Below are 122722 nucleotides of genomic sequence, written 5' to 3'. Positions count from 1 at the left end.
GATACCAAAGTGAAGAGTGCACACAGCCTCAAACCTAACCATGCCCTTCTGGGGAAAAAGGGAGGACAAAGATGGATGGCTTAAAACATCCAAACGTTGCAGCCCACCAACGGAGGGTTCAGGAATAAGCTGGTAACTGTGAGGGGCACCTCAGAAAAAGAAGTCGAGGGACTTTCTCTTTCGTCCCACACCTTGGCCACTTGGGAGACCTGACCTCGGCGGGGCCTGAACCCCTGACTGCCACGGTCAAGAATGATGCACAGTGGAGAAAGTGAGTTTTCCTCCCCGCTTCCCGGCACGGCGTGTCCGGGTCACGGGGTAGGTAGGGCTCGCGAGTTTCCGATCCACACCTGTCAGCGCCACCCGCGCAGGACACCTGAGCCGAGGGGAAGGCCGCCCTGGGCCTCCGCCTATCTGACGGCATCACCCAGGTGGAACTGGCGAAGCCCGGGAATCCGCTCCTGAACCAGCGCTGAGCCAACCGCGGCGGACCGGGACTCGGAGAACAATAGCCCCGCAGGCTACAGCCCGGCTCTCCCGGACCCCGCTCAGCCGCCAGCAGCCCGCTCCGCGCCTCAACCAAGCCTGGGCCCTTAGTCCCGCCTTACTGCTCAGCGCGGATTGGTGGCAGGGATAATCTCTGGCGCTGATTGGACGGCGGCGAAGTCGCTCCCGCAGCCCGTAGCGTCTGGCCGCCCCGGAGCACTCAAAGGATGTCCAGGCCCAGCACCGCGCCAGCCGGGAATCGGAACCCTTAGAGGTGCCCTAGGCGGTGTCCCCGAGCTGACGGCATCACCCCGTCCCGCATCCTCCTCCCCTCGGTTTTGTTTTTCATCCCTCCCTCCCTCCTCCCTCCAGTCCGCGACGACTGGCTCTAGACCCGGCTCTGGCCTCGCTGAAGGTGAGGAGCAGAGCCGCCGGCGAGTGGGCCGCTCTGAAATGGCCGCTAGCCTGAGCTGTCTAAGATGGCGCTCTCGTGCTGGGCTGGGGACCGTGGCGCCGCGCTGCAGCCCAGCCGCGGCCGAGACAGTAGGCTGCTGAAATGGAAAGGGGTCGGGTGTTGACACGACTTCATGTCGACCGCACAGGTGGTGACATCCTGGGGCGAGAGAGATCCTCAGGCCAGCGTGGGCAGCGACGGGAAGCGAGCGTCCCGGGGGCGTGGCGGGCTGCGGGCCGCGCACACCCGTGTCCTCCCCGACAAGTCACTGAGGGATGGCTGCCCCTGGCCGCGGGGCAAGGTGACTGGGTCGAAAAGCCTGTAGGTCCCGGCCTAGATGCCTGGCCTCTCCTGCTTCCTCGCCTTCGTGCTTGGCCTGTGCTCCCGCCCCTCATGGAGATAGTGTTCACACCTAGGACAGCCCCACGGCGAAGGCCAAGGCTGAAAGGACTGCTTACCTTTCAGTTCAGGCCAAAGGGAGTGAACTGAACACAGGAGCACAGGTTATTTGTCCTCAGGAGTTGGCGGGATGTACCTCTGAAGAGAAAGGCATGAGGTGCTGCTTTAAGAAAATGAAGCTACTTGTTCTCTGCCCACTTGACAACAAGGGGAGGAGGGGTCCGAATTTTATGGTGAACCATTGGTTCCATGAAATGTTTTTGTTTTGTTTTCGGGTTTTTTTGTTTGTTTGTTTGTTTGCCAAATTCAAATCAAGGCTGAAAAGAGGCCACTGCTAAGGAATGGATTTTATAACTGCTGCCCAGTTTAAGATTGCCGCCTCTGGCAGTTGCAGCATGCTGGTAATCTGTTTCTGCACACACACCAACTCTTAGTACCAGATGGTTGTGGTGCTTGATGAAGTAGAGGAAAACTCACAAGTAATGGTGAAGCACATGGGCTGTACAGTCAAACTTCTGGGGCTCAGTTCTTGATTCTTCACTAACAAAATGTGTTAACCTAGCAGGTAACACCTTCTCTGTGTCTTTCTCTCAAGTGCAGTCATTAACATTCCCAGGTTTTTGACAATTGGATGAATTAACCTATGTGAGGAATTGAGCACAGATCCTAACAGCTCACAGAAAGTAATAAAAAGTCACTCAGTGAGCACTAGTTGTCAGATTGGGGACAGAATTTGGTTATCATAATGCCATATGTCATGTAACACTTGCCTGTATGATTTCATTTTAGATTCAGTGTTTAGTTTTAGAGATATTGAAATGGGGCTGTACTTCTTAAAAATAGGCTTAGTTTTGTTTGTTTTTTCCCAAAAAAATTTTCTGTGTTGTCAGTGGGTAAAGAAGCATTTCAAAGCAGGGAAACTGCCAGAATAGGAAGTAAAATGAAAATATTAGCATGTTTACTACCTGGTAGGCACAGTCTGTTTATATCCAAGAGCTGCACTGCAGTGAAGAATCGTTTGTGTTGACTATTTAAAATATGAATGTTCATAGTGGAAGTTTATAGTTCCGATTGTCACAGTGTCTAATTTTAACCTTTCTTATTCTAGGCTTCTGGTTACTCCCATTCCCACCCTATCCTTTAATTTTATTCTTTTGAAGAATCTGCATTTCAAGCTATCAAGTTGGAGAGAGTGATTGCAGAAAGAAGTGTTCACTGTTCAGGTATCTTACCTACTAGCTATTAACAGGAAAACCATTTGATTTGAGGGTCTAAAAGGAAAAGAGAGAGCTTAATTTGTAACCACATGAAGTTTAAAATCAACGGGATCGATCTGTATAGCTTACAAATTTAGTTTAAAACTTAGAAAACAGTATTCATTAAATGGTCTTAAGTTCGCATTACTCTTGTGTTTCTTTTATTACACGAGAGAAAAACCTACTAAAGTAAGTTTATATTTTCTTAAGATTTTGATTATTACCTCTAACACAACAGTAGTCAGTAATTAGTAACAATGTGCATTACTTTAAAAAAAAAGTCTTTAAGATAATATAAATAGATATGTACTTTTAAGTCTAGAGAAGTAGTATCTACTTTTTGGCTTGTAGTTTATTCTTCATTGTAAATACATAATGCTTAGGATACACTAGAATTCTCTGTCCTGGAACACTGTTTTCAATATAGCTTATTAGAATTGTTGCAGCCCTGAAGGGAGACTTCTGATACATAATACTATCAACATTTAATGCATCTAATGACAGTAGTTATCAGAAAGATAAAAGCAATTCTAAGATACTATCTACTATGAGATAAGGTTGGTAAATTATAGGCCACACAGTCTGTTTTGGTACATAAAGTTTTATTGGAACACCCACCCATTCTTTAATCTGTTGTTGTGCTATAACTACAGAGTTGAATAGTTGCATCAGAGCCTGTATGACCCACAAAGCAAACATTTTTACTGTATGGTCTTAAATGTTTACCAACCCTTACCATGGAAGGATTCCTAAAGATGTTTCCAAAGAGCTCTTCCTTAAAAATGTACATATGAACTCCTTCTTATTTCGTAGCTTAATAGTTCCCAGTTATTTTTAGTATGTTAATATTCTTTGAGTGTTTTGAGAAAAAAAAATGATACTAGCAATAATTTTCTTTATAGTTTAATATGTTGATTTGAATGTAAGCTTGACTACTAAACTCATTTCTGTAGTTTTTATTTTTATGTGATAATCTGCCTTTAAGAAAGGTGTGCCATACCTGAGAGTACCAGAAGTCGAATGAGAGATCACCTGATAAAAGAACAAGTGATGTTCCACTTCAAAGTGATGCATAGGCAGCATTTATGAATTAACTGATGTGTTGTTATATTTCTTCTCTCATCTTTGTTTCTTGTTTTACAATTTCAAAACATTTGTGATACTCGGTGTTAAGTCTAAATTAACCACATTTTGTACCACAAACTCATTACCCATGGATCTTTTGCTGAAACAAGGAAGTCTTAAACAAGAAGCAGAATCATTTTGTTACCAAATTGTATCTGAATCAGACAGTCCAAAGGTTGGAGTAGTACAAAGTGAAGATGAACCATTGCGGTCTTCAGTTTCTATAAAACCAGAAGGTGAGCTTTCCAGGGTCAATTTTATGTCCAGTTCCAATAAAATAGCAACATTTAGTAAGAAAATAAAAAGAAGAAAATATGATGAAAGTTATTTGTCCTTTGGATTTACTCACTTTGAAAATCGAGATGTACCTCATGCTCAATGCATACTATGTAAGAAGATTTTGTCCAATAGCTCTTTAGCTCCTAGTAAGCTTCGAAGACATTTAGAAACTAAACACATTGCATATAAAGACAAAGACATCAGCTTTTTCAAGCAGTATCTTGATTCACCTGAAAACAGTAAACCTCCAGCACCTAAGATTGTCAATACAGATAATGAAAGTGCTACAGAAGCATCATACAATGTAAGTTACCACATAGCCCTGAGTGGAGAGGCTCATACTATTGGAGAATTGCTTATCAAACCTTGTGCAAAAGATGTAGTGATGCGGATGTTTGATGAACAGTATAGTAAAAAAATAGATGCAATACAACTCTCAAACAGTACTGTGGCACGCCGAATTAAAGATCTAGCTGCTGACATTGAAGAAGAGCTTGTTTGTAGACTGAGAATTTGTGATGGGTTTTCACTGCAACTAGATGAATCAGCTGATATTTCAGGACTTGCTGTGCTGCTTGTGTTTATTCGTTATAGGTTTAATAAATCTATTGAGGAAGACCTACTCTTATGTGAATCTTTGCGGAGTAATGCAACTGGTGAAGAAATTTTCAACTGCATCAACAGTTTTATGCAGAAACATGAAATTGAATGGAAAAAATGTGTTGATGTTTGCAGTGATGCTTCTAGGGCAGTGGATGGGAAAATTGCCGAGGCTGTCACCTTGATAAAATATGTAGCTCCAGAAAGTACCAGTAGTCACTGCTTCTTCTATCAACATGCATTAGCAGTTAAAATAATGCCTGCATCTCTAAAAAGTGTGCTAGATCAAGCAGTCCACATTATCAGTTACATCAAAGCTCGACCACATCAATCCTGGGCACTAAAAATTTTATGTGAAGAAATGGGTGCTCAGCACACAGCACTTCTTCTGAATACAGAAGTAAGGTGGCTTTCCCGAGGTAAAGTTCTTTTAAGACTTTTTGAGCTTCGGCACGAACTATTGGTTTTTATGGATTCTGCTTTTCGACTATCCAGTTGCTTAACAAATTCATCTTGGCTGCTAAGACTTGCTTATCTTGCTGACATTTTTACTAAATTAAATGAGGTTAATCTGTCAATGCAAGGAAAGAATATAACTTTGTTTACAGTGTTTGATAAAATATCGTCATTGTTAAGAAAATTGGAGTTTTGGGCCTCATCTGTAGAAGAAGAAAACTTTGATTGTTTTCCTACACTCAGTGACTTTTTGACTGAAATTAATTCTACAGTTGATAAAGATATTTGTGGTGCTATTGTGCAGCATCTAAGGGGTTTGCATTCTACTCTTTTGAAATATTTTCCTGTAACAAGTGAGAGTAATGCTTGGGTTAGAAATCCATTTACAGTAACTGTTAAACCAGCCTCATTAGTAGCACAAGACTATGAGAGCCTGATTGATTTAACATCCGATTCCCAAGTGAAACAAACTTTCAGTGAACTGTCATTAAATGATTTTTGGAGTAGCCTAATTCATGAATACCCAAACATTACAGGACGTGCTGTTCGTGTACTCCTTCCTTTTGCAACAATGCACCTTTGTGAAACAGGGTTTTCATATTATGCTGCAACAAAAACAAAATACAGGAAAAGACTTGATGCTGCACCTCATATGCGGATCCGACTTAGCAACATTACACCCAATATTAAACGAATATGTGGTAAAAAGACACAAAAACACTGTTCTCATTGAAATTGGACAGTTTGGGATGTCTCTTGGTAATGTAAGATGAAAATAAAAGATTATTTACTTCATCTCTAGTATTGGAATTTTAAGAAACTAAGTCAAAAATTCAAATGTCATTGCTATTATTTCTTACATTGTAAATTTCAAAGGGTTCCATAGTCACAACTGGGAAATGATGATCCATAAAATAAAGTTCTAGTTCCTTACTTAGTGTAGCACTTTAGAGTGTCGTTCCTACCCTTTTTCTATCCATGTTTGCCCTACAACTCTCCAGTTCTATGAAATGTCTTTCCAGTCTCTTAAAAAAACAGCAATTTCATGCTTTCAGGTCTCAAAAACTCAGTCATCCACATCTTGCTTCCTGGTGACTTCTACTTACTTTTCAATACTATGACTTAATTTGCCATGATGCTTTTTCTAAATATTTCAGTTTTCACCCTATTTTATCCTGTTGTATACTCCGTGTGTGTGTGTGTGTGTGTGTGTGTGTGTGTGTGTGTGTGTGTGTCTATGTAGTATCTTGTGATTTCAAATGTTACTGGGCTGATCCTTTAGAGCGTCTTACCCAGCTCTCGACCTTCATTATCTGGCAAAAGCCTTTACTGAAGTTCAGTAAAAAGGAGAGGAGGAGGATAGTGAAGGAGAACCAACAAAAAAATGGAAATGGAGATTTCTTACTTCACTAGTTGGTATGGTGACGTGTACATCAAGTTTGGGGGGTTTTGGCTGTGGCTCAGGTACTCTGTTAGCTAGAATTCAGTATGACCCTTCTGCGAAAGTCATTGAGGAATGTCCCATCATTTTGATACACTCTGAACTACAGAGGGAAAGGGGAAGAAATAATGAAGAATACTTCAGATATTTTCTCAGTTCTTCTTAGATTACTGCAAATTCCATTGTGCTTTAGCCTAAATTAATGAGATTTTTTTGTGTAAAGTACTTGGATGGCTAACTTAATTTATTAGTGCTATTAATTTATTCTTGGAGTACTATAAAAAATTCCTTGTTGACTTGCTGTCTCTGGACTACTTTTCCCATGTCATGTCATATAACATTGGTAACCAATTCTGTTAAATATTTTGTGTTGCTCCTGGATTCAAGAGCTACTACAAATAGTCATTATTTAATCTCACTTACTGAAACATTTATTCTCCTATTTTGGCAAATTGTGGTAAAATGACTTGGGCTCAAACATCCATTCTACTACTTAACTAAATGTTTGACTACAGCATTCTGAACTTTGTTAAATTTCCTTTTAATTCTTTATTTATCTTATTTTATTTGGGGAGGGGTCCCCAGACAGGGTTTCTTTGTGTAACATTGGCTGTCCTGGAATTCGCTCTGTAAGCCAGAGTAGCCTCAAACTCACAGAGATCCTCCTGCCTCTGCCTCCCAAATGCTGGGATTAAAGGTATGCACTACTACCACCCAACTCAGTTAATTCATTTTTAAAATTAGCTTTCAGGGTGATTTTGAAAGTTAAGTGAGACTGTGTTTAAAGACTATGACCCAGAATAGGTGTATGGCATATGTCCTCTACTGTATCAAGTGTTCCCAATAAATTTGACTTAATAATTCACTAAGGCTCAATAGTTGTCTAAGCCAGAAAACATATTTTGATATGAGGCAAAATGAAGCACTTCTGTCCAGGTTCTCCCATACTCCTGCCTTTGTCAGCTTATTAAACATCTGTCTATCTGTCACCTCAGTAAATTGTTGTTTATTATGATTAATGTTTGTAACAACACTGTAAGACTTGGACTTGAGCAAGGTCACACCAAATGGTAAAAGTTTAGTCTTTCTTAAAGATGATACTTTTCTCTGTCATTGCCTTTCAGACTTTTCAAAGAAAAAGTGACTTTATAATTCAGCACAACATTCCCTCCTAAAATCTGAACATTTGAAATGTTTTTTTTTCTAAATTCATCCAAAATGGACCATCTACTTTAAACTATAACTTTATTTTCTTGTGAAAAACAATATATAAATCACTGTAATATAAAATTAAGTATTCAAAAGTACATCATAGTTTCCCATACATACTGTACATTCTATGAACACACCTGGTATTAAATATGCCCCAGTTTGAGAAGCATGCACAGAGCCGAGTCTGTATCTGTCTTGTACTGAAATCTGGTAATTAAAGACTCTGTATGTGATTACTGAGCTTGATTAAATCTCTCTCCAGGATGTCCCACTCTTCAAATATATTCTTTTCCTGAACCACATTTCTTTTGGCAGTCTGATTTCTTCTATTTAAATTCAGTCTCATTAACTAGGACCCTGTTACCTGCTATTGGGTCTCTAAGGCTGGCCTTGCCCAACTTGATACCAACTCAAGAATTCCGAAACCTATCTGGCCCCTTGTGTTTTGACGAGCATGCATAACTAGGGAGAATGGGCTCTTAGCATGCATGTAAAGATGGTCTGATGCCAGCTAGAGGACAGACTTGACTCCCACATCACAACTTCTTCTAAAATGCTCTAATCTCTTAGTTCTAACCAAATCCCCAGAGAGAAGACTCTTTCTCTCTATGTTTAAATACTTCTTGCCCTTCACAATTGGCTGTCTGTTCTATAAAAACCAAAGTTAGCAACACTGCCAATCTCCCTTTCTTGACTGTTTACAAGCCTTTTGGTTATAGTGTCAGACAGCATCCTTGAGCACAGGAGCCTCTCAAGCCAGAGGGAAGCCACTATCTGATAACTGATAACTTTCCACACACACAAAAAAAAGAAATGTTGAAAGAAGAAATAAATGTCATTTGACTTGAGTATCTACTTGGGGTCTAAATGGTATCTTCAAGGCACTATCAATGACAGCTACCCTACCTGCCTATCAAGCAGTGATGCTCAGATGTGTTCAACCCCAAAGGACTTTATCTTGTAATCTCTGTATTTCAAATAGTTGAAATTACTTAGATTTCTTAATGAGGATTGTTCCATTTTAATCTCGACTTATATCCACATATAAAGACAATGGTGGTCGAGTTTTCTTATGGGTCATTTATAAAACTCAACACATTTCTTTTTGGTTTGTTTGGTTTTTGGTTTTTGTTCTTGTGTATCCCTGGCTTTTCAAGAACTCTGTTTTTAGACCATGCTAGCCCCAAATTCATGGAGATTTGCCTGCCTCTACCTCCTGAGTGCTAGTATTTAAGGTGTGCATCACCATGCGCAGCAGCAACTTCCTTCCTTCCTTTTTTTCTTTTTTTTTTTTTTTCCAAGACTGGATTTTTCTGTGTAGTTCTGGCTGGCCTGGAACTTGTTCTATAGACCATGGTGTGCTTAAACTAAGAGATCCACTTGCCTCTGCTTCCTGAGTGCTGGGATTAAAGACATGTGCTGCCACCACCACCACCCTACCAAACTTATGATCATAGAAAAGTGGGTTGAATTTTCTAGTTAAAAGGTGAAATACAATTCTTAAAGCCTTCCTTAAACAGGATGAGAAACTAGTCTGTATTTCAAGAGCTTCAAAGGCAGCATTTCATCGGAAAAACTCCCTATTGCCTTAAGATTGTTTTATTCCCTAAAATGTAATTCACCTACAATTTACAAAATGGTCCATCAGCTTTGGAAATGTACCTGTGGAACTGCTTCATCTATCTTTCTTTCTTTTTTTTTAAGTTACTATAACTGACTACTGTTAATTAGCACAGTGGAAAGAATTCTAAAGTAGGTATCAAGAGATTTGTGTTCCATAACTAATTAACTGTCTTACATTTAAGTTCATGCCTCTCTAGGTTTTAGTTAATTTTTTAAATGAAAAGGATTGAACTGGCCGGGTGGCGGTGGTGCATACCTTTAATCCTAGCACTTGGGAGGCAGAGGCAGGCAGATCTTTGTAGGTTCAAGGCCAGCCTGATCTACAGAGCACCAGGACAGGCACTAAAACTATCCAGAGAAACCCTGTCTTGGAAAAAAAAAAAAAAAAAAGGATTGAACTGAAGTGAGTTCTAAAGTTTTATAAGATATGATCAAATTTTAAACCCAGATAAAGATTAGGGACTCAGTTATTTGAAATTTAAAGGTTTTGCGCGTGTGTGTGTGTGTGTGTGTGTGTGAGAGAGAGAGAGAGAGAGACTCAGCTGTTCAGAGCACTTGTTGCTCTTTCAGAGGACCCAGTTGCCAGCACCCTCATGGCAGCTCTCAACCATCTATAACTCTAGTTCCAGGGGATCCAACTCTTCTGACTTCTGTGGGCACCAGGAATACATGTGGTATATATACTTCTATCCATGTGGGCAAAACACTCAAACACATAAAATTAATAAACCTAAAAATTTTTGTTTGTTTTTTGAGACAGGGTTTCTCTTCATATTCCTGGCTGTCCTGGAACTCACTCTAGACCAGGCTGACCTTGAACTCACAAAGCTAACCTTTTTCAATTATCCTTTTACCATAATACTTTCCATCAATCAAATGATAAAATTAACAAATTGCCCTTTTATAGATACTGACTGGAAAGAATGAAGTGTTTTGAGGGAGGGAGACATGCTTTGAAATTTGGGAAACATTTAAGGACAAGCTAAAATGTGCAGTTAGGTCCAGTTATCTTTTCCATCTTATGCATCCTCAGTTGATAGAGCATAAATCTATCATAGTTACTAGTCTATTCCTGTGAGGAGATACCATGACCAAGGCAACTTATAAAAGAAAGCATTTTATTGGAGACTTGATTACAGTTTCAGAAGGCTAGTCCATAATCATGGTGGGGAGCAGAGCAACAAGCAGTCATGGCGCTGGAGCAGTAGCTGAGAGTTTTACATCCTGATCTGTAGACAGAGAGGGGCTACTGGGCCTGGTGTGGACTTATGAAGCCTCAAAGCCTACCCCTAAGGACAAACCTCATCCAACAAGGCCTCACCTCCTAATCCTTTTTAAATAGTTCACTAACTGGGGACTAAGCATGCAAATATATGAGCCTATGGGAGCCATTCTCATTCAAATTACCACAAGATTATATGTAGTTTCCAGAGTGTTCTTTGCCCCAATCCACAAGAAGAAACATTTTACATTATGTTCTCTGTATGTGTGTGTATATACTAAAGTTCCCTAACAGCCCTAATTTTGCAAATGTGAGGTGCATTCTCTAGGTTTAAAGTTCTGTATTTAACTTATTAAATGATGGCTAAGACTGATTCATTTGGGGGTTTTAACCCACAATTTGAAAGAAATTCTTCAGGAACCTGGATATAAGCCAATTAAGGTAGAGTATTACTCTAGCTACAGGAATAGTGTGTGGCTCAATACAGGCTAGTGAAAAGCAAAGACAATATTTAAGGGAGTTAGAAAATATTTCTTTACTTAAGGAAGAGATAAATATCCTGTGTGCTAGAATACTGTGGCACCATAGCTTAACACCTGTGGAAGCCAATATATATAAATGAGTGCAAAGCCAAAAATATTGATAAATTAAAACTTGGGCCTTAACCAAATCACACTTGATCACTACCTTGCTTTCATTTTTTTAAAGTCAACTAGACTAATAAATGTTTTTTAATGTCCAAAAGAGTTTTAGTTGTGATTTCTATTATAAGCAAAATCCATCTTAACATGATGGTCTAGAAGGAAAGCAAGAAGTAACAGAATTTCTTGAACTTTGCTGTGGTGTGTGCCATTCCAAAGTAACATTATTTTCTAGCCATCTACCAGTGTTTTCCATTTAAAACTACCACTGGTACTATTTTATAGATGAGAAGCTCAATTAGAACATGGCTTGATAATAGATATCATCAAATGTCTTTTTCTCTCAGTGGGACAACTTGATATGGATTTTTTTTTTTTTAAGTTTAGGCTATGCTAGTCTTGAATTTGCTATATAATTGAAACTACAGATAAGGACCTATTCAATTTTCTTTAATTTGCTGAAGGTTAGCATCTTAGTTAAGGTTTTGTTGCTGTGATGAGATACCATGATCACAGCAACTCTTTTTTTTTTTTGGGGGGGGGGGGGCGTTCGAGACAGAGTTTCTCTGCGTAGCTTTGCACCTTTCCTGGAGCTCACTTGGTAGCCCAGGCTGGCCTTGAACTCACAGAGATTCGCCTGGCTCTGCCTCCCGAGTGCTGGGATTAAAGGCATGTGCCACCACCGCCCGGCTGATCACAGCAACTCTTATGAAGGAAAACATTTAATTGGTGGTAGCTTACAGTTCAGATGTTTAGTCCATTATCGTCATGGTAGGAATCATGGCAGCAATTGGGCAGATAGGGTGCTGGAGAGGTAGCTCAGAGTTCTACATTTGGGTGGACAGGCAGCAGGAAGGACAAGTGAGCCAGCCAGCTGGCCTAGCTTCATCTTCTGAAACCTCAAAGCCCACCTCACAGTGACACACTTTCTCCAACAAGGCCACATCTCCAATAATGACAGTCCTTATGGGCCAATGGGAGCCATTTTCATTCAAACCACCACAGTAAAGATGATGAAATTCAAAAACAACACCTTAGTCAGTCATGATTTACAGAGGAACTGCCAGGCAGAAGTAGTGTGAGTAGTTCTCTACATTAAAAGTTGTTTTTTGTCAAAAACTTTAAATAGGTTCCCTAAAGGAGCCATTAATATAAGCATGGCCCCTATCCAAGATACTCTTGAAAAGCTTAGTTTTTATAACAGTGGTACCTTGAAAGACTTCTGAGATCTTTCACTTTAAAGACCACTTTGAGAAATGTACACAGTAGTGGAGACTCATCTGTTTTTTTGTTTCCTTGAGATAGGATAGCACAGAATTCGCTTTGTAGCCGAAGCTAGCCTAAAATTCTGTCCTACTCCAGCCTCCCAATTACTGAGAGTGCAGGTATGCAACACTGTTCCTGGCTTACGACTTGCTGGGTTTTTTGGTTTTATTTTTTGTTTTTTTTTTTGAGTTTGGGTTTCTTTTCATACTGTATAGCACCTTTTATATCAGGCTCTTTGTGTAACTTAAATTGAACAATTACCTGATTTGACCTAGAGAAATAGAGTATACTAGTCAGGCCTGTAATCTATGAAAATCCCCAATTTTGTTGTTTTAGGGCTTCTATTACTGTGACCAAAAAGCAAGTTTGTATAGTAAAGGGTTTATTCGGCTTACATTTCCACATCACTGTTCATCATTGAAGGAAATCGGGACAGGAATTCAAACAGGGTAGGAACCTGGAGGCAGGAGCTGATGCAGAGGCTATGGAGGGGTGCTGCTCACTGGCTTGCTCCCCCTGGCTTGTTCAGCCCGCTTTTTAGAGAACCAAGGACCACCAACCCAGGGATGGCACCGCTCACAACGGGCTGAGCCCTCTCCCGTCAATCACTAATTACAAAAATGCCTTACGGCCAGATCATATGGAAGCATTTTCTCATCTGAGGTTTCTTCCTTTCAGATGACTCTAGCTTGTGTCAAGTTGATCTAAAATTAGCCAGGACTTTTGCTTTTGTTTTTATCAAGTGAGAGGAATGACTGTCACATGAAGAGACCTTAACTAGGTCCTTCACCCGCACAGCTGCTGGATCTTGGCTGCTATGCCTCTCCCTACTCTTCCTCTCCTCTGAGAATTCTTGAGTAGATTTTGCTGTTGGGATTATTTTAAGCATAATTTTTAAATTCTATTCTTCTTGAATCATGATTTCAAGGCTTCATATAAAGTATTCCTTCCTCCCTGCCCAAACTAGTAAAGGGCAACGGTGATCTGAATAATAGAGCATGGGATAAACTTAGACAATAGGACTTCATCCCACAGCTTTTCTCTGCTACCTGAAACAGTGTTTTAAAAATTAGTCCATCCATTTCAGAGCACTTCATAGGTGTTAGGTAACTCATTCTTCACAATTATGTAACTAAGTCATACCTATTGAGAGAATTCATTGTTTAATACTTAGGAAATACTTTGTTCTTTTTACAGGAACCTTTAAAGGGCAAATGTTACTTTTTAATTCCAGATGATCAATGAAAAGACACTGTTAGGCTAGCAGAAAGAAACAACTGTAGTATTATCTTCAAAAATGCAAATGATTTTGGCGTGCTTGAAGAGTTTACCAGTTTCATTCAGCCACTCCGATTCATCATTTCTTTTCTCGACCAAGCACCTGTTCCAAGAGACACAAGTGAATACTTCTGCCTTAACAGCAACTCACTTTTGACGTGCATATCATTTAAATGTGCACATGGGATCTATCAAAGCACCATAGTTTGTTCAGACAGTTGTCATCAGGAATTAAACCATCTTTTCAGAAAGTCTTGTGTGTGTGTTGGGAGGGAGGATTTTGACAATAAATTGTATTTATTCCAGAAAATAGGTTACTCTAAAACCTGCAGTATCCAGACGAGTACAGAATTTTGCTTTCATTTATGTATAGTTCTGAGTTTAGTGACTTCTCAGTCTTACTCAATAAACTTGAGTTACAACATTTTCATATTGTTCTTGGGTTCATCATCAGTCCAACACTAAATTCTGCATTACTACTGAGTAAGCTGTATCTGTTGTACTTTTGATTATTTTTATACTTAAGAGAAAAGGCACTCTTGTTAACTAAACTACATGCCAAGAGATGAGTAAAGCTTATGAAGCAAAAGACCCTAAGTTGAGAACTCAAATTCTGTTAATCAATGAAAAATTGTTTAGTCTATATATAAAGCCCTTTCTGGAATTTAGTCAATGAAATAAACCAAGCCAGTGCTGTGTGTTGTATAACTGCTTATAAAATAGCCTTAGGGAGTCATGACAAAGCTAATGATAAATATTGCATTTTCAAGTCAAAATATTTTGAAACATAACCTTGACTATTTCTTAATAAACACTAACATCAGCTTCAAGAGAGCAGATTCTTTGAGTTCCTTCTGTCTTTGTATTCTGAACATAAAATAATTCCTTATGACTAATGTCTATTTACTGAGTAAAGGTTGAATGTTAGTTACATAGTAGTGAAGGAAAGGGTTTAGGCATGATTCTCAGGTCTAATAACTTTCTAACTGTGAGACCCTGAACAAGTCACTTAAGTCTTCTGACCCTAAGTTTCTTCATCTCTTAAAGGAAAGTAATAATTGACCAAGCATGACAGCACACTATCATTGTAGGACTTAAGAAGTGAAAGTAGGAAGATGAGTGCAACATTAGCCTTAGCTACATGAGACTTAATCTAAAAAAAAAAGTATCTGCTCTGCCCAAAGTAAAGTCATCTAATTATGTAAACCACCATGGAAAATGCTGTAGCTTTATTTAAAGTCATTATTTTAATACCAACAGTGTTATAACAGAATGTAGCCTGCAAGAGTAGACTTGAGTTCATAATAACATTCTTTTTTCTTCAATAATATACTGAGTGCCAATTGCTTTATGTAATTGCATTTAATACATTTGTGAAGTAGACTATTAACCCTGTTTTAGAGACTAGGAAACTAAGTTTGTTATCTGATGCATTAAAAAAAGAAGAAGAAAAAAGAAAAGAAAATTTTAATTCTAGCACTTGGGAGGCAGAGGCAGACAGATCTCTGTGAGTTCAAGGCCAGCCTGGTCTACAGAGTAAGTTCCAGGATGGCCAAGACTACGCAAAGAAACCCTGTCTCAAAAACAAAACAAAAAATGGTGTTTTAAAGCTAGAGTAAGTTTTGAGAGTTTTTTGGTTGGTTGGTTGGTTGGTTGGTTGGTTGGTTGGTTGGTTGGTTGTTTTTTGTTTTTTTTGTTGTTTTTTTGTTTTTTTTGGTCCAGCTTAATTTTTATGTTTATGTATTTATATACTAAAATATTGACCCAAGGACCTTATGCATGCTTGGCAAGCATGCTGCCAGTGATCTCTAGCCACAGCAGTATTCCTTAATTCACAGTTTTTAGCATGTCAGGAATCAAATGCAGCCTAGCTTCAAACTCTGCTTTGGAACCTCTCACAAGCTGGTAGTGAAAGTGTGGCCAGGACTGTAGTCGTTTTGAGACTCCACTAGGGAAAGGTGTACTTCCACATTTATTTGTGTCAGCAGGATGTGGTTTCTCTCGAGCTGTTCCAAGTTCTTTAATACGTGGACTTCTGTAGGGCAGATCACAACATACCTAAGCTGGCTCAATCAAGGTGAACAAGTGAAAGTGCCAGGAAGACTGCAGTCAGTCTTGTTTGGAGACAGAGCCTTGTGCGTGCTAGATAAATGCTACACTGTTGAGCTACATCCCTATCTCTCAAGTCAATTTATTTATAATCCAGTTGTTTAGAATTGATACCCCTGTGTTTCTGCTGTGTTCTAGTCATTCAAAACAAGTCAACTACATGATCCTGTTCCTATGCAAGATGTGAGAGTATTACACAAGGGCATAGATACCAGGAGGCACAGATCATTGTCAGCAATTATAGGAGGCATCTCCCGTAGTCTGGGAGAGCTGAAGTTGCTTTTCCAGTTTCACATCGGTAATGGGTAGCAGACCTGAGACTCCCAAGTCACATATGCCTAGCAGCAAAGCCAGTGTACCCATCTATTATTCTTCTCCCAGTGAATGTAGAGTGATGTTTGGCTGGCATAAACCCACTTAGAAATTAATAATTCTTCACTTTTTAAAATCTGTTTGTTCTCTAACATAGAATAAGCTGCTTTCATTCTAATTGTTTTTGCAAGGATTGTTCATCTTAAGCAATTTCTTCATAAATGTAAAGAGGTAAACTTTTCATTTTTTGTTTGTGATAACTGCCAAATTTCAGCAGTATCTGAATTTTCCTTTTTAAAAAAAGTATAAGGGGAAGTTACTTTTCAGCAAGGCTAAAGAAAATAATTTAGTAGATATCCTGGTACAATGAATAGACTGTGGGAGAACATATCTTTCATTTGTTAATTTACTCATAGTTTAGTCAGGGAAGGACATAGACATTTGTAAATAATAAAAGCATGTACAAGATACAGTATAAATCTAGTTAAGAAATAATGACCAAAGATGTATGACTCAAGAACTAATACAGGAAAAAATACTTTGAGCCTTGCCACAAATTTGAATTTTCCAGGTAACCATAACACTGAGTTTTTTTATTTATTATTATTATTATTATTATTATTATTATTATTAAGCCCAAGTTTAGATTATGAGTGGATTTATAATTTTTGAGGACATTCTGAACCAGTTCAAAACAACAAATAACTAGATATTTGCTCTGGGACAAGAGCTGTAGCTCGTAGTGAAAGCATTTGCCTCACATGTAAAACATCCTAGATTGAATACTCAGTACTGTCAAAAATAAATAAATAAATTACAAATAAAGCAGCATGTGTTCCAAAGAAGAATAAAGTAACAAAACTGGAAGAGTAAGTTTCAGAAACATTTTTTAGTTACTCCAAAAGACTAATTGAGGGTTTGGCTCAGTTGGTAGAGTGCCTCAAGTGTATGAAGTTCTGGGTTCAGTCCCCGACACTGTAAAACTGGGTGTAATGGTTGCACACCTTTAACCCCAGAACTTGGGAGGCAGACACAGGCATATCTCTGTGAGTTCAAGACCAGCATAGTCTACATAGTGAGTTCCAGACTGGGCAAGCTACATAGCAAGACCTTGTCTCAAAAAAAAAAACAAAAAAAACCCCACAAAAAGTATAGTGAAATACACACACACACACACACACACACACACAAACCCCCACACACACACATACATACATATTCATGTCTGCATAACATAACATACATATGTAAAGAATACTTTATTATGAAGTACATTTAGATTTACAGAAATCTCAAAAATAACCTTCACAAAGAATCCCCTAATGTTAACATGGAATAATGATTAAAATTAATTTAAAAAAAATGAAGCCATTATAAAAATTAGAAATATGACTTATATATACTAGAACAAAAAAATAAAGTCAATGTTAATGATTAACATGTATAGATGGGTGCTAAATAAAAGGAGATTGATAGTTGCTCTATCCTTATTTCTACACCTATTTATTATGTTGTGTTACCTTCTGTATTTTGTGGATTTGAGTTTTCAATGAATTAATAACCCTCAATCTTGAAATTTTTGAGTCCCTAGTATTTCCGCTTGAATGAATTACTAAGACTCCTTTTAACATTTCTCACTCTATTTGGCAACACAAGGTGAATGGCTGTGTCTCTTTCAAACCATTTTCATTCTTTTTTGGTATGTAGCAGCAACCATATTTCCCCTGGCTAAATGGAACTCTGTTTTCTTTCATTGTTCCAGTGGCATAAGAAGCCCAAAATAAGGCCAGATGTGGTGGCACATGCCACCTGCTCTACATAGTGAGTTCTAGGACAGCCAGGGCTGTGTAGGAAGACCCTGTCTCTAAAAAAGAGAAAAAAAAAAAACACCAAAATAATCCAACAATAATATAAACTTTCAGTTAAGTGAAGGTTAGGCCATTCTTGGGTTTTCTGGGGAGAGTTTTTTCTGGGGAGAGTATTATTACTTCCATGGATACTAAGATCTCTAGGCAAAGATCAAAGTTAAGGGACCAGAAAGCAAAATATGTTATGAGTTGGATCAGCAAGCGTAACAGATGAGAGAAGCAGCACTTGATGTTTGCTGCTGCTGGTTCACTAAGCATAATGCTGTAGGACAGGGATGAAGAGTAGAATGAAAATGTAAAGGCTGTGTAGGTACTGGCCTGTCATGTATTCTTTGCCTTTGTTTGTAACTCTTCTAAAGTGTAAAAAAATAAAAATAAAAATAAAATAAAAAAATGTGAGGGGGTGATTTTTCAAGACAGAGTTTCTTGTGTAGCCCTGGCTATCCTGGAACTCATTCTGTAGATCAGGCTGACCTTGAGCTCACAGATCTTCCTGCCTCTGCCTCCAAGTGCTGGGACTACAGGCATGCGTGGGCCACTACTGCCCATCATAAAAACATTCCCAAAGGTTGTACAAAAACAGGATGTGGGAAATATTTGCCCTTAGATTATAATTTGCTAAACCCTGTTTTGGGCAGCACTGTAAATTTGAAAAGTACTCCCTCCCTGCTGACGTTGAAGCTAGCTAAGTTTAGAAAGCCATTTAAGAGTTCTAAAGCCCAGCTCCTTGTGGATAATGGGGTATAGTTAGATCAGTGAGTCTTGTGAGCATAGGGATTAACACTACTGTTTGATAATTTGTTTAAAGATGTGATATATGCCTATCTCCTGTGCATGGATTTACTTTTATATATCCCTTTTAGTGAAGGGTGAGAGAAATATTTATGTATGTTACTTCAGATATCCTTGATATGCAAGATCCTTCCTCAGTACTCTATACACAAGGCTTTCTGTGTCTGAATTTCCCAAGACTAAGAAATTAGTGAGAGCTGTTCCCCTTAGTGAGGCCTCTCAGTCAGGCCTAAGTTAGAGTTTGTTCATTCGCCCAAATCTTTAATTTCTTAGTGAGGTGCCATGTACTTTAATACTGGAAACTAATCAGCCACAAAACAACCAAAGATCTGTAAGCCAAACACTTCAATCACCATTCCTGACCCTATTTTATAATTTGCAGTGTGACTATAGCCATTACATCTTGCCACCTACCCTCTGCCACTTTGGGGTCCTTCATGAACACTGATATATGAACGCTCGTTTTGAGCCTGGCATGGTGGCCCACGCCTTTAATCCCAGCATTTGGGGAGGCAGAGGCAGGCAGATCTCTGTGAGTTGGAGGCCAGCCTGGTCTACAAAGTGAGTTCCAGGACAGCTAATGTTCACAGTTGCTTGATTTATTCTACCAGTCTATTTCTTCACATTCTAGTGGGAGATAACGTGCTTTAGGACCTAGTTAGGACAGGAATAGATGATCATGTACAAATAACAACCCAGACTCTGGAACTCATCTTCAATCTTATATTTTAAAAAAAAAAATGTTCAGGCGGTAGTGGCACACGCCTTTAATCCCAGCACTCGGGAGGCAGAGGCAGGTGGATCTCTGTGAGTTTGAGGCCAGCCTGGGCTACAGAGTGAGTTCCAGGACAGGCTCCAAAGCTACACAGAGAAACCCTGTCTCAAAAATAAAACAAACAAACAAAAAAATGTTGGCACTCAACTTTATTTTGTTTTAGTCATTGGATGAATCTTGTTTTTAATTAGCACAATAACCCTTCTAATTACCCAAATGAGTGTCCCCAGGATCTCTTGTAAGCAAGTATTCTTATATCATCAATAAAACCAGTGTAATAAAATTACATTTTCCTACAAAGAACACATATTCCTCAGCATTTTGCTTCTGTGACTTAGCAAAATCTTGTCATTCTTCTGCCATGTAATCCTTTTCTCATGTTTACTTTGTAATTGATTGCCTGGAGAATACTAGGGTCTGCCTCAATTTAATACCTACAGCTAGTGAAGGGGTAGTAGGCTAAAAAAGGAAAGCTGGTATTCCATGCAAGATGAGCTCTGTATTATCTATTACTGTATAGCAAATTACCAAAATTTAGCAACTAAAAATAATGATTGTCCTGTATAAAACTTTAGGCCTGTAATGTGGGATTAGCTGGGTAGTTCTGGTTTAGGTTCCCTTGTCAATTGGTATCAAGGTGTCAGTGGAGGTAACAGGCATAAGAAGAGTTGACCAGAGCTGATAGAACTGATTTAAAGATAGCTCACTGACATGTCAAGTAAAGTAATGCTGGATGTTGGCTGAAGATTTCATTGCCATCCTCAAAACATGGCCTTTGACTTTTCCCACACCAAAGAGAGAACAAATTGGAAACTACAATATTTTTTTACATTGCTTCAGCAATAATGACATCAGCGTCATTTGTGCAATATTCCACAGGTAACATAGGTCAGTCTACCTTAGAGTGGAAAGAGATGGTATACATAGGGATTTAATAAAAGTTGAAATCATTGGGCTTTTTTGGAGACTGACTACCATGAAAGTACAATAGGATTTTCAAGCTAGGAAAGTCCACCCTCATTAGGAGGGGAAAGGGACTGCTGTGGGCAATGAACACTCAATATTTTGTGGGAATGGGAAGTCATTTTTGAAGTTTCATTCTTTTCCAGTGAATATCCTAGTGTTCACACCATACATCAATGTTAATTTTACCTCTGTAATTCAGCATTCCACTGACTCATAATCTGCTTCTGCTTTTGGTGTTAGACTTGTAGCTTTGGAGACAAGACATTTTTAAAGCAATACTAGAAAGCCCCTGGTTTTGTGAACATGCTCTCAGCTGAGAATTTGCAATCTTCCCCCCCCCTCCATTTTTTGATACAGGGTTTCTATATGTAGCCTTGGCTACCCTTGAACTCTCTTAGTAGACCAGGTTGTCCTCAAAGTCACAGAGATCTGCCTGCCACAGCCTCCCAAGTGTTAGAGTTAAAGGTGTGTGCTGCCACTGCTCGACTGAGAATCTGGAATCTTGAGTATAATTTTCTGTAAAATTTTTACACAGGAACATCCAGCACAAACCCTACTTTTTGTGTCTTTTATTATTTCCATAACAGTCTATAACTGTTGTCAGTTGGCCCATCAAAGACTTTCCTTTAATAGGCTCTTCATTCCACATAACCACAGGTAATATTTTTTAACAAAAATAGTATATTTTCTCATATAGCTGGAATTAATGGGTAGACCTAGATCCAAGGACTTGAATTTTTAAGAATCCCCTATCATCTCTTGGTTCTGCCTTCCTTTGCTGTGATTGTATTCCCGAGAGACCCCTCCATGTGATAACAAAGATGATACCTGTCTTAATCTCACTGTCTTAGCAATTCATAGGTGATATTTAAATGAATTTCTCCTACGTATATCATGAACTCCCAGCTTTCTAATAGAAGTCAAATCCTCACTGTTTTCAGATACAACCAGTTTAGTTAACTCATCCAACATTCCTGTTTCCTGAAAAATCTGTTGCTTACATCCTGATGCCTAAATTTGATTGTCAATGTTTTCATCTTGGTTTTTGGTTTTTCAAGACAAGGTTTCTCTGTGTAACAGCTCAGGCTTGCCTCAAACTCACAGAAATCCACCTGCTCTGCATCTAGAGTGCTAGGATTAAAGGTGTGCACCACCACTGCCCATCTTGGTTATCAACTTGAAACATCTGGAAAGAGGGAACCTCAATTGAGAAACTGCCTCTAAAAGATTGGTCTGTGGGCATGTCTGTGGAGGCATTTTCTTGATTGCTAGTTGATGACACTATATGGTGTCATCCCTGGGTAGGGAGGCCTGGGTTATATATAAAAGGTAGCTGAAGATGAGCAAGGAAGCAAGCAAGCTAGTAAGCAGCTTTTCGCCCTAAAGTTCCTGCCCTTAATGATAGACTGTGATCAGGAGATGTAAATAAACCCTTTCCTCCCCAAGTTGATTTTGGTTAACAAAGACCCAAACTAATACACACACTTCTGTTTGGTTGGTTTTGGTCTGCAGGTTGGGAGGAATAGGGTCTCAAACTGTAACTCAGGATGGCCTAAAACTCACTATGTAGTCTTGGCTGGCCTTGAGTTGATGGTGATCTTCCTGCTTTAACCTCCAAAATGTTGGGATTAAAGATGTGAGTCACCATTCCCAGCTACAACTTTTGTTATTACTGCATGTATAGGTTCAGTTGCATAAAAGAAAATGAAGGCAAGTGTGGTGGTCTGAATAGGAACAGCCCCCATAGACTCATGTGTTTGAATGCTTGGCCCAAACACAGTGGCACTATTAGGAGGTGTAGCCTGGTTGGAGGAAATGTGTCACTGTGTGGGTGGGCTTTGAGGTCTTCTATGCTCAAGCTATGGCCAATGTGGTACACAGTCTCCTGATGACTGTAGATTAAGATGTAGAACTTTTAGCTCCTTCTTCAGCACCATGTCGGCCTGCATGCTGCTATGCTTCTAGCCATGACAGTAATGGACTAAACCTCTAAAACTGTAAGCCAGCCTCAATTAAATGTTTTCCTTATAAGAGTTGCTGTGGTCATTGCCCTTCACAGCAATAAAACCCTAACTAAGACTGCTAGTTTAGGCAAAAATAAGAAAAGATGTAATACAATAGATTTAATGTCTAGAAACCCATTGAAAAGACTAAAGTAGCAAGCTATAGGTCCCACTATTTGGAATCATCTTTAGTACTCATAACCACTCTTATATCTACTGTGATTAGAAAAGCTCCCACCTTATGGCTGTAGTTACCACCAGTGCTGTTCACCATGCAATCACATTATCAATGTTGCTGCTGCTGTTAGAAAAGGCAACTAATAGGGGCTGGAGAGATGGCTCAGTGGTTAAGAGCACCTACTGCTCTTCCAGAGGTCCTGAGTTCAATTCCCAGCAACCACATGGTGGCTCACAACCACTTGTAAAGCTGGGCGGTGGTGGTGCACGCCTTTAATCCTAGCACTCGGGAGGCAGAGCCAGGCGGATCTCTGTGAGTTCGAGGCCAGCCTGGGCTACCAAGTGAGTTCCAGGAAAGGCGCAAAGCTACACAGAGAAACCCTGTCTTGAAAAACCCAAAAAAAAGAAAGAAAGAAAGAAAGAAAGAAAGAAAGAAAGAAAGAAGGAAGGAAGGAAGGAAGGAAGGAAGGAAGGAAGGAAGGAAGGAAGGAAGGAAAGAAAGAAAGAAAGAAAGAAAGAAAGAAAGAAAGAAAGAAAGAAAGAAAGAAAGAAAGAAAGAAAGAAAGAAAGAAAGAAAAGGCAACTAACTGCAGAGTCACATGCATCATCTCTAACAAGTCCACACAGCACATTACATTCCATGCATCTTTTCTCATATTTTAGTTTTGAATTTCTCTTAATGCAACACATTGGAATGAATCTAGAATCCTAAGTGAAACTGGAGTTCAGGGAATGTCACTTGTTAGCTATGTCACTAGTTCTGTCCATACATATGGACAGACAGACATACCCACAAAGGATTGCCATTGTACTGTAGAATATATTGCTGGTTATATTGGCTATATTTTAGCTAGTTCTTTAAAAAAAATAGGGTTTTTTTCCAGATTTAGTTTCCTTGCTTTTATTAGCATAACCATAATTAAACACTGTGCTATTTTTTATTATTTTTATTTTTTGTGCATTGGTGTTTTGGCATGGGTGTTAGGTCCTCTAGAACCGGAGTTACAGACAGTTGTGATCTGCCATGTGGTTGCTGGGAATTGAGCTCAGGTCCTCTGGAAGAACAGCCAGTGCTCTTAACCACTGAGCCATCTCCCCAGCCCTAAACACTGTACTATTTTATAATTCTTTGAGATTATAATAATTTTTAAAGCATTTACATGAAACTTTCTGTTTATGAATACAGAAAATTCAAGGATTTTGTCAAATTTGGATTTGAATTTTGGCCTAAAATTTGTTTTCTAACTATATAACTTTGAATAAACTTTTTAAACTTTAGCTGTACAGTGAGGCTTGTAATACTTTCCTCAATGAGTTGTGAGAATTGAATAATATATGAAAGTGCCTGAAGTACAGGAAACACTTAACATTAAAGTGTCTTTCCCCATCTCCTAGGATTCAGGAGCTGGAAAGAACATAAAAGATAACCTAGTCAAACCACACAATACTAATAAACCCTACAATACTAATAAACCCAAAGTCAAAGGAAGCAGATTCCCATAGCAAAGAATCATTTGGCCCTTATATGTCAATAGTGTTGGGATTGAGAAATACTGGCTTAGATTTAGACTCAAGACTTGTTTTTTCAGACTGTACTTCATTACATAGTCTTGGCTGGCTTGGTATCCAGCTGTATTGACTACTTTGACTTCAGACTTGTTTGTGATCCTTCCTCCTCTGCCTCCCTCAGTCACTCATGCTGTGACTATAGAAGCATGCTGATGTGCCAGGATAGACCCAAGACTTGTTCATTAGTCTTTAGGTTGTCAATTTAGTACTTGTATAAGATTATGTTATCTCTTTTCATTCCTGCCAATAACTTCTTCCAGCTGAAATACCTAAAGTTTAAAACCCTAAAGGATAAAATCCCCCAAAATATAATTCTGGAAACAAAGTCAGCTAGGCACAGTAGTGAGTCAACAGTCCTAGCTATGTGGATGATGGCAGAACAGTACCTTGAGCTTAGCACTTACAAAGAGACCTTGTCTGAAACAAAAACTCTTCCATATAACCATACTCCCTGTTAGACAAGGTCAGCCTTCACACTCCCTTTAGACAAGGTCACCCTCCACATTCCCTTTAGACAAGGTCAGCCTCCACACTCCCTTTAGACAAGGTCAGCCTCCACACTCCCTTTAGACAAGGTCAGCCTCCACACTCCCTTTAGACAAGGTTGGCCTTCATACTCCCTGCTAAACTAGGTCGGCCTAGGTTTCTTTAATTTTATGTTTTTTGGGTTTTTTTTTTTTTTTTGGTTTTTTTGTTTGTATGTTTTTTGTTTTGTTTTTCAAGACAGGGTTTCTCTGTGTAGCTTTGTGCCTTTCTTGGATCTCACTCTGTAGTCCAGGCTAGCCACGAACTCACAGAGATCTGCCTGCCTCTGCCTCCCAAGTGCTGGGATTAAAGGTGTGTGCCACCACCGCCCGACTAATTTTATGTTTATACAGTGTTTCTCCCAGAAGACTAACAGCAATTTGGGAAATAGTAAACCACACTTCTCACATTCTGTATGCTTATTGCACCTAACAGTTTTTATTTTTACTTACTGTTGTGTGTGATTGTGGGTTTGCATGTTCTACAGCAGACTCTCAGGAGTCACTTCTCTTCTCCCATGGTTTCTGGGGATGAAACTCAGGTTGTCAGCTTCGCACAGCAAGCACTTTTACCAGTGACCCATCTTGCTAGCCCATGTTTCACAGTACTAATCTATAAAGATAATAGACCAACTTCTTCAGAATGTTCCTATTCTCTAGACAGAAGGCCCAGAAAGAAAAATAGGACCCTCACCTATTCAACCTCGTCAAGTAAATCAAATCTTGGTTTCATGGGTCTTCATCTATTATGACCCATTCTTGACCAACCCAGGTTTTTATGTTGGCTTTTGATTTCTTTGCAAGCTTCTTGTTTGCTTGTTTTTAGCTACTCTCTCTCCTAATGGCCAGAGAACCTGTTTCCATTTCTCCAGCTTCTCTATCCCCTAATACCCTAGTACCCTGGACTTCCTGTTTTATAACACATCACACTTCAGTTTCTTTGTCAGTTGTCTTTCTTCCAAGGAACTTCTAGTTAACATGAAGGCAGAGATGACTTCTGCCTACCTTCATTATTCCATCCCCAGCATCTCACACAGTGCCAGCACATGGCAGACATTCAGTAGTTATTATTGGATGCATACAGTACTGTCTCAAATTTCTTTCAGATACATACTAGTAAATAACAATTTATATCACATTTTTAGTGCAATTGAACTTTTCTACACAAAATGAGTTATTAAAACATAATGGACTCCAGAAGGAAATTCAACAGAAAGTACAAACAAGAAAATTTAAATCTTTAAAATGTGACTTCCTGTTTTAACACATGCTGGTTAATGTTTTAGGGTCATGAGATCTGCTCCACAGCCCTCCTGACTATGGCACTTTCCTAGACTAGTACTTCTTACCCCTTTGTTCTCTGAGGTTCCAGTATATGAGTCCTGGGGAATAACTAGTGCACATAAAAGAAAATAAGCCTTTTTTTTTAATGCCTTTCTCCTATGCCCTATCTTTGGGTCTGGGGAGATGGCTCAGCAGTTAAGAGTATTGGCTACTCTCCCAGGTTCAATTCCTAGCTCCCACATGGTAGCTCACTACTGTCTGAAACTCCAGTTCCAGGGGGTCTATATGCAGACAAAACACCAATGCACATAAAAATAAATAAATTATACAAAAAAAAAGAAGCCTATCTATGGTAGTTTGAATGTAATCAGGTCTCATAATCTCATAGGGGATGGCACTATTAGGAGATGTGGCTTTGTTGGAGCAGGTCTGGCCTTGTTGGAGGAAGTATGTCACTGTAGAGGTGGGCTTTGAGGTCTCATATATGCCCAAACCACACCCAGTGCTTTAGTCCACTTCCTGTTGCCTTCTGATCAAGATGTAGCCAGCACCATGTGTGCCTGTATACTGCCATGCTCCCTGCCATGATAATGGACTAAACCTCTAAACTGTAAGCCACTACCACATTTAAATGTTTCCCTTTATAAGAGTTGCCATGGTCTGGTATCTCTTCACAGTAATAGAAACCCTAACTAAGACAGAAGTTGATACCAAGAGTAGGGTATTGATGTGATAAACTGGACCATGTCTTTTGTTTGGAGGAATTTAGACTTTGGTACTTTGGGTCAGGAAAGCAGTGGAATGCTTTAAGCATTGCTTAATGGGCCATACTAGTAGGAGCATGGAAGACAGTGGTGCTGAGAGTGATTTTAAACTGTGGGGATCAAGATGTTTCAGAGGAGAAAAGTGTTAGTATGTGGCCTAGAGACTGGTCTTGTAATATTTTGGTGAAGAATGTGGCTGCTTTTGTCCTTGTCTGAAAAGTCTGCCTGAAGCTAAAGTGAAGAGTTTTGGATTAATTCCACTGGGCAGAGGAAATCTCAAAGCAGCCTAGTATAGACTCTATCATGTGATTATTAGTAATGACTCTGATGAAGATTTATAATGAAAAAACGCAAGCTGCGCAAATAAAAATACAGATTGGGAAAAGGGCCACCAGGAAATGGAATAGAGCTAAATCCTGTGTTTAAGGAAACAAATGGATTAGGAAATTGAATGAAGGGAATGGTGACCTCAGGGCAAGATCCTACCCAGCTAAATTTCCAACTTGTGAAAAGGAATTAAAAGTTTAGAGCCAAAAGTGGTGGTACATGCCTTTAATCCCAGCACCCCAGAGGCAAAGTCTGGTGGATCTCTGAGTTTAAGGCCAGCCTGGTCCACAGAGCAAGTCCAAGGACAGCCAGACTTAGGCAGTGAAGGTAACCATCAAAACCAGAAAGCTGGTGAAGATGTAATTGAACAAGGGGGCCATATTCTAGCCATGGCAAGCAGCAGAACTTGGCAGCTTCAGTCACATGGTTCTGGCTTTAGAGTTAAGGATAGAAGAAACAGGTTATGGAATTTGCCTCCACACCTAAGGAAAGCCACTGAGGCCAGACATGTGTCAGGGGTGCCCCTGCATGGAGGCCTAGAGAGGCCATTCTGTGAAGCTGTGAAGGTGAAGCCTAGATTGCTTTGGAGACCCCAAGATGTTAGAGATGGGATACCTGCTGAGGAGAACTGCTAACAGGGAGTGGAGCCAGCCCAAGAGGAAGAAGTGTGTGGCAGTCAACAAAGATGAACAGAGTTGGGGGTCTGAAGAGTGTTTTGACATCAGACACGGAGATGCAGAGTTTGGAGTTTGCCCAGCTGGTTTTCAGTCTTGCTTTTTGTCCTGTATTTTCCCCCAATATACTCCCTTCCCTGCATTTTGGAATAGTAATGTATATCCTGTGCCATTATATGTTGGAAGTATGTGATCTGTTTTTTTATTTTGATTTTACAGGGGATTACAGTTAAGGGATTACATGAATCCCAGAAGAGACTTTAAACTTTGGACTTTAAAACATTGTTGAGACTGTGATAGATTATGGGGACTTTTGAAGTTGGACTAAATACATTTTGCATTATGATATTGTTACAAACTTATGGGGGCCAGGGAGTAGAATGTGGTAGTTTGAGTGTAACTGGCCCCCATAATCTCATAAGGAGTGGCATTGTTAGGTATGGCTTTGTTGAAGTAGGTGTGGCCTTGTTGGAGGAAGTATATCACTGTGGGGGTGGGCTTGAGGTCTCATATGCCCAAACCCCCATTGCTTGAGTTCACTTCCTGTTGCCTTCTGATGAAGATGTAGCCAGTACCATGTCTGGTTGCATGCTGCCATACTCTTTGCCATGATGATAATAGACTGAACCTCTGAACTGGAAGCTGCCACTGCAATGAAATGTTTTCCTTTATAAGAGTTGCCATGGTCATTGTTGTCTCTTCACAGCAATAGAAACCCTAACTAAGACACTATCTTTCTTTGACTCTCTCTGTAATGGTTGAACCAAGAGAGCTGGCAAGGCAAACCTCTTGAGTTAATCAGAAAGAAAAGAAAAAAATTACTTTAATCTAACCAAGACCGTTTCTTCTTGATTGCCTCCATTTTAGAAACATGCCAAACAAAAATTTTAAATTCATTAAGTTAAACTAAATTTCATATACCACTTGAATATATTTTTAGAAAAGATTGATTTAAAAGTATATTAGTCCACTTGGGTGGGTATAACATTACCATTCACTGGGCAATTTTTTAACTATAGCAAATTTTTTTTTTCTTAATCTGGAGGTTGGGAAGTCCAAAACCAAAGTCCCAGCAGATCCAGTGTCGGGTAAGGGCCCTGCTTCTGATTCATAGGTGTTTCTCCTCTTTGTGTCTATGATGAAGAAGCAAAACAAGCTCCCTTGGTCCTTCATCAGAGCACTTACCATATTAATAAGGGATCTCCCCTCTTGATCTAATCACCTCCCAAAGGCCTTACTTCTTAAACTGTCACCTGGGGAATTAAAACTTCAGCATATAAATTGGTCCAGGGAAGCACATTTCACACCCCATAGCAGGCATTTTCTTAGCCATGATCATTACTACTTGTCAGATTTTAAGAATTAGGGAGAAATATTAAAATTCTAAGTTTAAGCATGCTGCCACTACTAAAAGGTCAACTTGATTCTCTGGAGCCATCTGTTATTTACCCCATCCTCCTTGCCAAGTTTTGTCCTTGACTTAACTCTTTCTGTTTTCCTCTGTCTCTTTCCTCCTTCCACTCTTCTTCATCCTCCTTCTCCTTGCTTCCCTCACTTTGGCTCTCTGCAATCTCCTTAATAGTAGCCCAAGGATTGATGACCCTCTGAAATCCACTGCTCTATTACCCACTACCCAAGCTGTATGAGGGAATGAGTCACTCCATTCTATGGCTAGCAGACATCCTTGGTTCTTGGGCCAAACAGGTAGTCAACTCCTGTTTAATGTAGCTAGTTACCCCAGGGTTCTTTTTTCTAATTTAGAAATGTGGTAGTATAGTTTATAGCTTTTTTTTTTTTGGGGGGGGGGTCGAGACAGGGTTTCTCTGTGTAGCTTTGCGCCTTTCCTGGAACTCCAGGCCGGCCTCGAACTCAAAGAAACCCTCCTGCCTCGGCCTCCCAGTGCTGAGATTAAAGGTGTGTGCTACCACCACCCAGCTAGTTTATAGCTCTGAAACCCATTTACTTATTTTTCTGTGTCTATGTCTTCTTGTCTATTAAAGAAATAATATCAACTACCTCCTAAGATTGGTATACACTTATGAAATATTTGTAACATTGAGTGAAACATGGTAAACATCTGCATTTATTATTATTATGGATTGACCCAGGACCTTGCTTGAGAGAGACTCATAGTACTTCTTATATCACAGTAACAATTCAGCAAGTGTTTATTAGCCATAGGATCCAGACAGTGTGCTAGGCAGATCATAGATATGAAACAAAAACTAACCTTAGCTTTCATGAGCACTGCTTGCTCTATTGATAGTGCCAATGGCAAGGAATAGCTGTTTTTCTTGATGATCCTTTTGTTGGTTTGTTTCGACACAGGGTCTTGCTAAGTAGCCTTGGCTGGCTTGAACTGCTGTATGACGCAGGCTGCTCTCAAACTTAGAGCAACTCTTCTCCCTCTATCTTCTGGGTGCTGGAATTACAGATTTGTGCCACCATTCCAGGTTCTACTGGTGTGTGTGTGTGTGTGTGTGTGTGTGTGTGTGTGTGTGTGTGTGTGTGTGTGTGTATTTTACCCTGCTAAGCCATCTCACCAGATCTGTTTACTTTTTCATGCAAAAAAGCATTTTTACCTTAACTTGTCTCTCTCTCTCTCTCTCTCTCTCTCTCTCTCTCTCTCTCTCTCTCTCTCTCTCTCTCTCTCTCTCTCTCTCGCATGTATTTATTTTTGAGGAAGGGTCTATGAGTTCATCCCTTCCTGGAATTTGATATATACACTAGTCTGGCCCTGAATTTACAGAGATCACCTGCCTCTGCCTCCTGAGTGTTGGGATTAAAAAGTTTGCCCCCACGCCTGGCTGCTGAGCCAGCTGGTTGGCTGTTGTTCACATACTGTTATCCCAGTGGAAAACACCTTTTTATAATAGCCCTAGCATTCTTTTATAGATTGTTTCCCTCAGGAGGACAGAAGCACATTTCGCATTTATGGTCTGCATGATTCCGTTTGTCTGTCTTGACTAAATCTAATAGAGACTGTCAAGACTATAACTTTTCCTGTTATTAAAATAAACTAGGGATGGTGAGATGACTCAGTAGTTAAAGCACTTACCGTGCAAGTTTGGAGCCCCAGAACCTGAGTCAGTACTGAGTGGGGATGGCAGCTGGCCTGTACTTCCAGTCTTAGATGGTGGGATTTCTAGACCCAACTTGTGAGCTCTGAGTTTGATTTTTGTTTTTTTTTTTTTTGTTGTTGTTGTTGTTGTTTTTTTTTAAGAATAAGAAAAACTAGCTGGGCAGTGGTGGCACACGCCTTTAATCCCAGCACTTGGGAAGCAGAGGCAGACGGATCTCTGTGAGTTTGAGGCCAGCTTGGGCTACAGAATGAGTTCCAGGAAAGGCGCAAGGCTACACAGAGAATCCCTGTCTCAAAAAACCAAAAACCAAAAAAAAAAAAAAAAAAAAAAAAAAAAAAGAATAAGAAAAACTACATGCTGTCTTTCCCTGAATTCTCAGTTCTCCAAGTTCTCAAAAATCTTTGCTTGTGCTTTGAATCTTGAGCTGGTTCCAATCTTTCTGGTTTTTTCTTTCTGGCTTTTTGAGTTGGTGGTTTGTCAATATGTACACTTTCCCTTTGGCTGATATGAGATGTGAGAATTCAACTGTAATCAGAAAGGTGTCAGAATCAACCATTAACATCTACACTTAACTTAGGGACTTTTCTCACCAGTTACTTCCCAGATCTAGCTAGATTTATTACTGGCTTATGATTAGTAGTAAAAACATGCAGAAAAGAGCCAAATTTTTTAAATGTTCTCACCTGAAGATAATAAAGAACACTTTCTAAAACAAAATGTGAAGTTCTAATATAAATGACACCTGAGAGTCTAAAAGAGGAGGGAGTGGATCTTCAGGAAAATATGGTGAATTAGCCAAAAAATAAATAAAGAACAATTCTTTGTTCTTTTTTTATCATTTCCACCTAAACAGAGACATCTTTATTTGTATAGTTACAAGTATTATCTCTTCTGGAGGATGCTCAGCAACCAGAATATGAAAATGAAAACATGGGAAACATACAATACAGATATTTGAAATTCTCTTTCTTAAAGTGGTCTGTCTTAGTGTCTGTCCTATTGCTATGAAGAGACACCATGACCACAGCAGCTCTTATAAAGGAAAACATCTAATTGGGGCTGGCTTACAGTTCAGAGGTTTAGTTCATTGTCATCATGGTAAGAAGCATGGTGGCACACAGGTAGACATGGAACTGGAGAAGGAGCTGAGAGTTCTACATCCGGATGCACAAGCAGCAGGAAGAGCGAGACACTGGGTTTGTAATGGGCTTTTTGGAACTTCAAAGCCCTCCCCCAGTGACACAACAAGGCCTCTTAATCTTTTCAAATAGTTAGTACCACTCCCCAGTGATCAAATATTCAAATCAAAAAGCCTATGGGGGCCATTCTCCTTCAGACCACCACGTGGTCCTTTGAATTTATATTTCAATTTGTGACAAAATTACTAAAAACATAGAGAGTATCTAACCATACAGCAAGCACAGCTCTGATTCACTGCCTGAACATGGATCAGAATCAAAGTATGAAATTCCTAGCACAGGAGGCATGAAGCAAATGAATTTCAAAGACTTGGCAAGGGAGTTTGTGCTGGCATCTACTCCCTGCCTTGTGCAACTTTAGGGCAAGACCCTAAACATGGATCTCATCATGCTTTGGTTTCATCATCTGTAGACTTGAATAGTTCTAGTTCCTCTTTACAGTCTCCTTTCATGGATACTGAGATCTGATTGAAAGAAAGTGCAGAATTCAGAAAAACAGTGCTATATCGTTTGAAGCATTGTAATTACACTTTAAAAATTATCTACAATCAGGTATTTCATTTTATTTTTACCTGTGGCTCTGGGAATAGCTTTATCCACCCATACAGAGTACCTCCATTCAAACTTTTATTATTATTTGTTTGTTTTGTTTTGGATAATTTTATTTTGCATTGTTATATTTGTTTTAAGACAGAGTCTATCTACATAACCCTAGCTGTCCTGGAACTCACTCTATAAACCAGGCTGGCCTCATACTCCCAGGGATCCACCTGCCTCCTGAGTGCAGGGATTAAAGGCACATTCCACCATGCCTAGTTTTCTCTCTCTCTCTCTCTCTCTCTCTCTCTCTCTCTCTCTCTCTCTCTCTCTCTTTCTCTCTCTTTCTCTCTCTTTCTCTCTCTCTCTCTCCTTACTAAATAGCAGGGGGTTTTTTAATGGCTTTTCCAAACATCTTTGGTTCGAGTTGAATCTCCTCTCCTCATCTCCCTGCTTAAACTTTTCTATTCCCAGGATATCCATCCCTGCTTAAACTTTTCTATTCCCAGGATATCCATCCCTGCTTAAACTTTTCTATTTCCAGTATATCCATCCCTGCTTAAACTTTTCTATTTCCAGTATATCCATCCCTACTTAGACTCTTCTATTCCCAGTATATCCATCCCTGCTTAAACTTTTCTATTCCCAGTATATCCATCCCTGCTTAAACTCTTCTATTCCCAGTATGTCCATCCCTGTTTAAACTTTTCTATTTCCAATATCCACCCCCATTAATTTTCTTAAGACATTTTTATAGGACATCTGTTCTACTATACCTCTTTCTTGAAGCTCCCCACAATGCCCCCTTCCAGCTTCCTGTCCTTTATATACACTTACTACCACATAAAACAGATACATAAAACTCAGAAGCTAGGATCTGCATGAGAAAGAGCATGAACTATTAGTCTTTCTGAGCCAAGGTCACCTCACTTAATATATTTTCCAGTTCCATCCTCTTGCCTGAAAAGTTCATAACTTCATTTTTCTTTGTGGCTGAATAAAATTCCATTGTGTTTATGTACCACATTTTCATCATTTTTTTCAGACAAGGTCTCATGTAGCCCAGGCTGGTTTTGAATTTCTATGTATTCCAGACTAGCTTTGAATTTATGATCTGCCTGTGTTAGCCTCCACAAGTACTGGGAGATTACAAGCATGAATTACTATCCCCAGGTAGGCAATCTTTTTTAATTAATAGCTTTTAAAATTATCAGTGTTCTGAATAAATCGAGAATAAAATTAATTCCAGTTTCTGTAATAGTCTTCCCAACAACCTCTGTATTCGAGTTTTCCTGAGTACTAGAACCAAGAATATGTGTGTATGTGGTCTCTCTACATGTGTGTGTAGAGAGACTGGGAGAAAGAGACAGAGAGACAGATACTGAGCAATTGGCTCACTTGAAGGCGAACATAAAATGGGATAAACCAGCAGGCTAGAGGCAGGGAAGAGTTGTAGATGGGGGAGAAAGGAATATTTTCTTCATCCATTTATCATTTAATGGACGCTTCAGTTGATTTCATATCTTGGCTATTCCAAATAATGTTGCAATAAACATGGGAATGTAGCTGTCTCTTGGACACACTAACTTTATTTCCTTTGCATATATACCCAGCATTGGAACTGCTGGATTATGTGGCCATCTAGTGTTTTGTGGAACCACCATACTATTTTCCCTAATAACCAAACTAAGTTGCATTCCCACCAAGAATATAAAGGTACACGTTTTGCCATACCCTCTCTAACAATTGTGATGGGTATTCTAGCAAGTATGGGGCAGTACATCTCATTGTGTTTTAAATTTGCATTTTCTCTCTGAACATTTTTAATATATTACCTACTGGCCATTTGTGTGTCTTTTGATATATGCCTATTTAGGTACTTTACCTGGTTTTCAATCAGGTTATTTGCTTTCTAGCTTTTGGGTTGAATTCTTTGTATATTTTGAACAGAAACCTCTTACCAGGTGAATGGTTTATAAATATTTCCTTTCATCCTACAAGTTCTTCATTCTGTTCACTGTTTCTTTAGCTATGCTGTTTAGTTTGGTATAATCCTATATGCCCTATTGTTTTGGTTGCTTGTGCTCTGGGAGCTATATTTAAAGAAAGCATTCCCAGATGTGGTAGTTTGGATGTAATTGGCCCCATAATCTCATAGGGAGTGGCACTATTAGGAGATGTGACTTTATTGGAGTGGGTATGGCCTTATTGGATGAAGTATGTCACTGGGGGAGGAGGCTTTGAGGTTTCCTATGCTCAGGATACTGCCCAGTGTCTCAGTCAACTTCCCATTGCCTCTGAGTCAAAATGTAAGACTCTCAGCTCCAGTACCACATCTCCCTGCATACCACTATGCTCCCTATCCTGATGATAATGGACTGAACCTCTGAAACTGTAAGCCAGCCACCTCAATTAAATGTTTTTATTTATAGGAGTTGCTGTGGTCATGGTGTCTCTTCACAGCAATAAAAACCTAAGACACCAGACCAGTGCCATAGAACATATATTTTCTGCTGGTAGCTTTATCATTCCTGGACTTATATTTAAGTCTTTAATCCATTTTCAATTGATTTCTATATATGATTATGAAATGAGAGTTTCAATTCATTCTTAGATCATGTGGATATTCTTTTTTCCCTGCACTATTTATTGAAAAGGCCATCCCTATACTGGATATTCTTGGCAACTTTTTGGAAAATCAGTTGACTATCAGTTTGTGAATTTATTTCCAGGTTCCCTGTTCTATCACATTGGTCTGTTTCTTTGTATGTTAGTAGCATGCTGCTTTGATAAAAATAGCTTTGAAGTCCTGTTATGGTACCTCTAGATTGCTTTGACTACTCAGGGTCTTTTCTATTTCCATATAAAGTTTAGAATTTTTCTATTTCTATAAAGAATGTTATTGATATTTTGATAGAGATTGCATTGACTCTATAGATTAATCTATGTAGGATGAGCATCTTAACAGTATTTTTCCAACCCACAAACATGTGATCTCTGTCCATTTCTTTTTTGTCTCATTCCTGCCATTTATGCTTTGTAATTTTGTTTAGAGATTGTTTGCTTCTTTAAATTTATTCCTAAACACATTTTCTGAAGCTACCATATGGGATTATTTTCTTGCTTTCTTTTTCAGATAGCTCACAATTAGGGCACAGAAACTATTGATTTTTCTGGTTTTGTTTTTGTTTTTGTTTTTATTTTCTGTATCCTAAAATCCTACTTTATTCTAAAAGCTTTTATCTCCGAGAGGCATCTCTAGCGTTTTCTACATGGAAGTCTACATAGTCTCCAAACAAGGAAATTTTAACTTCCTCCTTTCCAATATCAGTGGATTTTTTTCTCCCTTTCTCTTACTTCTCTGTTTCCAACTTCTATTACAATGCAGCTATTAGAAGAAAAGCTTTCAACTTTTTTCTGTTGAGTGTGAGTTAACTGTGGGTTGTCCTGTGAGTGGGTTTTATTGTGCTGAGGTGTATGCTGCTTCTATACCTAATTTGCTGAGGGTTTTTGTCAAGAATGAATGTTAAATTTTGTCAAATCCCTTTGCTGTCTGTGACTATTTAAATGATCATACAGTGTTTTACTTTATTCTGCTAATGTGATATATTACATTTATAGATGTCTGGATGTTGAAAGATATTTGCATCTCTAAGATGAATCCCACTTAACCAGGGCAAATCATCTTTTAAAAATGTATCACATTTTGTGTGTTCACTCATGTATGGGTGTGGGTGTGAGCATACACACAACTTGTGAGGCTTGATGGCGAACATGTTTACCCACTGAGTCATCTCACAGGCCCCAAATCATCTGATTATACTAACTATGTGGTCTAGCACTAAGCTACATTCACAGCACACAAGAAGTATTTTTCTTCATTTTACAGATGAAAAAAATTAGGTTGAAAAAAAAAAAACCTGATGCCTGTATCTATTGTTTTATACCTTTATTCCAGTGGTCTTTATTAACTTTATATCCAAAAGTAGGAACATATCTTACCTTGATTCTAAAATCAATAAAGGACACTACAAAAACAAAATAATAATGAAAAAATAAAAAATCTGAATAGTTCAATGAGTAAGGAATTTGAGTCAATAATAGAATGCCTCCCATAATGAAAATTCCAGAACCTTATATTTGAGATCTTGCATTCAACTGTTAGCAGCAAAAGATTTATTTCCTCTGCACACAAAAGTGTGGTGATATTTTATTTGTATGTTAATAAGTAAAGTTTGCCTGGAGATCAGAGGAAATAGCAAGCCATTAAGTAAACACAAAAGTTAGGCAGTGATAGCACACACCCTTAATCCGATCACATGGCAGGCAGAGTCTCTGTGTGTTCAAGGCCACACTAGGGAACAGCCAAGCATGGTGACACACGCCTTTAATCCCAGTACCAACCATAGAGACCTGGAGGTCTGTACAAACAGGCAGTGACAAGGAAGTGAGGTAGCTGGGCTAAGAGACAATGAAAGGGCAGAACAGCAAGCCAGTAAAGGTGTGGGTAGACAGGAAGTAGCTCACTTTTGGTAGCTGCAGAGCTGGAGAGGTAAGGTTGGGGGCTATAACTATTTCCCTGATCTCTAAGGCTTTCACCCCTATATTTGGCTCCATGTTTTTTATTTAATAAGACAGTTTAAAAAATTCGTCTACACAAAAGCATCCTTCAGAGCCTGTAAGATGGCTCAGCAGGTAAAAGTACTTGCCACCAAGTCTCATGAGTTCCATCTCTAGGACACACATTGTGAAGAAAGAGAACCAACTTCCTAATCTGTGCCAATAAGATGTACTTTCCTCCAAAGTATAATAAAATAATTGGTTTATTGCAATTAAATTTTTCTGTTGCATTTCACTAATTTCTATTTTCTAAGACAAAGTTCTTCAGCTGCATTGTTTTAGCAAATTTTGATCACATTTAATTATAAAATGGATTATTAATATTGTTGCAAATAAAAAGTATAAATTATTTCTATCTGTAAATGACTCTGTTAAGATAAGGTCTATATAGCCCAGGCTGATTTTTTTTTTTTGTTTTGTTTTGTTTTGTTTTTCGAGACAGGGTTTCTCTGCGTAGCTTTGCGCCTTTCCTGGAGCTCACTTGGTAGCCCAGGCTGGCCTCGAACTCACAGAGATCCGCCTGGCTCTGCCTCCCGAGTGCTGGGATTAAAGGCGTGTGCCACCACCGCCCGGCTGATTTAAAACTTGCAGCAATTCTCCTTCCTTGACCTCTCAAGTGATGGAATCGAAGGCACGAACCACCAAACTGAGCTGTGATTTTCTTTTTCAATAAATAAGAAAGGATATGATGGCACAGAGATGTAGATTAATCATCTCTCAACCTTTACCAGAGAAACGTCTATTTGCACTAGATGGAGGTTAACACAAAGACCCACAAATGGCCAAAGGTGCACAGAATAAGACACTGTAGAATGCTCAGCCCTAAATGCAACATCTATTCTGCTCTTCCGCCAAAGCTCAGGGATCACTGTAGAAGAGCCAGTGGTGTGAATGAATACAAACAGTAGCTTCCAGACACATAGGACAGCTGCACATATAAACTCACAGTGGTTATGAGAACATGCACAAGCCCTGTGCAAGCTCAAGCCAGACCAAATCCTAGAATGAAGAAGGAAGATGGACATGAAGTCCCAGCCCTATCTGAGGAGCTACAGGCAAATGATAGCTGCTGCGAAGAGAGTGTTGCCCCTGTTAGCTTGCCCATACTCCAAAGGAGGGCCACACATCTATAAATACATGTACTTAATGGGTATTTAAAAAAAAAAAAAAAGGATACAAAATTGGGTGGGTAGGGAAGAGGTAGATGTGAAAGTAGTTGTAGGAAGGGTTGAATATGGTCAAAACTCATTGTATGAAATTCTCAAAGGATATAAAAAGAAAAGGAAAAGAGGAGAAAGTATGGTGGTATTTTATTTGTACTGAAATGTGATTTTCATTGTATGTTAATAAATAAAGTTGCCCAGGGGTCAGAGCTATTAGAGCCATAGCAAGAGCGTGGTGGTGGTGGTGGTGGTGGTGGTGGTGGTGGTGGCGGCAGCGGTGGCAGCACACGCCTTTAATCCCAGCACTTGGTAGAAGAGCTAGGTAAATCTTTGTGTGTTCAGGGATACAGCCAGCATTGGAGACATATGCCTTTAAGACCTGGAGGGCAGTACTTACAGGCAGTGACAGGCAGTCATGTGTTTGGGTTTACAACCAATGAGAAGGCAGAACAGAAAGACTATTTAAAGACAGACACACAGGAAGTAGCTCTCTTTCTGGGAGGTAGGAGCACTGCAGGAGGTGAGATTTTAGCTCTGAGCTCTGAGCTCTCGGCTTTCTCTTTTACATTGGTTCTGTGTTTCTTATTTTAATAAGATGGTTGGTTACATCTACAAGAAAGAATTTGGTATTATCCCTATAATAGTAACTTGTATTCATGTATCTTTTACTGCTTTGGAGAGACAAGGAATAGTAGGAATCCTACACAACTTGAAGCAGCTCTCCTTTAACTTGCTGCCAGTTAATCTTGATCAATTTTCAGGAATGCTTCTTGCAAATGAGTATCATCCATTCTCCAACTTTAATTTTTCTAAATATATTATGAATCACAGTAAGTGAAAAGAAAATCAGCTGTCCTCTTCACAATGTTCACTTGTTTCTCTAATCCAGTACAGAAAGTTTTACCTGTTCTCCACCCAAAACCAGTCATTGAAAAAAAAAAAAAGTGATAAACATGACAGGCAAGGTTCCTACTGTCATTGCGCTTACATACTAATGCAATGAGAAGACAACACCTAAGAATGAAAATCATTTCAGAAAAGGACTTCCAGGTGAGGGGACTATTACAGAGTGCTTAGAAAAGGGTACTAAGGGAAGCACCATTCTGACCCCTGCAGCTCTGGGGATTGATCCCAAGGCCTTGAGCATGCTAAGCAGTCACTGAATGACATCTGTAACTCATGTAAAACTTCTTCAAAGGTGGCTATCCAGATTGAACCCTAAACTATGGGGTGAAAAAAAAGTCAGCTATATAAGAAACTGGAGTGAAAGCTTTTGTGGTAGTGGTAATTTCCCTAAAACCATCCACTCACCAATGAAAAGTTATTAGCGTTAAACAAAACTGAGCCGAGCACAGATATGTTCAAGAGCTTTCTTTGCCTGCATGGTCAAATATCAACGCTCTGTTACTGAAGAATGAATGTCCACAACTTATCTCCTATTATTCCTTCTATAAAATCTTACAGAATTTCTTTTCTTGGTTGTCCAATTTAGCATGGATTCAACCCTTCCCTGACCAGAATTTTTTCTTTCTTTCTTTTTTTTTTTTTTTTTTTTTTTTTGTATTTCTGAGACAGAGTTTCAGTATGTAGCACTGGCTGTCCTGGAACTCATTATGTAGACCAGGCTGGCCTCAAACTCAGAGATCTGCCTGCCTTTGCCTCCCAAGTGCTGGATTGGCATATTTCTTTTTTGTTTTTTTTTTCTACACTGTGAACCACTTGAAAGTAATTATACCTAAGCTCCTTGCATAATCCTTAGTATATTAACACATTAACCTCTCCTAGATGGATAAAAACTGAATTTTAATCATATAGAAGAGTGGTTCTCAACCTGTGGGTTACAACCCCTCTGGAGGTTGACTGACCCTTTTACAGGGGTCACCTAAAACCATTGGAAACACAGGTATTTACATAACAGTTCATAACAGTAGCAAAACTGCAGTTTTGAAGTAACAACAAAAATAATTTTGATGGCTTGGGGTCACTACAACATGAGGAGCTGTATTAATGGGTCACAGCATTGTGAAGGTTGAGAAACATTGATATAGAACATGGTATAATGGAGCAGAACGTGAGTACCATGAGACTAGATTAAGGTTAACTATAGGAATGAAGGAGGGGTATGCCTAGAAATAGGGAAACAGTTTGAAACAAGCAGAAGTCCTTTTATGCCAAACTAAGGAAAGGAATTCAGAGGTTATTCTGTTAGAGGAAAGGTAGTGTGGTGATTTGAGTAAGAATGGCCAGTATAGGCTCATATATTTTAAATGCCTAGTCACTGGGGAATGTCACCATTTGAAAGAATTAGGATTATGAGGCATGAACTTGTTAGAAGTGTGTCGCTGGGAGTGGGCCTTGAGGTTTCAAAAGCCCACGTCAAGCCCAGACTTTCTGCTTGCAGATCAGGGTGTAGTTCTGCCTGCCACCGCGCTCTCTGCCATGATAATGGACTAAGCCTCTGGAACTGTAAGCCAGCCCCTAACTAAATGCTTTCTTGTATAAGAGTTGCCTTGATCATGGTGTCTCTTCACAGCACTAGAACAGGGACTAAGATAGAGGCTGGTACAGGAGTGGGTTACTGCTGTGACAGGTTTCCCCAGGCTGCTTATTAGTGGAATGTTGACTTGGGAACTTTGGGTTAGGAAAGCAGTTAAATAATGAAAACAGGGCTTGATGGGCCATACTGGGAAGAGCATGGAAGAGAGTGGTGCAGGGAGCAATGTAAATTATGGCCTGGCTCAAGAAGTTTCAGGGAGGAAAAATATTAGTAAAGGTCCTAGGGACTATTCTTTTGATATTTTGGTGAAGAATGTGGCTGCTTTTTGCGATTGTGCTAAAAAAAAAAAAAAAAAAAAAAAAAAAGCCTGAGGCTAAATTGAAGAGTTTCGGACTAATGGCAAGAGATTTCAATACAGCCTAGTATTGACTTCGTCATGCGTATCTATAATGAAAAGGAGCAACCTAGACAAAGAGGAATACAAAATGTACAGTGTAAAGAGAAAAGGAGCACCAGGAAGTGTAATAAAAAGTGTAAAAAAAAAAAAAGTGTAAAGAAAAGCCCGATGCTAAATGGAATAAAGGAAGTGGTGACTTGAGAGAAAGACCCCAACCTGCTAAGCTTCCAGCTTGTGAAAAAAAAAATAAAGGAAACAATAAGCAGTAGAAAGGAATCATCGACAACAGAAAGATGTTACAAATGTAATTGGAGCCGGGCAGTGGTGGCGCACGCCTTTAATCCCAGCACTTGGGAGGCAGAGCCAGGCGGATGGATCTCTGTGAGTTCGAGGCCAGTCTGGTCTACCAAGTGAGTTCCAGGAAAGGCGCAAAGCTACACAGAGAAACCCTGTCTCAAAAAACCAAAAAAAAAAAAATATATATATATATATATATATGTAACTGGAGGGAGGGAGGCGCAAAGTTCCAGCTCCAGTAAGTTGCAGAACTTGGCAGTTTGACCACATGGTTCTTGCTTTAGAGTCAAGAACACAAGAAATGGTTTATAGAATCTCCCTCCATGACTAAAGAAAACGACTAAGGCCTGATGTGTGTCATGGGTGTTCTTGCATGGAAGCCTAGAAACACTATTAGGTGAAGCTGTGAAGGTGAACCCAGGATTTCATTGGAGACCCCAAGATGTTAGATGCCAGAGTCATGGGATATCTGCCAAGGTAAGCTGCAGACTGGGTGGGAAACTAGCCAAAGAGAAAGAAGGATGTTTCAGTCAACAAAGATGAAAGGACTTGGAAATCTGAAGAGCACTTTGACATCAGACATGGAGATGCAGAATTTGGAGTTTATCCTGCTGGGTTTTGGCTTTGTTCTGATCCAGTATTTCCTCACTATGCTCCCTTCCCTCTCTTTTGGAGTAGTAATGTATATTCTGTGCCGTTGTTAAGTTGGAAGTATGTAATGATATGGCTATAAGCCTATGGGGACCAGGGAGTTGAATGGTCCTCATAGCTGGGCAGTAGCAGCACCCACTTTTTTTTTTTTTTTTTTTGGTTTTTCGAGACAGGGTTTCTCTGTGTAGCTTTGGTGTTGTCCTGGATCTCGCTTTGTATTCCATGCTGGCCTCGAACTGACAGAGATCCACCTGCCTCTGCCTCCCGAGTGCTGGGATTAAAGGTGTGCTCCACCACAACCCGGCACTTTTTGATTTCTTGAGACAAGACTTCACCTTGTAGATGAGGCTGGCCTCACTCTCAGAGATCTGCCTACCTGTCTCCCAAGGCAGCACCCGCTTTTAATCCCAGCACTTGGAAGGCAGAGGGAGGCGAATCTGTAAGTTCGAGGCCAGCCTGAACTACCAAGCTAGTTCCAGGACAGCCAGCATTAAACAAAGAAACCCTGTCTCAAAACAAAGCAAAACAAACAAACAAAAAGAATGGCCCTTATAGGCTCATATATTTAAATGATTAGTCACCAAGGAGTAGCACTATTTGAAAGGATTAGGATTAGTAGGTATGGCCTTGTTAGAGGAAGTATTTCACTGGTAGTGGGCTTTGATGTTTCAAAAGCCCATGGCAAGCCCAGACACACACTCTCTCTCTCTTCCTCCCTCCCTCTCTCTCATTGTGGATGAGGATGTAGCTCTCAGCTACTTCTCCAGAATCACACCTGCCTACCACCATGCTCTCTGCCATGATGGACTAAGCCTCTGAAACTGTAAGCAAGGCCACAATTAAATGCTTTATTTTTATAAGAGTTGCCTTGGTCATGGTGTCTCTTCACAGCAATACAACAGTGAGGGCTTGATACTTATATCTGTGCTTCAAAAATGAGATGGTAGGGGAAATAAATGCATGCTGTGGAGTATTAGGTGTGAGCATTAAAAAAAAAACACACATTTATATCTATTTGTATGCTTGGGGATGAGTGGATCACTTGTACCTGCCACAGTGCACCTGTTGAGATCAGAGGACAACTTCCAGGAATTGGTCCTGGGGCTCAAACTCATTTTCAGACTTAGGGGCAAGCACCTTTACTCACTGGGCCATTTTACCAGCCCAGAAATAAATTTTTAAAGGCAGCAGTACCTGTCTAACTGGCTCTCTAAGAGATGACAGGATGTCTGGGAGTGATGAAAAATAAGGCCAGCAGAAGAGGTAGGGTTAGCCCAGAATATAAAGGAATTAAAAGCTGAGATCCCTGGGTTTGAATGTCTGATGTCTGCTTGGGAAAAGTCAATTTCCACTTTCTAGAGAGCAGTTTCCTTTCCTGGGAACTGCAAATATAATTTTCTGTAATCCTCTTCCCTGTGGTAGTGATTGTTAAAACTTTATCACACACTGGAAATAAAATCAGAACTTTAAATACTATTGATATCTGGGTTCCAAAACCCAGAATTATCTGGTCTAGAATCAACAGCTGGGACCAAGTGCAAGAGACTGTGGGTGACACATCACTTTGAAGCTATAAGCAGCTCCCAATAGGTTCATGGTCATCTCTGTGTTAATTGTCTTATTCCTGTGACAAAAATTACAGTAACACCTGAAGGGAAGAACATTTTAGCACAAAACGTCAGAGATTTCAGTCCATCGAAGCAAGGAGGGTACAGTAGCAGGCACACACAGCTTTGTCTAAGGTAAGGAGTGTGAGGCGAAGCCACCAGATCTGGGAGCAGAGAAGAGAGGGAGCAGTACCAGGAGTAAGTGTAACCTTCAAAGGCTTGCCTCCAGTGACCTACTTCACTCGTCATGTTCAATCTCCAAACAGCTCCACAGCCTTCAAAAAGTGCCACTAGCCAGAGAACAAATGCTCAAATCACATGCCCGAAAGGGACAGTTCAGAGTCAAATCATAACTCAGTATGTGACATTCTATGTCGGTGACTATGCTATGTCCCTTGCATATATACTCTCATTTAATCATTACAGCTCTATAAATGTCATTCCTCTCTTTACAGGTTCAAAACCGAAGAGAACAAATTACTCCCAGGATCGAGTACTGATGTACTGAATCTGTTGAACAGTTCAAAACAGCAAACTGACTATACAGGCTAGAGAACACCAGGAAAGGAGTGGATCAAGTCAGATTAACTACAGAGAAGTCCTTTCCACCTACCCACACCCATCTGTCCATGGCTGAGAATCAACCTAAAACCTCTCAGGAAGGGTAGGCAAGTGCTCTACTGCTAAATTACATTCCTATCCCAAGAGAAAAATCTACTCAGCCATTCTTGCCATATGGGAATTTCAGGGTCATATTTTAAGATTTTTTCAAAAAAAAAAAGATGGAAATCTTTTCTTTGCATATAATCTCTTAATATTTCAGTGTCAAGTTGCTTAAAACAATATTATGTGGTTCAAACCAAATAAGGCTCAAATTTGCTTCTCTGGTTCATACGATGTTGAAATTCAGAAGGAAGAGCTCTGAACTTCAGATACAAGACTAGGAAATTCTTAAGCACAAATGATAGTCACACACCAGGAATAGTGTGTGATGGAATAATAACCAATGAGGTGAGTGGTGCAGGAATCCCAGGCACAGACAACAAAACATTTAGGAAGCTGAGGCAGGAAGATACCAAGTATGAGGCCATCCTGAGTTACATGGTGAGAGGCTCAAAAAAACAAAAATGATACTTGACATGATTAGTTAAAAACAATGTGAAAAGCCAGGCAGTGGTAGGGCACACCCTTAACTACAGCAGAGGCCGGAAGAACCCCCACCCCCAGACAGGGTTTCTCTGTGTAGTTTTGGTGCCTGTCCTGGATCTCGCTCTGTAGACCAAGCTGGGCTCATTTCACAGAGATCTGCCTGCCTCCCGAGTGCTGGGATCAAAGGCCTGCACCACCACAGCCCAGCCAGCAAGAGGAACTTTATGAGTTTGAGGACACCATTCTGCAGAGCAAGTTCCAGGACAGCCAAGACTACACAGTGAAACCCTGTCTCAATATATATATTTATTTATTTATTTATTTATTTAGAGAGAGAGAGAGAGAGAGATCTTAGCAGTTTCCCAGACTTACTAGAAATGAATAAAATAGATATGTAAAGCTATTTGGTTACATTTAGAATCCAAGTATTTGAAATTTTATACATTCAAAATATGCAAACTTCAAATTTGTATGACTGAAAAGATTTTATTTTCAAGACAGGGTTTCACTGTCTTGATAGCCTTAGCTATCCTTGAACTCACTCTGTACACCAGGCTGGCCTTGAACTCACAGAGATCTGCCTGCCTCTGCCTCAAGTGCTGGGGTTAAAGGTGTGTGCCACCACCCCCCAGCTGAAAAAATCGATTTTTTAAAATCTACATTTATTTTTTATTTTTGTCTTTATTTTTATTTGTTCTACTTTGGTTTACTCCCTGTGAGCTCAGCACCTCACATGCTTGCATATCTACAAAACTCACAGCAGAGTTTTCCAATTAGCAAGTCGAGAAAAGACCATTTAAAGATATATGTGCATGGTGCCTCAGCATACACGTGGAGGTAAGAAGTCAACCTCTTTCTATCATGTGGGTCCTGGAGATTGAACTCAGTCATCAGGCTTGGCAGCAAGTACCTTTACCAGCATTACCATCTTGCTGGCCCCTTTAAAAAAATTTAATTGAAGTCAAATTCCTTATTTTTAGGACATCCATGTTTTAGGACCAAGTGACTATTCTTTCACATCTACATTATTATAATGAATATGGAGTTTTTTAATCACTGTTTCTACCACACAGATGTTTTCAGTATATCATGAGGCAAGTAAATCACTTGTATAAAACTAAAGTATCATATATTTCTACAAGTTATAAACTTTTACAGAAGTTATACAAAGTGAAATCTCTTGTATCTTTAAAAACTGCCCTTTCCCCAAAAAGGTTTTTTTTTCCCACACATAACTAACTCCAAAAATGAAAAAATGCTTTTTACAGTTTTTAGTTTAAGTGAATTTTATTTAATAGCATTAATTCTATAGCAAAGATCTAAGGATTCTAGATTGCATTAGAAACTGTGCTACCACACTGTGCTATTATCAGACTTAAATGTTAAGGAGAGTACAATTTCTTCTGAAAATTCTATTTAAGGACTAGGTCTTTCACCATCAAGACATGCCAAATTAAGTTTGGGTCTTTGAAAATCCAGTTCTTGGGCATTCCAAGTCATGACTTAAAAACACACGTGCTTTTGGGGGGGGGGGTGTCACCCGTTGTACCAAAAACTACAAAGCTCAAACACGGAGATTGGGCGTTTCTTTTGTTTACATACCTTCATTTTTTTCTTTTTTTGGTTTTTCGAGACAGGGTTTCTTTGTGTAGCTTTGCGCCTCCCCTGAATCTTGCTCTGTAGACCAGGCTGGCCTTGAACTCACAGAGATCTGCCTGCCTCTGCCTTCCAAGTGCTGGGATTAAAGGTGTGTGCCACCACCGCCCAGCAGTATCCTCATTTTTGTAAAGCTAAAAATACCGAAAACATCTGGGCGGTGGTGGCACATACCTTTAATCCCAGCACTTGGAAAGCAGAAGGCAGATCTCTGTGAGTTCAAGGCCAGTCTGGACTACAAAGCGGGTTCCAGGACCAGGGCTGTTACACAGTAATCATGTCTTCAAACGCGCCCCTCACCACCACCACCACACACAAAAAAACCCTCAGTGGGACACAGCCATAACGCATCCTTTAAAATGCCACCTGTAAGTAGTTTAACCTACCACCTTTGTAATGCCTCGTTTTCCTTTATAACCCTAAGTAAAAGTGAAAACAGTATGCAGCCCATCTTTTAACATTTTTTAAATATGAAGGAAATTTTTTAAAAACGAGCTTGCAATTTTAAATCCTCCAAATGCTCGCTCTCTACAAACACTTCTCTAGGCAGCCTAGCATATTCTGGGTCAAGCTTGGACACAGCAGGCCGAACACTGAGGGAATGCGAGGGCTCTAGCCTAGGGCACAAAGGCAATCCCTCCTCTTGATCCTTTTCTCGTTACTCTGCAGATGGAGGACCAACAAACAGAACGCTCTCCTTTCGATGGGCACACGTCCCTCTCTTCAGTCCGCAGGCCCGCCCGAGGCCAGGCCACGAGGCCACGCGGAGTTCGCAGGGCGCCAGGCCCGGGCAGGTCCAGGAGGAGAGGCAAGGAAGAGGTTCTTCTAGGCAAGCGTGGGGCTCGGACTCTGGAACAAAGCGCCGGCCCGGGAAGACACGCCGGCCCGGCGACGCACACTCACGGGGCTCCCGGCGCTACGCAAAAGCCCGGCAGCGCGCCGGCCCGCCACCCTTACGCCACTGGCTTGGCCCCAGAGCCTTCGCGAATATGGCTTTGCGCACTGCGGCGGGGCTGCGCCGCAACCTAGCTTGCCCGGTGGCTCCTCCCCGCCGGTCTGCGCGGATTGGTGGTGGACGGAAGCCCGGCTGCTGATTGGATAGCGAAGGAGCCACTCGGGGAGGCTCTGGTGGGTCGGCCGCCCCAGAGTGATAAGTTCGGCTTCAGACACGCCTCAGCGCCAGCAGCGAGCCGGAGCTCTATGGAGGTGGCGGCGGGTACCAGGTGGTGGCTGCAGCAGCGAGTCCTCTGAGCTGAGAGTTTCAGGCCGTCCCCGACTCCTTCCTCCCCCTTCCCTCCCCCTTTTTTGTTTTCCGTTCCCCTTCCCCCTCCCTTCCCCGTCCCCGACGACCGGATCCAGAGGAGGCAGCTGCGGCGGCAGCTGCTGAGTTCTCGGTGAAGGTGAGTGGAGCCGCCGCCGCCGAGCGGAGCCCTCTAAGATGGCCGCCGCCCCTGGCCGCTTCTTGTCGAGTGGTACAAAATGGCGGCCGCAGGCGGAGCCGGGCGGGGCGCCTTTCCTCTACCTCCGGGCCACCTCCAAGTCCCTGGCCTCTGCTCTCCTTCCCGTGCCGACCGCGGAGAGAGACTCTGCGGTCTGGGCTAGGCCGGCGTGCGGCTGAGTGGCGGGCTCGGCCGGGACCCTGCCGCGGGGTGCGAGGACAGCGTGCGAGCGTGGCGGGCCTCGCGCCTCGGCGGGAGGGACGCGGCCAGCGGCAGGGCCCGGCCGTTGGCGCGGGACCAGCGAGGCGGACGAGTCCGGAGCCCGGCCTCCCGGTGGAGAGGAGGTGTGTGGGTCCTGTCGCGGGCTGCCCGCTCCGGGGAGGCCGAGAGCGGGTCTCCGTTCCCTTTGTGGGCCGCGACGGCCGCGGCGCTGTCAGCCGGGGATTTATGGTGGAGGCGGCGGGTGGGCAGGAGGCCGCCTTCCTGCGGGAGAACAAAGAAAGGGCCGGCCCGGAGGGGGCGCCTCCCGCCCAGGCCCGGGTCCTTCTTAGGCGCCGGTCGGAAGCCCGGCCAGACTTGGCTTAGGGGAGGAACCCGCTGCTCTTTTGTTCGCGCGGAGTGGGGCGGAGGTTCCTGCTGCCATGTTGTGGCCCCGGTCTTCCGGCGGCGGCTTTCCACACGCGCCCTGTGGGAAGGGGTGAAAGGACGAGCAGAGGAGAAAGCCGTCCAACAGCGGGTAGTGAGACCCTGGCCTGCCTCTCGGTGCCCAGGCCGCACTTATCAGTACAGCAGACATTTCCCTCGTAGCACCGCCGGTGTTGAGAGCATTTCTGTTAAATAAGGCCCCAGAATATGGCTGCGTTCTAGGCAGTATCCAGATGTTCTTTTTTTTTTTTTTACACACCCCCCCCCACACACACACACACAAAGGCTATTCTTTGCAACCTTGAACACTAAGGGAATCCACGTAGCTAAACAAGATTTTTTAATTTGTATTTGTGGTTTTGACTTTGTTCTATTTTAGTCTTCTGAGGGCTGCAATGCAGTGAAAGTTAATCAGCTGCAGTATGAGTGCTGAAATAAATTATGGTAGACTGAAGATTTATAGATCTGTGTGTTGGCAGTGCCTAATTTTGGTGTTCTCTCTCGTTCCAGGCTTTTCATTTGTACCATCCCCTCCCCTCCCCACCCCATCCATTAATATTATTCTTTTGAAGATTCTTCGTTGTCAAGCCGCCAAAGTGGAGAGTGCGATTGCAGAAGGGGGTGCTTCTCGTTTCAGGTACGGGTAGATACATGGGGGGGGGGTGAAATGGCAAATCATAAAAACCACTACCAAATCCCACTTAATGGTGCTGCGGTTCTAGAATTGTTTTCTGAAGAGTAAATGGATTATTTTTTGGTGGGGGGTGCTGTTTTGTCTGCACCTCCGTGTGCAGTGTCAGAAGAGGGCATCAGATCACCTGGGACTGGAGTTGAAGACAGTTGTGAGCCGCCATGTGGGTGTTAGGAATTGAACCCTTGTCCTTTGGAAGAGCAGCCAGCGCTATCAAACAGCTGAGCCATCTCTAGCCTCGGGTTCATTTTCTTTTAGGCCAGAGTTCAGTCTCGGTGTGGTGCAATTTCTAAAATATAAATAGGTTCCCTTCTGAGTGAGACACAGTTGGTATAGTAAAAATTTCTTTTGAATAGTGCTTCTTCGGGCGGAGGAGGAAGTAGGGGTGCACCTCAGCACTATCCCAAGACTGCTGGCAACAGGTATGGTAACTTGAAAGACAGTGACTTTTATAAATTGTCAATTTGATTGATTAAAGACTTCTCAGTGCCTAACAGGATAATTCTTGGGAAATCATCAGTAATTCTGATGTGAATTTATAAATTCAAACTGTTTTTCATTCTCGGTTTATATTTGCTGGTATTCCAAAATTACTATCCTTGCTATTTGGTTTTTGTGATGTGGCCAGTATGGAATATGTTTGTTAAGCATTTTAGTATTAAGTCTCAAGGTTTGGTTCCTGGATCAGCAGTTTTGACATTACCTGGGAATATATTACCAGGAATGAAAATTCTCAGTACTACCCAAAACTTACTACAACAGAAATTGGGAATGGGCCTTCTAGATGATTCTGGTGCTGTTTGAGAAATAAAATTTCCAGGATTGCTTTGTTGTGGGGGAAAATGTAAAGCCTAAGGTTTTGTTTCTGTTTAGCAAAGTTTTAGGGTTATATGAGTGCATGCTGTGTTAGACTTTCCTAATTGTAAGCTACTTTGTTGATGTTTTATCAAATTAGCGAGTTCCTGGGGAAAACCCCAGGGCAAAACGCTCAGAAATGGATTCCTGCACGAAGCACTAGACGAGATGACAACTCCGCAGCAAACAACTCCGCAAATGAAAAAGAACGACATGATGCAATCTTCAGGAAAGTAAGAGGGTAAGTGTCAGAGTCTGTTATGAGGGAGTAGAGATTAGCTCTGCTGTTGTAGTGTGTGGTGTACAATTGAAAGGGAAGATTCACATTAAAGGACCTTAGAAGAGTACTCCATTGCCCATAGGTATTTTACCCATAAGCTTGTGCTGTCATCCATGTTGGACTGGTGTGTAACATCAGTGATGTGGGTAAATACAACCATCTTAACTTACGTATGGTTAAGTCCAGATAATGAGAACCTTGTGCTCTGAGTTTTGAGGAAGGTTTCTTGTGAAATAGCAGGAAAGCCCAGATATAATTCAGATGTCATAGTATGTATCTGTGAGAACTGTATTCCAGCATCTCTGGTTAGATGAAAAATGAACACTTCTGTGACAGCATGCACAAGATTTACGTAAGTCAAGCCAGAGAAAATTCCCAACACAAAGGTTGGGGAGTGGGTCCATAAAGTCCCACTCTTAGCCAAGAAGCTACTGGCAATTCAGAGCTGTTGGGAGGGGGGGATTTTATTTTGTCCCATGGAGTGATGCTGGACATGTTAGCCACATTCCAGGGCAAGGTCCTATCTATGCTCAAGAACAAATGGCCAACACAAATTAGGTTTTCAGTGATTTTTTTTCTTAGAGAAAGAGCAAAGAGCATGAAGTGGGGTAGGGAAGGAGTTGGAGGTCAGAAAAGAGTATAATAAAAATACACTGTATGGAATTATCAAAGAATAAATTGGGGAGAAAGGGGAACATTTTTCCCTGTTTAGGGAGCTAGTAAAGGGAGACTCAACTTAAATGCTATCTTTTCAGCTCAGAAAATAATTGTTAACCCACACTTGAAATGTGTTGTTTTTTCCCCCAGCATACTAAATAAGCTTACTCCTGAAAAGTTTGACAAGCTATGCCTTGAGCTCCTCAATGTGGGTGTAGAGTCTAAACTCATCCTTAAAGGGGTCATACTGCTGGTAAGTTTAAAATGTTAGCTTAAAAGAGGGGAAGAAAATAAATTAACAGACCCAAATTTCTTACACTTGATTATTGCATTAAATCATGAGATAAGTCCTAGGTATAGGTATGTGTGTCTGAGTAATGATATTAATAAAAACAGAACCACTTTTAATGACATCAAGATTCAAAAGGTGAACCTTGAATCCTCATTTGCCTTGGTTTACCAAGCTGTCTGGAAACAGCTGTTGAGTTTTCCTTTTGTGAAAGTGGTTTTGGGAATTTGTGATAATTTATAGCATTCTGGCATCTTGTTTTGCATGACTACCAACCACAGAGTAAAATCCCCCACTCAACAGTGTCTTTGGTTTATAATTCTTAAAGATTTATTTATTTATTATGTATACAGTGTTCTGCCTGCATGTATGCCTGCAGGCCAGAAGAGGGCACCAGATCTCATTACAGATGGTTGTGAGCCACCATGGGGTTGCTGGGAATTGAACTCAGGACCTCTGGAAGAGCAGCCAGTACTCTTAACTGCTGAGCCATCTCTCCAGCCCCTAGTCCTGATAATTTTTAGCTGAGGTATACAACATGAGATTTATTAGATTGTACCACAGATGATGTTTAAAAAAAAAAAACTTTAGAAATGGTTTTATTTTTCTGAGGTGTTGTCCAAGTCCAAATGAATTTAGACTGTAGTTTATTGTGAATTGTAAGATTAAGGCTATTTAAGAGGGGGCTCTTTTCAGCCTCTGATTCATACTAGTTTGTTTTGTGATGACTTTTGTAGATTGTGGACAAAGCCCTAGAAGAGCCAAAGTATAGCTCACTGTATGCTCAGCTATGTCTGCGATTGGCAGAAGATGCACCAAACTTTGATGGCCCAGCGGCAGAGGGTCAACCAGGACAGAAGCAAAGCACAGTAAGTGGCAGTTTTTTGTTTATTTTGTTTTAAAAGTAATTTGGAAGATTCCTTATTAACAAAGTATAATGCCTGTTGTTTGCAAATAGACATTCAGACGCCTCTTGATTTCCAAATTGCAAGATGAATTTGAAAACCGAACCAGAAATGTTGATGGTAAGAATTTAAATTACTATTAACTAGTACTGTGTCTTTTTATTAGATTCATGCATTCCGTGGCCTAGGTGTAAACTAGGTCAGAACACTTGCAAGAATGGTTCTAAGTGTTCTTCTGTTTGCCTCTCCCTCAGTCTATGATAAGCGTGAAAATCCCCTCCTCCCTGAGGAGGAGGAACAGAGAGCCATTGCTAAGATCAAGATGTTGGGGAACATCAAATTCATTGGAGAACTTGGCAAGCTTGATCTTATTCATGAATCTATCCTTCATAAGTGCATCAAAACAGTGAGTATGACTGGAGTAGCTTAGGGTGAGGTAGTCAGTGAGAATGTCCTTATTTGGGGGGCAAATTAGTCAATTGTAGAATATGAGAAGATAGATGGGTGGCTACTAACATAGTTGTGGTAATGAAAGAAAACTGAGGATTTTGAAGTGTGCATTATAGAGATAGATTAGATTGCTTTGTCTGTGTTAAAATTTCCTAGAGGAATTTAATTTCTTCAACACAGGCTAGTAGGAAAGTATTGTTTTACATGCTCTAGGAATTGAGTCAGTCCAAATCTAAGGAGATAATACAACATAAGCCAGAATAACTTTTAAATCTGTTCTTTTGTTAGCTTTTGGAAAAGAAGAAGAGAGTCCAACTCAAAGATATGGGAGAGGATTTGGAGTGCCTCTGTCAGATAATGAGGACAGTAGGACCTCGCTTAGACCATGAACGAGCCAAGGTATGAGAACAGTGGGAGATAGTGTGTCTTGTGAGTTGGGGTGTGATACTCCAAAATGCCTTAAATAGTATGCACATTTATCTTAGTTCTAATTTTGTTTTGTTTTGTCTTTTTATCAGTCCTTAATGGATCAGTACTTTGCCAGAATGTGTTCCTTAATGTTAAGTAAGGAATTGCCAGCAAGGATTCGTTTCCTACTGCAGGTAAGATTTTTAACAATGTCCAATAAGATTGAGTTTTTCCTTTGGAATAGTAAAATAAAATGTATACTTTTTAAAATGACAGGATACCGTAGAGTTGCGAGAACACCATTGGGTTCCTCGCAAGGCTTTTCTTGACAATGGACCAAAGACGATCAATCAAATCCGTCAAGATGCAGTAAAAGTAAGAGAAGTTTTGGGTTCTTTTTTATAGTGTAGTCCTTTCCTTAACTCTTCTGAAAACTAGAATTGTCTTACTGGTAGTGAGGTTTCCTAGTGTCCTTCATGCCATTTTGGAGGGAAGTTAGAGAACTGTAAGTAATTACAGGGTCTACAGACAACAATATTTATCCACTTTCTTCTCAAAGGATCTAGGAGTGTTTATTCCTGCTCCTATGGCTCAAGGGAGGAATGACTTCTTCCTGGAGGGACCGTTCATGCCGCCAAGGATGAAAATGGATAGGGACCCACTTGGAGGACTTGCTGATATGTTTGGACAAATGCCAGGTAGTTTTTAAATAAAGTAGTGTTTTGGTTAAACTAAAAGTTAATGTTTTAATGGTGTTCTAAGAATTTTCTGTATTTTAAGGTAGTGGAATTGGTACTGGTCCAGGAGTTATCCAGGATAGATTTTCACCCACGATGGGACGTCATCGTTCAAATCAGCTCTTCAATGGCCATGGGGGACACATCATGCCTCCCACACAGTCGCAATTTGGAGAGATGGGGGGCAAATTTATGAAAAGCCAGGTAAGATATTGACAGTGTTTATAACGCCAGGGCTAGCTTTAGGTCCAATACATTTTGCCCTTTATTATTTATTTTTAAATGAAGCGGAATTTTACTTTTGATACTTTTTTTTTCTTAACCAACTCTCCATCTGACAGTTGTTTCAAATTGAGTAAAATGTGTATCCTTAATTAGTAAAATCACATCAGTTTATTCAACAGATAGGTTAGATATTCTTCCCTGTTTCATCTTTTCTGGGCAATTGCAGTTAATCTCTGGGCAAGGCAATGGCTTGGCTCATTCCCTTGGTACTCGATTACCATGATTTTTATCTAGACTTTCTCTCTCCCTTTCTGAAATAGGGGCTAAGCCAGCTCTACCATAACCAGAGTCAGGGACTCTTATCCCAGCTGCAAGGACAGTCGAAGGATATGCCACCTCGGTTTTCTAAGAAAGGACAGCTTAATGCAGATGAGGTACATTGCCTACATTACTTCTATGCAGTAGTTTGTCAGTGCAGATGTCTCTTGCCCGATGATTATAAAAAGACGCGAAAGAGGACTTAAGCTGGATGCTTTCCCTTTTTTTCCTCTTCTCTTCTCTACTCTTTCTTTAACTCTTCTTTATCTACTTTTCCTCCTTTTTCTCTTGCTTCTTTTTCTCTCTTTGGATGTCCAGCGTCCTATGAGCGAAGATTATGAGATATGAGGGCAAGTTTCTAAGTAACTTTTACTAGTTAGCATAAAAAATGGTTAAGATGTTGGTGGTTTCTCTGTAAGTAGAATAAAGTATCTATCTGTATTGCTGATACTGGCAAATTGTGGTACAAACTAAGGTTTGTAAACAGTATCTTACTCTTCCCCAGTATCTTCTGCAGATTACTTTTCCCAGAAATTGAATTTATTACATGATATGAAGTATCTTAGTTTTGTTTAGAATTAATGCTAGGTATTAAAAGTGTTAACATTTCATGTTTATTAGCTCTTTTAACTTGTTATGTGTTGATTTATTTTTGATTTTAGATTAGTTTGAGGCCTGCTCAGTCGTTCCTAATGAATAAAAATCAGGTGCCAAAGCTTCAGCCCCAGATAACCATGATTCCTCCCAGTGCACAGCCACCACGCACTCAAACACCACCTCTGGGACAGGTATGGGCCCAAAGTCTCTACTCCCTGAAGGTGTGTCCTCACTTCTCAGTGTTGCCTTCCCTCTGCTTCATGGTGGTACTATTCTTTTTGGTTTGTTACATTTTGATTAAACATGTGTTGTACTGCTTGTCTTTAGACACCTCAGCTTGGTCTCAAAACTAATCCACCACTTATCCAGGAAAAGCCTGCCAAGACTACCAAAAAGCCACCACCATCAAAGGAGGAACTACTTAAACTGACTGTAAGTTTCAAATAGCTCCCTAAATCATCATCTCTACTGCTTAGAAAACAAATGAGGACAGGGACCACTGATGGGAATTGGATTGTGTTCTTTTCAGGAAGCCGTTGTGACTGAATATCTGAACAGTGGAAATGCAAATGAGGCAGTCAGTGGTGTGAGAGAAATGAGAGCCCCGAAACACTTTCTTCCTGAGATGTTAAGCAAAGTGATCATCCTGTCACTAGATAGAAGTGATGAAGATAAAGAAAAAGCAAGCTCTTTGATCAGTTTACTCAAACAGGAAGGGATAGCCACAAGTGACAACTTCATGCAGGTAGAACATTGTACTGATTGTGTGATAACACTTTCCAGTTATGGTTGGAAACTAAAACTTTTTTACATTCTTCCCAAGGCTTTCCTGAACGTATTGGAGCAGTGCCCCAAACTGGAGGTTGACATCCCCTTGGTGAAATCTTACTTGGCACAGTTTGCAGCTCGTGCTATAATTTCGGAGTTGGTGAGCATTTCCGAACTAGCTCAGCCACTGGAGAGTGGCACCCACTTCCCTCTCTTCTTACTTTGTCTTCAACAGTTAGCTAAATTACAAGACCGAGAATGGCTCACTGAACTATTTCAACAAAGCAAGGTCAATATGCAGAAAATGCTGCCAGGTAAGAGCTTGCTGACTGATGGAGACTTTTGTTTATTAGGAAATCATTTGTGAAACTCTTGTCTTAGGCCAACCTGGTAAAATGAAAAATGTCTTTACAGAAATTGATCAGAATAAGGATCGAATGTTGGAGATTTTGGAAGGAAAGGGACTGAGTTTCTTATTCCCGCTCCTTAAATTGGAGAAGGAGCTATTGAAGCAAATTAAGCTGGATCCATCCCCTCAAACTATATATAAATGGATTAAAGATAACATCTCTCCCAAACTTCATGTAGATAAAGGATTTGTGAACATCTTAATGACCAGGTAAGCTGAATAGTTTCATTTGCTAGAAAGAAAGCCTATACAGGGCAGAAGCCCGAGAATTAGTGTTAAACTAGACAACTGCAGTTTCTAACATGATCCTGCTGTTCAGCTTCTTACAGTACATTTCTAGTGAAGTAAGCCCACCTAGCGATGAAACAGATTCTTCCTCTGCTCCTTCCAAAGAACAGTTAGAGCAAGAAAAACAACTGCTGCTCTCTTTTAAGCCAGTGATGCAGAAATTCCTTCATGATCATGTGGATCTCCAGGTCAGTGCCCTGTATGCTCTGCAGGTGCACTGTTACAACAGCAGCTTCCCAAAAGGTGAGGTGACTGGGGGCAGGAGTTAGGGGATGAGGGCAGTCTGAAATACCACACCGAATAATGGAATCACATGCTGGGTTTTTGTTCTGTTTTAAGGCATGTTACTTCGATTTTTTGTTCATTTCTATGACATGGAAATTATTGAGGAGGAAGCTTTCTTGGCTTGGAAGGAAGACATAACTCAAGAGTTTCCAGGAAAAGGCAAGGCTTTGTTCCAGGTAAGTGCTTTGTTAAGATTTTTTTGCTATTGACTTGACTTGGTGATGTGTTTTTTTTTTTTTTTTTTTTTTTTTTTTTTTTGTCTGTCTTTGGTAGTATGTCAGTCTGCACTGTTATATACAAGATGTGGTTAACTAGGCAGCTAGCAAATGTGATAAAGAGATAGGATGAAATCATGCTTAAAATCATAGTGGGATGTAAAGGTGTTCAATTAGAGGTAGGTAACAATTTTGGCAAAGCTGCTTGCTTACATGGTTAAAGGATTAAATAAGTGGGTTTTAACTTAAAAGCATATTTTTTAGTTTGATCTAGTTTGGTTTTCTGTTACCAAGTGGAATTGGAGCCCTGGGGATAGAACTTGACATGAAATTACTCTTAATCTTTACATAGTGTAAATATATTAACTTGAGTGCTAAAGGTTATTATTTAGCACAATTGAGGTAGTACTCTACTAATTTTTCTAGGGCCTCCGCTTTAAGGAAGCCCTGGTTTACAGCTTCTAAGGTTTGTTAGACTACTTTTGTAAGGATCATTCTTAAGAATTTATCCCTTTTTTTTTTTTTTTTTTTGAGAATCTGACAGTAATTCCAGAATGCAGCTTGGCATACCCTACTTCCTATATGTATGCTGATAAAATTTGGTTTGGAAGAGTTGCTGTCTTGGACAAGCTGAAGTATAAGGCTAGTTCATTGACACTAGGTGCCTTGAAGCTGCCTAACACTTAGGGGTTAGAGGCAGGCTGGCCTCGAACTCACAAAGATCCGCCTGCCTCTGCCTCCCGAGTGCTGGAATTAAAGGCGTGCGCCACCACCGCCCCGCCGATATATTTTTATTTTATGTGTATTGGGTATTTTGCTAGATACCCTAGAATTGGAGCTATAGACAGTTGTGAGCTGCCATGTGAATGCTAGGTATTGAACCCAGGTCCTCTGGAAGAGCAGTCAGTGTTCTTAATTAACCACTGAGCCATCTCTCCAGCCCTCAAAACTTAATTTTTATATACTGTACTACTAAGTTTCATTAAATTACAAATTTAATTTACAGGTAAATCAGTGGCTAACCTGGCTAGAAACTGCTGAAGAAGAAGAATCAGAGGAAGAAGCTGACTAAAGAACCAGCCAAAGCCTTAAATTGTGCAAAACATACTGTTGCTATGATGTAACTGCATTTGACCTAACCACTGCGAAAATTCATTCCGCTGTAACGTTTTTTCACAATATTTAAAGCAGAAGCACGTCAGTAAGGTTTCCTTCTGCATAAGGTTTTTGTAGTGTGATGTCTTAATCATAGTCTACCATCAAATACTTTAGGAGTATCCTTAATGTTTAGATAGAATATTAGCAGCATGCAATAATTACATCCTAAGTTCTCAAGCAGAGGCAGTCTATTGCAAGGACCTTCTTTGCTGCCAGTTACCATAGGCTGTTTTAAGTTAGAAAACTGAATAGCAACACTGAATACTGTAGAGATGCACTTTGCTCAGTAATACTTGAGTTGTTGCAATATTTGATTATCCATTTGGTTGTTACAGAAAAATTCTTAACTGTAATTGATGGTTGTTGCCGTAATAGTATATTGCCTGTATTTCTACCTCTAGTAATGGGCTTTATGTGCTAGATTTTAATATCCTTGAGCCTGGGCAAGTGCACAAGTCTTTTTAAAAGAAACATGGTTTACTTGCACAAAACTGATCAGTTTTGAGAGATCTTTAATGCCCTTGAAGTGGTTTTTGTGGGTGTGAAACAAATGGTGAGAATTTGAATTGGTCCCTCTTATTATAGTATTGAAATTAAGTCTACTTAATTTATCAAGTCATGTTCATGCCCTGATTTTATATACTTGTATCTATCAATAAACATTGTGATACTTGATGTAGTTGTACATGACTTCAAATAGTACCTGCAAAGTTATGGAGAATTGTTCATTTTGTTTTGAGGTATGGACTTATCTCAGTTTAAGAACTTGGGAAATTTTTAGCTACATAGTCTTAACACCAGTGCTATTCAGTAGTGATTCACCCTGTAAGCATCATTCGTTGTCATATTTTCAGGTATTCAGTTTTTCACCCTATGACTGTTTCCTGTCAGTCTTGTTCTAATACAAACTGTCAACTTAGTCTGGAGCTGCCTTTACTGTTATAGACTTGTGTATCAACTCTTCAGCTCTGCTTCCTCTTTACTGAGGTACCTGCTTTGCCCTTAATCTCCATTTACTCAAAACAAAACAACCAGAGCAAGAAATGGAAAAATAAACTGCCCTGTTGTTTAGAACCCAGCAAATGCTATACTTTAGGTCATTATAAAGTTGGCTCCCTCTCACTGCTTTTGATTTTGTCTAGCCCTTGCAGTATGCAGTTCCTCTACCTGAAACAGTGCTCTCCTTAAGCTGTTAACCTTCAGATGTTGGTGTAATTAATTTCACTCAAAAGATCTTGCCTTCTTCCTCTGCCAGGACAGTGAGGAGTGTGTCAGTCAAGGTTTTTTTGAGATGTTACTGGAAGGTCCACAGGGAACCCAGAGAACAGTAGACCACAGAAATAGCCTGGCTGGGTCAAGTCCCACTGTGTCCCCAGCATCCTCTGCCAATATCTGTTCTCAGGTGTCACCAGCTCCAAAAGCCTACAGCAGAATTGAGTAGGGACAGATAGACCCCTTGCTTTCTCCCAGCCAGAACCCTGGTCTGCTTTGGGGGCTCTCATCAACTCTCAGTGGAGTAAAAAAGAATCTGGGAAGAGTTGCTTAAGTGGACAGACAAGGGTAATTGTGGGATTGAGGCTCATCCCACAATAGCCTACCATGTGGTCCACTACTCATCCACCCCTTGGTGAAAGTTGAGCACCAAAGGGACAGTGTAGGTGCATCTCATCACTGCTGAATGGGATTTCGTGACCTTCAATCTTAGTGAATTTTGGGAATTAGGAATTACAGGGCAATTCAGAATTAGGTTTAGGATCCAAAATGTCCTGGATAAAAAATTGTCTTTGAACTGAAGATTGATTGACTGCATGGTAACTGAGTTAGGGCTAACACACTAACTGAAATGATCTGTGTATTGCCCCACCCACTAGAAAAACTAGTAACAAATAAATGTTTGGATAGTGACCTGGGTTTTTCTCATTTGTTACACCCCTTGATCCTAATACTTTACAGTGCTTATGACCCAGTTTTAAACATTCAGCCTTCACAAATGCAATGGTTATATGAAGTGTGTGTGTGTGTGAGAGAGAGAGAGACATTTTTTTAAGACACACTCAAAAGTGAGTTCCTTGAAAGCAGGCTCTGGAACTGCTCATGCTGTGATGGATGGCTAATTCTTTCATACCCCCAAATGAAGGTTATCCTCCAAATCCTTGGGGTGTTGTGGACCAGCTGTAGCCCTCAGTGTTGAGGTAGAGCAGGAGACAGATTTACAAAGCTCTTCCCCACTTTGTCTCCCTGTCAGACAAGCTGGCAAGTCCAGTCCAGGTAGATATGAGCAGAAGAGCCGAAACTTGGGGAATCACATGGCCTCTCCACACCCCCACGTCACTTGGAACCTGGGTCTGGAAAACAGGCCAGAAAGCCTTCCATCTACCCACCAAGAGTGCTCCCAGAGCCCTCTGCCAGGCCCCAGGATGGGACTTGGGTGGCAGGATAAAAGGATCTTTGTCCTGCATCCAAAAAGACCTGGTGGACATACTCAAGTGAGAATCTCTGCTTCAGCTTGGTTCAATGACAATGATGTGACTCAGTGACACCTTAGGGCTGGCTGTTCAAGTCAGCTGAACACTGATCTGGAACATACTCTGGTCGGCAGGAGAGACAAATACTTAGGGTAGTATTCCATCGAGGGAGGGGAGACAAGGGGAAGGGAATGACCGACGTCAGTGCTACCTGAAATGGTGTTCAAAGAATACCACTTGGGAGATAAAAGATCAAAGTTCAGGAGGGAATCGAGCCACTATCTAGAGGAAGAACATTCAGAGGAAGCAAATCCACAGACCTGAGGTGGGGATGGATGCTCACTGTGTCTTGAGAATGTTGAGGTCAGGGTGGTTGAACAGAGTAAGGTTGCCTGAGGCTGGAGATCAATGGGGTGATGGTAGAACCAGTCCAACAGAAGACAGGCCTTTATTAAAAATGGAATGGGCTGTCCTCTGAGGATCATATCAAGCAGTGATAATTCACTAAAATACCCAGTGTCTGCATTGTGTTATGACATTTGGATGATTCACTGAGCATTTAGTATGTCAAATTGGAGTAGAAACACTGCTTCATTCCATCTAATTTTCCTAGCTTCCCCAGGTACTATGCTATCTCTAATTTACTGATGGGGGAAACAATTGAGTAAGTCATAACACCTTGACCAAAAGCTTTAAATGGTTCCAACCCCAACCTTGCATTGTGGTTCAAGTTATTGCTCATTTCTTTTTATTCAGTCTGGGACCCCTGCTCAAGGATGATCCCACCCACATTCAGGTGGCTCTTCTCTCTCCAGTTAAAATAGGGCTGGAGAGATGGCTCGGCTCTTCCAGGAGTCCTGAGTTCAATATCCAGCAACCACATGGTGGCTCCAACCATCTATAATGGTATCTGATGCCGCCTTCTGGCGTTCAGGCATACATACAGACAGCATTCATACATTTTTTAAAAATGCATAAACAGGCCGGGCATCCGTGGCACATGCCTTTAATCCCAGCACTCAGGAGGCAGAGCCAGGAGGATTTCTGTGAGTTCAAGGCCAGCCTGGTCTACAAATCGAGATCCAGGACAGGTACCAAAACTACACAGAGAAACTCTGTCTCAAAAAAAACCAATAATAATAATAGTAAATATTTAAAACTCTCTGGAAATAGACACACCCAGAAGTTTACTTACAATAAAGTTAGCAAGGAAGGTTAACCATCATCCAGTAAGAAGCTTCATACCTATGGGATGGGCCCTTCATACATACATATATGTGTATGTGTGTCTGCCTGTCTGTGTGTAATGACACAGCACTTGCATGGGGACAGAGGACAGCTTTTCGGAAGTCCATTCTCCTACCTTGTTTGTGAGGAAGAGTCTCTTTGTTCCTGCCACAGCACAACAGTAAGTGAGTTTCCATCCACTTCTGTCTCCACTTTCCATCCCATTGGAGTGCTAGAATTACAGACATGAGCCACTTTAGCTGGCTTTAAGGTTGGTTCTTGGAATTCAGTTCAGATCATGTGACTTGTGCAGCAAATGCCATGTCACCAGCCCCCTTTCATTTCTTTTCCCTTTTTCTGCACTCTTTCCTATAATGTGACTGGTCAAGTACTCCTGTGTGACTTCCTGGAATGGGAATGAGGTAAACAAATGTCTAGTCACCCTAGATAGAGGATGACAGACCAAAAAAAAAAAAAATCATCCAAGTCTAGTTTGGGGAGCCAGTGAGTGTACAGAAGCATGGATAAAGGACCAGCACTCACCTTTCTTTGCTTCCTGATTGTGGGTACAATGTGACCAGTGACCTCATGTTACCACCACCATGCCTTCTCTGCCACTGTGGACTATATCTCTTGAAATGTAGCTCAAAATAAATCCTTCCCTCCGTGAATTGCTTGTTAGCTATTTTGGTCTCATTAACCAGAGAAGTTACTGGTGGTTTGAATGGGAATGTCCCCTGTGGGAGCATGTAACTGAACACTTTGTCGCACAGGTGGTTGCACTATTTGGAGAGGTTATGAAATCTTTAGGAAGTGGAGCCTTGCTGGAGGCAGTTATGTCACTGGGAACAGGATTTGAAGCTTTATTGCCTCACCCAACTTCCAGTTCTTGCTTTCTGTTTCCAATGTACAGCAGAAATGATGTCATCTAGCACCCTGCTCTGGCCACTTGCTGCCATGCCTTTCTCACCATTATGGACTCCTTTGGAACCATAAGCCAAAATAAACTGTTAGCCATTGGCATGGTCATGGTGTTTTGTCACACACAGCAACAGAAAAGTAAAAGACAGTAACTTCTGCACTGGACTTGTGTGGCTGGAGCTGGGGGAGCCTCTGGAGCTTCAGTCACCATGGGGTTGGACTAGAAGACCTGATGTGAGGGACACTCGGCTTTCAACGCCCCTGTGATGAAATGGATTGTATCCAACTCAAAAGGCCTAAATGTGGCCTCACTTGGGAAAGGTCTTTGCCAATGTGACCAAGTTAAGATGAAGGATTGGTCCCTAGTCCTGTGGGAAAATGTCCTTACAAAAAGAGAAGAAACACAGACACAGACAATATCATTGATGACAGAGGCAGAGATACGAGGGATGACCTCTAGACATGGAGGGATGCCTGAGAGTGCAGGCGACACCTTGAGCCATCCCCCACTCAAGAACTCCAAAGCTGCTTCATTCAATGCCATGACCTTTTAATATAATTCCTTATATTGTGGTGACCCCCAACCATAAAATTATTTTCGTTGCTACTTCATAGCTATAATTTTGTTACTGTTATGAATCATAATGTAAATATTTTCATAGAAGTTTGCCAAAGGGCTCGCGACCCACAGGTTGAGAACCACTGGTGTAGCCAAGCCAAGCATGATGCTGCAAGTGAATGAATGAATGATGGTCTTCTATTCAGTTACTCAGAATAATTCTCTGAAGAAACTTCCAGGAGTCATCTGTTTTAGGAGTGAAAATTTAAAAAAAAAAAATTAAAAAGGGAAAGAAGAAAGGTAATTATACTAACAATTTCTGTAACTTGGCAGGGAATGACCTTTTGAGGAAGTTTCAGATTTTGAGGAGCTTAATTTATATAATTTATAATATAAAATCATAAAGTCAATGCAGGGCTTTCAAGGATGCCCGAGTGAAAATCATGATTGTGTGAAAATACTTAAACCATAAAGGTAAATGGCAGCATGGGGCGTGAGGGGGTTGCCAATATGTCTGATTCAAAACACGGATAATTAATGGCAAGCTAAGAAAAGAATCTGTCAGACACACCTCAGGAGCTGACCACAAACAGCTCTTCAAAAATCAGGCAGGAAAAAGAGCAACGTTTCAAAGCCCTGAGATGGAGACATCATATATCCCAATTCAGACAGTAGGAAGGCACAGCTGTCAGGAGCCTGGGAACTAAGAGTTTGAATAACTCTAAAGCTCATATTTTCTTCTAATGCAGCAGTTCAAACGAGTTTATTTCCAAATACAATGAGGAAACTCCAGGTACAGCATCTATGGCAACCATTTTCTGGTCTTTTGTTTGCAATACTGAAGATGGAACTCAGAGCCTCATACATGCTAGGCAAGAATTTTACCACTAAGCTACAACCCCTCCTCAGACCGCAAATTTTAATCTCCAAATTACTCTTCAGAAAAAACAAAAATCCAGCTCTCGTCAGTTCTCTCCAGCCACACAAGGCCTTCGCAGTTACTTCTTCTGCACAACATTGTTTTGTTTGGGAATGACACATCTGTTTGAAATTGTCCCCACCACTGCTGGTTTGTGATGTTCACAAAGGCCTTGAAAGAGTTGGTCTTTAAAGAAACTGAAAGCTTTCAGCACTGTTCTGGGGGACTTGACTGTACAGTCTCAAGAGTCATCAGAAGCCAAAACAAGCATTTTTAAAGACAACATTAAACTTAATATTGTGTATGTGTGTGGTGTATGTATGTGCACCATTTGCTTGCAGTACCTGTGGGGGCCAGAAGAGGACATCATCCCCTGGAGCTGGAGTTACAGGTGTTTGTGAGCTGTTAGATGGGTGCCAGGAATTGAATTCATGTCCTCTTCACCACTGAGCCATCTCTCCAGCCCAGGGCATATGTTTCTTTAAGATTTATTTTTATTACTTTTTTTTTTTTTCGAGACAGGGTTTCTCTGTGTACAGCTCTGTCTGTCCTAGAACTTGCTCTGTAGACCCGGCTGGCCTCAAACCCAGAAATCTGCCTGCCTCTGCCTCCCAGGTGCTGGGATTAAAGGTGTGCACCACCACTGCCCAGCTATTTTTATTACCTTTACTTGTGTTTCTGAGTAGATATTTGTGTGGGACTGTGCACATGGATGAAGGTGTCCATGGAAGCAAGAGGTATCAGATCTCCCTAGAGCTTAAGTTACAGGATATTATGAGCTGCCCAACATGGGCGCTGGGAACTGAACTTGGGTCCTCTGGAAGAGGAAGCAGTGTGAGGTCTCATCCACTGCACCATCTCTCCAGCTCCAAGTTTTTCGAGACAGGGTTTTTCGAGACAGGGTTTCTCTGTGTAGCTTTGCACCTTTCCTGGAACTCACTTGGTAGCCCAGGCTGGCCTCGAACTCACAGAGATCCGCCTGCCTCTGCCTCCTGAGTGCTGGGATTAAAGGCGTGTGCCACCACCGCCCGGCCCAAGTACTTTTTAAAGCAGTACATTGAAGGGAGTCTCCACCTACTGGGTAAATGGGAAGGCCAGCTGTCCTAATGTGAGGACAGGCACTCATTATCGTGGAGTTTAGGATAATGTTTCTGGCTGATCAGGGACACAGATTCCCAAGGCCTGGACTTCAAGCAACACAATGGTGATGCTCTCTCAAAAACCATGAGGGTGCCGGGCGGTGGTGGCACATGCCTTTAATCCCAGCACTAGGGAGGCAGAGGCGGGAAGATCTTTGTGAGTTCGAGGCCAGCCTGGTCTACAGAGCGAGATCTAGGACAGCCAAAATTATACAGAGAAACCTGGTCTCAAAACAAACAAACAAACAAAAAACCATAGGGTCAAGTCACTGGCCAAAGATTTTATGTAGAGTTGAACGAAATTATTTTATGAAATGCGGGCAGAAGAAAACACTAGTTATTAATATACACTAATATAATATGTGCTTTTAAATGTGCATTTTAATGTAACAGTGAATGAAATATTAATAGCTGAACTATTTCACATACCTCCCAAAGGCTTATAAATTTTAGTTAATAAAAAATTTATGTTAATATTTATTTTGTGTGCAAGTGTGTACGTGTGTATGGGCATGTGCAAGCCATGGTGTGCATGTGGAGACCAGCAGACAACTTGAGGGTTTTCTCCTTCCAGCATTTGGGTGCCAGAGTAAAGCCTGTTGGCAAACACCTTTACCTGCTAAGCCACCTCTCTGGCCCTCAAAAAATTTGAAGCAGAGAGAGAATCTTCATAGTGCTGCCTCATGACACGTGGCTGCTGTTTTATAGCTCACGTGCCAACCTGACTCATCAACCGAACTTGCTAGAATTCACAGTAGAAGAGAGAGGCGCAAGGCATGACAAAGAGCCAAGGGTCCAATTACTGGCCCGAGCTCCTCTCTTTAGATAAGTGTTTTTGTTTTGTTTTGTTTCCGCCAAGTCTCACCATATAGTCCAGGCTGTCCTCAGGCTTTGTTCCTCCTACCTTCTGCTGATAAGTGCTGGGATTAGCCACTATTTCTGTCAAGAAATGCAAAGAACAAAAAAATTAATGAATACTTCTTGCTAAGTCTTAATGACCAGGGGACCTTGGGAAACAGATATAAAAGATATAAGGTCTATTTTTGCTGTGGCTGGCCCCTGGAAACCTGGCTGGGAGCAACAGCTGATTAAGAAAGACAGACACAAGTAACATAGAGCTGAGATCAGGTGCCCTCTGCTCAGATGGAGATGAACCAGCAGCCTGAATACTTGGTGGCAGCGGCGGCGGCGGCAGCGCATGAGTGAGGAGGAGGGTAAGCTAATCTCAGTAGGGTGTCTCTGGAGGGGAGTAGTGACGGGGGGGGGGGGGGGGGGCCCGCGGAGGGATTTCATCAGTTTGAACACATTGATAATAAACTCAGAGTCACCAACAATGCATTGATTGGTGTCACACTAAGGACAGAAATCAAAGCACTTCTTGGTGTCATTTTCCCAAGAGTGAGCCCAGATTTGACTCCTTTCCTCCGCTTTCTCCATGTCTGCCATCATTCCCATCCGTCTGTTGTATGAATCGGAATCTGTGCCTGCCTAGCGCTGTCTTCAGAATCTGTCTGTCCCTGGCCGTGTGTCTGAATGTGTCTGTCCCTAACTAAGGGCTTTGATCTCTTTCTTTAAATTGAACAGCATAGAAAGCATCAGATGGGGAAAGGAATGAGGAATGCTTTACAAAAATCCTTAACCATTTTACAAGGGATGAAGTCATCGACTCCCACTGACTCAGACAAGAAGAAAACACTATCAAACAATGTCCAAAAGCTGCATTCAGCACTTATGTGGATATTCATTTTTTAAGACTTGCTTTCGGTCTATTTCCAACAAACGACTATCAAAAACCACAAACACACATGCATTACTCTTGGGTCAGGGTCATGGAAGTTACATATCTTAAGACTGCAGCTCAGCATTAGTTTTGATGTAAAAGCTGATTACACGAGAAATCCAAGGCAAGTAGGGTTGTTACAGAGCTCCCCCCCCCCAACCCACCCCCCGGAGCTGAGAGCCGAACCCAGGGCCTTGGGCTTGCTAGGCAAGCACTCTACCACTGAGCTAGATCCTCAACCCCTCAGAGTTCTCTTAAAGGCTAAACAAACACGCTGAATACACTGCAGCATGGCAGTCTTATATGCCTTCAAGGTGTATTATTAACTCTGGCTGTGAGGTCCAGCAAAAGTTTCGGTCTCTTAAAACATAAGAGAGATTTTCAGAGTATTACATCACACAGGGTGTGATCTCATAGTCATCCAGGACGAGGAGGCTGCAGTGGGTACTTTTTGCACATACTGTTTTCACCTAAAGGTCATCCCTTTGTCAACACTCGGCCCAGGGGAATGTCTTGCATTTCCCATAGTTCTGAGGCATTGATGTCCTTGACATGGTAGGTCATGAACACTCATACACACAGGGGCACACTCACTCCCCACCGTTCATGAATGCTCTGTCTGGTGGGGAGTTTTCAACAGATCATTTCAATTAGCAGTGTGAGAATCTACAGGGCCATACCAGGGAGCCCTACATACTATAGTTTTATATCAGCATATGACAATGACCAGTGTCCAAGTTATTGCCCATGCAGGCCAAAGAGGGTCAGTTTCAGTTTCTATCCTGCACCCAGGAGACTGCTGGGGAGGTGGGCGAGATGGCGCAGCGGGTAAAGGTGCTTGCCACCAAGATGACCTAAATCTCATCTCAGGGACTCACAGGGGAGGACAGAACCAATTCCTGCAAGTTGTCCTCTGACCTCTATATGTGTGCTGTGGCACCACGTATGTATCCCCTACCTCCAACTCTGTGAGAAACGAGAGCATTGTAATTGAGAGACCACATGGTTGTGGGAGCGCGCATGCGCGCAAGCACATGCATGAGGCGGTTCTACAGGGAAAGGCGCCTGGTGACGGGAATTCAATTCCCAGGCCCCACGTGGTGGATGGAGAGAAGCAACTTCCACAAGTTTTCCTCTGACTCCCACATGTGCACTGTGGCATGCACATCAACCCTCCTTCCCCACAAATAAATAACGTAAAAAAAATTTTTTTAAGACAGTGCAGGGACTGAAGACATAGTTCAGTGATGAGGAGCAATTGTTACTTTTCCAGAGGAGCTGAGTTTGGTTCCCAGTACTCACCCATACTGGGTGGCTTGCAGCAGCTTGTGACTCCAGCTCCAGGGCAGCGAGGTCTCTGTCCTCTACAGGCACTTGCCCTCATACGCACCGCATACCCTCACAGAGACACAGGCACAAGATTAGAATCAAATGAATCCTAAAAACAATGAGGAGCAGGGCCAGTGGATCAGCTTTGCATTTTGTATCATACATCTGGCACCCATGATTAAAAGGATGAAGCTGAGTTTTTTGGATATCGGGTCTTGTTTGTTCAAGGGGAAGTTGTTTTTGTTTTGTTAGTGGGTTTTTTTTTTTAGACAGGGTCTCATTATGTATCCCAGACTCATCTGGACCTCACTATGTAGCCCAAGCTGGTCTCAAACTGACAGAGATCCTTCTGCCTCAGCCTCTGGAATACAGGGGTTACCAGCCTCTGCCACGAAACCTGGCGACACTGAGTCTTCTAATTGGGCCACACATTCCTGTCACCAATCTCTCCTAAGTGTGGCTCCACTCCAGGTACAATCAATCCAAGCTATCCAAGCTCCTGTTAAATTAATTTAAAACAGGGTTTCTGTGATTTGATACAGAAAATTTTGCTCATTTTCACAGGGCTATATAGAGTGCAGCATTTTCACAACTGCTCCATGGGCTTCTCTCTCTCTCTCTCTCTCTCTCTCTCTCTCTCTCTCTCTCTCTCTCTCTCTCTCTCTCTCTCTCCTCTCTCTCTGTTTTGTTTTTCAAAACAGGGCTTCTCTGCATAGCTCTAGCTGTCCTGGAACTTATTCTGTAGACCAGGCTGGGTTTGAACTCACAGAGATCCACCTGCCTCTGCCTCCCTAGTGCTGGGATTAAAGGCATGCGCCACTACTGCCCGGCTTCCCTGGACTTCTTAAAGGAGACTGTGTGTCCTAGAAAAGACTCTTGGGCATAAAGCTCTATTTGAAAGACAAGGTGGATGAGAATGTGAACTCAAACTCAGCAATAGAACATCTGAAAATCTGGTCTCTAGAAGTCTCACTCCTACTCAGTGTCAGTCACTACCTGTGGCTTTCATGACCAAGTATCTGCTAGTCCCTGGAGAGACGACAGTGGCAAGATTGGATCAGCTACACACATGCACCCAAAATAAATATGTAATTAACATAAAATCTTTTTATTAACTCAAAGTTGAAGTCTTTTCTAAGAATTAATATTTAGAAATGGAAAATATTACCAGAAACATTTCTTCTACAAAGCAGAGGGAAAGCAAGAAACTAGAGCCAAATACATAGATTTATAGGCAAAACTATAGTGTACCTATCTATATCTATGAAATTTTAGGCCTGAAATAGTAAATACCATTTTCTGTTATTTAGAAACACTCAAGCACTTCAGCTGCATTAGATTAAAATATTTTTCTCAAAGAACACTGGCGTTTTGAGAATTCCTCCTCTGGAGAGTCGTCAACAACATCTACCCCTCCTCCTCGAGCCCTAAGAACAAAGATCAACCCGGGAAGCAATGAGTTCACTGGGCGGTGCTAGCGGCAGGAGTGTGGGGTCCCCAAAGCCGACTTACCCAAAAATCTTCACCAGCATGGATTGGTGGTTTCCTCATAGCGTGGGCGCCCCCTTCAGGCGGCTTTCCACAGCCTATTTACTCCAGTGGCTCCCGAGCCCCTGAGGCTGTGTGGAATTAGGGCAGAACTGCCTCTAGATGGCCAAGAGGTGCGGTGGGATCTCAGACGAGGGTCCAATGACCCTCTCTCTCCTCTGCATCTTTCTATGAGGGAATGTTAACAGTTTACAGGCCCGCTAGTGTCAGGCTACTGCAAACAGGTACAGCTGATCTGAAAGACGGTGTTTTGTTTTTGTTTTCCTTCCGAGACAGGATTTCTCTGTGTAGCTTTGGAGCCTGCCTGGAACTTGCTCTGTAGACCAGGCTGGCCTCGAACTGGCAGAGATCCGTTTGCCTCCCAAGTGCGGGGATTAAAGGTGGGCGCCACCACCGCTCAGCTGACGGTGGATGTTTTGCTCGGAGGACTGGGTGGCACAAAGGATGGGAGGAAGAAAACATTTTAGAAGAACAACCGAGGAAGGAATATCTGACCTCACCCCATTGGTCCAGACAAGTTGGGCATGAGGAATGCATCCACAGGGTGATTTTTCTGGGAATTTACAGCTTTGCTTTTAATCCTCGGTTGCATCCTGGGAGCTCAGTGCACTCTTGTTGTTAGCGAAGAGCTGTGTGCTCACTGCATCTGACAACAATAACTTGGGGGAGGTGGTTAAGGCTTTGGGTTTAGAATAAAATGGTTTTTCTTGCATAAGTGGCAACAAGACTTATTTTTCAGTTCAGTAGTTGTGGTTTTATGGTGGTGCCTGGTCTAATTCTGACTTATCGACAAAGACAATGAAAATCATTTTCTCAAATGAGGTTTTAAACCTTACTGTAGGAGACATGGTCTGATTCAGAGGGGCCAAGAAGCCAGCTGGGGAGACAAACATGCCCAAGGTCACACAGCTTCTGCACACTGAGGAGTGAGATCTGATCCAAGACTGATGAACTCCAGGGTCTCGTGTAGCTCAGGAAAAACTCAGACTTGGCCTTCATGCATGCCAGATACCCAACCAACCAAGTTACATCCTCAGCCATAGGGTCTGGGCTCTTCCCCTACGGGTTCTTCTCTACAGCCTTCTGTTGGCACCAGCTCCACTAAGGGAATGGAGCTGATGACATAGAATCCCAGCTCCAGGACAACGGAGACCAGTTGTCTCCGTTTCTGTGGGTTCCAGAGGGCCGCAGCCAAGCAGGGCCAGTTAAGTCAGTCATGGGTCCTTTGTCAGAGGGCTTTCCCTCTCGGGACCACTCCTGTAGTGAGTGTCCAGGCTCCAAGATGTAGGCTCCAAAGGAAGCTATGCCTCAGGGAACCTCAGTGTCTTCTGAAGCAGGCTAGGGTGATGAGAATATTGCTGTTGTGGTAATCTGGGGACACAGAACCAGCCTGACTCAACAGAAGCAGATGGGGTGTGACCCAGAGGCACTTCTGAGGCCAAATCACCACAGACATGTGAATGTACTATGTATGCTAGACACATTGGAAGACAATGTCAGGATTTATTGAGGGATAATACATTCACAAGATTTCATGTTTTCAGGGAGAGCAACTTGCATATAGTTTGTCTGCCTTGGTAGGTTGGCTGAGGCAAATGCAGGTTCTTTTTTTTTTTTTTTTAATTCTTCTCTAATATATCACATCCTGACAGTTTCCCCACCCCTCCCTCCTCTCTTCCCAGTCTAATTACTATTAATGCTCATGTCCCACACAGCACAGTAAATGTATCTACATATCTATAGTCTTGGTTATTTTTCTATTGCTGTGATAAGACATCATGACCTAGGCAACTTATAAAAGAAAGCACCTAATTTGGGGACTCACGGTTCCAGAGGATGGGGACTCACGGTTCCAGAGGATGAGTCCATGACCATCATGGTGGAGAGCATGGCAGTAGGCAGGCAAGCATGGTGCTGGAGCAGTAGCTGAGAGCTTACATCTGGTCCACAAGCACATGGCAGAGAGGAGAGAGAGAGGAGAGAGGAGAGAGGAGAGAGGAGAGGAGAGAGAGGAGAGAGAGAGGAGAGTAGAGAGAGGAGAGAGAAGAGAGAGAGGAGAGAGAGAGAAACTGGGAATAGTGTGGGCTTTCAAATCTCAAAGTCAGTGACACATCTCCCCCAAAAATGCTCTGCCTCTTAATCCTTCCCAAATAGTTCACCAACTGTGTGTGGACCAAGCATTCAAACATAGGCTGTGGGGGCCATTCTTTTTTTTTTTTTTTTTGGTTTTTCGAGACAGGGTTTCTCTGTGTAGCTTTGCGCCTTTCCTGGAACTCACTTGGTAGCCCAGGCTGGCCTCGAACTCACAGAGATCCGCCTGCCTCTGCCTCCCGAGTGCTGGGATTAAAGGCGTGCGCCGCCGCCGCCGCCGCCGCCGCCGCCGCCGCCGCCGCCGCCGCCGCCGCCGCCGCCGCCGCCACCACCCGGCTAGGGGGCCATTCTTATATGAGAGTTACAGAATGAATACAAGTTAAAGAGGCTGCATGCAGCAGTTTGAGAGGCTTCAGAGAACTGTAGTGATGATGACCAGAGAGTGCCTGGAGGGAGCTGTTGGAATCAGGTCTGAGAGCAAAGCTGCAGAGCACAGCTGCTAGATGAAAGACTAAACCTTTCTGAAGCAGGATATGGGTCAGGAGCAGGAAACAGGTGACCTGGACCAGGTCCAGAGGGGCGGACAAGGGGGATAGTCAGTCAAGTAGGCCTTGTTAACAGCCAGGGGCTGAACGTAGCTGAAGCTCTAGGGATTCGCGGAGGGTCCTCAGTCTGCGGGACCAGGTATCAGACAGGAGGTTGATGTGAGACTGCTGTCTCAGTGGCAGTTGTCCATCGCCCATAGGATCCAGGGAAGAGAGTTCCACCCTTTCCTTGGCTGACGTGTCCAATAAAGTCTCGGACCTGGTTCCCCTGGTTTTCTTCCTTTTGAGGCAGGATTTCATCCACCTGCCTCTGCCTCCTGATGTGATTTTAACACTTCCATGTCGTGCCCCCGTCTTAATTCACTCCAGTCAGCTTACAGGGTGGTACCCTTCCTATTCCCAGGAGTAAGTCACTTATTAATCTGCACTGAATGAGCGGTGTCTGGCAGATGGTATTTCTAGGTCCATCCAGAGACCATGGCCATCTTTTTCCCTCAAAATGGAATTAAAAAAACAAAAACAAATACAAAAACAAAAACCCCGTTTATAGGACCTGGAGAAATGGCTCAGTGCTTCCAAGTGTTTGCTGCGTTTCCAGGACTCGAGTTCCGTTCCTAACACCCACCTCAGGCAGCTCTGCTGGCCTTCAGAATGTCTTCATGCATGTGGTGCACATACGTACACACAGGCACACATACATTTTTAAAGTTGCTTATAAAATTGAAGTCTCCTAGAGCAAGGCACAGCCTGGCATGTTAGTTTTATACCATATGGAGTAACTGAGAGCGGGACGGCCAGATCACAACAGAAACCACTCTATGTGTTATCTCTGGCTTCCCCAAGGCCTGCCTTCTGGTGGGTAGTAAATATACTCGCAGTCATGGGAACTTCCAAGTAGGGGAAAAAAAATTTTTTTTTTTTTGATGGACAGATTTGAGTGCTACTGGTGTTCTGGAAAGTGCAGATATATCACCACATGCCTTTTCATCTGCACATCACAGAACGAGCGGTGTGACCTGCACCCATTCAGCACACCCATATCTTTAGCTCCCCAGGAGTTACTGCCCCCCTCCATCACTGCCCTTGCCTCTGCCCACAGCACCCCAGAGGTCCTCCGTGAAGCAGGGCTGCCCAGGGCCTGCGGGCTCCTGTCTTTCAGGAAATCTTGCCTGGTCTGCTTTCTCCACACTGTGCAGACACTAGCACTCCACTTCATAGCACAGGGACAAACGTATTCACGGGGTTTTTGGCAAGAGGGCATGTTGCCTCTGCTTTCTCAGTTCACTGACTTAAGGTCCACTTCACACACTCACTAAAGCTTTCTTTCTTTCTTTTTTTTGAGACAGGGTCTCTCTGTGTAGTTTTGGAGCCTGTTCTGGATCTCACTCTGTAGACCAGGCTGGGCTCGAACTCACAGAGATCCACCTGCCTCTGCCTCTCGAGTGCTGGGATTAAAGGCGTGTGCCACCACCACCCGGCCATTAAAGCTTTCTTACAATGCTTACCAAAATATATTATTTAATTATTAAAAATAAAAATTCAGCCTGGTATGATTTTAATCCCAGCACTTGGGAGGCAGAGGGGGGTGGATCTCTGTGAGTTGGAGGTCAGCCTAGTATGCATACTGAATTCCTGAATAGACAGGGCTATGTAGAGACCTTACCTCAAACAAACAAAAACCACAAAAAAAAAAAAAAAAAAAAAAAAAATTCATAGTCTTCTTGTGTATTTAAAAAAGCCTCCAGGAATCTGCCATGAATTACAGAAGCCTTGAGGAAATGGCCTTTGGTTTGGACGGCTTTCCAATTTTTTGCTTAAGATATTTGTATTAAATATGTTACTGAGCAAAAAGAAAGGACGCAAGGCTCCCTACTATGGTTGGCAGAAGGATTTATTAAGTGGCTGGGGGAGGTCTTCCCATTCCAACAACAGAAAAGCACTTTCCACACCTTACCCACCCCAGTGTTTACAACTGACCCATGGCTGCAGCTTCACACTGTGAATGCCTTCCTCTCACAGTTCCACAAAGGGACGTCTCTTCCTCTAGAAATAAAACTTACATTTCAACTCAAAAGGTAACAAATACATCCCAGTTTCTGCAACATTTGGTAAAAGTTTGCCACAAAAACCGTACATAGCAGCATGCTGCCTACCGGAGACCAGGCTAGCCTGGGCAAGCCTTGCAGGAATGCTTAGCATATGAAACTGCAGTTTTCACATATGACAGGTGGAGCTGCACCACAATGAAGGAGTCTCATTGCTCCAGTTCCAGACACTGGACTCTAGCACAGGAAATGTCTCTTGGAGTTTAGTAAATATACAAATAGAAAAAAAAATGCCTTAAGAAAAGTTTCACAAATGACTAACCATCTGAAATGTTTTTTATCACAGCTTTTATATATTATAAAGCTTCCCCCACCCCCATGGAGTCTTTGATGAAATAAAACCTAGTCACTATCATCTGATCCACGTTCCGAGGCTCGGTCTGAGGCCTCATTGTTGGAGCCCTCTGGTTCCGATTCATTCCCAGAGCCTTGGCCAGAACCCTCGTTATCGGATCCCTGCTCCGATTCCCGGTCTGACTCTGCACTTGGAGAAGCTGGGCGAGAATCGTTTTCTGAGCCTCCGGAGGGGCTTCTCCCAGACTGCACAGACTCATTGTCCGACTGCTCAGAGCCCGAGCGCCTTCTCTTTCTGGATGGCTGGTCACTGTCGGAATCCTCCTCCGACTCCTGTCTTCCCGACCTTGGAGGGCTGCCTGCCTCGCTGCCAGACTTGTTCTGGTTGTCATCTGACTCGCTCTCAGAGGAGGCCCGTCTATTGGGTCGCTCGTCATCATCGGAATCGCTGTTGCTATTCCTGGGATGTCTGAGGAGAGAGGTGTAGGTGAGACACCAGGACAGCCAACAGCACTTCTTGTTCTGGGTCATGCCCGGGGCCTTACACAGGAGCCCCTGGGACACTGTAAATGTGGGCTTCTCAAAAGGGCCCAGGGTGGGAAGTCCTCAGTTGATCATACCAACAAATCCTAGGCTGGACCTCTGATGGTGGCCATTTCCTGTCCTAGAACACCCTTGTCAACAGACACCTGAAGAGTCACCTCACTGCTGTTCTGGGATTTGTGAAGCACCAGGTCTTCACCAGGATGAGTTTATCAGACAGGAGCTGGCCGAAGGGGCTAAGCTTACTAACTTTTGTTCCCAAGTTCCCCCTGTCGGTTGACATGTGTCAGGGAAAGTGAGGCCTCCCGGAGCTTCCACAGGTTAAAAGCATGCCCCTGACCACTGGGAGGCTGCCTCAGCCATGTGCTGCTCTGGCATATTTCACAGCTTGGTTCCCATGATACCTTCTGGCATGCCTCAGACCAGGAAGGGTGAGGAAGGTGGAGTGTGTTCCTCTCTCAGAAGGGAAAACATCCCTAAAGACTCAAGACAGGCTCCTTGTGCCGAAGTCTGAAAGAAGGAACCATACACGCACGAGCTAGCCCAGGTCACTCTGAGAACATGGAGCTGTGACCAAGCGATGGCACTGATGTTCACTCTGCAATCCACTCAGCTCAATGGGTCACTTCATTCAGCTGCCCCAGGGCTCAGATCTTTCATGACGGCTGGGACAAAGTTGAACTGATGTAAACGGCACAAATAAATTTGGCCTTGACTACAGGCACAAGCCTGGCAGCAGCTCGGCCTCACAGACTTATTTTTTGAACATTCTGCATCTCTTCCACTGGCCTCAGACCTCTAATCAACAGCCCCGGGGGGACACTGTGAGGACAGGGACAAAGCAGCTCTTCAGGGAAAAGCGACCCAGCTTTGTCAGCCAGGATCGCCAGAGCAGAGGAGACCACAGACAGGCTCACAGATGGTGTCTCCTCTGACCACCACACTCCCTCTCCCCTACCACAGCACTTGCCAAAACCAGGAGTTACCTCTACCACCTCCAGGGTGGGTGTGCTCCCCAGAGCAGGAAATGGAATGTGAGGTGGACACACACAGCCCACTGCAAGGTGGTTTGGGGCTGTTACTCTCCACTGCAGCTAAAGAAGTTCCTTGGGGAATTCCTGAGCCTGTCTTTACCTCTGTATCCTCTTCACCTGTCAGTTTCTCAGGAGGGCCATCAACAGGATGAATGGTGTAACAGCAGAGGAGTCCCGGGAGTGTGATTCCTAGGATCTAGGAGCTCTATTCCAGGAGTCTAGGGGTGGGCCTGGGAGCTCCAGAGGCTAGCACAGTCAGGTGTCACTTCACCACGGCTAGGAGCTCAGGGTCAACTCTGGACAGGCTGTCCAGGATAAATCCACCAAGGAAGGCCGAGGTGTGTCACCTACCCATCAGGGGAAGAAATGGACACTAAATTCCTCATCTCAAGGGCAGGGCCAGGCTACTCCTAGTACTGTTAGCCAGTCAGTCCTGGGCAGCAGAATGACACTTTGCTTAGGAGTGGTTATGCCCCCAGGAAACATCAGCCAAGTTTCTGAATGAGATGAGATGTCTGTTATGGTTTCTTCTATAGCAAGAGGCCAAGACAGCTAGGCACGGAGCACAAGTCTGAGGCAGGAAGTCACTGAAATAAAATGCCAGCCTGAAGCTGGTGAGAAGACAGCATGGCACACTGGCCACCCCCAGTCACCTGTTCTCCAACTTTGTTCTCCCTCGCAGGACAACAGAGACAAAGAAGAGGACGCAGACAGCTGGTCAGCAGCCACTGTGGCTTTGAGCTGTTAGAATTTACCCTGGGGAAATTCTTGCCCAGACCGGAAATTACCACCATTAGAACTTAGTGGGGACAGAGTGATTCTTACCCTTCATCAGCAATCTTCAGTTTATCCTCATCTGAAGAATCGTCACTCGATGATATAATGGCTTTGGATTTTATTTTTCCCTTCATTGAAGGAGGCAGGCGTTCTGGCTTGGGCTAGAGAATGTCAAGCATGGCCCATTAGTTGAGGTTCTCACGTTACTGGGCCATCTTATTAGACCAGGTTTTATAATAACAACAGACCAGCAGCCACCAGTGGAAGCAAGCATCTGTGCTGGGAGAAGCTGCAGAAGTGCACTGCAGCACGCTTGCTCACACTGTCAGCCTTATAGGCCCCTCCTCCCGGGGTGGGGGTGGGTGTGGGGGTGCAGGAAGACAGCTCTAGAACTTACAGCCTTCTTCTTCTCTGCTCTTGGTGGACGGCGTTTCTTTGGTTTGGGGCCATTTTCTGTATCATCATCGTCAGATCCTTCTTCTCCCTTCTGAGGTCTTAAACAGTGAACATCAAGAACTTGTCAGGAGGGTCACACCTGCCAGGCCTGAGGCTACTCTGCCATCACAGTAGAACCTTCCTGTGTGGATCTGACCTCAGCTACACTGTGGGCTCAAGGGCACAGGGCACAGAGCCTGCACGTCACTGGTCTGCACGACATCTGTTACTAACTTGTCACTGTGCAGCCCCCTCCTCCATCTCCACTGCAGTCTGTGCTGGAACAGGGACGGAGGAAAGAACGCCCTGGGTTTGGATCTCCAAATCTTCCCCTACTCTCCCTCCCTGCCACCTAGGCTGCTCACTTCACATTTGGGTCCAAAATACGTTACAAGAGAAGAAAACTGGTGTGGTGGCGTACACCAATAATCCCAGTGCTCCTAAGCCAGAGACAAGTAGATCTCTGAGGTCAAGGTCAACCTGGACTACATAGCGAATTCAAAGCCAGTGTGAGGTACATGAGATCCTATTTCAAGAAACAAAATGACAAGAAAGACAATGGTGACTGTCAGCTGTTTTCAGGGGACAATGTAGAGATACATGCAAACTAAGTGCCTGGATACTGAAATAGGTTGAAGCAGGGAGTCAGTTTGGGAAGATGGAGATGTATAATTCAGAAAAGAAAGGTCTCCTGGCTTTACAGACACTTAGAACATTAATGAAGACACTACCTTCTCCTCCTCTTCCTCTTCCTCTCTCCACCTTCCTCCTCTTCACCTTCCGGTTCACTGCCACTGCCCTTCCTTCTCTTCTTCTTTTTGGATATAGGGAGGTCGTCATCGGTGTCGTCATTGACAAACTCCTCAAACTCGCCTCCTTTCTTAGAACGCTGCGGCCCAAGGAGACCACAGTCAGCCACTTACAGGTAGTGACGGCCCTCAGGTGCTGAAAGCCGTACAGTGCCTTTGCAGGTCTCTGACAACTGAGGACCTTTTACTAAGTCACATGGAAGAGGGGCTTGGATAGGCCCGATTTCCAGCACTTATCAAGAGAAGCCCATTGTTTCCAATTTGGCAAATATCATCAACCACCTGAGAACTCACCACAAGGTTCAATCAAAAATGCATTTAACCCATTTAGCCCCACAGAATGTAGAAAATAGAAAAGTATTGGTTGTTCGCCCTCATGATCATGTGGCTGACTGGGAGCTGTGGGTCTCTGCAGCCACCCAACATCACAAAAGAACTTCACACCAAATATCTCAGCTTGGCAAAAGACCAAGATTCAAAGTACAGTTCTACCAAAGGCTCATTTTTACGCTATGCGAAGTCAAGAAGTATAGATCAAGCCATCATGAAAGCAGGAACCATCTGGTTGGCGAGGTCAGCAGCTGAACTGCAGAGCACGCATGTGTCAAGACCTGTGTTCCTCCACAGCACCATGCACACCACAAAGGCAGGGGCCACTGCCTACACCGGACACTGCAATTCTGTGGTGGAAGACTATCCCTTGGTAGAAGTCAAGGCTAAGAACTAAGAGCAAACCCAACTAAACTCTGCTCTTCATTTTGGAAAGCCCAAAGGCAGACTCTGAGGTCACTGCAGACACGGGGCTGGATCTTACCCGCCCTCCACCTCCACCTCTTTTCTTCTCCTTGGTTGCTTCAGTCTCGCCAGTGAACATGAGGATATTTTTGGTCTTCTCCACATACTGAGCCCGCTGCTCCAGAAGTTTCTTTTGCTCTTCCTTTTCTCTGAGACGTTTCTCTTCCTAAGAGGCAGTATGGGGACTTATCAAAATGTTCTTAAAATGAACAAAACAACCACAGAGTAGACAGAGGACTAGCTCCTAACCCACCGCGTGTGCACGCACCTGCTCTTTGAGAAGCTTCTGTCTCAGGAGCTCCTTCTCCTGCTCCTGCTTGGCGCGCAGCTCCCGTTCTTCCTCATCCTGCTTGCGTGCCCGGGCCACATGGTACTGGGCCTGGCTCAGTAAGTCAGAGCACTGCCTAACATTTCAGATGCAGAGAAACACATCACTTAGGATATCTGCATTCCTTAAACCCACGCCAATGCTACCAACTGTGCTAAGTTCCCCAACTCAGGGTTCCTGTCTCGATTCAATGACAGGTGGCTCAGGCCGGTACTCCCATCCCTCGGAGGATCCTGAGTTCTAGCCTGGCTGCAGAGCAAGACCCTGCTTTAAAAAGACAACAGAAAGCAAGAGAAACAATTTCTCCAACCTAAGTGCTAATGGTCCATCAATTTCCTCAAAGTCTGAGAAGATGCTGTAGGAGAGGGAATAAGTAACCCTGAGAAGGCCAGGAACCACCGTGTTATGGCCACACTTTCCTGATGCACACCAATACAGCCACTTCCCCCAAAGCCACCTCTGTAAACAGGCATTACCTGGCTTCAGAGGCAGCAAGGGCCAAATCGAATCTCATTTTATCTCCTACTTTACTCAAGTAACTGAAGTATCTAAATAAAAAGGAGAAGACATTTCACTTAATCTGCATCATTAATAGCCTCAGTATGTTTAATAAACAGAAGTTCATCAAGAAAGGCAAAAATGTATTAATACTGTCAGTAAACTAAGAGATTACTAACAGGTCGTAAGCAGTAGACTGACTAAGTAACTGTATCAGCCTGGTGGGTGGGGTTTAGCACTAACACTTTACCTGATCACTCAGAGATGTGAACTTTTCATTTTACCACACACTGAATTGCTAAGTCCTATGAGGATAAACACCTTTGAACTGAGCTGAATAAATCTGGTAAGCAGTGAGTGATAAAAATCTTAATCCTAACTTGATGAAAATCAATATCCTATAAAGACATATGGTACAAAACATGAACCCACACAAGTGGAGACTAAACAGTTCACATGTGTAACGTGCTCGCTCGTACTCCTGAGAGAGTAATGAAAACTCTAGGGCAGGCCTGCAGCTAGCCAGCCAGGGTCAGAGATCAGGCTTCAAGAGCCCAGTGTGGCAGAACTCTGCCTGGAGTTTGGTGCCACCACATGGTAACTGTGTGCTTTTGCCTAAACGAACCTGTGCTATTTGCCTAAACGAACCTGTGCTAGACCTCCAACGGTTATTCTTTGAGGGAAGTCATCTTTTTGTATCTTTTGAGACAGTTTCCAGGAAGCAAACCATTGAAAAGCTATTCTTCTTCTTCAAAATTATTACCTATGTGCAAGCTCCAGCTCTTTCACAGCATTAAGGACTTCCTTCAGATTACTCTTTTCATCTTTCAGGACAGAGGTAGCTAATCTTTGCAAGACCAAGGCCACATTAAACATCAGAACTGTATCACTGGGTGCCACATGTCTGGCCTATAGACAGAAAGCAAAGCAAATAACTTCTTATGACTGAATGCCACAGAAGGGATTTTAACAAGGAAAAAGCAGGAAGTGAGCGGTTCAGGAGCAGTGGGCGGGCACAGGAATCCTTTACCTTCAGCAGGGTTTGCTTACACTCCTGTAACTTGCCACACTTGAAGAGGGCCCGGGCCAGGTAGAGCACGACTTCAGTGTTTTGGTGCTTATAGAACTTTCTGAGGCAGTTCTCATACTACAAAAAGGAAATGTTAGTCAGAGACACAGCGGGGATGAAGTGTAGTTTCATGCTACGTCAGGATCTCAAAGCAGTTTTCAAGCTCTGAAGACACTCCACTCCGATGAATTTCAGAGAATATCTGGAGTTGACTTCTGACATTTGCCAGTATACACTTTTACAACATAAAAATCTGACCACAGAAAAATTAGACGCAAAATACTTTTTCACTTGAAGTTTGGATCAATGCTGAATGGAAGGGTAAAGAAATTGAAGTCTGTCTGTCTGTCTGCCTCCCCTTTAGCTTCTATCTTTAGAACACTATCTAGAATCACTTTGCTAACCACCATGACAGATTACACCCTGGATCCTGTGGGTGACATACTTTAGCATTGTCCTCTTGGGATCTGTGGAATGAACATAGGAAGTTAATTTGTTAACTTCAGTTAATTTGTTGGTCAGACTAACAAATGAATATCTGACTTAATTTTCTTTTTTTCACTTTTTACTTTAATACACGTGACCTGTACCTCACATGTATGGCGGGAGGTGTGGCTGCAGAGGCCAAAAGAGGATGTCAGGTGCTCTGATCTATCACTTGCCACCTTATCCCCTTGAGACAGGACTTCTCACGGATCTAGAGCTTGCCACACACACAGTGCCCTTTGGTTTGCTGCCCTCCTTTCTCTACCCTGACAGCACTGAGATTACAAACAGGCATGGTCAGATTTGACATGGTGCTAGGAATCTCAACTCTTAGGTCCTCACGACCATGCACAAGTGCTCCTACCCACCGAGTAACCTCCCCAGCCCCCAGTTAAGTTTTATTTAAACACGACACTTTTTAACCACAAACATATACCCTGTTATAGGTAACTGACAAAGTAATTTCATGGGAAATGGTAAGACAGTTTTTCCAGGAATATCCCTAATGACTAATTTGCATTTCTAGAAGGCAGTGCTACTATTCTACAGATTGGGATGGTTTATCTCCCAGCACCCATGGTCAGGTGGTCCACAGGAGCCTGTAGGTCCAGCTCCAGATCAAAGCCTTCTCTGTACTCCTCAGGCACCATGGCATACTTTCATACAACGTATGTCCACATAAAAGGAAAAAAAAAAAAAAACTAAAAGATAAGCCATTTAAGCTGGGTAGTTGTGGTACACACCTTTAATCCTAGCACTCAAGAGGCAGAGACAGGTGGATCACTGAGTTCAAGGCCAGCCAGGTATATAAAGTGATGCAGGACAGCCAGGGATACACAGAGAAACCCACCAACAAAACAAACACAAGCCATTTAAACTAAAGGCAGTTGTATGAGATTGTAATCCCAAGTACTTGGAGGGCTGAAGTGGGAGGACACTTAAACACAGGCACTTAAGATCAGCCAGGGCAATAAAGAGACTGTTTAAAAAACAAACAACACAGCAAAACAAATTAACAATAAAATCACTTAACATTTCTGGAACTCAATTCACTTCAGAAACTGAAGGAATAAATACTAAACCCTGCTGTTTAGTGGATACTTGTTCTTCATGTTAGTGCCCAGTTCTTTTCATTCCAGGTCCTCACAAAGTTCTCTGAGATTAAAAGACTTCCACTTTACAGAGAGGGAAATGGTCAAAGAGGATAGTTTCTGTCTGTGGCATGCATTCCTGGAACTGGGACTCACTCTACCTGGCCTTGTCATTACATGGTTACAAACCTCTGAACAGACAGTATCAGAGGAGATCTCAAAAGTCCATGATGGGGTCAGAAGGGTTAAGGAAGCTCCCCACGACATGCGGCTATCTGGAGAGGCAAAGACGTTACCATCTGAACGGCGCTGATGTACTGCTTCTGCTCCACGTAGATGTGTGCTAAGTTCAGCCACACGTCACTGATATCTGCTGTTGCTTCTCTCACTTGGGCAAACACATCACGGGCTTCACGGAAGTATCCTTTGTGGGCCAATACTGCTCCTAAAGTTACACAAAGGCTGACACTGAGAATGTCCTAACCTCTGCCAAAACGACTAAAAGTCCAATATTAAAGCAGCTGCACCGGTCAGGAAAAACAAAAGCACTACTTTCACCAGTCATATGGACCAAGGCTTCTAGTTACCTATGCCATTGGCAGCATACAGGTTCTTGGCATCATTTCTGAGGACTTGTTTGTAGATGGCCAGGGCACGGTCTTGATGACGCTTTTCCTATAGGAAAGAATAATTACTGGAAAACTCAACAAGGACAGGGACACCAATCTTGCTGAAGGAGACAGGGGATTACCTTTTCTCGGTCTCGGGTTGGCTGGTGCAAAGTCTGGAGCCACACGTTGCCAAGGGCCAGCATAGAGTAGGTGTCACTCTGTGTGGCCGGCTGTTTTAATATCCTCTCAAACTTCTTCTGGCCCGGGCCCCACTCTTGTTTGGCCAGATGGAGGTTACCAATCAAAGACCAGGCATCTGGGTGATCCTATGTAAATATAAAGAAGCAAAATTTCCAATCTGGGATCTGAAAACTCAGTCATCTGACAATGGCTAATAACTGAAGAGGTTCACAGCTACATTACAATGGTGGTTTTCAGACTGCCAGTTGAGACCCATTAGTGAGTTACAAGATGAACTTAGTGTCTTATCAGCACACCAAGTCAACAGAAGGGACTGAAGTAAACAACAGTGTACTGGCCGGCAGCTGGAGCAGATAACAACTTGTAAACCTGTCTTTCAGGGCTCCGGGCTGCAGTGTGCAGTCTCCTCTTGCTGTGAGCCACAATCAGAAGCTCCAATCACCTATGGAATGCTGAGACACCGACTCTGGGCTGATGCAGGGGAAAGGACAGGACGCAGACAAGGAAGGGAAGGGAAGGATGAGAGGGAAACAGCTCTATATACTCAAAAAACTGACGCTGATTCTGACGTGACTACTCACACACACTATTACACTCTTTACAGTCTTTAACAAGCGGAACAAACAAACAAAACCAAACCAAGCCACTAAAAACAGATGCCATAGTTAAGAGACATCACAGCCATTAAATGGATAGACTGATTTTGAAAGGTAAAAGGTGACACCACCAACCTGATTGATCTGAAGGGCTTCCTTAAACCAATCTGAAGCTTCATAGAAGTTTCCTTTATCTCTGGCCATGGCTCCTAGGCGAAGATAGCCTGAAAGAGAACATTTAATTCATTTTCACTATCTCCTCTCTAAAGGGGCCTACCTAACCCTGAAGTCCACTTTTGGAACAGTCATGTTTTGTTAATACTTTCAGTCAGAGAAGAGAAAAGCCTCATATATGAAGACACATGACATATCACTCTAGGCAAAAGAGAAACTGCATCACTAGATCAATCTTTCTTTTTTGAGACAGGGCCTTACTATGTACCTCGGGCTGGCCTTGAACTCAGAGAGCTCCACCTGCCTTTGCCTCAGGAGTTCTGGGATTAAAGATGTGTGCACCATACCTGGCTGGGACCACCATGCACACAAATACTGATGTCCTCTCAAGCTGCTCTCTGAAATGGCTGCTCAGTCACCAACAGTATGAGCATCAAGTAGTGGGATGATTCACATCCTGGGCCAGGTGGAGCAGAGCTACATAAGATTTCATCACGACACTTAGAATGGTCCACAATTGAACTTATGGGTTACTTATGGAATTTTTCATATAGTATTTTGAGAGCAGAAGTGGGTATAGGTAATTGAAACTATGGAGAATAAAACCTTAGAAAAGGAAGAACTGCTAAAAAGCATATAGGTTAATTTTAAATGCCAATGATTTACAGTGCCTGTTGTAAAAATTCAAACCAGGACATTTTAGTAATACTTGTTTCATGAAAAAAAAAAAAAAAAAGTCTTACTATCACACAATGTAAAAATGTTGGTGCAAAGTCAAAGACGGTAACTCACAAACTCTACCCATTATAAAACATGCCAGGGAGCTGCAGCTGACTCACGAGGCAGAGGCACAACCTGCCACTGAACAGCTCAAGTGGCTTCTGCTGACCCTTCTATTTCCCAGTGTAAGTACATGAAACTGCACCTGTTTTATTCCATACACTGCCGGGGGGGCCTCAAACCTGCTAGACAGGGAGGCTGGCCTCGAATCCCTGATGCTCCTGCCTCTGCCTCCTGAGTGCCAGGATTACAGATGAGAACTACCAAACTAAGCTGCATCTTTTTTTAAGGAGACAAATTTGCCTTGGAGAAAAGGGAATATTAGACTCTTAAAAAAAAATATTACTGGTTCTAACAAAGACTTTGTTTTCTAAGTAAGTTTTCTGTTATTATGAGAATTTAGGAACTTTATCACACAAGAGAAATCTGGAATTCTTACAGTCAACATAGTTAGGATGCTCTCGTAAAATGTTTTTGTACAGTTTCTCTGCTTCATGGAATTCACACATGGCCTCGTAGAGCCTGGCTAAGTTGTAGGACGTGGTAACAGAGATGGCGTTGTAATAGTGTTCATCATGCTCGGCTTCTGCCTTTGCACGGTCTAGTGATGCCAAGAAGTATTTCTGTGAGAAAGAAAACACACTGTTATTGGCCATGGCTGACTGAAGTGCCTGCAGCTTGGTCAAGCATAGACAAAAAGGAAGGTTTCTGTTTCCCACCTTTGCTTCGCCTAGGTTTCCAAGTCTAAAATGGAGGGCCCCAACGTTATTCAGAATCTCAGGAGGGACATCGGCCTGCACCTTCTCCTGCAGGATGCGGGTGGCTGTTCCATAGGCTGAAAGGGCACCCTGTATTTTTACGGTGGACAGAGTAAGGTTCACTCACAGATCAAAGAGAAACGCATCATTTAGGATATGAAAAGCAGACGTCAATACCTGTATGTCAGTCTGTTCTAAGATTTGGGCCAATTCAATCCAAGCTTCCACATCATCAGGATACTGTTCTGTGACCTTCTTCAAATGGCCCTGGGATAAATGAGATCATTAAAATAATGCTGTCAGTAAAAACCAAACCAAAACAAACAAAACCGCACATCTTCTGTAATATGTTCCCACTTCTCAGAGTCTCAGGGTAGTTAAGATTTACAACATACCTTAGCTATGTCTCGTTTCTCCTGATCTTCTGAAGCAGCATAGAGAGAGCCAAGAATTTTCATAGTTTCGTAATTGTTGGGATAAGCTTTCAAAACTTTCTCGAAGCACTGAGACGCATTCTCTTTGTCTCCTCGATAAATATACATTTGTCCCAAACCAAAAAATGGTAGTACAAAGGAGGATGAAGCAAATTGTGTGGCTTGGTAGTAGTACTGAAAGGCTTGGTCATAGTCTTCCTAATAAATGAGAATAGAACAAGACAAGTTACAGACACAGAAGCACTGGAAAACTGAAATCTGTAATTAGAAAGACTAACTCTTTAGAAAGGTGGACGGTCTTACCTGAACGTGGAATGATCGAGCCAGCTGGTAACAGCTTTCTGCTTGCATAGCCTCCACCTCAGTGTTGTGGAATGCATGGAGAGCCAGGTGCTGCACTTTACTATAATCCTGAATTGGAGGACCAGAAAAATCAATTGAGTGATGTCAGAAGACTGCTTGAATAGTGGTTCACTTTAACTGGTAACATTTCATTTAGCTATAAGGTATATTTCCATCTTCTCCCTAAATAAACTCTAGCACTATAGCAGTTATAACCTAATGCTTAATGAATAATCAGTATGCTTCCATAAACTCAAAAAGTAAAACATCAAATAGGATTGATGCAGCATTATTAAGCTCTAAGCTATTAACTCGGCCTCAATTTATTCATCAAGAAAATGGGCACAGGCTGGAGATAGCTCAGTTGGTAAGAGCTATGCAGTCATGGGGACATGAGTGCAGGTCCATCTCAAAAAAACGAGGAGAGAGGGACTAAAGAAATGACTCTGCTGCTCTTGCAGATGACCCAGGTTAGGTTTCCAGCCCCGACATGGTGCTTACAACCTTCTGTAACTCCAGTTTCAGGGGATCCAACGCCCTCTGCTAACTTCCATAGGCACCAGACACCATGTGGTGTACATACATACACGTAGGCAAAATACTCATCAACACAAAAGATAAAAATAAAATCTGCAAAAAAAGGTAAAGGGTGATTGAGGGAGATACCTAACACCACCCTCTTGCCTCCACACAATTGTGCACTCATATGCACATGTGCATACACCCACTCAAGGAAAGAAGGGAGGAGGAAGGGGAAGGAAGGGAAGGAGGGAGGACAGATGGATCAGACTATTTACCTCATCAGGCAGATGTGACCATTACAGAAGTAAGGACTGGGAATGCACTTTTAACAATGCTTGGGATTTATTAAGCACTGAGTACATACACGAGTGACAGCTCATATTAGTAAGGTTGATACATTTTTGTCGAGTTTTACCTAAACTTGTTACACAAGTATTTTAAAGTTTATAGTACAGTTTAGTCCCTGGTTCCAAGAAGGCAGGTTGAACTTTTCTGTTTATTGTGTGAAAACTTTGTCACTGTGAGTGAGATAGACATTTTCTTCAGCAGTGTAGCCCCTGGTAAGCTGCCCATAAGCTTGTAGAAACCCCTCACCCAAGTTGCTACAAGCAATCCTAATTAGACCCGTGGGGTCACCAAATAAAAGACAAAAACCAGAGGGACTAACGGAAAAGAAGAAGGAGGAGGATGAGAGGGAAATGGAGGTATATGAGCAAGGCATATTATATACATACATGAAAATGACACAGTGAAACCCATTATGTATGATTAATATATGCTAATAGAAACTTTAAAAATGAAAAATTTTATCAGTAGTATCTTGGATTTGGTATGTTAAGAAATATAAAATACCGTTGCTTCCACAAAATTGTTGGAATTAATAGGCAAGATCAACCAGGTAGAAATAAAGAGAACCCCCACTGACTCTGGTCCTATACAACTACAGCCAAATTCTATGAAGCAAGGGCTCCCCTATCTGGGCCTAACACAGCACCTGTTGTAGTCTATCTATCCATGTGATGTTCTGACTTCTCCAAAGGCTAAGGGTCCCTTCAGCCCCTGCCTTTCCTCTTCCAACTACCTAGAGACAGCCAGTCTAACACAAGTTAAAAGCTTCTGCCCTGTGGGGAAACCTCCCCTTCCCACTTGACCACTTCCTTATTTCTCTGTGAGCAGAGGCCTTTCCACTCACATTCACATATGCTTACATGCCTGCTCCTTTGAGTGCAGAAAGCAGTCTTGCTTATCCTACATCTGATCACAGGCTGCACTCAGCACAAAGTGCCAATACAAGTCAGAGAATGAATCAGTATGTACTCATCCCTGGGCAACTAATACAAGCTCTAATTTGGGAATAAAACAAAAACAAAATAACATTTTCAAATTTCTTTTCCCAAGTTAAACCAAAATCATGTACTGACTACATTCAGAAAAATCAGATTTAAAAACTGAATAAATGATGTTTTACCTTCTTGAAGAAAAAGTGGTTTGCCAAGTGGTTCAGTACCATAGGGTTGCTAGGGTCAATAGTGTAGGCTCTGGAAAGAAGTTGCACACCATTTTTGATGGAATCAGCCTAAAAGAAAACAATGGAACAGAGTGGAGTGGCACCGTCACTTTACCAGCACATCCAGTTTTCTTAGTTTCAAGAAATAAGGTCCCATGCCTTCAGTTCAATACCATAGGACAGGCTGCTATTCTTCATCTCAAAGTGGCAAAGTTCCCAATAAGGAAGTACCAGTCTTAATAACTTACGCTCACTCCGAGGACAAAGAAGAGAAAACATATTTTTAGGACACTTATTTTTATTGATAAGTATGAGCATTTTGCCTTCGTATGTGACTAACTTGTGTGTACAGTGACTGTGGAGGCCAGAGGAACTGCAATTATAGGTAGTTGTGAGCTACAATGTGGGTGCTGGGAACTGAACTCATGTCTTCTGCAGGAACAGCAAGTGTTCTTAACTGCTGAGCCATCTCTCCAGCTCTCTCTTATAATTTTTGAATGTTCATTTGTAATGCAATCCCCATTTGCATCTCAGTATTTGATTTTGTGTGTGAGTATGGGGTGTGTCTGTCATTCAGATCTTGCTTGAGGTTGTCTACTTAGTATTTGCCTCAACTGTCTTCTTGGTGTGGCAGCCATTTTACCTTGCTAACAGAACACAGCTTCCTTCCTTTCTTTCTGACACAGGATCTTACCACATACCTCTGGCCGGACTGGAACCCTCTATGTATATCAAACTGGCCTGAAACTCACACATCTGCCTACCTCTGCCTCCTGAGTGCTAGGATTGAAAGTATGACTCACCATGCCTGGTCTCAGAATTGGTTTTGTAATCTGTGAGACCTTTTGATTTCTGGAAGGAAAGTTCCCTTCCCCTTTTCCAATCCCAGGTGAAAAATCATGATTGAACTAAACTAGTCAAGATAATCTATTCTCCTTCTCTAAAGATTAGCCTAAGGCAGAAATTCTCACCAGGGACAATATCTGTTTTTGTCATCACTACTGTGGAGATGGTACTGCCATTTAGGGGTAAAGGCCAGAGAGGCTGGTTAACATTTCATGAGAGAGAGGACAGTTACTCACATAAAGAATTATGCAGCTCACTGTCAACAGTGCTGACACTGAGAAACACCGGCAACCATTTGGACAATCAAATAAACAGGTGGGACAGGAACCGCCTTCATATGTTGGCCAGAACTTCCGAGAGAAAGCCTAGGGGAAAGCTTCTTGCTGCCTTCCCTCCTGTGAGACTAATGGAAGAAGCAGACACCTGGGGCTGCACACCATCTTAGGAATATGAAGTGACAGATACAGGGAAAAGTCCACACTAAGGAGGGGCTGACATAAAGTTACTGAAAATCCCTGAGTTTGGTGACATTGTGGTATCAACTATGAGACCTTAGATACTTATTTAGTAAACTATAAAAATGTTAATGTTTAAGTCGGCTGAGTGTGGGTTTCCTACTTTGTCGAATGCATTCCAGACAGACTTATGTGCCTGCAATCTCTCATCTGAAATTCTAAACCTTAGAAAGTTCTACAGCCGTTTTGGAGGTGTGTGTGCCACATTCACACAAGCGCTGGTCTTACAAGCAAACTCACATGGTGGGGAGCCCTTTCCCTAAGCTGTGAGGCTACCTTCATATGGCTATGCTATACAAATGTGTTTGCTCTGGGGACGGTGCCTGCAGTACAGGCACCACACTTCCTGTCTATAAGCTGCAATCTTGATTTCTAAAGCATAACTTGTTCTAGCAGTCCTAGCTAGATAAGGACAGCCGGCCCAGCAAACCAGAAGCTAGACACCGTCTTCCTCCCATACCTCTTTATTGTTGAGTTCCAGAACAGCCAGTCCAACCAGTGCTCCCACACACTTAGAGTTGAGTTCCAGGGCTCTGCTGAATGCTAGTCGAGCTTTCTCCAGTTTGTTAAGTTTGACAAAGCAATGGCCCATTCCTAAACGAACTTCAGCTAAAAAGTAAGTAAAATCAAGTCATTTGTCCTGTCAACCTAGGACACCTTAAGAGTTCAATTTCCAGTGTCTGGACTCCTTAAGACCCGTTGGCCTACCACAAACTTGATTTCACTAGTAGTTAGACCGTATCATTCCAATCCTTCTCTCCTCTTCTGGGTACCACTCTTACTATACAACAGAATAACCATAATGCTGGCATTTTTCTTATCTTATAGCACCCATTGCAGTAAACCACCACCACTGGCTCCATTTCTACTTAAAAATTATTATACATATGTGCCGCGCACACACACACATATGCAGTGAACACACATATACATTGGTGCATACATGAATAACCCTAGTATTTAAGTAGAGACTAAAAACCCCATCGAGGCCTTCAGACTGTGTCTGAGTACACATAGCTGCCGTCATTAGCTTCTGAGCTATGCTGAGACATCCACCTCATTTCAGGTCCTATCAGAGCACACATGTCCCTCCCTAAGGCTACTCCACTGGTCATGGGATCCGTTCTCATCTATGTGAAGACAGTAGACAGTGCTGCTGTCAACATTTTTCCTGCTATTCTCTGGAGCGCTCTCAGCCATATTCAAACTCTACCATCTTACAGAAGTACTTCTTGCTCCTGTTTCCTTTCTGGTGGCCAGCCCTCTCCTGTTCTTCCAGACAACAGACTCCTCGTAGTGCTGCCTCTAATCCCTTTCTTCCATTTCCTCTGGCATCCACTCTAGTGAGGTGCTATGCCCACCATCCCACTAAAACTGTTTTATAAATGTCACCAGTGATTTGCACTGTGCTAAATCCAACCATCAATTCCGCCCGTTTCACTGGCCTAACCATAGAATTCGACACAGCCGATCACCTTCTTCTTGAGAAATGTTTCACATTTGGCTTCAAGGACACTATGAGTTTTTTCTTCTTATCTCTGGTCACTCCTTAGTCTGCTTTTTTGAGTCTTCCGTATTCCTAATCTCTACACTTTAGAGCAGCTGTTCTCAATTCCTTTGGGAGTTAACTGACCCTTTCAAAGGGTTTGCCTCCCACCATCAGAAAACAGATATTTACATTACAACAGTAGCAAAATGACAGTTCTGAAGTAGCAAAGAAAATAACTTCTGGTTGGGGTCACCACATGAGCAACTGTAGTAAAGGTGGGAGCATGACGAAGGCTGAGAACCACTGCGCTCAGGGATGCAGGGCCCTCTTTCCTGGCCACACTTCCTCCCCTGGGTCTTCATGCACTCTCCAGGCTTTTGCACCATCCATATACTGGTGATTTCTCTGATGAACTGTGAGACACAAGTCTGCCCTCTTGTGCCTCAGATGGGCATTTCAACCTTTCATGTCTAAAACGAGTTTCTCTTGAACTGTTTGACAATGTAGTAAAATGTAACTCCACTCCTAAAACTGTTTTTTCGGCCTTTGATTCTTGCTCTTTTTGCTTCAATCGGCTCTCTTTCAAAACACTAGAACATAAGCACATGTGCCACGGTTGTTGCCTCCCTAGCTGTGAGCTCTAACAGTCTGTGACCCAAACACTTGCAGGAGCCTTCTCCCCAGTTCACACTACCTCTGTGCTTGCCCCCTCACCCTACATCCCACTCTAGTCTGCATTTAGTTCAACAGTGCTCTTAAACCTAAGTCAGATCACACCCTTCTTCTGCCCAAAGCCTTCCAAGGCTTCTCCGTCAAAAGCTTGAAGTCTCTAACACAGTCTCAGACGCTCAACCTGAGAAGCAGCGGGCAGCACAGCTGATCTCCTTTCTCCCATCCATCTCCACTCTGGACACACTGGCCTCACAGTACTTCTCAAACCTGCCAAGCAGTTTCTGAGGACCTCCATACCCACTGTGCTCCTTCGGAAATGGCACCCTCCCATCTATCTGTATCACTATCTGTATCATCTATCTGTATCATCTATCTGTATCACTCTAGCACTTTCTAGCCCCGAGTTTCCCCGGCCACCCTAAGGAACTCCCAATGCTTCTCATAGCCCTATTTTGCTTCAAGTTCTTAAGTTTTACCAATACCTTTTACAGTATCTATTTTTCTCATTTAATTTACTAGAAGATGAATTACATGACTGGACAGGCACTTTTGTCTTTTGGTTCACTGCTGTATTTTCTGCACAGAACAGTGCCTGGCACATAGTTGATATACAAATATATTGAATGAAAACTATTTGGGAAGAAAAGTAGCATAGCTCAAAAATATGATACGATCTGCCATCCAGGTTTTTCTGTTTGTTTGTTTTGGTTTTTCAAGACAGAGTTTCTCTTTGTGATAGCCCTAGCTGTCCTGGAACTCGATTCATAGACCAAGCTGGTCTTCAACTTGCAGAGATCCACTGCCTCTGGCTCCTTAGTGCTGAGATTAAAGGTGTGTACCACCACTGCCCAGCCAGGCTTTTTTGTTTTGTTTTGGTTAGGTTTGGTTTTTGGAGACAGGGTTTCTCTGTGTAGCTTTGTGCCTTTCCTGGAACTGCTTTGGAGACCAGGCCTGTCTCTGTCTCCCGAGTGCTAGGATTAAAGGCGTGTGCCACCACTGCCCGGCAAAAAAATTTATTTATTTTTATTTTATGTGCATTGGTGTTCTACCTGTATGCATGTCTGTGTGAGGGTGTCAGATCTTATAGTTACGGACAGTTGTTAGCTGCCATGTGGGTGCTGGGAATTGAACTCATGACCTCTGGAAGAACAGTCAGTGCTCTTAATCGCTGAGCCATCTCTCCAGTCCCCCCAGCCAGGTTTTGGTTTTAAATCAAATAAAACACCAAGAAAAAAAAATCTCTCTCTCTCTCTCTCTCTCTCTCTCTCTCTCTCTCTCTCTCTCTCTGTCATGTGCGTGTGTGCGTGTGCGTGTGCGTGTGTGTGTTGTAGGGAGGGAGGGGTGGCATAAGGTTGATATTGGGTATCTTCCTCGATCCTTCTCAATTTATCTATGCAGAGTCTCTCAATGAAACCAGAGCTCACCAATTCTGGTGAGTGTCGTTAGCTGGCTTGTGCCAGCATCCCATCTCTGTCTTCTGAGTGCTGGGATTACAGATGGCTACCACACCCACCTGGCTTTGCTATGGGAGCAGGAGATCTAAATTCCAGGCTTACTCTTAGGCAGCAAGTACTTTATGCACTGAACCATTTCTCCAACCCCAGAACAAAATAACTTTTTGAAAGTGTCATTTCATTACTCCTAAAGTATCTTTTTATAATTAATTTTCAACATTTTAATTTGGATCACAAACAGCTTAGAATTAAAATTTTCCCTTACCTGGACATCCTGGGTTAGTACGCAATGCTTTTTTATAGTAAGCAAGAGCTCCTCTATAATCCTTCTTGTTAAATGAAATGCAAGCTTTCCCTGTGGTGATTTAAACAAACAAACATTTTCTGTCGATTAAAGAACGCAAATCTACTGCTTTACACTAACTTATATCTTAGTAAGAAATACTTCAAAATAGTGAATTAACATACTAAAATGTGTTTTCCACAGGTTGTGCATTAATTTAGTTCTAAAAGTCTTTATGTAAAATAACAATATAAATAGCTAGCTTGTAGTTTTCTATGAAAAGATTATTTGTTGATTCCTTAGACGCAAACAATAATTTATTCTACTTTGCCTTCAATTGCTGTGATAAACACCAGGAGCAAAACAACTTGGGGTGGGGGGAAGGGCTTATTTTAGCTTACAGTTTAGTCTATCACGAAGGGAAGTTAGGACATGAACAGCAAGCAGAAACCTGGAGGCAGAAAATAAAGCAGGGGCCATGGAGGAATGCTGCTTACTGGCTTGCTCCTCCTGACTTGCTCAGCCTGCTTTCTTTCTTTTTTCTTTTTCTTTTTTTTTCCAGACAGGGTTTCTCTGTGTAGCTCTGTGCCTTTCTTGGAACTCACTCAGTAGCCCAAGCTGGCCTCGAACTCACAGAGATCCACCTGCCTCTGCCGCCTGAGTGCTGGGATTAAAGGCGTGCGCCACCACCGCCTGGCATCAGCCTGCTTTCTTTATACTACCCCAAACCACCTGCCCAAGAGTGGCACTGTTCCAGTGGCCTAGACTCTTCTCTATCAATTATCAATCAAGAAAATGCCCTGCATACAGACTTGCCTACAGGTAACCTGATAGGGGTTCCTTTTCCCATTTGACTCTACCTTGTGTCAAATTAATAAAAAACTAACCTGGACTCTCAATATAGACACACACACACACACACACACACACACACACACACACACACAATTAGCTTATTATATTCATATATATTTCTATATATAATACAATATATATATATATAAACACACACACACACACACACACACACACACACACGTATATATTGTATAATATATATATTTATACATAAACGCTTCCAATAACACTGATCAACTAGATTCCTAAGGTTCTTGCTGAAGAGCACTCACCAAGAAGGGCTGGAATATTGTTTGGAGACTGGTTAAGTACAAAATGAAACTGTGCATCAGCCTGATCCATTTTGTCACCTTCGAGCAGGCAGAAGCAGGCTCTTCCCAACAAATGGTTCTGTAATATACAGATTTTACTAAGACTAGAGACAATTTACCAAAAGCATGCCAAACGATGCCAAGCAAGCACAGAGGGTGGAAGCACAGCACTGCTCTGTAATCGACCAGTGTGATTGCCAATGAGAATCTCTAAGCACCAATGAAAAGCTTACCCAGAAATGTAAATCTGTGCTGGTAACAACGACAAAACAAAGGTCACAATTCTTAAAATCTGCTTAAAATTCACGTGAGAACGCTGGGATTATGGACTCAACATGTACATATTTACTAAATCTGCCCAAATTTAACAGTATAAGGACTAATACAATTCTGATTTTAATAAACCCTTCTTTTTGACTATATCAACAGTTATTTTAGTAAAAATTCTTTCACAAAGAATCCGCTACACTCATATTTAGCTTTCATGTGGTATTTTGTGCTCTCATAAATTCAGACAAATTTGACTTACCTGATCATACATAATAATTTTATCAGCCATCGTATACAACAAGGTTGCCTGTGTAATAAGGTCCTTCTTATTGTCTTTGTTCTTTTCTTTCCGAGCCTGTTGCACATAGTAGGCTGCCAATGTATCCAAGCAAGTCATCTGGTCTTTCTCATGGTCTCGATAGTCCAAATTGCCATCTATCCGTGCGGCTTCCAGCAACTTTACAAACTCTTCTGTTTTCCCTTGCTTGTAGTACTCCAGCTAAAGGGAAAGGATGGAATTAATATCACTAAACATGTGTCCACATACAAAAACTACACAAATGTTTATAGAACCTTTATCTGGAATAGCAAAAAACTGGAAGCCAACTATTGATTAACAAGTGAATCGATAAACCAGTTGTTGTATATCTCTGTGATGAAAGCAGTGAACCATTGACAGCTACCACAACATAAATAAATCTCAAAATAATTACGCTCAAAGAAGCCTGTCCATCATAAGAATACATACTGTGTGATTCTACTTTTTTAAGACTCTAAAAAATACTTAACAACAAAAATGCAACTAGAGGGGTTGCAGAGATGGCTCAGTGGTTAAGAGCACTGGCTGCTCTTCCAGAGGACCTGAGTTCAATCCCCTGCAACCACACGGTGGCTCACAACCATCTACAATGAGATCTGGTGCCCTCTTCTGGCATTAAGTCGTACATGCAGATAGAGCACTCATACAAACAAACAAGTAAGTAAATAAATAAATCTTTTAAAAAATGCGACTAGAGCAGATCAGTCATGGCTGGAAAGAGAAGGGCTGGGAAAGAACTCTGGGGGATGGACACATTCACTGACTTCACAGGTACACCCAGACTCAACATCAAATGGTACAGTTCACACATGAATGATTTATCACAGGCCAGCTAGATTTGAATAACGCCATAAAAACTGGAATCACCAAAGATACTTCTTTTTTTCACCTGGCAAAAGTTTAATCTTAGTACTGAGGAAACAGAGACAAGTGGATCCTGGGAGCTTTTTTGGCCAGTCACTCTAAATAAAGTGGGGAGTTCTATGTTTAGTGAGAGACCCTGTCTCAAAAAACAATGTGAAGTCAGATGTGGTGGTTCACATATTTAATCTCAGCATCTGGGAGACAGAGGCAGATGGATCTCTATGAGTTTGAGGCCAGCCTGGTCTACATAAGATCTGGACCAGCCAAGGCTACATAGTGAAACACTGTCTCAAAAAAAAAAAAAAAAAAAAAAAAAAAACAGCCTCTGGCCTCCACATACATACACAAGGGCATGTACACACACACACACCCCACATGTAAACACATGAATACACCATACTACTGTCACCCCACAGTAAAGAATAAATAAAATCTTAACATGCTACAAGAGACATTGTCTCAAAACCAACAAACCAACTTGGGCTCTGGTTTTGGTTCTAACAAAAATTACCAGTGACTTTGGACAGATGAGTAACTTTCCTAGGCATCTGTTTCATGGAGCTACATGCCATTAGTACAAATTCTACCAATTAATAACAAGATTAATGGCTTACTCTCTAGGGAATAGGAACACTTGACTCCTCTAGCCAAAAGGGCAATGTCTGTCAGCAATACGACTTCTTTGAATATCCTATGTGAATGGAATACACTTTTTGTTGTTGTTTTATTTGGAAACAGTCTCAATATGTAGCCTAGAGTAGCTTCAAACATATAATCCTCCTGCCTCACACCCTGAAATGCTGGCTTTTAGAAGTATGCCACTGCACCCAGCTGGGAAGATCATCTTTGTGTAGACATCTCAGGAAACAAAAACACAAACTAACATACAGAACTATGATAAACTGAAGGTCTGCACAGCAAAGGGGTCAATAGAGTGAAGGGGAGAACTTACAGAATGGAAAAAAAGTTAGCCTAACAGAGAATTCATCTCTAGATTACATAAAGAACTCAGAAAACAATAACAAACAGACACGAGAATAAGTAACCCAAGTAACAAACTAACTAATAATGACAAATACTTTCCAAAAGGGGGAGTACAAACTACTAAGGACATAAAATGCTCAGCATCTTTAGCCATCAGGAAAGTGAATATGAAAAGTACATTGTGAGCTGGGCACAGTGGCACAAACCTACAAGACTAGCACTCAGGATGCGAAGGCAGGGAGATCAGGAGTTCAAGGCCAGCCTCAGCCAAATAGCAGGTTTGAGGCCAGCCTGGCTACGTGAGATTCTGTCTCAAACAACAACATCACCCCAAACAACAACAACAAACCAGGGGATGGAAAGATGGCTTAGCAGTTAAGAGCATTTGCTGCTCTTACAGAAGACCTGAGTTTAGTTACCAGCAAACTGAATGACAACTAACAACTGTCCATACCCCCAGTTCTAGGGGGTCCAACACCCCCTTTGGCCTCTGAAGGCAGCAGGCATACATGTGGTACACAAGCATGCATGCAGCCAAAGCACTCATACACATAAAATAGAATACATCTTTAAAAACAAAACAAAAACTCCAAAAGAATAAAACCAAATTAAAATTTAAAATTATACAGAGATTCTACCTCACCCTAGTTAAAATGGCTATATTCAATAACAACAACGATAACAAATGCTGGCAAGGACCATAAGACCCACATACACCACTTATAGTCTCATACCCAAAGGTGGTAAAGTCAACATATATAAACACTACCTGCACATCCACTTAAATTATTTATTTTTATTTTCGTGTGCATTGGTGTTTTGCCTGCATGTACATTTGCATGAGGACACCAGATCCCCTGGAACTAGAGTTACACACAATTGTGAGCTGTCATGTGGGTGTTGGAAAATAAACCCAGACATTCTGGAAGAGCAGCCAGTGCTCTTAACCACTGAGCCATCTCTCCAGCCCCCTGTACATCCACTTTTAGTGTGGCACTATTCACAATAGCCAACCTATGGAATCAGCCTACATGCCTATCAATAGATGAATGGTAAATATACTACCCATATAAGAGAGTTTCATCTAGACATACAGAATGAATCATGTTATATTCAGGAAAATGAATGGAACTAGAGGACACATATAAAAGGTCAAGCATTATACAGATTTTTTTTTGTATGTGAAGCTGAAATTGAGAAGAGAAAAAAGTGGATAACCTCAAAGTAGATGGATTACTAGAAGGGGCAAGGGGGTGAGGGAGGTAAGAGGGTGTAGATATGACCAACATTCAAAATATGCATACACGGAAACATCTCAGAGAAATCCATTAATATGTATACTGTGAATTAATAAGTATATATTTTTTAAAATGTATACTTGGAAGACTGAGTAGGAAGACTAAAAGTTCAAGGCCAGCCTGAGCAACTTAGTGAGACTGTCTCAAAATAAAGGGTAAAAACAAGGCTGGGGATATATGAGTGTTTGCCTAGCATTTGCAAGGACCTACGTTCAATCCACAGGATACTTGAGCAAAAGATAGGCCCAATTCCACATCTATTTTTCTGACCATCAAGGTAATAGTAGGAACTTCTTATGTGTCCATATGAAAGCCACTTGTGGCATACCAGTTTAGGATTGAGTGTAGAGTTCATCTTATCATTTCTCATAAAAAGGAAACATGGTGCCAGGCAGTAGAGAGTCCAAAGTTTTAGGCTCTCAGATCGGATTTAGATAAGAATTTCCAGTAACATTTATATTATGGAAGTAGCAACAAATAAGACAAAAAAGCATAAAGCTGAAATAAATTTTACCCCAAAGGGCTAATCACCTTCTAGATGTTTTAAAAGAAAAGTTATGGAAAGCAATATTTATACAATCTATACATAAGCTAAGCTTCATTGAATTATCTCTAAGTAATTAAAACCTCGATATAGAAAACTATTTACCTTAAATGAATCTTGCCTTTATCAACAAACATTAATTTACAAGTGGAGTTGTTCTTAGGAAACTGCCCTTATTGTTTGTTCCATAAACAATAATATAATTGTCTTTTCTTTTCTTTTCTTTTTTTTTTTTGGTTTTTCAAGACAGGCTGTATAGCCCTCACTGTTTTTTATAGACCAGGCTGGCCTCAAACTCAGATACTGACCTGCTTCTGCTTCTCCAGTGCTGGAATTAAAGGTATGAGCCACCATGCCTGGTAAAACTGATTTTCATACAGATGATTTCATACATGATTGTACAACTGATCTGGTTTAATCATGTGGGCTATTACTGTACTTGAAAACCAAAATCATATTTTTCCAGTCAACAAATAATCTGCGATATGAATACTGACCGCCAAAGCAATCCATATGTGCAGTTGTGTGTGTTCCTGCTTCAGAATACTGATAACTTCATCTCCCTCCGGTAACTGATCGAAGTCAAGTTCAATGACCTAAAACACAAAATGAATGTTTCATCTCCCTTTTTAAATTCACAATTTTTCTTTTCTATGGTTTTTGAATGCTCAGCAATATGTATATACAAAGGGTGTGTACTCACTTTGGGGTGAACTAATACATGTTCATATTTGGGGAACACATAGCAAATAGGTTGTAGTCTGATTTGGTCAAAGCATAGAGAAGCAGCCAAATCCTGTTAGTTGTCTTTACATCACTAAAACTATAAAATTCCCAATGACTTGTTTCTTCAAAAACAAAATGAAACCTTGTATAACCTATAATCCAATAAAGTGCTGATGCCATAAGTCTGAGATCTTGAGAAACACGACCCCAGAGGCCAAAGTTGAATGCTAACGTAAACATAAATCATGGAGGCAGCATCGCGTGTCACATACATGCCTGAAATATGGGCACCAAAAATAAGAAGAAAAGTGTTCTGGAATATACCCAAGACTACCGGAGTTTAGAAATAAATTCTACCTCGATCAAAAATTAAAGTGTGAAATATCCAGTAAGACTGAAGCAAAGCTGGAGCTGTTTCAGACAAACCGCTCATCACCCATGGAGGAGAGTGGGTCATTGCCACCCAGCACACCAGAGCGGCTAAATCTCGGGCCCCTTATCTCCGTGAGGGAGCTGGGTAAGAGTGTGCCTTGACAGAGTCTTCTTCGAAGGCACTAAGAGCGACCTCTGAGATCCCCAGGGAGGTTAAAAAAAAAAAAAGGACTGCGAGTTTGAGCAGCAGGTAGACCCGGGGGTGGGAGTGGGGGAGGGTCATCGAGCGCCCTCTGCAATCTGTGAGCTTTACCCGGCGCTCACACCCCTGCGCCCCGGAATTAGGAAGACAGCCGAGCCGAGGACTGTCAACAAGGAGAGGCTGCAGGCGAACTTTCCCGAAGTCCTTGCAGCTAGAAAGGCGAGCAGGTGAGCGGAGCCTGGGTCGGGGAGCTGGACCGCGGCTCTCCGCTCAGAAACCAAGGGGAGCAAAGTCGGCGCTGGGATCGTCCAAGTTCACAGCCCTCCCCCGCTCCACACTCGGCACCCACCTCGTCAGTATCCCGGAGGGGAATCTCGATGGAGCCCCGAGACATGGCGAGCTCGGAAAGCGGGCACTTCTCACCCCGCCGCGCGGCAGCTCGCTGTCCTGGCTTCTAGCCGTGTAGAGGTTACCACACCTCACACCCTGCCGAGCTGCCTCAGCTCCGGCTTCTCTCTCCTGCTCGGCCGCTGAAACAACGAGCCTCCGACTGCGACAAGCCACTTCCGGAGGCCCCGCCCCCTGTCCCGGAAGCACTATCAAGAGGGCGTGTCCCACGCGAGCTCCGCCCTGCGGCTCAGGCGCGTCCGTCTCTGGCTAGACCGATCTTCCCGAGGTTGTCGGTCGGTGTGCCGGCCGCAGGTGACCCGAACGCCTTCGGGAGCCCGGCGTCTGCCCCTAAGTCGTCCGAACCGAGTTCAGCACAGGCCCGCGCCGAGGGGAGAAAAAGCGTGTAAGGCGAAGGCACGCCCCCCGGTGGGGAGGGGCCTCTGATGACGACTACTATGGGCGGGTCCCCGCCGGGCCCCCTAAGTTTCTTGGGGCCAACTCAGTCATTTATCAGTGCCGCAGTCGTTTCGTCTTTCTGCATCCTGTTTGTGCAACTCACACTGGTGATATCTTTGTGACTAGTTTAAATAGACATGCTCAGTGAATTCTGAAGTTATGGTGATACTGCACAAATTATTATTTTTATTTGTTACGTGTATTTGTATATGGGGACACGCAACCGATGGTGTGGCGAATGGAGGTCAGGGGACACCTTGTGGGAGTCAGTTTTCTCCTCTTACTCACTCTGTAGGTCCTGGGGATCGAACTCAGGTCGTCAGGTTTGGCGCCAGGTGGTTTTACCTGCTGAACCATCTTGCCGGCCCTATTTTATTTTTTGAGACAGGGTCTCACTACCCCAGGCTGACCTGAAACTCCCGACCCTTCAGCCTTCTGATTGCTGCGCTTATGGACATGAGCTTGGGCACCTGGCTTTTATATAATTCTTTATGTACTTATATTTCTTTGGAAGCAGAGTTAAAAGGCACCGCTAGATTTTATTTAAATAAAATCAGAAGAATTTGGTTAAACCTAAATAATAGAACTATAGAACTCGAATGAAAATATTTTAGCTAATGATTTCATTATAGAAGAGTATTAAATTAGTTTTCTGTGTTTGGGGTAAAAAAGTAAATAAGGGAAAAATCTCAAATAAATAAGCAAGTTAAAAGTGCCAGTTTAGCTGGCCATGGTGGTGAATGCCTTTACTCCAGCTCTCAGGAGGCAGAGGCAGGTGGATTCTGTGAGTTTGAGGCCACCCTGCTCTATATATCGAGTTCCAGCCTAGTCTGGGGCTACATAATAGAGAGACCTTGTCTCAAAACAAAGAAAGAAAAAAAGAAACAAGCAGCCACCCCCTCCCACCTGCAAGTGTTTTCAGAGATGTCCCTGCTCATCCTGCCCGTTTCTTCTGCTGAGCCAAAGCCACTATTACCCTTTGTCATCTTTCTGACTCTTCATCTACTTTGCTTCCAAGCTCCAACCCAGTTTCAGCCATATTATACACTTTGGTTAAAAAAAATACCAATTCCTTTATAATTTTTCCTCTCAACTCCCTTAAAACCCCTGAGGAGAAACTGTATTAAATTTATGTTTGATTAATGGTTGTGCAACTATTTAAATGTTTAGATCAGTGCTTGCCAATATAAGTATAATGCTAACTACATATGTAATTTTTAAAAGTTTTTGTTAGGCCAGCTCTTGCTATGTAACCTTGAATGGCCTGTAGCTCACTAAGTAGATCAGGTTGGTCTCGAACTCACAGAGATATCCATCTACCTCTGACTTCCCAATGCTAGGATTAAAGGTATGTGCCATCATGCCTATCATAACTTAAAACATTTTAGCTGCCATATTAAAACATAAAAGCCAGATGAAACTAAATTTAGTAATACATTTTATTTAAACTCAGTAAATCCAGAATTCAACTAATGATCAGTATTAAAGTTGAGTTATAAGTTACATTTTTCCTATTAGTTCTTGGAAATCCAGTATGTATTTTAAACATATGTACTTAGCTTAGTTGTTTAACTTTATTTGGGTCAATATTTATATTTCCTAACATTTATAGTTGGAAAAGAAGTCATACACCTCATTTTTCCCTAATTTCAATGAGTTAAAACTAAAATTCAACCCTCCACTTGGATTAGCCATATTTCAAGTGTCCTCATATGCAGTTAATGTATACTGTTTTGGGCACTACAGTAAATTCTGTTCATTACATGACAAATCACATAAAATACACACCACGGTGGGTGGTAGATGGTAGCTGTTATCTTACATGTCCCAAAGCCTCCAGGATATGAAAGTCCCTGTTAGCTGTTTGGTCTTTCTTTACTGGTAACCAAGGATATCCTAACTGATAATGTAGAGCTCAATGGTTGGCCAAGAAGGGAACTTGATTTAGATTGGGATTTGGAAGAAGTGATAATTAGTGGGAAAATTAGTATGATTTGGGTGGGTGTGTACTAGAAAGAAGAGCTTCATGAATCCAGAAGAAAGCCATGGGACTGCAACGTAATACCTGAGTGGAGAGTAGGTGAAGCCATGTAGAGCAAAGGCTATGTTATCAGTCCATGCTGATGTCCCACAGCAGGAAATGCAAAATACTTCATGCTCTGAAATAAGCCATATAGGACAATGTCTAATGGTGGGCAGAGGACCACCTGCCACAGTCCTGAGAAGTACGACCTGAGGTACAACTCCTGACATACTGCAGCCAGCCTTTTGTCTTTCCCTGACTGTGGCTGACACTGATTAGATCAGAGGTTTTAAAGCTGTAGGTCCAGTTTCAGAGTGATTTCAAAGAGTATTTCAGTTAGCTTGATTTCGCAATGTCTAATCACAAAATACTGAGCTCCACTGGATGTGGTGTCACATGCCTTTAATCTTGATCCCCAGGAAGCAGAGAGGTGGATCTCTGTGAGTCGGCAGCTAGTCTGGTCTACATAGAGAGTTCTAGATCAGCCAGGGCTAAATATTGAGAACTCAACTATATCAAAACCAAATAAACAATGACAGCAACAAAAATTCTGAGCTTCATGTTGGGCCTTTGTGCCCCAGGTCAGGGTGAAGCATGAGCATGCTTAGTAACTGTGAGGATGTAAAGTAAACATTCAGAACAGATTGGGAGGGCTGCTCTCCTGTGTCAACATTGTGGTCGGTGGCTGTGTGAAACACAATGAGCCAACCTGGAAAACAAGCTACTTCAGATGTTGGCACAATAGCTAAATATTAAAAGTTGTAAGGAATATTTCATCTTAAAGAATATTTTAGTTCTTCAATTAGATCTCTTTTAAGTATGAATACACAAAAGGAAATATTTTGAGCAGTTTGTACACGTTAAGAAGGTTTGAGTCCTGAGTGAGGTAACCCAAACCCAGAAAGACAGTTATGGTATGTACTCACTCATTGGTGGATTCTAGATATAAAATGAACAATCAGACCACAACCCATAGAACCATAAAGGCTATATATATATAGCATGGAGGTCCCTAGGACGACTGTGGCATATAATAAATTTCAGTTTTACTCAATTATTAAAAAAAAATAGCCAAATGAATGGAAACACATGAACTATGAACCAAAGGCTGAGGGGCTCCCAGCTGGATCAGGCCCTCTGAATAGGTGAGACAGTTGATTGGCTTGATCAGTTTGGGAGGCATCTAGGCAGTGGGACCAAGTCCTGTGCTCATTGCATGAATTGGCTGTTTGAAACCAGGAACTTATGCAGGGACACTTGGCTTAGTCTGGGAGGAAGGGACTGGACCTCCCTGGACTGAGTCTACCAAGTTGATCACAGTCCTCGGGGGAGGACTTGTCCTGGAGGAGGTGGGAATGGAGGGTGGGCTGGGGGTAAGGGGAGGGCGTGGGACGGGGCAGAATAGGGGAACCCATGGCTGATATGTAGAACTGAATGGTATTGTAAAATAAAAAATATCACAAAAAAAAGAAGGTTTGAGAAGCTGTAAATAGTTTGATACGGCTTAAGTAATAAATAATTAGGTACTTCAGGCTGGGGTACAGAAATTCATTTTCTCACAGCTCTGAGAGGCTGAGAGTTAAAGACCAAGATGTTGTTGGGGCTGGTTATTTTCCCCTGAGGTGTCTTGGCCTGTGTGTGCATGTTTTCTCCCTGTGTGTTCATACAGTCATTCCCTCTGTGGGCCAGAGTTCTTCCTGCAACTGCCTATTAGGACATCACTCAAGGGGGACTAGGAGTCACCTTAATGACTTTATTTTAATATAATTACATTGTCAATGATTCTGTCTCTAAATGTATTCTACATATTGGAACTTAAGACTTTAACATGGGAATTTTGTTTCAGCAGATTACAATAACCAGAATTTTTTCCTGTGAGAAGTCTTTCTCTGTTCTACCAGCCACCTCCCAGCTCTCAAATAATGACACAGAGATTTATTAATTATGAAAGCTTGGCCTTAGCTTAGTGTTGTACGAAATCTAAAATGGTCTTAAAATATTGGGGTAAATAAATACTGAAAGATCAGAGAGACAAAGGAACAAGCCACTAGAGAATCTTATCGCCACTACCGAATCCTCAGGCTGAATAGAAGGCAAGATCCTATCTCCTCAAATCCTTAGACTGCAAGCCTCTGAGTCCTCATCCGAAAAGGGGCTTCTGAGTACTCAGCTGAAAGGGCTTTAGTTCCTGTCTCTTCATACCTTATGTGCCTTTCTCTGCCCAGCTTTACCACTCCCTTCCTAGTGCTGGGATTAGTGGCGTGTGTGCTTCCCAAACACTGCTAGCAAAGGCATGAGACCCCAAATGCTGGGGTTAAAGGTGTGTGCCACCACTGCCTGGCTCTGTTTCTCTCCTAGACTGAATCAATATCATGTAGTCCAGGATGGCTTTGAACTCACAGAGATCCAGACAGATCTCTGCCTCCCCTAGGATTAAAGGTGTGTGCCACTACTGTCTGGTCTCTGTGTTTAATCTAGTGGCTGGCTCTGTCTTCTGATCCTCAGGCAAGCTTTATTTGATACACAATATATCACCACATTTTCCCTTTTTTTAATAATAATATATTATTATTATAATAAAATAATAAAAGAAGGTTATAACTAATATAAGAAAAACTATATACAATAAGTACAATAAGTATATACAATATATTGTCAAGAATTACATTAACAATGTCCAGTCCATTAACATTTGACAGATTCAGAGAAAATACTCAATTATTTATCATATTTTGGTGAGTCCAAACTGATGTACCTAATTCACTTTCTTTTCCTTTTTTTTTTTTTACCCCGCCCCATCCCATCCTAATTCACTTTCTATCCTAACTTGTATTACCTACTGAAAACTATCTTTTGATGTCTTTCAAACTTATACACTTTACACCTCTTTAGTGAATTTCTTTTCTGAATTTGTTAACAAGGAAAACTATAACTGCCTAGTCTTCAACTCCCTCAGAGACCCGAGAAGGAAATAATGTTACCTAAAGTAAACAGAAAGTGCAAACAAGTGACTTCCAAAAAATGTGAGAAATGTCAGAAACAGCTGGCTGCCTGGACAGACACTCAAGTTTCTTTGCAATGTTGGAGCATCCATCTTCAGCCTACAGGCCTAGCATATCTGACAGATTTACCTGTGAAGCCAGATATTCTAAAGGACATTTATACCTTGTCTTGGCAAGGTTTGACAGTCCTTTGTTTTGTGTCCTGCTTGTCTCTTTGTATAGCATACTGTCAGCAGTTGAGGCAAGTCCATTTTCTTGCTCAGTGGCTAACTTTTGCCACAAAGAAAATAAACTCCATATGGAGTTTCTTTGATGCCCATCATCTTCTCTGAAGTAGACTGGTGCTGCCAAGAGTGGACATGTCTCATAGTCATAAAAAAAAAAGAATCTGTTATTAAAACATCTTAAATGCCATATTCTGTAGATCTCTGAAGTGTTTGAAGATGACCTGTCTATCTAAAATATATCTGTTTGACCTTGAAAGCATACCTAACCTGACTACAAGTTTAATTGTAATAGGTGATTAACTACTAACCTACATTTCTTTATACCCTAATTAATTGGTAATAATAACTTTCAAGGACTAGAAATTTGCGTTACATTGTTAAATGAACTTTATAGGTACAATACCTTGAACAAGATTAGAAGTGTATGTACATTATATTCCAACAACAATAATCTCAACTTTGAATCAATATACGCAATTTGTATACAATATACAAAAATCCAATCCAATGTAAAGTGTTTAAAACTAGTAGTTGCTTTTCAATAATCTACCATTTTATCTTATCATGTACAGCTTAGGCTTGTTTTTAACTAGCTCTTATAACTTAACTCATTTTTATTCATCTATGCTTTGTCATGTACCACCCATCCTGCTTCCTCCGTGTCTCCTCACCACCCCCTCTCTTTCATGCCTATAGTCCTCCTCCTACTTCCTCCCTCTACCCAGAAGTCCCCACCTACCTCCTGCCTAGCTATTGGCCATTCAGCTTTTTATTACACCAATCATAGCAATATATCTTCATACAGTGTACAAATATCCCACATTCCCCCTTTTTGTTTAAATAAAAAGGAAAGGTTTAACTCTAACAGTAAAACTATATACAGTAATGACAATTATCAAGTAAGTATTACATTTACAGTGTTCAGTCTATCTATATTTGGCAAATTTAGAGAAAATATTCCAGTATCTATCCTATCTTGGTGAGTCCAAAGTTTTGCCCTAATTTACTTTTTTTTTGTTGTTGTTGTTTTTTTTTTTTGTTTTTTGAGACAGGGTTTCTCTGTGTAGCCTTGCGCCTTTCCTGGATCTCCCTCTGTAGACTAGGCTGGCCTCGAACTCACAAAGATCCGCCTGCCTCTGCCTCCCGAGTGCTGGGACCTAATTTACTTTTTATCCTAACTTGTATTGGCAGCTTAAAACTCTTTTTAGACCTTAAAACATTTTCTTAAATAAACAACTTAAGCTTTTATGTCTCTCAACCATATATATTTTATACATCTTTTGTGAGTTTCTTTTCTGAATTTGGTAACAAGGAAAACTAACTATAACTATCTAGTCTTCAATCCCATCAAAGACCCAAGAAGGATACAATATTACCTGAGTAAACAGGAAGTACACAGTAAGCAACTTCCAAAACTATAGAAATGACAAAGACATGGCTACCTGGACAGTCACCCAAGGTTCCTCTGCAACATTGGGGCATCCATCTTTGGCCTATAGGCCTGGAATATCTGACACACTTTTTTGTAAAGCAGAAATTTTGAAGGACTGTTCTAACTTGTCTTGGTAATGTTTGACAGTCACTTTCTTTTGTGCCCTGCTTGTCCAATTTGGACAGCATTCTGTCAGCAGTTGAGGCAAGGTCAGTTTCTTGCCCAGTGGCTAACTTTTCCACAGTAAAAGCAAGCTCCATATGGAGGTTCTTTGATGCCCATCATCTTTTTTTGAAGTAAATTGGTGCTGCCAGGAGCAGATGTGTCTTACTGTCATAAAAAGCCTTAGGTTATTAAAATATCTTAAATGCCATATTCTATAGATCTCTGAAGTGTTTGAAGATCATTGGTCTATCTAAAATATATCTCAGTTTGACCTTGAAAGCATACCTAACATGGCCACAAATTTGATTGTTAGATGACTAAGTGCTAACCTGTATTTCTTAATTATCCTAAATAGTTTATAATAATAACTTTCAAGGACTAGAAATTTATATTACATTTTAAAATAAGCTGCATTGGTACAATCCCTTAAACAAGAATAGCAACATATATACAGCATAACAAAAATAACCATAAATTTGTATGAATATACAAAAATCTATACCAATGTAAAATATCTGAGACCAGTGGTTGTTCAAAAGTAGGCTCAACAATCCACCCTTTTATCCCATCATTTCTGTATTATATTCGCCCTTTTTCCCTTCAGAAAGAGATCCCTGATTCTAAGCTTTGTTCAGCTTTTTTCTTGACCATTACCAATAACAACTTGTAACCAAACCCCCTAAAAATGATAAACATCCATAACCCACCAAATAACCACAACCCACCCACTCTCCCTCTTGGGAATGTGGGCTTCATGTTCTCTAGACTGCTTCCTGTTGTCTGGGGGCACTGGCATCTTTAGGGGACCCTGAGGAATTGAGATAGTGGTCAAGTCCTGGGAGAGCTAGCTGTTTCTTATGTTGTCCAGTCTCTATGTGATGGGACAGTAGAGGGCTATCAAAGTCCCGACTAGAGTAGTTTGTGAGGCTGGATCATCTCAGGGAGCAGCTTTGAAGTTGTTCTGAATATAGATTTTTTTTCAAGACAGGGTTTCTCTGTGTAGCTTTGGTGCCTTTCCTGGAACTCACTCTGTAGCCCAGGCTGGCCCCGAACTCATAGAGATCTGCCTGCCTCTGCCTCCCGAGTGCTGGGAATTAATCACCTGGCCCTGGATATAGATTTTTGAGGAAACCACAACAGAGGCATTCTGAGAGGCTGGATCATCTGGGTTACTTATCTTCTTTATTGGTGCTTGGTCCTTTTTTTCTTTCTGGAATGTGCAGTGTGCACAAGTCAGTTAAAGATGATTTTTTTGTTCTGTGTTTGAGCAGGTAAAAAGCATCTGTCAACTTTATAAGCCCATTTGTAATGTATAACCCAACCTCTATCCATGCCCTATGAAATGATGGCATGTAACAAGAAGTCATGAGGACTCTGTAGCCAACAAGATTTATCATGTCTCATCCAGTCTCAGATCTGTTCCCATGTAGAGGGATCAGCATACAGGTCACCTGTCCTGTAGTCTTTCTTGGTTTCTTTTTTTATGTTTGTAGCCAAGATTTTCAGGAGGTCTCCCCTAATCAATTCTGATCTTCATTAATTTTGAAGAGAACCATAACTTTTTGTTTCCTGTGGAAACAAAGGCACAACCTCTCTCCCAATGCCACATATTTTCTGACTTCCATTTTGAAGTTAGGACATTTAAAAAATATATAGTTTGGTGTAATTTAGCAGTTTCCATAATCCAGTGCTCTCAGCAGCTATTGTGTTTTGTTCACTAGCATTTAAAAAATTCAAAGTCGACAAAGCACTATATGATCCAGACACCCCGTGTATTTTCTATCTTTATGTGGCTTATTCTTTTTATATTACTTTACTCTCTCTTTAAAGACTTTACTGAATTATTTTTAAGCTATTTATTTTTTCTATGACCGTCTATACCCATTTTTGATTGTATCTGTTTAAAGCTTTTCTCAATCTGTACTTCAAGCCTGCAGCATTCTCTGACCACAAGACAAACCTCGATGGCCACACCAGCTGCTGTGCCACTCTGACAGCTGCCTCCAGCCCACGCAGGGGCAGGGAGCCATGTCTCTATATACCACTGGGCACCAGCTGGCCTGAGAGGCTGCGGGACAAGGAATCCGTATCCAGCTCTTTGTGTGTTTGAAACTTTTTTTTTAAGCTTTCTCAGGTCCTGTATAGAAATACATGTTGCCACATTGGATGCCATATGTAATGAGTCGTTCTCTATCCTGCCAGCTAGCTCCCAAAGAATGATACAGAGACTTATTATCAAAGCTTGGCCTTAGCTTAGGCTTGTTTACTAGCTCTTATAACTTAAAGTAACCCATTTCTGTTCATCTATGCTCTTGTCGTGTACCACCCATCCTGCTTCCTCTCTGTCTCCTCCCCACTCTCGTGCCTAGATTTCTTCTCCTAGAAATCCCACCTACCTCCTGCCTAGCTATTGGTCATTCAGCTTTTTATTATGCCAATCATAGCAAAACACCTTCACACAGTGTACAAATAACCCACAACACTTTTTTGCTAAGAATGCCTACATTTGCTGAATTAAAAAAAGAATGGCCGGGTGGTGGGGGCGCACACCTTTAATCCCAGCACTTGGGAGGCAGAGGCAGGTGGATCTCTGTGAGTTTGAGGCCAGCCTGGGCTACCAAGTGAGTTCCAGGAAAGGTGCAAAACTACACAGAGAAACCCTGTCTCGAAAAAAACAAAACAAAACAAAACAAAAAAAAAAACAAAACCAAAAAAAAAAAAAAAAAAAAGAATGTATATCCTCAGAAATGCTTGGCTAAGTCACCTAATAATTTGACATTTTAAGCCTTTGCTAAGTCTCCCATAGAGTGACCGGTGAGAGCAGGGTATTGTTTCCATATTCCAGGGACTTGTGTTTGATATTTGTAAGGACTTAGGGCCTCAGACCCATGCTGCACTCCTTAAAAAGGAGTAAGCTGAAGGAAAAGGAAAAGGAAAAGCTGGAAAAAAATCCCACCAATATGGGTGACAGTCTGGCCTGTGGGTATAAAAGTTAAGTATAGGGAAAGCATTGGCTGCTCTTGCAGAGAACCTGAGTTTGGTTCTCAGCATCCACATGGTGGCTCAAAACTATCTAACTCCAATCCAGGGGACTGGATGCCCTTTTCTGGCTTCCAGAGGCATTCACCGACATACACACAGACACACACCCGGGGGGAGGGGGGGAGAGGAAAAGAGGGGAAGAAGGATTGAGATTTTAAAAAGAAATAATCCTTTTTTTTTAAAGTATAGGTGTTTGCACAGGTCTGTATTTCAGGTTGATTTGCCTGGCCAGGGACTTCCCAAGCCAACAGGTAAATGTAGCAATGGTCCTTAAGTGTGTGCTATCCTCAGAATGTCTGGGCAGGTCACTTAATCTCTTTGGTTGATCCTTATTTCCTCAGGTAGTAATTGAATAGTAGCAACTAGCAAACTGTGAATGTCTTCTTGTGTCAGAAATTACAGACTGAGAGCCATTCATTGTTTCAGGGCAGCCCCATGACATGAGCACTGTCGTCTGTGGTGCAGGTGATGGCAGTCACGTCTGTCTCCTGTGATGACGGGAAAATGAGATGAAGTGTAATATGTGTGCTCGATGCTGTTTCTACGTCACCCACCCTCTATGTGTCCTTTGTGTTTTCTCTCACTTAAAGTGGGACAGGGTTCCTTAGCTTTTCTCCCCCCACTTTCCTTGACCCCCAAGAGCCACTAGACCCCCCTCTTCTCCTTTTAAAGACTTTACTATTGATGGTTTTTGAAGGAGGGAAGTAAAAAAGTTAAACTAGGCTTGAACGGATTTCAAGCAGAACAGTAATCTTGACAAGAAGATGCTCTAGGGCCGGTGACAAGTGAGATCACGACACCACTAAAACTTAAATTCTTTGGTGTCTGCTGTATCTCAGTTCTGCTTTAGGAAGCCTTCTGCTGAAATTCTGTTAAAATGTGTCAAAAGTGTGGTTCCCAGGATGGTGAGCACCCTCATGGCTGCCCCACAACCATCTGTAACTCTAGTTTCAGGGTGTCTGGTACCTTCTTCTGGCCTCTGTTGGCACCGGGCGTGTATGTGGTATATAGATATAGATGTAGGCAAACACCCGTACACATAAAAACAAAAACAGGAAACATACCACTGACTTCTGGGACTTGTTATGGCAGAGAAAAACAAAGCAAGACAAAACAAAGTGAATCAACTTGCTCTTTACTGGAGACTCTTTTGCTTATCCCCATGTGATTTTATGCCTAAAGAATGATATAATGATTTACAAAAGTCTTTCCCAGCTATCCCCTCAATTATGTGGAAAGTCAACTTGACTATGGAGTTTGTGGCTAGTGAAATTAATGGCTTAAGCAGAGTAGTAAACTTTGCCAACTTATCAGTGAGTTTTGGCCAAGGAAAGTTCAAATCGGGGTCATCCTGACATGCCTTTGCCACAGGGCAGGCTGCTCCCATACAGCAGACCTGCTTACAGAGATAATTTTAAAAGGCATTGGGATTTAAATGTCAGCACTATTTTTATTTCAAGTCTTTTTTGCTTTGTTTGGAAAGATTCTCTTCCAACATTAATAGTGTTTTAAAATAACTTTCTGTTATGATGGGATGGAAGGGGATTTCTTTGTTTGTTTTTTGAGATAAGGTATCTCTACATAGTCCTGGAACTCACTGTGTAGACCAGGCTGGCCTCAAACTCATAGAGATCTGCTTGCTTCTGTCTCCAAAGTGCTGGGATTAAAGGAGTGCACCACCACACTCAGATAGAAGGAGAGCCTTTTAAGGTCTGGAGAGATTTTCGTGTGTTTCAGAGACAAGCCTGTTTCTGTGAGCTCTGCAAGTTGTCAGTGTTACAGCCTTCACCTGGGGGTGAGTTAAACCCAGATTGCTGGGTGGCTCCCCAGTGTCTAGTTCTTAGGGTGGATAATGTTCGTTTTTATTGAGTCTCCAGCTGATACTGATGCTGCTGGTCAGGGCCCACATGTTGAGAACCTAGGAATGGAAGATCGTTAAGTCAGACAGTGGAAAAATGGCCTAATGGCAGGCACTCAGCACACAATGTGTCTGATTTGAGTAAGATCTCCAAAAGGGAGAGTGACTGTTCCTGTTTCAGGTGAAGGACCCGAAGCTTAGAAAGTTCACTGAGTTGTCCAAGAACACACAGTAAACAAAAAGGATTTTTCTGTCTTTAGATCCAAGCAGTATCTATTAAAATAAGTTTGTCTGTCTAGATGAAACTTTGTCTAGTTCCCTCTACATTCAGGAATACTTGTGTGTTTGTTTTAGTGTCTCTCTCTCTCTCTCTCTCTCTCTCTCTCTCTCTCTCTCTCTCTCTCTCTCTCTCTCTCTCTCTCTCTCTCTGAGAGTTTTCTGTGTAGCCCTGGCTGTCCTGAAAATTGCAAAGATCCACCTGCCTCTGCCTCCCAAGTGCTGGGATTGAAGGTGAGCACCACACCAGCTGTGTTACAGTTTCTCGAGGGAGGCTCTCTTATAGGTTAGAATAATCCCAGCTGTGTACCCCGAGACTGGCCTCACAGTCCAGCTCCTTCTGAGCCTCCTAAGTGCCTGGGTTACAGGTGTGACCCACCTTACCTGGCTTCTTGCTTTGCTTTTTTTTTTTTTTTTTTTTTTTTTTTTTAAATTTTCTGGAGCTGAGGCCCAAACCCAGGGCCTTGTGCTTGCTAGGCAAGTGTTCTACCACTGAGCTAAATCCCCAACCCCCTTGTTTTGCTTTTTAAGGCAGAGTCTTATAAACAGCTACACAGCTGAAGATGACCTCTAACCTTCCCAGCAACACTCCCCAAATGCTGGGATTGCTGACATATACAATGTTTTTGTCTTTTCCTACTTATCACTCAACACAGACACTTCCAGCTTCCAGTCACTAAAATGTATGTGAGATGTTTCCCATGTATTAGTGAATTCTTCAGAAGACCCAATCTGGAGGTCCTGTTAATTTGACTCAGTTTGAGCACTATCCAATGGAGACTGAGCCACACAGCCTACAGATTAAGGCTCAGCACCTCAAGACTGTTACCTCTCTCAGCTGCAGATCTCAAGTTCTAGGTCGTGACACAGCACTTCCGCCTTCAGCTCTAAACTGGGGTTCCAGGGTCTCCCTCCTCTAGGTCCATTACCTTGTGATTACCTTGTGAGAGAAGCTCACAAACTCTGAGCACCACTGGATCACCGGCTGCTCACCGTTGAAAAACAAGTGAAAAAGATGAACATCCAGGAAAAGAAGCACGGGACAAGATACAGTAGAGAAGGGTGCTGGGCCGCTATGTCCTCCCAAGGATCCCACCTCCTGTATCCAGGCATCTAAGTCATCTGGATGGGGCAGTTTAGGGACTTTTATGGAGACTTCATCATGCAGGTATGATCAGTTACCAACTCAGTCGCCAGCTTTTCTGTTTCCGCCAGGCTGGTACCCAAAGAGCTCCAACGATTCTCCTGTCTCCGCCCGTCTCAGTGCTGGAGTTATAGACATCAGCAAGGCCATATCTGGCCTATGTGGGTGCTGGGATCTGAACTCTGGTCCTCAAAGTTGCTGAGCAAGTGCTCTTACTGCTGAGCCATTTTTCCAGGCCCCAATTTGCCTACTTTGCTGTGTACTTTGCAGTTTGCTCTTATAAAAATTCTGTCAAGACAACCCTCTACATTCACAAGGATAGTGCACTGGCTGGTTTTGTGTGTCAACTTGACAGAAACTAGAGTCAGTCATCAGAGAGGAAGGAGCCCTAGTTGATGAAATGTCTCTATAGATCCAGTTGTAAGGCATTTTCTCATTTAGTGATCAACGGGGGAGGGCCCAGCCCATTGTGGGTGGTGCCACTCCTGGGCTGGTGGTCCTGGGTTCTATAAGAAAGCGGGCTGAGCAAGCCAGGAGAAACAAGCCAGTAAGCAGCACCCTTCCATGGCCTCTGCATCAGCCCCTGCTTCCAGGTTCCAGCCCTGCTTGAGTTCCTACTCAGACTTCCTCCAGTGATGGACTATGATCTGGAAGTGTAAGCCAAATAAACCCTTTCCTCCCCAACTCACCTTTTAGTCAGGGTGTTTCGTTGCAGCAATAGAAACCCTAACAAAGACAGGTAGTATCTACACATAGCTCCATGTATATGTAAGTGTAATACAAACATACCTAAGTTATTTGCTATGTGAATGGACATATACCTTTTAAATTTTGATAGATTCTAAAATGAAACTGCACTTTGATGCATCCAGGCTGTGGCTCAGGGGCAGAGTATGCCACTTGGCATGCACAAGTTCCTGGGTTTGATCCCCAGGAAGCAAAAAGAAAAGAAAAAAAAAAAAAAGAAAAAGAATGAATCTGTCAGGTGGTGGTGTCACAGGCCTTTAATCTCAGTGCTTGGGAGTCAGAGGCAGGTGGATCTCTGTGAGTTCGGGGCCAGCCTGGTCTACAGAGCCAGTTCCAGGACAGATGGAGTCTCATCTCCGAAGCCCTGTCCTGCGGGGTGGAAAGAAAGAAGAATGTATGTACTTGCTCTGCCTGCACCCTCAGTGAGGGGGTGATTCCTACTGGCACCAGAGAAGAGGTTTTTGCCAGTTTGCTAAATGAACTATTTTAATTTCTTCACTTATACCAGAGGAGAACATCTTCCCATATGTTCAGAGTCTTCCACATTTATTTTTCTATAAAATATTTCTATACTTGGCACAGTTTTCTATTGGCTTCACACACACACACACACACACACACACACACACACATACACACACACACACACACACACACACACACACACACACACACACACATTCATTTATACCAGTTCTGTTTAAGTTAAGGAAAGAACTCTTTGGCAAATCTGTTTTAAGATATGTTTTTTTTTTTCTGTTTTGGAAGTTTGTCTTTTAAATAATTTTCTCTTTTCATACCCAAACAATAATAGTGTTATTTGTGCTAATTTATTGGCTTCTCTCTTTAAGGCCTCTGGGTTTTATATTCCATCAACAGATTCATGAAAAAAGGAAATGTGGTACATATACACAGTGGGATTCTGTTTAGTTGTAAAAAAAGAAAGAAATTACGACATTTTTCAGTAGATGGAACTGGAGACCATTATGTTAAGAAAAATAAGCCATAGAAAGGCAAATATTATATATTTTCACTTAGAGACAAAATCTAGATTAAAATTTGTTTTGGTGTGTGTGTGTGTGTGTGTGTGTGTGTGTGTGTGTGTGTGTGTGAAAGAGAGAGAGAGAGAGAGAGAGAGAGAGAGAAAAGGAGAAATGAGACCACGAGAGGAGAGGAAGCATTGAAGGTGGGTTGGGGCAGTAGGCAAGAGGGGATAATGGAATATGTGTCATGAAAGAAGAAGGGGGGCCATGTGGGAGAGGAAAGGGACCAGCAAAGGGGAGCTTTGTGGAGTGTTGGAGGGCAGCGAATGTGGGGTGAACAAACGGTATAATGACATATCTGTATGACCGTGGGACAGTACAACTCATTTCCCTGTGTGCTAACGAAAGGTTTGAAGAAATGGGGTTGGGAGTAAAGGGGAGGAGATTGGCATCAACTGTGGAGTTTAGGATAGAGGTGTCAGGTCTTGCCTAGGAAACCCAAAAGCAGGCAGAAAAGAGTTTGTGCCATATGTAGTCTGCAGAGAGGTCCACATGGAGACAGGAGCCCATGTGTGAATGTTGTTTAGAATCAGAACAATGGGCACTAGAGTGCAGACAGAACAGAGCAAGAAACAGACACCAAGGGATGTCAGTTCCCAGAGCCTGGAGGAGAGGTCAGCCAGGGATGGGAACAGAAAGACAGGCAGGCACCATCTCCCATCTGTGCAGCCTTCCGGGACACAGTGCTTTTAGGTGACAGGCCAGTGTCCTTCTCATCTTCTGCTCAGGGCGTCCCCCCTCCCCCTGTGCTCTTGGCTCCATCTCCCCTGACTCCTTGCCTCTGGCCCTTTGTCCTTTGCCCCCTTATCAGCTGGTTGGTGGCCTCTTTTTACTCCACCCCCATCCCACAGCACCTTATTTTCAGGATGAGTCACTGCTGTGTTGATTCAGGGCAAATTGCTCTAGGGATTGCTTCTTTTTGTTCCTGTTCTTATCCTTAGTTCTGACCAGAATCTGGTAAATAGCAGGCGTACAGTAAGTATGGTTCAGCAGTGAATAAGCTTTGAGCCGTACTGTGACCCTGTAAATAACTTTAACCTTTTTCTGCCTCTTGTTGTTGTTGGGGTTTTTATTTTTGTTTTTGTTTTTCAAGACAGGGTTTCTCTGTGTAGCACTGACTGTCCTGTAATGCGCTCTGAAGACCAGGCTGACCTCAAACTCAGAGATCCACCTGTCTCTGCTGGGATTAAAGGCGTGGGCCACAACTGCCCAGCTTCCTTTTTGTTTTTTAAGAAAAACATTGAGGGGCTGGAGAGATGGCTCCGAGGTTAAGAGCACTGGCTGCTCTTCTAGAAGTCCTGAGTTCAATTCCCAGCAACCACAGGGTGGCTCAGAACCACCTGGTGCCCTCTGGTGCCTCTTCTGGTTTGCAGGCACACAGTATACATAATAAATAAACAAACATACAGACAGACAAACAAACAAACAAATAAATCTTTAAAAAAAAAACCACATTGATGTGACTTTGTACGGGTTCCAGCATAGTGAGTAGTGATGTGATGTGTAGGTGAAAATGTCTAGGGAGGGTTGACTGAATGGGCGGTTGCTCGGGAGCCAGAGGCTGTGCAGGCCAGGGCCTAGCAGGGGGCAGCAGAGGGCCGTGCAGGACCAGGACTCCGGGATCCGCCTGCAGGTTCTGGGCTGAGCAGCCACATCCTGGGCTTCTCTAGTTTTTCCGCAGTTCTCTAGTGCTTGACAGAGTCAGTACAGAGCTTGAGGGAGCCTTACTACTGTGTTGAGATCTGCTGATACGTCACTGAGTGTCAGTGTCTTCCTGTGGGTTCCCGGGAAAGGGAAAAATGAGATGGGAAGACGGGTGGGGGTGGAGCTATGAAGGGCGGCCTGGCCCCCAGGCGGAAAGGTGGAATGGTGACTACTACAAGTAGGGTCTGGGGCCTGTTTGCTAAGCGGGGAGCTGGGAAGGCTGAAAGTGTTGGTCCCAGGACATACGTGGTCAGAAATACCTTCATTTCTTCTCTGAGTTGGTTTTCCTTCTGTCCTTTGCGTTGCTAAGGGCTTTTGTTTGTGTTTGTTTTAAATGTCCAGCCTATCGTGGGCACTACTGGGGAAAGGGATCTTGCACTGGTTCCTGGGGGCCATGGAGGTCACAGCAGCAGCAACCAGAGTGCAAGGTCCTGCATGGGAACTGCTTAGTCCAAGATTTGGTTACTCGGCTCATACGCCTTGCATAAACACACATCCACACACCACATGCACTATGTGCACACATCTTGGTATGATCTGAGTCTAGGATCAAATCAATTCTCAGCCCCCAGCTACCACCAACACAATCCCAGCCCCTTGATACTGCCTTCGTGACTACAACTGTTTTAAGAACGAGTGAGTAAGCAAAGCAGCTGTGGAAGCTGTCAACGAATATTCTGTTACTCCAAGAAAAGGCCAGGTTAGAAAAGGCCGATGGGTATATGCAGATGAGAGACTTACAGACAGAGTTGGTAACGGCACCCTTCCTCCCCATATTGGGAACCCCAGAACAGCCTGTGCCACCTCTGTGCTTTAGATTCCATCCTTACGTTGCTATGGTTTTTTGATTCATTCACACTGGGCTTTTCTGTTTCTTCTATCCAGAGTTCCCAAGGAGCAGCAACTCCCGTCAGAACTCTTGATGGGAGGCCAGGAGAGGTGCAGCCGCTCTCTCCTTCCTTTCTGTCTTTTGATCCTCAGTGTGACCACGGGCACAGTTCTTGGAACTTCACATAGGAGGAGAAGCATTTAAATCAGGACCCAGAGCAGCCTCTGCCTTCTAAGGAAAGTGGCACAATTCAAACCTGGAGAACAATGTGGATCTTAACTTCTTGTAGAGGCTGAGATGAAGATTCAAGCCAGTGTCTTCGGATTAGGGGGGCAGGAAACCTTGGCTGTTATCTCCCCCTACCAGCCTCTAACCACTCTGAGAAGTGGACATTACTCATCCCACTTTGAGGACAGATGATGAGCATGTCTCAGAGCGGGTGTCTACCACTCAACACAGGGTGGAGCTCAGCTTCCAGTCTAGGGCCCTTTGGCTCAAAAGCTTGCGGTGCCTCTCCAGGATGGAATGCCTGAACTCGGGTGGCCTGCCTCCTGCATGTGATCTGCTTTGGGTAGGCTCTTTGGAGGAGGAAGGGTTTGTGAAGAACTAAGACTGCAAATGTTCTTTCATTATCTAACTGTTCACAGGAGTGGTGGGGGGGCAGGGAGGAGGGCCTCTAAGAGTAGGTTCTAATTGTGGTGGACAGAAGCAAGGCCGGCCTTAGAAAGTCGTTTTCTGGCCTGGGGCCACGGCTCCACTCGTAAAGCACTCAAACCATGAGGACCTGAGTCTGGTCCCCAGAACCCTTGTTTAAAATATCTGGGTGTGGTGGGTGCATGCTTGTAATCAACCCCAGCTCTGGGGACACAGAGACGGGCCTAGACCACCAGGCCAGCCCAGGTCCTAGTGAAAGACAGAGACTGGAGAATTGGCTCAGTGCTTCAGAGGACCCGGGTTTGACTCCAAGCACCCACACTGCAGCTCACAGCTACCTGTAACTCCAGTTCTTCTGGCATCCTTGGGTACTGCAAACACCTGGCACACTCACAGATGTGCAAGCAAAACACTCATACATATGAAATACAAATAAGGAAACCTTAAAAACAAACAGAAACTGATGGTTCTCCTGAGGAATGGCACCTGAGATTGTACTTTGGTTTCCACATATATGTGCACTCATATGAACCCACATTTACATGGACACCCACGCACATCACACACACACACACACACACACACACACACCAACACAAATAGCCACATGCACATGAATACACACATACATGAACACACACACTTCAACACACTTACATAGACACCCACCTATATGAACATGAATAACCACCTGCATGAACACCCACCCACATCAATACATACACATATACATACACAAAGTGAAGGAAGAAAGAAAGAGAAAGACAAGAAAGAAAGCTAGAAAGAAAGTGAGGAAGGAAGAAAGGAAGGAAGAAGGAAAGAAGGAAGGAAGGAAAGAGGAAAGAAAGAGGGAAAGAGAAAGGAAAGAAGGAAGGAAGGAAATAGAGAGAGAAAGAAAGAAAAGGAAGGAAGGAAAAGAAAGAAAGGAAGGAAAACACGCCCAGTGGGCCTGCAGCTCAGGAACTGGGCACCTGGACTTGGAGCCCCACTATGGGTTTAAGTTCTAGGACCATGATGTATTTGCTTTGTGACATCAGAGAGTACAGCAAACTATCAAGTTTTGAGTTTCAGGCCCGAACACGAGACCTACTTCCTTGGGTCTTGGTGTAGGTCCAACCAAAACCCATAAGTAGAGCACTTAACTCAGTGTCTGGCTCCCCAAAGAGCAGCTGTTCCCACGCTGCATAAGACGCACAGTGCTGAGCAGGTTTGCAGGCACCCTGGAGTCCTTTTCTCATAAAAATTGCCACATTGAGTCTGAGAGGGGGCAGGAAGGCAGTGCATGACAGTTCTTCCTGTTTATTTTTCCCCTTGGGAGCTGGAGGGGGGCAGGTTGGTGGGCAGTGGAGCAGGCCAAGCCACATGCGGCCTCTGGTGCCGACTGTTGGTGGGAAAGGAGGAGGCGTTCTTACGCATGGGCAGAAGGCTAGTGGCCCCACGGAGGCATCAGGAAATGGCGGAAGTCTTAGGAATCCAGAGAGCCCCATGTTACTCTTTACTGCCAAGCTGACTGGATTTAGAGTCACCTAGGAGACACACCTCTGGTGTGTCTGGTGTTTCCAGGGAGGGTTAACCGAGGAGGGTCATCCAACGGCTGGTGCCTTCACCATCATGATGGACCTCTCAAGCTGTGGGCCAGAGTAAACCCTCCCTTCACTAAGCTGCTCTTGTGGGTTATTCCTGTTACAACAACAAGCTGAGTAACTAATACACCCGGCAGAAAGAGCTGGTTCTCAGAGAGGCCCAGCCCCTCTCACATCTGGCCTGGGAATCATACTGGATATGGCAGGAAGTCTGCCCACCATGCCAGGCCAGGGCCCTCAGGAATAGCAAGATTCAGGTAGTTGTGTATGTTAGGTCTGCTCTCAGAACAAGTGGGAGTGGAAGGACCAGGAGAGGTCTACAGGGCATGCATTTAAGGAGACACTGGTTCTCTTGGCACCCTGACTTTGCATGAGCCTAACAGGGGTATCTCCTGTAACGTAGAAAACTCAGGACTTGGGGCACCCTCCTTGCCTCACTCTTACCCGACCTGGGGCCATGGGGAAGCAGGCTTCCTGTCACTGCTCCTGTTTCAGAGCAAGAAAGATGGCGTCTGCTAAGTGAAGGGTGTGCGTGTGCATTTCACATCTCAAGGATGAGTGCTCAGCTGGGTATATCAACTTCTAGGTAGACCAGGGGATCTGACACAGGTCTGTATTCTCTTGGGCAGAAAGTCTGACGTCAAGGTACTACACAAGAAAAGTATTACACCTTTCTCCTCTGTCTCACAGGGACAGCTATGGTCCAGAATGGAGTTGAGGACACTGTGAAGGCAAGTACCTCAGAATCTATTGCAGTGTGTCAGAGATTCCCAAAGCTTTACAGAGCTCAGGACTCTGGCTCAGCTTACCTGGTTCCATTTCAGAGTTTCCACAGAGAGAATGAAGATGTCACTTATGGCGTAGTCATTAGGTGTCTGGGGACATCCTGAGTTTACTCATGTGTGTTGGTGGCACTGATTTCTTCTGAGCTGTTGCCTGGAAGCTCTCTTCAGTTTCTTGCCATCTGGACCTCTACAACATAGCAAAGACAGGAAAGCTAAAACCTGCATTTCCCAGAATCCCATGCAGCTGGGACACCCAAGGGGTTTCTGAAGCACTGTGGGAGAACAG

General features: G+C 42.4%; 3 protein-coding genes, 1 long non-coding RNA gene and 1 other non-coding gene across 7 annotated transcripts; 4 read left to right on the top strand and 1 right to left on the bottom strand.

Moving 5' to 3' along the window:
* The first annotated feature begins 759 nt into the window (after positions 1-759).
* Zbed5 (zinc finger BED-type containing 5) lies at positions 760-5850 on the top strand. Of its 3 annotated transcripts, none has more exons than XM_042282050.2 (3): positions 760-901; positions 2448-2562; positions 3581-5850. In XM_042282050.2, exon 3 carries the CDS (start codon positions 3809-3811, stop codon positions 5786-5788), a length of 1980 nt encoding a protein of 659 aa, XP_042137984.1. In that variant the 5' UTR covers positions 760-901; positions 2448-2562; positions 3581-3808; the 3' UTR covers positions 5789-5850. The 3 variants fall into 3 exon arrangements, with proteins under 3 accessions (XP_042137984.1, XP_042137979.1, XP_076406439.1); XM_042282045.2 differs by having other exon boundaries at positions 3549-5850; XM_076550324.1 differs by having other exon boundaries at positions 2448-5850.
* A 42326-nt stretch (positions 5851-48176) lies between these two features.
* Eif4g2 (eukaryotic translation initiation factor 4 gamma 2) lies at positions 48177-59032 on the top strand. Its single transcript, XM_076562355.1, has 23 exons — positions 48177-48302; positions 48341-48521; positions 49333-49459; positions 49870-49935; positions 50469-50609; positions 51456-51558; positions 52332-52463; positions 52553-52619; positions 52754-52905; positions 53238-53348; positions 53468-53551; positions 53634-53732; positions 53917-54055; positions 54138-54298; positions 54640-54753; positions 55300-55425; positions 55562-55666; positions 55764-55979; positions 56058-56316; positions 56417-56621; positions 56731-56942; positions 57039-57160; positions 58206-59032. Exons 1-23 carry the CDS (start codon positions 48177-48179, stop codon positions 58269-58271), a joined length of 3114 nt encoding a protein of 1037 aa, XP_076418470.1. The 3' UTR covers positions 58272-59032.
* Positions 54805-54991, top strand: LOC121827031 (small nucleolar RNA SNORD97). The gene has a single exon (XR_006069177.1). It is a non-coding gene; the product is annotated as a small nucleolar RNA SNORD97 (small nucleolar RNA).
* A 15721-nt stretch (positions 59033-74753) lies between the features above and the next one.
* Ctr9 (CTR9 component of Paf1/RNA polymerase II complex) lies at positions 74754-101666 on the bottom strand. The gene is made up of 25 exons (XM_006978592.4): positions 101426-101666; positions 100274-100372; positions 96027-96266; positions 95459-95576; positions 94311-94400; positions 90891-91039; positions 89031-89138; positions 87002-87109; positions 86660-86896; positions 86442-86531; positions 86226-86354; positions 85946-86129; positions 84688-84776; positions 83896-84081; positions 83732-83819; positions 83441-83589; positions 81529-81645; positions 81262-81407; positions 80477-80548; positions 79941-80076; positions 79692-79838; positions 78800-78957; positions 78031-78127; positions 77682-77794; positions 74754-75748 (listed from the first exon to the last, which is right to left on the bottom strand). Exons 1-25 carry the CDS (start codon positions 101468-101470, stop codon positions 75328-75330), a joined length of 3516 nt encoding a protein of 1171 aa, XP_006978654.1. The 5' UTR covers positions 101471-101666; the 3' UTR covers positions 74754-75327.
* A 24-nt stretch (positions 101667-101690) lies between these two features.
* On the top strand, positions 101691-122475 carry LOC143268317 (uncharacterized). Its single transcript, XR_013044134.1, has 3 exons — positions 101691-101869; positions 119471-119985; positions 122342-122475. It is a non-coding gene; the product is annotated as an uncharacterized LOC143268317 (long non-coding RNA).
* Positions 122476-122722: the final 247 nt, after the last annotated feature.

This window comes from Peromyscus maniculatus, chromosome 1 (genome assembly GCF_049852395.1).
Source record: "Peromyscus maniculatus bairdii isolate BWxNUB_F1_BW_parent chromosome 1, HU_Pman_BW_mat_3.1, whole genome shotgun sequence".
NCBI lineage: Eukaryota > Metazoa > Chordata > Mammalia > Rodentia > Cricetidae > Peromyscus > Peromyscus maniculatus.
Note: the sequence above shows the minus strand (reverse complement) of the source record. Positions and strands in the feature narration are given on the sequence as shown.

Bases quoted from the DNA above. Each gene is read 5' to 3' on its own strand.
- Zbed5 (XM_042282050.2), top strand. From the start codon at position 3,809: ATGGATCTTTTGCTGAAACAAGGAAGTCTTAAACAAGAAGCAGAATCA.
- Eif4g2 (XM_076562355.1), top strand. From the start codon at position 48,177: ATGGCCGCCGCCCCTGGCCGCTTCTTGTCGAGTGGTACAAAATGGCGG. The intron at 48,303-48,340 runs GTGCCGACCGCG...GGTCTGGGCTAG, and splicing joins TGGCCTCTGCTCTCCTTCCC to GCCGGCGTGCGGCTGAGTGG. The intron at 55,980-56,057 runs GTAGAACATTGT...ATTCTTCCCAAG, and splicing joins CAAGTGACAACTTCATGCAG to GCTTTCCTGAACGTATTGGA.
- Ctr9 (XM_006978592.4), bottom strand. From the start codon at position 101,470: ATGTCTCGGGGCTCCATCGAGATTCCCCTCCGGGATACTGACGAG. The intron at 87,110-89,030 runs GTAAAACATCAT...CCTCCAATTCAG, and splicing joins ACCACTTTTTCTTCAAGAAG to GATTATAGTAAAGTGCAGCA. The intron at 86,130-86,225 runs GTGGGAAACAGA...TCTTTCTCACAG, and splicing joins GAAACCTAGGCGAAGCAAAG to AAATACTTCTTGGCATCACT.